This window comes from Phalacrocorax carbo, chromosome Z (genome assembly GCF_963921805.1).
Source record: "Phalacrocorax carbo chromosome Z, bPhaCar2.1, whole genome shotgun sequence".
Taxonomy (NCBI): domain Eukaryota; kingdom Metazoa; phylum Chordata; class Aves; order Suliformes; family Phalacrocoracidae; genus Phalacrocorax; species Phalacrocorax carbo.
Genome location: NC_087548.1, coordinates 30,115,667 through 30,259,845, shown reverse-complemented (window position 1 = coordinate 30,259,845; position 144,179 = coordinate 30,115,667). Strand labels below are relative to the sequence as shown.

The 144,179-nt window shown below is 40.5% G+C and overlaps 3 protein-coding genes across 5 annotated transcripts in view; 2 read left to right on the top strand and 1 right to left on the bottom strand.

The window, feature by feature from the left end:
• The window catches only part of MAP1B (microtubule associated protein 1B), a 77,746-nt gene extending 31,568 nt beyond the window's left edge, over window positions 1-46,178 (top strand). Inside the window, exons 3-7 of the mRNA XM_064437726.1 lie at window positions 23,454-23,536; window positions 27,523-27,663; window positions 32,009-38,606; window positions 40,770-41,008; window positions 41,714-46,178. Of these exons, the coding sequence (XP_064293796.1) occupies window positions 23,454-23,536; window positions 27,523-27,663; window positions 32,009-38,606; window positions 40,770-41,008; window positions 41,714-41,869 (7,217 nt within the window). The 3' untranslated portion in view covers window positions 41,870-46,178. The remainder of the gene's footprint in view (window positions 1-23,453; window positions 23,537-27,522; window positions 27,664-32,008; window positions 38,607-40,769; window positions 41,009-41,713) is intronic.
• Window positions 46,179-53,782: 7,604 nt separating this feature from the next.
• On the bottom strand, window positions 53,783-96,481 carry MRPS27 (mitochondrial ribosomal protein S27). 2 transcript variants are annotated; one of them, XM_064439186.1, is made up of 11 exons: window positions 96,355-96,481; window positions 94,269-94,346; window positions 88,398-88,468; window positions 85,823-85,881; window positions 68,266-68,380; window positions 67,675-67,753; window positions 67,126-67,241; window positions 64,218-64,320; window positions 61,852-61,994; window positions 58,370-58,525; window positions 53,783-54,207 (listed from the first exon to the last, which is right to left on the bottom strand). In XM_064439186.1, exons 1-11 carry the CDS (start codon window positions 96,416-96,418, stop codon window positions 53,968-53,970), a joined length of 1,224 nt encoding a protein of 407 aa, XP_064295256.1. In that variant the 5' UTR covers window positions 96,419-96,481; the 3' UTR covers window positions 53,783-53,967. The 2 variants fall into 2 exon arrangements, with proteins under 2 accessions (XP_064295256.1, XP_064295258.1); XM_064439188.1 differs by lacking the exon at window positions 96,355-96,481 and adding an exon at window positions 94,826-94,943.
• On the top strand, window positions 96,477-113,876 carry PTCD2 (pentatricopeptide repeat domain 2). Of its 2 annotated transcripts, none has more exons than XM_064439190.1 (10): window positions 96,477-96,607; window positions 98,680-98,772; window positions 101,153-101,282; window positions 102,123-102,240; window positions 103,773-103,851; window positions 105,031-105,122; window positions 108,330-108,443; window positions 111,122-111,160; window positions 112,082-112,195; window positions 113,560-113,876. In XM_064439190.1, the coding sequence occupies exons 1-10, from the start codon at window positions 96,502-96,504 to the stop codon at window positions 113,782-113,784; spliced, it is 1,110 nt and encodes a 369-aa protein (XP_064295260.1). In that variant the 5' UTR covers window positions 96,477-96,501; the 3' UTR covers window positions 113,785-113,876. The 2 variants fall into 2 exon arrangements, with proteins under 2 accessions (XP_064295260.1, XP_064295259.1); XM_064439189.1 differs by having other exon boundaries at window positions 111,086-111,160.
• Window positions 113,877-144,179: the final 30,303 nt, after the last annotated feature.

Sequence of the window (144,179 nt, the reverse complement as noted above, 5' to 3'; positions counted from 1 at the left end):
AGCAGCTAAGCCAGATTAATAAAAGGTATTTGTTTTCTATGCAGAACTTAAATTTATTTTGTAGTTCATTGCTTCCATTGATACTGGTGAAATACAAATAAAGGCAGAAAGGGGAGGTTGACAGCTGCAGCTGTGAAACATGGCACTCACTCGAAATGTAGATGCGGCATACTGGGACTAAACCACCCCCCACCCGCCATGGCCTGGAGGGGTTTTGTCAGGAATAAAGCAAGCTCATGCCTCCTCCCAAGAGCTAGAGAGGTGAGCTGGGAGGAACTCTGAAAGGAAACCAAAAGTAGATTTTTTTACCTTTGTCACTAAAAATAAAGATTGCAAAGATGGTAAAAGATTTTCGCGAGGCATATTTTAATTGAAAATACCCTTTCATTAAAATTCATGTTCTGCTAAAATGTCGTTTTTATTTTCCCTTAGATGAAGGATTTTTCAGTTATAAGCAAAATGTGTCAAATCTTATCTTCCTTTTGCTGCCCCCACAATTTCCAGATTGAACATGGTGTCAGAATCCAGTTCCATTTAAAAAATATTACCAGAAAAACATTGTTTTCCATACAGTGTAAAATTGGCATTTTCAGGGACATTCATACAACTGCTTCCTTTTCCCCAGCCTATTTGTGGAGCAGGGTGAAGGAGGAAGGAAGGTCTGCACAGCTGAGGCATGGGCACTTATTCACGTTGTCAGTAGTAGCTACAGCTGTGGCCTGATGTGCTGATACTGCCCACGTCCACTCCCCTGGGGGACCTGCAGCCTGAAGATGTCCTGGACATCTGCATTGCCTCAACTCACCCAACACACGCTGGACCCATGGGCAGCATGTGCTGCTCTGGTGTTAGTTTTTTATATTGCACATCTGTGTTAGTTCACACAATTCTCACAAGAGTTTTGCCTCTGAAAATTACAATTAAGACAGAAAGGAGACAAGGGGCAAGTGGAGAAAGGATGAAGGTTTTGTAGCTACTTAGCACAAACATATTCAACATGTAGTAATGCTGGTGGTGCAAAGGAAGCGAAACTCCACGGTGTAACGTGAGGGGGCCACCTCAGCCTTAGTGTAAGGTAAGAGAGCCAAACCTTCCCAGAGGACTGGGTCTCTTGCTGCTTTCCCATTTCATTCCAAGTCACCAGGAGCTGCAGGTAGCCAGCACAGGATTTGCTCAGTGAAGACAGATCCTTGCAATCTGCCAGAACGCACCTGAATGGCAACAATTCCTCTGACTGGTGTTCAGGCCTTGGCTTTATGAATAGGAAAGAGGCAAACACAGGAATTCAGTTGTTCAGAGCCAGAATTAAGATCTTTTGTGATTCAGAAAGGCCTAGAATTTACTGCCGTAAAAACTGTGAAGATGTACTGTAATCCATAATTGAAATAAACCTGTTGTTCAATATATTAGCTGATGCTAAGATGGGCAATGAATATTTTTCTTGGAGATTAAAATCACAAAAAGGAGGGCACAATAGGATCTGTGAGTATGTGTGTGGATGTAGAATTGTGTATATAGTAAGTCTGACAATGGTGGGGTGATAAGTGCTCAGATATTTGGAGCAGATAGGGAAAATATGGGCATATTAATGTTGGCATAGATTAACTTTCAGGGAAATGAGAATGAAGAATCGCCTCATAGGTATGTTAATATATACGAATGTTAATATATAGAAGTCAGGTAGGGGAAAAGAAATTCTGACAAAGGATGGACCAAACTGTATCAGTGTAACTAAAACTTCAAGTCAGAATTACATTGATTTTGTGCTGTAAAAGTTCACAGAATCACAGAATCACAGGTTGGAAGGGACCTCAGGGATCATCTAGTCCAACCTTTCTAGGAAGAGCACAGGCTAGACAAGATGGCCCAGCACCCTGTCCAGACGACTCTTAAAGGTGTCCAATGTGGCCGAGTCAACCACTTCCCTGGGGAGATTATTCCAATGGGTGACTGTCCTCACTGTGAAGAATTCCCCACTTGTGTCCAATCGGAATCTCCCCAAGAGCAACTTGTGTCCATTCCCCCTGTCCTCTCCATGTGACTCCTTGTAAAAAGGGAGTCTCCATCTTCTTTGTAGCTACCCCTTAAGTACTGGTACATGGTGGTGAGATCCCCTCTAAGCCTCCTTTTCTCAAGGCTGAACAAACCCAGTTCTCCCAGCCTATCCTCATATGGCAGCTTTCCAGTCCTTTGATCATCTTGGTGGCCCTTCTCTGGACCCCTTCCAGCCTGCCCACATCCTTTTTGTATAGCAGGGACCAGAACTGCACACAGTACTCCAGGTGTGGCCTGACAAGTGCTGAGCAGAGTGGGGTGATGACTTCTTTCTCTCTGCTGGCGATGCCCTTTTTGATGCAACCCAGCATCCTGTTGGCCTTCTTGGCCGCAGCAGCACACTGTTCGCTCATGCTGAGCTTTCTGTCCACCAGGACCCCCAGGTCCCTTTCCACAGAGCTGCTCCCCAGCCAGGTGGATCCCAGGCTGTGCTGCACTCCCAGGTTATGTTTTCCCAGGTGCATGATCTTACACTTCTCCTTGCTGAATTTCATAAGGTTCTTGCTGGCCCACTCTTCCAGCCTATCCATATCTCCCTGCAGAGCAGCTCTCCCTTCTGGAGTGTCTACTTCCCCACTCAACTTGGTGTCACCTGCAAACTTCATCAGGCTACACTTGATGCCGTTATCCAGATCACTTATAAAGATATTGAATTACATTGGGCCCAATATTGATCCCTGGGGGACCCCACTTGTGACAGGTTTCCACTTGGAAAAGGAGCTATTTATCACCACCCTTTGGGTGTGGCCTGTCAGCCAGTTCCCCACCCACTGCACAGACCACCTGTCCAGGCCATAACACATCAATTTCTCCAGGAGGAGACTGGGGGAGACCATATCAAAGGCCTTGGAGAAGTCCAGGTAGACAATGTCCACTGCCCGCCCCATGTCAACCAGGCAAGTCACTTTGTCATAGAAGGCCACCAGGTTTGTCAAGCACGATCTGGCCTTAGTGAAGCCATGTTGGCTTTTCCCAATCACGTGCTTCATTTGACTTGTGATGGCCCCCAGGAGGATTCGTTCCATAACTTTCCCAGGGATTGAAGTAAGGCTGATGGGCCTATAATTACCCAGATCCTCCCTCAAGCCCTTCTTGTAGACAGGGGTAACATTTGCCTTCCTCCAGTCCTCTGGGACATCCCCTGATCTCCATGACTTCTTGAAGATTATGGAGAGTGGCCTTGCAATGATGTCAGCCAGCTCTCTCAACACCTGCAGATGGATGGTGTCAGGGCCCATTGATTTGTAGGGGTCAATCTCCTGTAGTAATTCATAGACTAACTCTTCCTTCACTGATGGTGGTTTGGTGTTTGGATCAACAGGCAATTTTGTTCCCAAAGCCTGGGACCGAACAGTGCTGGTAAAGACAGAGGTGAAGAAGGTGTTGAGGACCTCTGCCTTTTCAGCATCATTGGTGATTGATTGTCCATTTCTGTTTAACAGTGGGCCTATGTTTTCCTTCTTTTCTGCTTATGAACTTTCCTTTCCCCAAACAGAGTTTACGTACACAACTCATGGCTTTAAAATTGGCACATACTCTGGAGATATAAATAAGCTCTTAATATTTTTAAGAACTGTCTGGTCTGACTTAGTTGAATGTTATAAAGTGTTTCTGAGAGTTTCATGCATTAAATGAAATATTGCAATGCCAGCTGAATTCTCAGTATCCCTAAGCAGATCATGAAAGCATTTTATAGCATTGAAAGGACAATGGCATGGGACATTTATAAATATATTAAAAAACAGCAAACATGCTGTGGCTTGATGATACTCTTATAAAATATACGTCCACATACTTTGCCCTGAGGGAACAGCAGAGATGTGTTTACAGTTGCATATCAAGATCTAATATTCACTAACAGCAAATAGATTAAATCTATATACAATGAGAGCTGTGCCAAAGAACTTGTGTTTTTGTTTTATGGCAACTGAGCCAAGGACAGTTTGTAAATAAATGTGCCAATTTTCCTGTGATTCTTTGACTTTTTTTTTCATTCTTTGGCAGATGAAAGAGAAAATAACTCCCTCAATTGTAACTGTCATTGTGAGGGTTTTATTGATGAACATATGAAATATTAGTGTCAGGGTCTAATATTCATATCAGACAATATCTGTGCTAAGAATTTTATTGGACCCTAGCCCATGTTTTGTCTTCCTCTAAATTGAAAACAAAAGTACATGCGCTGTCTCACAATATTTGGGGGAAACAGGGCAAGGAAGACCTGTTGGAAATCCATGAATCTTGCTGAGACCTTCAAGCTGGGAAGTAAGGGATGCTAAGGAGGGGGTCAGAGTCATTGTTTTGAAATCTAAATCTGATTTATTCCTACCCTGCTAGTGATTACTTAAAGTCCTGGAAAGTGTGGCTCTGAGCCACCAGATATTCCTGGAAGTGATGGGGAAGCAAATTTACCCACCTCAGCAAATCTCTCTGATCTCAGCTGAGCTCAGTGCCCATCATTGAAGAGGACGGGTCCTAAAACTGGAATGCAATCTTCTCGTGGATTCCTGGTATGAACTATCCTGAGGTAGTTACAAGACCCTCTCATAACTGGGTGATACCCCCTCTCCTCAAGAGTGTGCTTGATTTGTTTCTAAAACTTCCACACCTTGCAGAACAGTGAATGAGTCTTCTGGTTCTCTCCTTTAACTGGGTGTATACAAGCAGCTTTAGGATAAGTGCTGAATGTTCCAAGCAGCGCGTTCCCAATGTAAGGATGAACACATATGTTTTTCTTTTTATCTTTCTTAGCTACATGCAAAGGATAAATAACCCCTGTATGTAAAGATACAATCACTTACCCCATGCCTACCAGCTGTCATATCCAGTTTTTTCTTAAGCATTCATAAAAAATGAATGCACATTTTGCCCAATGACCTATTAAAAATTGAGTAGCAGCATATGGGACTTAGCCCAGACTGCTAAGCTTATGTGGGGAAAGCCACTGTAACCAACTGCTTTTTTTTACAATCACTGGGTATTCATTTTTTCCAGGTGCTTAAAATTGGCTATTTCAGTGTTGCACTGTGATAATTCTGTTTCAAATGAGGAAGGTACACGGTTCTCAGGTTTCCATCAGTCTAGGTAGGATTGTGTAGTAATGAGGGATGTGGGGTATGGAGCACAGCCTCTGTCAGTGTGCACTACAAGTTGAATAAGAGAGTCATTTTATGTATCAGTTGAAAAAAAAAAAAAACCAACCACAACAAACCAACCCAGCAGTGCACTGACTGTTCTTTGAAGAGGTCTACAGAAATTACCTTTAAGTTAATAAACGCAGGCAATACGGAATGCTCTTTTTCTTAGGAGAACACAGTGAAATCTCACCCTTTCTGCAAAGGTGTTGTTTCTGCCTTGCTTCCTGCACACGTGCAGACTTCGTGCATATTGTTCACAGTAAAACAAAGGTGGCTGGAGGCACATTCAGTCTGGAAGGGGTCCAGAGAAGGGCCACCAAGTTGATCAAAGGACTGGGAAGCTGCCATACGAGGATAGGCTGGGAGAACTGGGTTTGTTCAGCCTTGAGAAAAGGAGGCTTAGAGGGGATCTCACCACCATGTACCAGTACTTAAGGGGTAGCTACAAAGAAGATGGAGACTCCCTTTTTACAAGGAGTCACATGGAGAGGACAGGGGGAATGGACACAAGTTGCTCTTGGGGAGATTCCGATTGGACACAAGTGGGGAATTCTTCACAGTGAGGACAGTCACCCATTGGAATAATCTCCCCAGGGAAGTGGTTGACTCGGCCACATTGGACACCTTTAAGAGTCGTCTGGACAGGGTGCTGGGCCATCTTGTCTAGCCTGTGCTCTTCCTAGAAAGGTTGGACTAGATGATCCCTGAGGTCCCTTCCAACCTGTGATTCTGTGATTCTGTGAACTTTTAGAGCAGAATTTGACTGTCCTAATGCTACTTTTGGACTTGACTGCCTTCATTTACCCTGTAGACATCTATTCTTAGACAACACACAATGTTACACCATTGTATCGTATCTGAATTGGGAAAAAGTTTCTCTCTTATTTTTCCAGTGGTCTTCTTCAAGGTTTCTTGGAATGGGCCTCCTTTTGTGCGTGCCTATCCAAGTGCGTGCCATTAAAGCTTATGAATATCCAAATGCTATATATGCCAAATGCTATAAAATTCCCACGTTTGCCACTTCAGATTCTGCAGGTTTTTTGGGGGAAAACCCTATGGGAATTTTTGAGACAAGCTAGATCAAAATGAAGATGTTGGTTATTGATAAATGATTTATACTTACAAAATTTCAACAAAACTGTCCTTTATCTACTAAATTTACCACACTCCCTCATTCTTGTCTATGAGACAGCTGGGATTTTATTCTCTGTTATCTGGATTTTCAGCATATTCATTTCAAGAAAGTCCCAAGACCTGGTTTTTTTTCTGCATCTTTGTTCCCCAGTGTTTTATCTGGGGAAACACAGCATGAAGGTAATTTCAACAGTATGACCCTTGGGGCTACAGATGAGAGCCTCCAGATTTGCGAACTCCTTGAGCTCCTTTCCAGGGGCAATCACTGCACATAGACAAAGGCAAATCCTGGAGCCTGCTGGGGAGAGGGACCAGAGAGTTGGAGGGACCATCTTTATGAATGGGAAAGTGGGCTGGCTCTCTTTAAAAATCTGAACTTTCTAGATCCCCTGATTTAAACAGAACCCTTACATATTTGGGATCCACCCAGTGTTGCTCCAGAGCTACCACTTTAATAAATTATCAGTGTCAATTGTTATGAAATCCCCAGATGGAATATGGAGACAATACATCTTTTAAAACATATGAAATAAAAGTACTGTACATTTCTTTCTTCTGTGTTTCCATTTTAATTGCAGCCCTCATTTCTCTATATACATATCAACACATCAGCTGTATTAATATTATTCTGCCAACATACCTCTAGATTTCATTTTGGATGCATTTCTAAGTGCATATTCTCTAATTAGCTTTAAAGTCTCATCTTGGCAACACATTGCTGGAGGCTACTTGGTGTCAATTGCCAAAAGTAATTAGAGAGATGAAATTTGTTTTAAAAGTTGGTGATCACCATTCTTCCTGCTTGTACTCTAAAGCATCACAACTGGATGCAAGCCAGAGGAATGAATTCTAATACTGAGCCTAGCGTGAACAAGTCTCACTCTTGAGTTTGGTTTTTGTAAATTTCTGGGTTTCAGATACAGAAACAGGGGTTGCCAATGGTAAGGTTTTTTTCACAGTATGATGAAATATATATGACCAGCTTTAATTATTCAGTTGGTGCCTGTGAAGAGTTGCTTAGTGATTGGTGGCCTTTCTTTTCAAATCTGCAGTAAAACTGATTTGTGGGCTAGGTCACTGGCTGTTTTAAGTCAGCTTGCTTGACTCTGCTGATTTAATTGTTATGCACTGAGTCAACCTGGTTAAAAATGTCTCGGTATATTTAAGAATAGTATAGATAGCTTCTATAAACAAGACAATGCTGACCAATAAAAGAGACATCTCATATGGTTTTCAGTGTACTAGCTTCTCTTTTACAGATGTCTTTATTTTCTCTGCTTGCTGCCTTGAAGACTACTTAAAATAAGCCCTGCAGCAATTTTACTTTTCGAAAGTACTAGGTGAAACCAATCATATGTTAACTCAAGAAAACGAGCCTGTGTGAAGTTTGCACTGAAAAGCATCCCAATATAATCATTCCTAACTAAACACCTTTTTATCTGAATCTATGATTCTTAAGAAAAAATTTTAAGTACTTTTGTAGTTAAAAATTAATTTAAAATGCTCTTAAAATTAATTTAAAATCCTCTATTGTTTAGTTACAAATACTCAAACTGAAAATAAAAACACATGTTGTTCTCAGTGGGGGAGAAAGTGTCAGGAGAATAGATTCATTGCAGCTTACAGATTAATCTCCTAGGCAGAGACTGGTCTGTGGACGCTTTGTAGAAGCAGCTTTCCTGTTTCAGGGCACCAGGTGGTCACCTATGGTTGATTTAAGAAGCAAACGCTGCCACAAATGCTATTAGTAGTGTGTAATGAGATTAACTCCCCATAGTACTTGCAATATCCTTGAGGTTTTTCCCTAAAACAGCACAGTGCTGATCACCACCTCTTAACCAATTAAGAGTTTAATCTTTCATTGTTGTAAGCACATAACTCTCATCTGCATTAATAGGAACTAAGTGTGCACATAAGGGGAAGAATAGACCTTAAAGTTTTAAGTAATCATGGTATGCTAAAGGTTTCCAACAAGTTCACAAAGGACCAGGCCGAAATTGTGCTACTATTCCCTCTGGGTGACATTAAGTATTTTCAGAGATTTGTATTTTTGAGGCATAAAGTGTGATTAGAGGTTCCAAAATAAGAATGAAGATTTAGGAAAAGGTAAGAAGACTTAGCTGCAAGAGACAGAACCTGAGGCAGAGCTCATGTTTAATTAAATGTTTTTCCTTTCCATGACAGGGTGAGCTTTTGCTATCTTTCCTTTTAAAGTAACTAGTTTTGATGCATAGTAAGCATTGTAGTGGTCTTTCTGAGAGTTCGGTGGATGTTTATCTAGTTAGAGATGACAGAGTTCTCTCCAGCAGTTCTTTCATATGCAGGAGGAAACTCTTTCAGTAGGTGTGAATTCTCTGCACTCCTGTAAAAGCCTGCTGTGCCTGTGGAAGCAGAAAGGATCTTCCCATTAGGGGTAAGCAAGAGTAGTCCTCTGCTCCTCAGCTCAGAGGCTGCCTGAACTATTTCTAGGGGCATCTGCTTCTTCCTAGAAAGAAGACTGGATGTATGAAAGGGTACCAGAAATGGTAACTGAAACACCTGAAGATTAAAACAGGTGTTTTCAGAACTAGATCTGTTCCTTACTTATTTTTCCTTACAGAAGTTGGTGCAGGGGTAGTGTACAGGACCAGTAAACAAAAACACCCAACCCCAAGCTAGACTCTTGAGTGGCTTTTGGAGTCTGCCCTTTTTGTCACTGAGAGGGCCAGCTTCTGCTTTCACACTGACTGTTTGACTGATTTCTGATTTTCAAGCCCTTTGACTTATGTTAACATAGGTTTTTTCTTGTGTCGTATCAGTGGATATGAGCTATCGCTGTTGTTCATACATTGCTCTTTGATACTACAGTTTGCACCACTGATTAGGGTAATTGCTTTATTAAATTTTAAAGTTTGGCCATTAAAAGACTTTGACATTTGAAGATAATATTTGGATATGGATTCGTATCTCCTGAAGATACTTGCTGTTTTTTCCCTCCTTCCCTGTTTTTGATATTCTAATTACAGGATAACACTGACTTTTTCAGTCTTACAGTGTAGTCCAGTTGGTTGTACTTAAGCACATAATTAGAAAATTTAAGGCCAAAGACTGGAGGGACTACTTTATGGTTTGTTTTAATTCCAGAAATGAAAGCCAAAAGAATGTTCCCTTTGTGCTGAAACATCTAGCTGGCAGGTGTGCCTTCTCATTTTCTTCTTTGTAAAGCCTTGAAATAATTAATAGTACCTGCTTGTATTGTAAGCAGAAGCAATTGATTTCATATTACATTTGCAATTTGCATAAAACCATCACGATGGAGAATTGCACGCATCCAGTAAATAATCAGAGGATGAAGGTGTTTTGACGCTTTCAAGTGAGCCTCTGTTGGCAGAACAAGATCTCTGCCTTTGGGTAGAACAGTTGCTCTGCACTTTCAGACCAGGAGAGTGGTTGCTGCTAGAATAGGATGGTGAATTCATGTCCAGAAATTGATTAACAGCACTGCTTTTAGTTGTGGCTTTTTCCACTGACTATATGTAAAGCAAAATAAAAGCTTTGGGCGAGTCGTCTCATGGAGCTGGGAAGCCGGAGGATTGCCAGGGGAAAACCTTAAACCCAGTTCTCATTAAAGGCTTAAAACCAGAGCATCTTGTTAGGTTTTGCACTGGTTGCAGAGGCTCAGGGATATTCCACAGCTGGTAAATTAGATGATAGTAACAATACATTTAACAGAATGACAATTTTCTAAAGCACACAAAAGTAAACCCAAGTACTGAAAGATGTAACTTTTCCACTATAATACAGCTATTATGATTGTGTGATTTGTTCAGGAAACAGTAATAAAGCTATAATGTTACTTGTGAAAGGAGAATTTCACAGTTCTTCAAAGACCACCACTAAGTAAATTATGATTAAGGAGGTATTTTGGCAAACAACCTGGGATTTTTATTGTACATAAGCTATACAGTACAAGTATCATGGGTAGGTTATAAACTCTGGGGGTTTTTTCCCAATAAAACTTATTGATTGCTATACTCTAGGAAGATTCAACCATAAATTGTTTTATATACTCCAAAGTTAAGTGTCTAATCTGGAGTGCAAGGTCTTCTGCAACAGCACTTAGTGCTTGCAAACAGATCTGCCATTCATGGGCTGCCAAGGCAATGAAATCCTCTGATTTGGCCTAAACGGGAGGATAGAAATTATATATTAACTGAGAAACTTTAATAAATAGATGTCAAAGAAAATGTGCTTCAGGGAAATAATGGATTCCCCATGTGTGAAGAACCTATCGGTTATATTGACTTGTCTGACTTCTGACAGAGTTGGCAGATGAACTTAAAACTAAGTTGCATATGCAGTAATGACCGCAAGACCAGAAATATCCCCTAAAGGATTTTAATTGGAGCTTTCGGTTTGGCTTCAGCTGCCATAGTGATGAAAACCTATTAGTAAGTAGGCTGTAGCAATTTGGAAACATTAAAAGAGGCCTTCTGAAATGATCAAAATTCAGAGGTTTCTCCCTGAAGGGAGGGAGTAAAAGACTAAAAATTTGGTCAAGTAGAGATGTGTGAGAAGAGGAAAGACAGGCTTCTGAAATTATTTTGTTCTGAAATATTAATTTCAATATTTATCCCTTTGCTGTACATTTTCCATTTACATCAGCTTTCCCCTGACGCTGCTGTGCTCTGTTTTCCTTATGAAGGTGGGAGTTGCGCTGAAGTGCCAGGAAGCATCTGCTCAGAGTGCCACAGAGAAATGGAAAAAACTCTGAGAAAACTTCCCTTCCCTGGCATTTGGGTGGGTGAGGGCATAATGGCACAGCCAGGCACTGCAGCACAAGGAGGTAAAATGGAAGGATGTAAAATGGAGGTTTTAGGAATGGCAATATTTGAAATGAAATACAGTACATTTAACAGAGGGTGTTTGTGGTTTTTTGTTTGGTGTTTTTGTTTGTTTGTTGTAAATACAGGAAAGATCTTGCTTAAATTCCATTAAGGAGAAGCATAATGCTGATGTTTCCTATCTTCTTTCAACAGCAGATGTTAACAACCAGAGAACCTTTTCCATTCCTCATTTAGCTCAGTGGCAATTTTCCTATGGAGAACACTTAGATTTGAGTTAGAGACTATGTTATTTGAAGCAGATCGGCACAATCGTATTTTGTTATAAGAAGCCATTAAAATAAATTTGATGTTTGTTTCCATAAAAAGCAGCCCTTGGAAAAAGTCCCGAGCACTTTTTCTTTGACACGTGAATTTGCTTAGCATCTTTAACAGCCCAGTAAATTGTTTTGTTTATAATATGAATATACCTGGCACTTGGTATAACAAAAGAACACTTAAGCTTCTAACCAGTCCTGTGAATTATGATACATGGTGCTGTTCAATAAACAGTGGATTGTGAGGTAATGAGCCACAGAGGTATTGAGAAAGAAGCAGTATTTTTTCCAAATAAGATTTTATTTGGCTATTCGACAGTTAACACCAAGTTGGGATGTCAAAGAGATTAATTTCTGAGTAACTGAGCAAAGCTAAAATATCACACTGTGGAGGCTGTTGCTATCATACTGGGAAATGCTCTGCTATGCTCAGGATTATTTTAGTTTCTGGGTCCGAGATGTTTTCCAGTGGTAAAAGAAGAAATTTCCTTCTTTCTAGACAGAGGAGTCTGTTTCTGGAAGAGATCTGATGTTGCGCAGCTCTCTTTCTCTTCCCTGGTTAGTAATACTCCCAAATGGAGGCTCAGACAAGAACTTCAATTGACCTTCAGGACTGATGAGTCAGCTCTGCATTGCTGCAGTGTCCCATCGTGGTGCGTGTTGGCTGCCAGTTCCGATGCAGTACTGGGACAGTGTGCTGTGCAGCTGAAAACTAAAGCTGCAGATCCACAGGTCATTTCTGCAGTGGATCATAGAGCTGCCATTGCCATTTTGTATGCATTTCAGATTTAAGGGTAGGAGAGAGATTAACATGAGGCAATTGAAAGATTACAGCCTGAAAATATAGGGCTGGCCATAATATTCATGCCATATTTTACTAACTTGCTGTTAACAGCTTTTTAAGATTAGTGCTTGTAATGGACATCTGTAACTCAGTGTGAGTTCCTGTAACTCAAATGTGAGATCCTGCTTACAGAGGATCTCACATTTGCCTACCTGCCTGCCTCAAGTTTATGAAATACAAAAACTAAGAGAGGAAAAGATTAAATTACTTCGCTTTTGCCTAGATAGTCCTACACAAATTTCTCATTAATTTCAGTGGGTGTTTTCTGTTGCCATTTGTAGCTAAAGTTTTAAAGTCTGCAGTGATAATATTATTATTTGTTAAGTAATATAGATATCTTAATAGCTAGACAACCGGTTTATGGAAGAATTTCAGCACTGGGAAGTAGTTAAAGGTGACTTAGGGCATTTGTCTGAAAAAACAACCTATTATAGAATCATAGAATGGTTTGGGTTGGAAGGGACCTTTAAAGGTCATCTAGTCCAACCCCCCTGCAGTGAGTGAGCAGGGACATCTTCAACTAGATCAGGTTGCTCTGAGCCCCATCCAACCTGACCTTGAATGTTTCCAGGGATGAAGCATCTACCACATCTCTGGGCAACCCATTTCAGACCTTCACCACCCTCCTTGTAAAAAATTTCTTCCTTACATCTAGTCTGAATCTAACTTCTTTTAGTTTAAAGCCGCTACCCCTTGTCCTATTGCATCAGGCCCTGCTAAAGAGTTTGTCCTCATCTTTCTTATATGCCCCCTTTAAGTACTGAAAGGTCTTCCCAAAGCCTTCTCTTCTCCAGGCTGAACAACCTCAACTGTCTCAGCCTGTCCTCATAGGAGACGTCCTCCAGCCCTGGGATCATTTTTGTGGCCCTCCTCCATACCCGCTCCAACAGGTCCATGTTCTTCCTGTGCTGAGGACTCCAGAGCTGGATGCAGCACTGCAGGTGTGGTCTCACCAGAGTGGAGTAGTAGGGGAGAATCACCTCTGTTGACATGCTGGTCACGCTGCTTTTGATGCAGCCCAGGATACAGTTGGCCTTCTGGGCTGTGAGCACACATTGCTGGCTTGTGTCCATTTTTTTCTTGCCCCAGTACCCCAAGTCCTTCTCTGCGGCACTAGTCTCAATCCCTTCATCCTGCAACCTTTATTGATATTGGGGATTGCCCTGACCCAGATGCAGGACCTTGCTATTGGCCTTGTTGAACCTCGTGAAGTTCACACAAGCCCACTTCTTGAGCTTGTCCAGGTCCCTCTGGGTGGCATCCTGTCCCTCAGGCATGTCAACAACACCACTCAGCTTGGTGTCCTCTGCAAACATGCTGAGGGTGCACTCAATCCCACTGTCTATGTCGTTGATGAAGACCAGTACTGGTCCCACTACAGACCCCTGAGGGACACCACTTGTCACCGATCTCCCTCTCTACATTGATCTGTTGACCACTACCCTCTGGATGCCACCATTGAGTCAACTCCTTATCCACTGAACAGCCCACTCATCAAATCTATATATCTCCAATTTAGAGAGAAGGCTGTTGTGGTGGACTGTGTCAAAGGCCTTGCAGAAGTCCAGATAGATTATGCATAGCTTTTTAAGTATTCAGTATTTTCTAATGCACAACATAGTCATGTACCTTGCAGAACCAAAAGGACTGTGTAGCTGCAGTGCTCTGGTTGCCTTCTAAAGATTCAGGTTTCTGTATGACCTTGGAAATTGTTTGCTTAACTCTATGTTATGGGGTTAAAATTCTTTCACACCTATCAGATGTGTTTTAAAGATAAAATTCATTGTGAAAGTAGTTGTTCAGAGATCACAGTGTCTCTAAAGATTTAAACTACAAAACCAATATGTGGAAATATTCCTAAACAAGATTAAAACATGCATTTCAGAAAGCTACTCTGAACTATGAATATTTTGGAAGAAGACCCTAAGTTTTGTTTATATGGAGCATTAATAATTGCTAAGTATTGCCTTGTAAATGATGGAAAAGAATATACCATTTATATAAAAAGGCTTTAAGGGTGAAACAATTGAGAAATAAGACATGAAGCTACATATGAAGTTTTCCATGTTGATGAGTGCAGCAGTCTTCTAGCTGTCTCTGAAACCTCTTGTTTCAAGGTTGGAGGGGTGATTTCTGAGAGAGATGGTGTCTTCAGGTAGATGGATTGTTGGTGAAACTCCATGTCAGACACTTGGGATGGGATGGGTGTTTTGCTTCTCAAAGCCCCGCTGACTACAGCTATGATATTGAACAAGGCAGTTCTCATGACTAGGGACATTGCATGGCCCTCTGGTAAACAGCCATCACTCTTCCCTCTCTTTCTGTCCAGGTATTAAACTGCTCTGCTCTCTAAACACTTCTTTTTTTTCCTTCCTAAAATTACAGGAGATAATTTCTTGGAGTAGGTCATAAAGCTCCACTCACCTGTCTGCAAAGCGTAATTTCAGCTGTGTCAGTTCAGATTTATGTCCTTTGTTTGCCATCCTCTCACTGAAATTACAGTGCTGCCAAATAGTGGCGGACAAGGCTTCTGGGATTTGAGCTTTATCCACCATGTGGACTGTAAATGACACAGGTCAATGTGAGAACAGAAGCGGCAGAGCTCAGAGACAGCCATACCTTGACTGCAGCAACAATTAGGCATCAAATGAGAAAGCAAAGACTGCTGCCAGGGACCCACTGTCTCTACAACAACTAGTTAGGATATTGAGTAGTTTCCCCAGAACCATGAAATCTTAGCTGTTGGGGATAATTGGTCATTGTAGGATGGATAAGGAATGTTTGGTTGCCTAATCAAATAAGTGTTCCAATAATTACAGTAACTCACCTAAAGAAGAGGCTTGTCTTTTTCCTGTCTGTTTCAAATTTCAATGCTTGATAGCAGTAACTCGCAGTTGAACTCATTGAACAGATTGGTGCTGTTGACTGACTACTGGATATATTTTTCCTTAAGCAAAGTCAAGTGTGAACCCATTTATCAGAAGCATTGGATTTCACTACTGTTGCAAGTTCAGTATGTAAACAGGAGGTGTATTCTTGTTCTCTTTTTCTCTGATTTTATTGAGGTCTTCAGCAATCTTGGTTTTAAATGTCACTCCTGTCCAGAGTCTCAGTGAAATCGATAATGAAATCCCTACGGTACTTGGTTCAGTTTTTCTGGCATATCCCCTTTTGGGGAGACAAAGTTATTTTATTAGGCATTAAAAATACAATATATAACTATTAATGTTATTGTGCTTTAGATTGATTTGCTTGAACTTTTCTATCGAGTATTTTTTGTAGTACTACTTTGTTCAGAGGAGATTTTTAATGCTTTAGCAGTCCTTCACAGAGCCCTGAAATTGTAAAACATCAAGAGTTGTGTGAAAAATACTGTTTCTGAAGGTGGGGAATGAGAGCTGAGAGTCACAGATGGGAGTGAAAGGCCAGCAGTTTTCTTCCACTTGATAAATGGCTGTATTTTGGCAGCAAATTAGACATCACACGAAGTTGGCAAATACTGCAAGAAATCAATATTTAGTGTGAAAAGTTGATACAACTAGTCTGTTGATCATCAGGGTATGAGAAAACATGATTTAATGCCTTGAATTTACCTCAGGGCATTTCAGTGGGAACGGGTTGCAGAGTGGCGGAGTCCCCTGCAATCAGTTGTAGTTCTTGCAGGAGCTCCTAGCACAGCACAGCTCATAAGTCTGCAAGTATTAGAGATCAAAGTTTGTCACAGAAGTTATGAATCCCGCTATGAGTATTAGTTCAAACAGGTCGGCTTGCTTTCCCTCACTGCTTTTGAAGAGTCCTGAGCAAGGATTGGTGGACTGGGTTCATGCACAGCAACTAGAGGCTGAATCTTGCAGTTCCTGTTCGGGCTGCATCATCATCTTCTGTCTAGCCTTCCACTTTCAAGGGATCTATTATTACCTGGAAGAATAAACCCAAACAAGATCTGATGGATAAGGACTTATCCGAGAACTAAAATGAAATTATATGCAACCAGCCTTGTTTCATTAAATAAACGTGAGCTTAATAGTCCTGAAATACAATACGCTGCAGCACATTGCTTCACAGCACTTGTAGTTTATAATTGTCACAAGTCAGATAAAGATAGGAAAAAAGTTTAGCTATCACCAGGTTGCCTCTGAACCATATGAAACTTGAATATTAATTCCATTTATCCAGGGAGACGGCGAAGATAATGCACAGGTTTATGCTTCCTGCAGAGTCACAACAATCTTCAGTATTCCAGCAGATCAGGTGCAAGAAAGATTAACCTAACTTTGTGGAGACAACAAATAATTCTCTATAAAAAGCATATAACATTAGATATGAATCTGAACTAACGGTTGTGGTCAGATCAAGCAGGTTTAAATAATTACAAGGCAAACAGTCACAGTTTGCAGTCAGTGTCACTCTCCCAAATCTTTGTCACCATCAGAGGGCTCAGCCATGTTAGCAGAGCTGAACTTTTTTGTTCACAGCTGTCACACCAACTCAGCATCCTAGCAGCTATGGATTTTATTTTCACCTAGAGATGTGTAGAGTACTCCGATATTCGTACATATATAAGAGTTCTTGCTGGAACAAATTATTATACCTTCCTTGCACCCAGCTTAATTTTAAGAAGTCACTGGACTGAATTGAGCCCTGGAGACAGTGAATCTATCTTCTCTGATGTAAATGGAGCTATGCCTGCGTTGTGCACTCCCCATTATGTCAGCTGATTAGTCTCTGCAGCCCCTGGCATCACCTGCAGGGCTTTCAGAGTGTGCCTGAAAGGTGCTTTCTGAAGATCTGCTCTCATAGCTCAGTGGCTGGACATTATATAGCCATTTCTCCATCAAGTCTGCAAATCACTTTCTTCTTACTTGCAGATACAGTACTCTAGATTTTTACAACATCAGAGTTTGCTTTGGCAACTCTGTAAACCCCACCTTGCTTAATGCTGTACACTTACCTATTTCTCCAGCTTGCATTTTCGGCAGCAGGAAACTTAATGTGCTCTGGTGGCCCCATCTCAATACAGAAGGTGAAGGGGATGGAGTGCTCCGTGTCATTTACGCAAGATTTCTTCAGATAATTGATAATCTGCTGTAAAAGGGGATCTTGATCCTTTCTCCTTGGTCTGGAATTGTTGTTGTAATGGAGTGCCTCCAGGTTGACAGTGGGGACATTTTGGGGGCTGGTCACAATTACAACATTATTTGACAATTAATGCCCATTGATCTTTATGTTGAAAACAAGGAAAAAAAGATTTATTCAGTTAGTATAAGGAATAGCAACCATCAGATGACCAGTCATCCAGAAGTCTGAATACTCTATGATACTCTATATCATAATATAGAATAACCATGCTAAACACAAGGTTAACACACCTGTTTTGGAGGACAAAACAGAAGTCCCCACTAGAAAAAGGTGAAACAATGGGCAGTTTTAAATTATTGAAAATATATGGGTTATTGCATTATGGTTGACTCAGCAAAAAGCTTTTTTTTTTCAAAGGCATTTATTGCTTTAAATATATCATGTCCAAGGGATATGATAACCTTCCAATAATCTTCATCAGACATGGTAAATCTGAAACAGATGTAGCTGAGATGATTCTTGAATATCAGTTATTGCTTTCCAGCACAGTGACTGACAAACCCCAACACAGTCTTTCAGAGTCTTAGTAGCTCAAAGTCCATGGTCTGTCTGACCTCTTGTTCAGTGGTGAAGACCTTTGTTGGGTTTCTCAGGCTATTTATTACTTCTGTTTTCTCTAAAGGTGTGTTTTCTTCTACCAAAGTAATTAAATGTAAAAAAGTACATAGTTTGCCCAAGCCTTGAACTTTAGTGCTTGGATGCATAGAAACAGAGTGTAAAACCCCTCCTCTCTTCTCCCACCTCACCTGCAAGCCTATATGAAATCCTTAGCTGGTACTATTTTTCAGTCATCCAGCTCTTGCTTGCCATGAATGTAAAGGCAGCGAGGACTAAAGCTTTTAAGGTGTTACTATGTGTGGGTATCAATAAACAGGGTATTTTCCTGAGTAGGAATTAAAATACAGCAAGCCTTTCCTGCCATCTGTACTTAGAAACATCAAGAAAAAAGGTGCACGTTGCTGCTCCTCAAATGCAGCATTGCCCTGTTGGGAAAAAGTCTTTTCTGCAGTGACTGTATTTGTTGTTAAAGATGTCTTCTCTGAGTTGAAGAAAGAACGTAGTAATGGATGTTTTATGGTTCATTTTGGAGGATTTTTCTCCCTGTGATGTCCAGAAAGTCTTCCACAAGATGGGCAGCTTGGGGCGGGGAGGGGGATGGGGTGGGCAGGGCAGGGCCTGAGCAGTGGAGCTACTTGCAAGTGCAGAGCACTGAACATTTCCAGCTGCAGAGGGTTCACTGCCTAGTCATGGCTTGTGGGAAGTTTTGTCAGGAAGCCTTGCAAGCTCTACCATCTGCTAATGCTACCCAGCATGGTGACTGGCATAATATGGCACTTCTGTCATCTGACAGAGAAATGATACTTTAAAGTTGATTACAATAAAAAAGAAGTTTAAACTTGCCAAGTGGTTGTGTTTGAATGCCAGCTTAGGTGTCAACCAGTCAACATCTTACGGGAGAAGGTATTGTCCCTTCACCCTTTCTGCCAAGAATCATCACAGGAAAGATTTGCCTGCTTCCTCTGTGTTTATTTTGCATGGGAATGGCATTGATGGGGAGCGAGTGAGTGCTCATGTCCACCTGGGGTGGTGTGAAGGGCTGATGGGAACCCCTTCGTTGAGTAGCTTGTTGCCTACAGCATGCATACCCATGGGCTGGTGTTGCACAGGCATGCTCCCTAAGAAGTCTGTCAGTAGTGATCCTTTGTTAAACAAGACTTGAAGAAGGGCTTGCTTGCTTTCCCTTGCCGTTCACTTACATTTTGTGTTTGCACAAAATTAATATAATCACTGTTAAAAGTGGGCCCCGTGATCATGCTGCTTGATTGGCCCGAGAAGATCAAATGTGTAAGTTAGAAATCTGTTCAGGCACTTCTCTAGGAAATATTAGTGACACATCCCCAGCTCAATAATCCTACTATAAATGTCATCGATATTTGGCCAAGTAGAGGAGCAATAGGATCCTGTGGCCATAGGAACTGGGATGATGTGTGTGGAAATCACCCTTTAAGCAATTGTCACATCCTGTTTCCTTCTTCTCTCTGTTCTGGTTCCGAATGAAACAGCTGCCAAGGCTCTTTATTCATATCTGGTTTTAATTTGAAGCTTTACTTAATAAAATCAAGGATGAGCAGATACTTAAGATTTCTTCTGAACACAATTAACATTTATTTCTGAAAGTCTTTAGATAGGACTCGAACTAGTTTTCCAGAAACTATAAGCAGGTAAAATCTATCCACCCAACCACTTCTCTGCAACCAGGAAGTTTCTTCCTTTCTTCCTCTGACACGTCACAGAAGTGTTCTGTCAAATGTGTAGACGTGGGCTGCAAAAATCCAGCAGAGTTAATTTAAAGCAATCCCAGATATTCTACACAAGTCTCAGATTCTCCCACTCCATCTGTAGTTTAGTAAGTCACAGTCTCTTGCCAATTTGTGCAATGCTGTTACAAGTTTCTGCTCCCACAACTGTGATAGTCCATTTCTGTTTGATAAAACGGTTCCTGTGAGAGCCTTTCCTTCGTTCCAGCTGAGCACCTCAGGGGACCAACCTGGGCAGTCAGCCTGTGTTGCTCTTACCAAATTGTAGTTTTAACAAAAGACCTATTTTTTTATTTCTCGAAGAAGTGACCGTGTTACTGGTATCAGCAAGTAGCCACAAACTTCTCAAGTTTTATATGGGATGGGAGCCCTCGTAGTGACCAACACCCTGCCAGTGGTAGGTCCCCACCCTGTATGATAAACAGTAACATGCTGAGGAGTCAAAGAGGGAGGCAGTCACTCATGCGGCTCTGACAGGCTCCATGTGCATGGTGCAGACCTCAGCGCTTGCCTCCGGAAATCGGTCTCAAGGTGCACGAAACCATGCAACCACTGAAGCTGGGTGGCTGGCCCATAGGATGTAAGCAGCCACTGTCAGTGCTGGTCAGCAGGAGTTGCGACTCCTCAGGTCCACTTCCTCCCAGCTACACAGATACAGGACTTGGGGCAGCTTCAGTGAAGTCCAAAGTGGGTTCTCTCAGTCAGGTGGACACTGTGCACCTTTGTCTAACTTTGCGTGTGGCTAAATGTGTTTTTTTCCTACCTCTGTTTAATGTGTTAATGCCTAATTACATATGAGCCTTAGTCTGGCCTGAAGCAAAGTCTGTGCTCTCTGTCACCAACTATTAAGTGACATATTTCTGTGGCAACTAAAGGGTGATGATTTCTTTTGTTTCCTTCCCAACTGTAAAGACTAAATTCAATGAGCACTGCCTAACCTCTTAATTTGAGGGAAATCTGCAGAAATGACTAAAATATTAGATGGCAGATCATCTTCTGAAGAAGTCTGTGGTACCAGAGCCATCTGGATGTTTTACTGAATGTAGCCTTATATATGCATTCCTGTTAGGCAAGGAAGCAGAGCTATAAAAACAAATTTAATTACAAAGGGTAATGCCAGAACTGGATGCTCCAGAGGGATATGTCCCTTCCTCCCCTTTCATAATATACAGTCTGTCTCTTTCTTTCAAGGAAGTACAGCAAAAAGAATATGTGTTTAAGAAAACTAGGTTTTATCAAACAAATTAGATTATTATCCATAAGTCTCCACGTACTGTCATGCACAAGACAGTGAACGACAAGCCGGTCTCACATTTTAGGAACATCTTTGTTTTCCTTGTCTGCCACTTTCCGTCATTTGATTATAAGCTCTTACACTAACAAATGCAGGAGTTCCCCAGAGCAAAAGCAAAAGACAAAAGACGCAGCACACTGCGAGCTCTGTGGGCGAGGAAGAGGCAGAGAGCAGAGGGCTGCAGGCAGGGCAGGGAGGAGGAGGGCATCACTGGCGCAGGCAGGGCCCGCTGCCCGGGGGAGGAGGGGCTGAAGGGCCGGGGGCGGCACCGGGCCTGCCCCGGGGCGGGGGCGGTGTGGGAAAGGCCGGCTGCCCACCCTCTCAGGCTGCCCGGTGCTCCCAGGAACGCAGAGCTCCTTTCAGGGTGGCCGTGCTCGGCCTCGTTATTTTACGTCTCTTTACAGGGGATTTTGTCTAAGTTGGCAAATAGGTGACTTGTTCTGTGTCCCTCGTACTTCCTTTTAAGGGCAATTATTGTAATTGATTAATATTGCACCGAGCAGGGGCAGCTCTTCTGTTTTTTTGGACTAATTACCAGTCTGGATTTCTGAATGACAATACGGCTGCTAATTAATCTCACTGCAGTTCTCACAGAAAGAGTCTCTGATAAGAACTTGCCAATTAACATAAGAAAAAAATAAAAATTGCCGAGAGTCCTGTTGTGTTTCTCTGGCATCCACTCCCAGTCAGATGAATATCACTATTAAATACAGAGACAGACTAACCACTAAGTATGAAACCCAGTGTGCTGCAAGGCTGCTCCCAACTTGCCCAGATGTTACTAATTCAGGAGCTGGCTGTTATTTGCACGCCTGTTCACTCTTGTGCCTAAAATTGCTTACTGTGGTTTTTGTAAGCAGGAGGAAGATAAGGCAGGGCAGCGCAGCAAGTGTCCGACCATCCCCATAAGGAATTCAGCCAGCAGAGCATGAGCCAGCAGTGTGCCCAGGTGGCTATAAAAGACCAACAGCATCCTGGCTTGTATCAGGAATAGTGTGACCAGCAGGAGCAGGGCAGTGATCGTGCCCCTGTACTCTGCACTGGTGAGGTCGCATCCTTGAAGGCTGTGTTCAGTTTTGGGGCCATCACTACAAGAGGGACGTTGAGTTGCTGGAGCATGTCCAGAGAAGGGCAACGAAGCTGGTAAAGAGTCTGGAGAGCAGGTCTTTAGAGGAAAGACTGGGGGAACTGGGTTTGTTTAGTCTGGAGAAGAGGAGGCTGAGGGAAGACCTTACTGTTCTCTACAACTCCCTGAAAGGAGGTTGTAGTGAGGTGGGTGTCGGTCTCTTCTCCCAGGTAACAGTAATAGGACAAGAGGAAACGTCCTGAAATTTTTCCAGGGGAGGTTTAGATTGGATATTAGGAAAAATTTCTTCACCAGAAGGGTTATCAAGCATTGGAACATGCTGCCAGGGAAGTGGCTGAGTGACCATCCCTGGAGGTATTTAAAAGACATGTAGACATGGTGCTTAGGGACGTGGTTTAGTGGTGGACTTGGCAGTGTTAGGTGGATGGTTGGACTGGATGATCTTAAAGTTGTTTTCCAACATAAACCATTTTATGATTCTATTAATTTCTCACAGTGTCCCATTGTTAATCAATATTAGCAGAAGGCTGAAAGGGGAGTTTTGGCAGGGTGGGTCCCAGCTTTCACCAGGTTCAGCTGGTGTGGTTGGGGACCTGGGGTCTACATGGGGCACTGTCTGGTTCAGGAGTGCTTCCACAGTGTGTGACAGGGAGCACACGAGTGATGTGTGGGATGGTGCTTGTAGTGGTGGTCAGCAGGGACACCCCTGGGCTCCTTTTCTTGTCTCATAAATTGTGCTCATTAGCTGTGGCGGGCAGTGCTGGTGTACAGCCCAAGTATTCACTTCGTTTCTTGGAGGGGAAGTTTGCACCCATGCTGACTTCCCTGCTGCTGTGGCTAAGCAGGTAATGGTTCCTGAAAAAGCTCATTTAAAACCACCTGGTCATGTGACAGGACTGTGTAATCTCAGCTGTATATGTGGTGATACATCCATGAAAATACAGGGCCAGTTGCTAAGCTGGTGACAGTTGCTGCAGTCCCTCATCTGCACCAACTCTGTGAGACCAACGTGAGTTACAGGGTCTTCTCCAGCCAGGGGGAAGAGACAGGACCTGGTGCTGTTACCAGTTTGTTTTCATTACCTTGACTTTTCTGGAGTGGTGTTTCTGGCCCACAGGACCACATGCCGTGGGTGTTTCTGAAGAGATGAGCAGTGCAGCAGTTGCTGTGGCCAGTGTGTGCTGCTCTGGGTGGCCAGAGAGCTGTCACACAGAGGGATGTACAACAAGCTCATGGAAAGTGCTGGTTTAAACCCTGCTGGCTGAGTTTAATTTCTTTTCTTTTTTTTTCTTTTTGTGTTTGCAGGTCAGAAGATTCTTCACCACAGAAGTGACGTCTTGGAAACTGTAGTCCTGATCAATCCCTCAGATGAAGCAGTTAGTACTGAGGTAAGTCAGAAGTACTTCATTGGATGTGTCATAAAATCTCCATTAAGTGGGCAGGATGACAGCAGTGAAACAGATGTAGCTGAGATTATTCTTGAATATCAGTTACTGCCTACCAGCATAGTGGCTGACAAAACCCAACATTGACTTTCAGAGTCTTAGCAGACTAAAAGCAGGTCCTAACTGTGGATGAAAGGACATGTTAGGAGCAACTACCATGAAAAACATCAGCCATCCCTTGATTTTATCCCTGTTTTCACTGACTCCTGATAAAACATCAGAGGCATAGGACAGAAACGCACATTTTATCCCAGCACTCCTTTTCTCATAGTGCACCAAATACCCTCTTGATGAAGTGGAGGCAGCTGTAGTGAAACTGCATCTGCTTTTCTTCTGTTCTTCCATTGCATGGTATTTCTGGATGCTTATTTTACACATGAAAAAAGTGCCTGAAGGTGCCCTGAGGCAAATTTTGGCCTTTGAGAAGAATTACTTGCTATGTGGTGGTGACTCTAGGTTGATCTATCTGTCCTTCAAAAAGTATGTGACATGATCAATGGACTCTGGAGAGTGCCCCAGAAGAGGACTGCCAATTCATGAACTTGCTAGAGTAAAGTCAAAGTACTGAGCATGTAGCTCAAAGACAAAATTGACAATTTTAGCTGGTGAGACTGAAGGTTGAAAAAAGAGGGATAATTGTATTGCTAGCTGGTGCTGGGAAGCATCATCCTAGTACCGCTTCCCTTGGGCAATGAAGCAGCTCTGCTTGTAGTACATAGTGAAAAATCTATTTTGTTACCAAATTTAAATTATATTAAACACAAACAGGAGGAAGGATTACAAAACAAATGAGATTTCTGAAGCTGTAAAAGTTTAGATACGTAAGTCACCTTAGTTAATGGCAGCCCATTCACTGAAAAACTATGGATGAAAATCTCTTACAAGGCATTAGAGGTGCTTGGTAAGGAGCAAGGGGGTTAGCTGGGTAGCAGTCCTTACTACGCTCAGACATTCAGAGTAAAAAGCTATAAAGTGTGCGTGTGGAGGTTGGGAAGAGCCAAAGGAACTGCCAAAAGTAGGAAAATGCTGTTTCTGTCGCTGTTGCTTATCGTACTTGGATGGATGACAACATGAAAGAACACAATCTGAAGCCCATCAATGTCTTCTGAACCCTGGCTTTACTCCTTTGGCTCTGCAGGATTTTTGGCTAGCTTACTGTTAATTTCCTCTCACTAGACAGTGGGAGGCAATCTTTTCTTTGCTTTCATCTTGCCAAACTGGTCGCAGCCAGAAGTTACAAGCTGAGGTTTACCTTGGCTGGCTAAGCAAGACTCTGACTGGACACAAGCCAGAAAAAGACAATAAGAAAGAGGCAGGAGAAAAAAAGCAGAGGTTAGAATATACATGTTCCGCCCATTATGGCAAATAGAAAATTTAGTTTTGTATACCAGGAGATTTCCGGGTTGCATCCGGAGAAACAGTGATATACCATGGAGGTCTGACTTCACCAGAAAAGGAACCTGAATCTATCCATTCAGGAAAAACAAAGGAAAATTATATTAAAAGAAATTCCTGCTAATCTGGCTGGTAATAGCCATACTGGTGGTAGTCTAAGCATGGGTCTGCCCAAAGCTCCTGTGTTGTTCTGTCAAATGCCAAAATACCTCCCAGAAAAGAGAGGCCCAAAGGGAGAGAGACTGTAGTTTCCCAAAGAAAACAAGTTTCTGAAACCCCCATAAACAGTTACTTCCTTCTTAAGAAGACCCCACTCTCTTTCTGTAACACTCCTGCAACAGTACCATAAATCTGGGAAACACTGATCCACTGACACTCCTGTCTCTGTTCACACACCACCTTTACCTCCATTTTGACTGAGGGTACATCTTGCTGTTCACTTACTTCAAACAACTTGGGACTTCAGCCAAGGGTGAAGTTGAACAGAATCATCACCTTGCAGTATTGTTACTGAAAAAGAGCAGTCCTGAAATCAGGAGATGAGTTTCTGGGAGTTCTTCGGGAAGCCTTGTTTATACCCAGACACAGAATTTGTCTCATGAAGGTCTTCCATGTGTATCATACTGTATGCTCTGTAATCTGCAAGCATGTATTTACTTTTTCTTCTTGCCATAGTTTGCTAGCTCTGCAGAATATATTTCATCATCCACTAATAAAACAGGTTGAAGGGGAATTATGTGACAGTCACATATCAGTGATTCACAAGTCAGGAAATAATTTTGCTGTTGGAAAACCTGATGAGTTTACACAGAAGATGGCAGAGTGCCCAGCACTGATGCCAGCACCGAGAGAAAACACAGAAGAGAAAGGCCAACTCTTTCATGGTTTTAATACAGCTAAAACAGACAGGATTTGAGGAACATACATCAGACAGCCAGCTGCACTTATCTATATTTTTGTCTGAAATAGAAATAGACACACTCGATCCAGCAAGGATATTGTTGGATTGTGCAATTAGTGACAGACCAGCATTAGTCCTGCATTTGATTAAAGGAACTTTCTGCCACTCAGCATCAGTGTCACTTATTTAATAAAATAACAATAAAGTATTGTAGAATTGGGATCTTCTTCAGATACATACTCTTCAGTGCCTCTTTTCTACTTGTACTGTAACGTGAGTTGTCCAGCAGAGATTCAGGTCAAACCTTCCTAGTTCAGCCTCCCTGGCATGAGTGGGAATTACGTAGAACAACTGATAGCTTAACAATCAATATAAAAATTTGAAAGAATAGCTTGCTAGGAGAGCTGAGGTGATTATGTCATCTCCATGGAGATGGAGCTTGGATGCAATATCATGTGGAGTTGTTCCAGATGGACTCTGCTCATTTTGTTTAATATGTGGATAGGCTTGTTCTGGATTCACTACTTCATTTTAACTTTGTCCTTAAACAAAGGAATTAGTGCACTTTAAATTCATACCTTACCATGGGCTGAATTGATTTTTCAGTGTTGGACAAGGCTTCTGAAGCATTTGCAAAAAAATTACTCAACAATACAGAATCTTGCATAGGTTTTTATTAGTTTTGTTCTTAAATTTAAGTTGAATTCAGCCCACAGAAATATTCTGAATATATGGATTTCTCTTAGCATGCAAGTAAGTATCCCCCTGGGGGGGAAACTGGAATTATTAGTGACTGTAGTGAAGATCAAGTAAATTAACTAGCATCTACGTTCAAACAGTTAAGAGTTATTTCAAAATGCAGAAGAAAGTTATTTTTCAGTAGCAAGATCATTTGTGCCGTCAGGCATCCACTTAATTTACTACTGTATATTGAAAAAAGTCTTAGGTTGGCACACTTAAAAAAATTATAGTGTCCATAGTTAGTGACATCATGAGATGTAAATGATGACTGTATGAGTGCTTGAAGTTCAAGTTTATGATTATGATGAAGCAGAATCATCCCTTAACTTTCTAGATGGTTCAGGTTACAACAGAATGACAGTCTAAATATGACACTTTTATTTGTGGTTTGTGGCTGTTACCCTTCAGTGATGTTTTTGCAACTAAACGGCAAATAATAGAGCACTCTGGGAAAAGAAGAGCAGCCTTCCAAAAACTGAGTCTGACACATGCAATTGTCCCTCATCGGCATGTGGGACGGAGTTCACCAAGGCTATCCTGATACAGTGCTATTAAAATTCACCAAGAGTTATACAAGCAATATGTTTGTTCATTGAAAATATTTTTTTCCATTCAAGTTTTATTGTGTTTTGCCCTTTGATGTTTTCCCATGTCACTAGTTTGTTTTATTCATCAGACCTTCTCTCTATTTGCTTCTTGTCTCCCCTTTTTTTCCCTTTGCACCTTTCTCATTGTCTTTTGTGAACAGCACTAATACTTGATAATGTTTTGGCAGTACTGGGAGACTGGTGCAAAATATGTTTTAAATTAGGAGACGAACTCTGCGTTCGCAGCAGAATGTAGAAACATATGGTAACTCCAATTATTGATGTATTTTTCTCCTTCACTGTAGGTGCGCTTAATGATCACAGATGCTGCAAGACACAAGCTCCTTGTACTAACTGGACAGTGCTTTGAAAACACAGGAGAACTGATTCTTCAGTCAGGCTCCTTCTCCTTCCAGAACTTCATTGAGATCTTCACAGATCAAGAGGTGTGTTCAGAAAATTGTCTTCCATACATTGTCATGTAACGGCAGAGGTTTCTAGAAGACTAAAAATGGCCCTCTGCACTGTTAGAGTTAGCATCTGCAGCCTGATGCTGATGCTCTTTTCTCTTCATTACGGGCTTTCTTTCAAAACATTTATTTAATTTACTTTAGACTTGATGTAAATGGCTTAGCAAAAGATTTAAATTTTAATTTGGGGAATTGTGACTTCCAGAAACAGAAAATCAGGGAAACTTTTGACAGTGGAAGGAGATAGTGCTGTGTTTAAAATATACAGGTTTTTTATCTGAGATGTGTATACAAAGCAGTCAAATTGAACTTGACACCAGGTTCTTGCCTGGTGGCAGCTAAGTAATAGGTGACATTAAATAAGACAAAGGCTGTCTGTTACAATAGCTGTAGCTTTTTGCACCACCTACCTGCTTGGCTTCTTTATAGTAGTGTTTAAAATTTGGCCAGTGAAATCTGTAAATCTTGTGATTTTTACATACCAGAAAGATACATATGAAGTATACCAGTATTTAATGCCATTTGTTTCATGACTTGTTATTTTGCTCTCTTGCTTAACGTACTGTGTCTGAAAGCTCCCATAGGGCAGAAACCCATAGTAAACAAGCTGTCACACTTAATTTGGCTGCTGTGTAAAGTATATATTTAAATAAACTATTTGGCTGCATCCCTAGAAATTTAGATCCCAAAATTAATTAGGAGCACATCAGTAGAGTGAGATTTGGAAGTTCAGCACTGAAAAAGCAAAGTTTGCATGAGCTCCAGTGTGACCTTATTGTAACCATTTGATCCTATTCTCAAAGCCTCTTTGTTCAATATATGGTTATAGGGTTGGGGAAAGAGCTGGATTCCTGCTCTCTGAAACATGTGTGATGCCTAAAACTCACTGGGAGTTTGCAGAGTTCCTTTTCTATGAAATTGCAAACCCAAGCTCCTTGAATCTCTGGTAAATTAGTGACAGATGATTACTTTATGACTACATGCAAAACTAGGGCCAAATCCTACCGTTACCTTTAGGAGGCAAAATTATTGGCTGCAAAGTGGAGGGGGGCGTGGTTGGCCATAAGTTACAGCTGCCAAGGGATTGCCACAGTGGTGGGTGAGCAGGGTGTACTCCGGTGGTCTATGAGTCAGGCTCACTCGGCTCGTCTCTGCAGCTGGCAGCAGGCTGACCAGCTAGCCAGCATGGCTCTTTGGAAGTGTTGGCTTCCAGCTTATTGTTCTGGAGACTTGGGCTCTCAATGCTTCTACAAGATTTCATAAAAGCAAAGAAAGATTGCATTTGCTGTACTTCAGTCTGTGTATGTGACATTTTTTAAAGGGTTCCATTACTGGAAAATGTTTAGGTGGTCTACAAATTAGAATAGATAGAAATAGATAGGATAGAATAGATAGGATAGGATAGAAAAAGTGATTAGTGGTTTTCTAAGTGGTGATCAGAGAAAGAATTCCTGTGCTGTCCTGACCCTGGTGGACTTGGCAATGTGAGGTTTATGGTTGGACTCAATGATCTTAAGGGTCTTTTCCAACATAAATGATTCTATGATTCTATAAGCATGTAAGATTTGATGAGCAATGTGTACAGCTGATGTTTCTGTCCATTTTTACTTCACTGGAGCAAAACCAAATGGTCAAGGAATGCACTTACAAATAGGTAAATACACTTTGGGGGATACTTTTATGTAGTCTAATTCAGAAGTCCATATCTAGCCTGCAGAACTCCCTGCAGACAATGCTTAAAAGTGGAGTTTTGACTTCTGCTGTGCTGGAAGATTGAAGATATCCCATTCCACTGCCTCTGCAACAACTGATAGCAGAGGAAAACCTTCCTTTTTACCTTTGTGGTCCAGGGTAGGTGCTTTCTCTGAGCACCCAGCTTGCTGTTTGCCTTCACCAGCTGACTTCTTTAAAACTTGAGTATTCCTCAACAAAGGTCTCTCATTGCTTGAAAAGGCAATCAGGTTCACAGACACAATTCTTTGCTCCCAGAGTGATGTTGAATCCAGAGAAGAGAAGGAGCAGTTTCACCTCTGTGTTATCAAATAGCATAAGCAGTGCAATTATGTCAAAATCCTTGGAGTTGCCATTTCAAATGCAAATCCACTGAGACCTTTTCTGGGGCATTCTAGAACTTGCTATTCCTAACAGGTATGATCTATGCCTGGAATAATTTTTTTTCCAACTTTTCATTGGCCTGCACTACCAGTGGCTTAACACTACCTGCATTATGCATGCCAACTTTTAGGAGCAAAGACAGTCAGAATTCAGGCGTATGAAGCAGAAATCCAATTAAGGTATATTATAAACTGGAGAAGACTAACCCCAAACCATGGCCCAGTATATTTATTAGCCCAGTGTATTTCCATATGACTTTTTAATCTAGCCAGAAGTTTGGCCCTACATGAGAAAGTCTGTGCTCAAGTTTATCGCCTTATCTATGCAACAGACTTGGATTTAGTCATCCAGAGAAACTGATCTTTTAACACTTTTGTCTCTTTCTAATAATGTGTTTTCAGCCCTGGTCAGAGACACAGCATAAGGAGTACACTTGAGATCCTAAATCCATTTCAGAGATGTGGTCTGTGCTGCCCCTCTTTTTTTATTTCTGCAATAAAAGACAGGAATGGTTCTCCTATTTTCCTTATCTTTCAGCCTTTTCAGCCTGTTCTCCTATTTTTTTTTCTTTGTTTTTTCCTTTGTCCCTTTTCAGACAAAGCTATGTCTGGCATATGGGTGAGATTTATTTATACTCCTGTCAAATGATTTGGATACTAAGTAAGGCTGACAAAGGAAGATAGAAAATATTTATTTTCTGCTTTATTTAGGTATTGGTTGGATAATTTTCCTTTGGATAGCAGCCACTGCGTCTTTGTTGAGTTTTATTTTTGGTAAATGCTGAAAATAAATTATGTAACACGAAGAAAGGAAGTGAGACATACACACATGGAGGCCCAAAGAGATCTAATGCGATCAAACATCATTCATTTTTTATACATTAATTTCTTCCGCTGATTCAGGTTGTGGTCTGAGACTTGCAGATCATTCAGCTGTAGAATAATCTATATCATCTTTATGAAAACTGTTCTTACAGCTTGTACTGACAGCTAAGTCTCTGCAAAGAAGGTTGTGGTATTTTCAATGATGATGTGCTGGCATATTTTGCACTGACATTTTATGTCTGAATTAAATTCTTTAAAGGGGAAGTTTACATAATTTGGTGTCCCTTTGTTAAGAACAAATAGAACAGAAATGGGCTACATTTAACCTAATTGTCAGTAAAAAGGAGAAAAAAAGTCAAATGAAACTATCTGTGCAACTGGGAGAAGGTATAAAAGATGTCATACTTTTAAATGTTTGTTTGTTTGCTAATCTGGGACCACCAAATACTGTTTTTTAGTTCAGACTGGAATAGAACAACAGGTCTTGATACTATGGCATAAAACATATTGTTTTCTGGGCCTTTATTTCAGCAGCTGGTTTTGGTACTAGAATGTTATCAAATACTGTCAAAATTGATGGAGTTATTCCAGATTTCAACTTTTGTGGTCCATGAGTTTAAAATCAAGATAATGGCAAGAGATTTTTAACCCTAACTCTTTTTTTCTGGCTCTTTCTTTAGCCCTGTACCTCACACTCTCAGAAATATAAAACTTGTAGCTGTCTGCATTTCTTAAGCAACAATTTATTTCTTAGTGTTCTGGAAAACTCTCCTGCAGTCAGTTGTGCTGATCTGGGAGCGGTGTTGGCTTTTCAGGAATCAGCCTGCAGAAAGAACTGCAGTAACAATGTTGTGGTGGAATATATCCCGTGAGGAGAGAGGAAGGTGGCTGCCCCTGGGAGGATGCTGGCCTCCTCTGGATTGCAGTTACTTTCTGCCTGTTAATATGATGAGCTTTATCCCTTAGATATTTGGCTGGCTTTTCTGGATGGACTGGGGCAGTAGGGAGACTCATGACCCAATGGTAGAGATAGTGGCAGCTCCAGCAGCGTTAGCCTCATAGCCCTCATACCCTCTCAGTATATAAGCTCCTACCATCGCCCGATAAAGGATGGAGGAAAGAAGGGGGAACCTTGGGGTATTGTCGTCCTTTGGGCAATAGGGACCAGGAATAAAGTCCTTCATTGTATTTAAAAAAACCACAGTAATAAACTAATTATGGAACAGGTCCCTTTAGCTTCTAGGACAGGTACTCACAAGTGCAGAATCAAATGAAAACTGTTTTATCTATCTATCTGATCAGGAAATATTATGTTCTGACATCAGTTGTCATTAAAAATGAATTTACATGCATCTTCTTGTGTTCTTGTTTTGCAACCCTAGATTGGTGAATTATTAAGCACCACCCATCCTGCCAACAAAGCCAGCCTAACTCTTTTCTGCCCTGAGGAAGGGGACTGGAAAAATTCCAACCTTGACAGACACAACCTTCAAGACTTTATTAACATTAAACTCAACTCAGCTTCCATATTGCCTGAAATGGAAGGACTCTCTGAATTCACAGAGTATCTGTCAGAATCAGTAGAAGTGCCATCACCTTTTGACATTTTGGAACCTCCAACTTCAGGAGGCTTCTTGAAACTCTCCAAACCCTGCTGTTATATTTTCCCGGGGGGAAGAGGGGACTCTGCATTGTTTGCAGTAAATGGATTCAACATGCTTATCAATGGAGGATCTGAAAGAAAATCTTGCTTTTGGAAACTTATCCGGCACTTGGACAGGGTAGATTCCATTCTGCTTACTCACATCGGAGATGACAACCTGCCAGGAATCAATAGCATGCTTCAGCGAAAGATAGCCGAATTAGAAGAGGAACAGTCCCAAGGGTCTACTACCAACAGTGACTGGATGAAAAATCTGATCTCACCTGATTTAGGAGTTGTATTCCTTAATGTACCTGAGAACCTGAAGAACCTGGATCCTAGCTTTAGGGTAAAAAGGAGTGTAGAAGAAGCTTGTTTTACTCTCCAGTACTTAAATAAATTGTCTATGAAACCAGAACCTCTTTTCAGAAATATGGGAAATACCATTGACCCCATCATTTTATTTCAGAAAATGGGAGTAGGCAAACTTGAGATGTATGTACTTAATCCTGTCAAAAACAGCAAAGAGATGCAATATTTTATGCAGCAGTGGAGCGGTACTAACAAAGATAAAGCCGAATTCCTGCTACCAAATGGTCAAGAACTAGACATTCCATTATCCTACTTCACCTCTGTCTCATCCCTGATTGTGTGGCATCCAGCTAATCCTGCAGAAAAAATAATCCGAGTTCTGTTTCCTGGAAACAGCACTCAATATAGTATACTAGAAGGACTAGAAAAACTCAAACACTTAGACTTCCTTAAACAACCATTGGTTACGCAAAAAGACCTAACTGGGAACATTGCTAGTCCAGCTGTGAAACAAGCCAAGTTGAAACAACGAACTGACAGCAAGGAGAGTCTCAAGCCTGCTGCAAAGACACCACCAAGCAAGCCTGTCAGAAAAGAATCTAAAGAAGAAACACCAGAGCCTGTGAAGCCTAGTCCAGCACCAGAAAAGCCTCAGAAGTTGGAAAGCAAAGAAAAAGTTCCAGTTAAAAAAGAGAAACCCGCAAAACCGGAGACCAAACCTGTAGTGGCGGAAAAAGACATAACAAGTAAAGAAGAGCAATTAGTAAAATCTGAAACTCCTGAAAAACAAACTACAGATGTAAAACCAAAAATGTCAAAGGAGAAGCCAGCGAAAAAGGAAGTCAAAGCAAAACCTGAAGAAAAGAAAGAGGAAAAAGAAAAACCAAAGAAAGAAGTTTCTAAAAAGGAGGAGAAAACACCCACCAAAAAAGAGGAAAAACCCAAAAAAGAAGAGACCAAGAAAGAAGTTAAAAAAGAGGTGAAAAAGGAAGAGAAGAAGGAAACTAAGAAGGAAGTAAAGAAAGAAGCTCCACCAAAGGAAGCTAAAAAAGAAGCTAAAAAAGAAGAGAAGAAGGAAATTAAGAAGGAAGAAAAAGAAGCCAAAAAGGACACAAAAAAGGTTCCTAAAGAAACAAAGAAGACAGCTACTCCTTCAACTGAAGCCAAAAAGCCAGCAGCAAAGCCTAAATCACAAAAGAAGGAGGAACCTGCTAAAAAAGAAGCTGTACCTGCTGGAAAGCCAAAAGAAAAAGGAAAAGTTAAGGCTGTGAAGAAGGAGATCAAAGTCAGTGGGACACAAGCTGTTCTTGCAGCAGCTGGAGTCGCTGCCACAACTGCAGCAGCTGTGGCAGCTGCAGAAATTACAGCCAGTGGAAACGAACTTGAAGCGGAGAGGTCCCTTATGTCTTCACCAGAGGATTTAACAAAGGATTTTGAAGAATTAAAAGCTGAAGAAGTAGAAACAATAAAAGAAACAAAACCTCAAGCCTCTCTTATAGAGGATGAACTGAAACTCACTGGCACAGTACAAAAAGAGGCCTTCGAAGTACAAAAAGAAAAATTAGATAATGAAGGACCTGCTGAGTCTTCTGATGAAGGCATAACTACCACAGAGGCTGAGGGTGAATGTGAACAGACACCCGAAGAATTGGAACCTGTGGGAAAGCACAGGGTTGATGACAATGAAAAGTTTGAAGATGAGGGAACTGGCTTAGAAGAATCATCTGAAGCAGGTGATTATGAGGAAAAGGCAGAGACAGAAGAAGCCGAAGAACGAGGTGAAGATGAAGAAGAAAAGACACCACTGGACACCACAAAACCATATATGGAGGAACCAAGAAAAACTGAAGAGACCTCGGGAGAAATAATGGCTGAAGCAGATGCTAACATTAGAGATGAAAAGTATATTGAAAAGGCGGATTATGAGGCATCAGATGAACGGGCTGAGGAAGACAGGGAAGAAGCAATAGAAAAGGCAGAAACTGAAGAAACTGAAGAAGATGAGGAAGACAAAGCAGAAGACATCAGAGATGAAGAAGAAACTGAAAAAATAGAAGCTGAAGAAGATTATGTGATGGCTGTGGTAGACAAAGCTGAAGAAGCTGGTGAAGTTGAAGATAAATATGGCCTACTCATAATTACGCCAACAAAGCGCTCAGAGCCTCAGTCTCCAGCAGTTGAACCAGCTTCTTCTATCCATGATGAGACATTACCTGGTGGTTCAGAAAGTGAAGCCACTGTTTCTGATGAAGAAAATAGAGAAGATCAACCTGAGGAATTCACTGCTACTTCAGGTTACACACAGTCTACCATTGAAATATCCAGTGAACCAACTCCAATGGATGAAATGTCGACACCCCGGGATGTCATGAGTGATGAAACTAACAATGAGGAAAGTGAGTCACCCTCTCAAGAGTATGTGAACATTACCAAGTATGAGACATCCCTGTACTCTCAAGAGTTTGGCAGACCTAAACTTTCTCCATTTCCAGATGCTTTTAATGGATTATCTGAAGGATCCAAAACAGAGGCCACAGAAGGTAAGGACTATAATGCCTCAGCTTCCACCATTTCACCGCCTTCTTCATTAGAGGAAGACAAATTCTGCAAATCTGCGTTCCAAGATGTATACCGGCAAAAAGAAAGTGAAGTCCAAGGCACTGCCAAATTAGACACCAAGGAACCCTATCAAGATGATGGTGGAAAACACAGTCCAGCCAAGAGTCCAGCCGACAGTTTGTCCCCTCTGTCACCTGTTGCCAAAACACCACTGAGTGAACGTAGTGTGAACTTTTCACTCACTCCCAATGAGATCAAGGTCTCATCAGAGCCTGTCCCCGTTGCTACATTGCCTGATGTACATCAAGAAGTTGCTGAAGAGCGCTGTGCAAGCCCAGAAGATAAAACATTAGAAGTAGCATCTCCCTCACAGTCTGCTGCTGGTAGTGCTGGCCACACACCTTATTATCAGTCTCCTACTGATGAAAAGTCCAGTCAGCTTCCCTCTGAAACCAGTGAAAAGTCGACAGAAGCTCCTGTTAGCTTTGAATTCAGTGAAGTCAAAGATGAGTCTCCAAAACCCAGAATAAGCCCTATGGATGAGCCTGTGCCAGATTCAGAATCTCCTATTGAAAAGGTTCTCTCACCTCTACGGAGTCCACCACTGATAGGTTCAGAGACCACTTATGACACATTTTTGAGTGCTGATTTAAAGTCTCCCACTAGAGATTACGGAAGTCCATCTGAGGGGACATCTGAAAAAGAAAAATCACCTGTTCAGATGAGCCCAGCTTCTGAAGCCAGCTCTGTAGGCCTTTTCCAAGAAAAACAAGATGAAAAAAGCATGGAGTTCATGGTAACTAAGGAAGGCTTCAGCCTAGAAAGGAAAATGGAGGATACAGAACCCAGCAGCTCCCAGTCTTCACTCGTCTTGGATGAGCGGAAATTAGGAGGTGATCTCTCACCTACTCAAATAGATATCAGTCAGTTTGGTTCTTTAAAAGAAGATACCAAAATGTCAATTTCTGAAGGCACTGTTTCTGACAAGTCTGCAACTCCTGTTGATGAGGTTGTAGCAGAAGACACCTATTCCCATATAGAGGGAGTAGCTTCTGTCTCTACAGCATCTGTTGCTACTAGTTCATTTCCAGAACCAACTACTGATGATGTATCTCCTTCTTTGCATGCTGAGGTTGGATCTCCCCACTCTACTGAAGTTGATGATTCCCTTTCAGTGTCTGTTGTACAAACACCAACAACTTTTCAGGAAACAGAAATGTCTCCATCTAAGGAAGAGTGCCCAAGGCCCATGTCAATTTCTCCACCAGATTTCTCACCTAAAACCGCAAAGGCAAGAACACCAGTGCATGATCACAGGTCTCCTGAGCAGTCAACTATGTCAGTAGAATTTAGTCAGGAGTCCCCGGAACAGTCTTTAGCAATGGACTTTAGTAGGCAATCTCCAGAATATCCTACTGTAGGCACCAGTATACACCATATATCTGAAAATGGACCAACAGAAGTAGATTATAGTCCTTCAGATGTACAGGAGCCTACTTTTGCACAGAGGATTTCCCCTATGGAGCAGTCTCAGGAGAAAGATATTTCAGAAATTATTTCAGTTTCTCAAATTGAAGCTTCATCCTCAACTTCATCAGCTCATACACCTTCCCAGGTAACTTCACCAATGCCAGAGGAAACATTTACAGGGGCTGTTCCACCCAGAGATATGTCACTACATTCTTCTATTACTTCAGAAAAGGTCCAGAGCCTAGGAGAAAAGCTGTCACCAAAGTCTGACTTATCTCCACTAACTCCAAGGGAATCTTCTCCTCTGTACTCTCCTAGTTTTCCAGATTCACCTCCTGCAATCACAGAAGCAGCATCAGCTAGTCAAACACCTTCATTGTCACTGCATGTGTCCTCTGTCAAAGCATTTGGTTATCAGGAACCCCTAGCAAAGCACAGTCCAGAACCTTTACTCAGCCCAGAAAAAGAAGATTCAGATAAAAGCAGCAGGTCACCAGAAGAACTTAGTTACTCTTATGAGGCCACAGAGAAAACTACTAGATCACCAGAGGGTATTAGCTACTCCTGTGAGACAGTTGGAAAATCTACTAGATCGCCTGAGGCCACAGATTATTCCTATGACACAACTGGGAAAACTACGAGGTCACCTGAGGCCACAGATTATTCCTATGAGATGATAGGGAAAACCACCAGGTCACCAGGGGCCACAGATTATTCCTATGAGATGATAGGGAAAACCACCAGGTCACCAGGGGCCACAGATTATTCCTATGACACAACTGGGAAAACCACCAGGTCACCTGGGGACACAGATTATTCCTATGAGATAACAGGGAAAACCACCAGGTCACCTGGGGACACAGATTATTCCTATGAGACAACAGGGAAAACCACCAGGTCACCTGAGGCCCCAGATTATTCCTATGAGAGAACTGGGAAAGCTACCAGACCACTGGATACTATGGATTACTCCTATGAGACAACAGGGAAAACTACTAAGTCACCAGAAGCCATTAGCTACTGCTGTGAGACAACTGGGAGACCCACCAGGTCACCAGAGGCCATGGCTTACTCCTATGAGTCAGCTGGGAAAGCCTCCAGTTCACCTGAAGCCACAGAGTACTCATTTGAGACAACTGGGAGAGCCACCAGGTCACCTGAAGCTACCAGCTATTCCTATGAAGCAAGTGCACATTTCACTCCAGGAAAATCATTAGCAGAATCCCGTCAAGATGTTGACTTATGCCTTGTGTCCTCCTGCGAATATAAACATCCCAAAACTGAACTTTCACCCTCATTTATCAACCCAAACCCCCTTGAGTGGTTTGCAAGTGAAGAACAGTCTCAAGATCAAGAGAAGCCATTAACTCAATCTGGGGGAGCTCAGCCACCTTCTGGGGGAAAGCAGCAAGGGCGGCAATGTGATGAAACTCCTCCCACGTCTGTGAGTGAGTCTGCCCCATCTCAGACTGATTCGGATGTTCCCCCAGAGACAGAGGAGTGTCCTTCTATCACTGCAGATGCTAACATTGACTCAGAAGATGAGTCAGAAACCATTCCAACGGACAAGACAGTTACATACAAACACATTGACCCGCCACCTGTTCCAATGCAGGATCGCAGCCCTTCCCCTAGGCACCCTGATGTTTCCATGGTTGATCCAGAGGCTCTGCCTGTTGATCAGAATTTAGGTAAACCTTTGAAGAAGGACCTCAAAGAAAAGACAAAGACAAAAAAGCAGGGTACTAAGACCAAGTCATCTTCTCCTGTTAAAAAAAGTGATGGTAAATCAAAACAAGTGGCTTCACCAAAGCCAGCTATAAAAGAATCTTTAGACAAAATTTCCAAAACAGCTTCTCCAAAAAAGAAGGAATCTGTAGAGAAGGCAACCAAAAATATCCCTAATCCAGAAGTAAAGTCTCGAGTGGAAGAGAAAGATAAGGACACCAAGAATGCAGCAAATACAACATCCAAGTCAGCAAAGACTGCAACCACAGGTAAAGACAGATAGCAGTTCCCTAGTGTTAAGATTTTCTTAGTTGTTGCAGTGAATTTATTTTGCCTTTATATCATCTGACAATGTGGTTTGTAGCAAACACCCAAAGAAAGTCCAGGTTTTAAATATAAATCCAGCATGTAAAGGCCACATTTAAATGCATGAATTTCACTAATCTAACTTTTGTGCTATGAGAAACTTGATGTGTCAATTTGCTGAGAGAGTACATAAAATATAAAGAACTTAACACTAGCTGTCTAAACTGTTAACCAACAAGTAGAATTAGAAGTACCACTTTCACAAGTGAAGTGCAAAGTGAACCACTTTATTCATTGTAAGAAACAAGTAGGCATGATTGTCTTAACATAAATTAATGCAAATTAATAATGTGTGAGGCAAAGGTACTGTCAGCCATTGGATGCTCATTACTTTGCTGGATTAATTTTAAAAGGAGTATTTTTTAAAAATTGTAACAGTACTGAGAGCACTTTCAGTGAACTAAGCATATACACCACATAATCCAGTTACAGTCTTATGCCATCAGTGGTGACTAAACATACAGAAGTTAATGTCATTTTGAATGACTCTTGTGTATTCTAAGTAGTAATAAAATATGGATTAGATTACTGAGGAGGCATTGTGCTAATCTGTTGTTTCCAGCAGAGCTTGTTAGAAAGCATTTGGGGGATACTTTGATTTTGCTGTTGTCAGGACTGACGTTCTGTTGAAAGTTTTTTTACAAGGAGCAGGTCTAGCATTCAGTACAAACCAACCAGCATTCAACTGTCTTTAGCTTCCCCATTTTAAGTGGTTCACTGTTTATTTTTTTCATCATTCTTTGCGTATCTCTGTTAGTAGATGCATTTCAAAGCAACAATATAGTTCCTCATGCTGTACGTTTCTCCCACACTTTAGCTCTGTATGAGATTCTAATTCCTTAAAGCATACTTCTCAGGTATATGCCAGAGCAGAAGGCAAAGCTCTGTTTGATAATGACTTTTAAGTTTAAAATGTGACATCTAATATTTTATCCAGTGTTGGTATCCACAATTCAGAAAGATATATCATAGATTTTTTATGATAAATGGTTATAAGAGATTCTGTAACATAGCCAATAGTAAAAACTCTCTTATTCAGGAAATCTTATCAAATAGTGATGCTTATTTGTCTTATTGTCCTATGATGAATAGCAGAGCATGCTAGGCAAATGTAATGGACTCTGCTGGCCTTACAGTATGAGACCCTAAATAGAGCGTATTGCTCAGCTAATTGTTTCCTAAGTTTCATCTTCTATAACAACATGAGAAAACTAATAGAACATAAACGGTGATCATATGGATAAAATTACTTGTTGGATCCTAATTTTCAGTTATACCATGATCCAGTGTGTAGCAAAAGCTGCTTGGGTTTTTTGGGTAGTATTTTTAATATGAGTGTTTAAACTTCAAACTTTGTTTTGGATGAAGCTCTTCTTAGAACAAGTACGGCAGCAAAAACATGCTTTGCCTTACTTTTTGTGATAAGTGGCTAATTTGTGTATGAAATAGGGATCCAGCGGGCAAATAAAAACTTGTTCTCAGTTCCCTGAAGTAACTGCTTTACAAGTTTCTGTGTCCTGCCAAGTTCCTCTTTGACCCTCTTTCTGCTCAAGTGTAGTAGCTTCCTGATGCACCTGTAAAGCAGTCTGAGTATATCAACAGCTACCACGTCTTGCTACGTGTTGATACCCCAAATCTCAGGACTGCTTCAGATCTGCATGGCTCGCTGTGTGACCCTAGGTTTTATAATCGTGCATACCAAAGACTTTTGAAAAGCCGTACTTCTTAACCTGGAAAATAACAACATCATTTGTTGTCTGGTAATTCAGTAATCACAGCTCTGTGTAGTAATTGTTGGATGTTAGTAGTATAATACTGGGAAAGGTTCAGTCAATTTTTCTTTACGCCGTAGTCAGTTTTTATTGTATTATATAGTTAAAGTTATTCAAGTTTTTCCTCCCATTATAATTGTAATCCAGATATAACAAAGCTGGAACATGTCATTAGGATGTAGGAGCGTAATGCCATGATTGGACATATCTCACCTCAGCAGTTATAACAGTAATTAGTAAATGCATGTTTTTAGCAATCCTGTGATATATTATTTTGTTATTTGATTACCAAAGGACCTGGGAATACTAAGGTGGCAAAATGTACAGCAGTGCCTCCAGGACCTCCGGTCTATTTGGATCTGGTGTACATTCCCAACCACAGCAATAGCAAGAACGTCGATGTTGAGTTTTTCAAGAGGGTGCGGTCATCCTACTACGTGGTGAGCGGGAACGATTCTGCAGCCGAGGAGCCAAGCAGGGCAGTTCTGGACTCCCTGCTGGAGGGCAAGGCGCAGTGGGAGAGTAACATGCAGGTAGGATCTTCATTAGTATCTCTGCCTGGAAATTTAACCTTCTCTGGGAAACAACTATGGGAAGCCAGAGCACCTCTGGAGTGGACCATGGCTGCCAGGGAATGGGGTCCCCAGGCAGGCACCTCGTTTCACTGATGACGTAAGAGGACACCTGAGTGAAGCACAGAGCTGCACCACACTCAGCCACTCCCCCATTTCTGGCCCTTCAGACCTGTTCACGGTGAATAAAATAGTTGGGAGCTGGTTTACAGAGCCATTTGGCTTGTTACATCTATACCGTATATGATCCAAGTTTGGAAACATTGCAGTTTGTAAGCAGGAAAGAAAAGTGTATGCTTCGTGGCTAATACGGTAATCACGTACACTTAGAAACCACATGTGCCTTTCCATCATGAACAATAAGTAAACAAAATATTTGTTCATAACCTGAAAAGCTATCAGTGCCACTACAGACTGCTACTTCTCCACACTTCTACAAAACCAAGGTTTTACTACGATAAACTTCTTCTTTGCAGTTATTTTGCCTTATCTATGTGTTTATTTGTTTCCTTTTATCTGTCCATTTATTCAAGTACTTATTGCATAAAGACCTGCTCTTTCCAAAAGGGAAACATACTTGTTGGCTGGGGCTTCTGACAAAGGCTTTTTTCTTAGCAGGTGTTTCTGTTATCCATTCCTCAGCACTTCTCCTGTTTTGTGTTGCAGGTGACCTTAATCCCAACCCATGACTCAGAAGTGATGAGGGAATGGTACCAAGAGACCCATGAGAAACAGCAGGACCTCAACATCATGGTTTTGGCAAGCAGCAGCACTGTTGTTATGCAAGATGAATCTTTTCCTGCATGCAAGATTGAACTGTAAGAACGAGAGCATACAACACAAGATTAAACTTTGTTTCCAGAAATTCTTCAGTTTGAAAACACCTTTTCTAAAAATTCAACCCATCTATTTCAACTGCTGAACTATATACCTGCCAATGCTATACTGTGTCACAGTGATGCAAGTCACTAATATTTTTCAGTCTTTGCTGATTGCTAAGGGAAATAACAGTATTCCCACAGTAGGGTTCAAATTACTGCGAAAATACAGATCCAGTTTCATCTCCGCTGAACGTTTGGAAACCATGCACTAGCAACCCCAACTGACTTCTGCCAGGTAGAGGCATTTGTCCTCTAAAGAAACACAAAGAGAGAGAAAGAGAGAGAGGGGTAGGAGGAGAAAGTAATCAATAATTAGATCCGCATTAGTATCATGGCAATAGATGTATCGCTTACTGCAGTCTGCTTATGCTCTCACATGAAAAGAAAGTTTTAAATTTGTATCAGTCTGAGCTATCGCAAGGGGGATCCTTTTTTTACAGAATTAAGTTAGCTCAAAAATAAAAAGAAACAGAATGTGGCTAGAAAGGGATGTACAACCTAAATGCTCATCAGCAGTTTTCTACTTTAATTTGAACTCTGCATACTGACATACCAAAACAATCATAGGCCAAATATGCACGTAGTCTGCACCCCATCCAGAAGTCTAAAACATTTCTTTCAACATGCAGAATTGTTGGTCTAAGGCATGCTCCCAGTGAAAGTCCACTCACTCCAGCCAGAACTGACCAGTCCACATGCTTGCACACCCATGTCCACTGTCAATTAACTGAAGCAAAATACCAAAGCGGTCGGGAGTACATACAGTTGACAATTTGCCTTAGGAAGTGACTTGAATGTATAGAGAAACTTGATGCACTTATTTTTTAATGTTGAGACAGCAAATTTATAAAACATCTGTGTAGGTACATAGTTACACCAGTAAAGAAGTGTGAGTGTGCATGTGTGGTACTAGAAACCTTTCTGACTGGTCAAACAGCTTGGTGCTATGAATTACATATGTTAGTGATGGGAACGCTTCATTGATGCACCTGGACAGCTCAACAAGGCGAGATGAGCATTTTTTTGAAAGCTTCTTTTGTACTGTGGAAGCACGATTGAAATGGTGTCCAGTATCAGAGTTACAAAACTTAGTGAAACTTTCAGAATGATGAAAAAGGTTACCTGCGAGCCTGTACAGTATTCAACCTTCCTTTGTCTTACCTTATTCTATTTGTTTAATTTAAGAGTGAATATGGGAACAAATGTACAGAAACCTTTTTTTTAGTGCTGTGTGAACCTTTAATAGATGAATTTTTAACAAACATTTTCATTTACAGGAAAATGCAAAGAAAAACTTTTCAGGTGAAGGCAATTTTTTTAGTGGCTTTGTAAGATAAGTGAATAATGTTGTTTAAGGTTCTAGTGAGAATGGATATTGAGGTAAAATTTATCGAAAAGAGTAAACTGATAATTCTTTTTTGGGGCTAGACGTGTGGAAGTGTGCCCTGGGGATAAAATTAATCTATTGATGATGACAGAAAATGGGATTTGGAAAGCTGATTGCCTAATACTTACAAGGGTGTAACCTACATTCTCAACCCTCACAAGATCTCAAAAAAAGCCAGAGTAAGCAATAAGCTAAAATAAGTCACTTTTCCTCTTTCCTCTCCTCTCCTTTCCTTGCTTCTCCCCCTTCCTTTTCTTCTCTAGACTGCTTGCAGAGGAACAACATCTCTGTTCTGTGATTTAAGAGAGTTCGGATTTTTTAGTCTCAGAAGTTTTACCCCAATTAAAAAAATCTGTTACATTGTAGAAGGTTTGCAGATCTGAATTTAAAGAAGGCGTAAAGGCCTCTCTAATGGAGATATGTGCTGGTCTGGATGATTCAGCATTATGGCTGGTATTAAGTTTCACAATGTAGTGAACTATGACCTCATTTTATTTTCTTTTCTTATAATTTATTTCAGTTTTACGTTGTTAGCATACTTTTGTTTAATAGGTATATGTTTGCACTCCTAATTTTTATGAGAGGTTTTTTTATACTGCTTTAGGGTCCTTTAAATGTGGGCTCCTGAGGCCCATTTAATGCTGTGAATTACTGTTTGTCAGTTGTTGGGGGTTTTGATTTATTTTTAATGTCTTCTCTTTTTTTTTTATTATCTCCAGTAATGCTGTTTTATTTATTGCTATACCTTTTAAGTTGTTAAGAATAACTCAGAATGACTATGGCACAAAAGGCAGGTGGAAATGTATTGTGAAAACAAGCATGTTTGCTGGGCTCATAATCATTCACTTAAAATTGCTTTTGTAATGCATATTCTACAAAGTTATAAGCAAAAAGTTTGGCAGAATAGTTGTACTATTTCTACAATTCTTTCTGCTTTGTCTACTTTCTTATATAGGTCAGATTTCAGATTTTTTTAGTGGGTGGGAACAGATTTTCTGATTTTTTGACAGTATCTGAAACAGTTTGTATCTCTGCTTTGGTAGAAAATCTGTTTTAAGTACAGCAGTGGTTCTGAGACTAATCTCCCTTAGGCCATTTACTCCTGTGAATCAGCAGCAATTTCACTACAAACAGGGAAGTTACAGTTATGTGGTCCTACTGTAAATGAAATTGGAATCAAGCCTTAAGTCTCCCCAAGCAAGTTTGTGATGGCTCAAGCATTTGTTTTTCTTTTAAAATAATAACAATAATAATAATAAGACAGTCACAGCTGGTCTCAAAACGTACATTTGCTTTTTTTGCTGCTACAAGAATACTAAAACCCTGGTCTGGCTATTCTGAACTATTGTAATGCCTGTTTCATCCATTCCTTCTCAAATGGCAACAGCACCTGGGTCCAACACAGCGATGAACTCCTCCATTAGCTCCTCTTGCCCTTAATGTCTTTCCTGCCTGTGGAACTAATCTAACTGTGCTTGTCCTAGAACTACACAATTAGTTTAGTGTAACAGTCATCAAAATGTACCATGTACATTCACAATGGGTGCTGTTGATCAGCATAGATTTCTAGGAGCATGGTTTGTTATTGATTAATTATAAAGATTCAATATCTGCGTGTAAAAGACACTCCATTTAAATGATGGTATTACCCGTAACAGCATCCCCAGTCATGATCTTTATGCTGTTACTGTACTGCTTCATGTAATTCAAAGAAGAATTAACTTTAGAGATCCCACCCCACTCCTGAAATTGGACAGGGCCTCTCTTGCATGCCTTTTCAAAGTCCTGTGGTGGGCCTAACTTTATTGACCTCTATTTTCACCCCATCTTTCATAGAAATCACTTTTGAATTTTTTTTTTTACTTACTTCACATACTGTGGTGAATGGACATAACTGTGTATATGAATGTGTGGGGTTTTTTAAAAATTATCTACGATAGCCTACACATTTTAGGAGAGTTCTGGTACTCATTTACTAAGATTTAATCAATTTGTTAATTGAATTTTCAATCCCTCCCACCACAAGCAAGTCAGCTCCAAAGAGCATTTACTGTGCATTTGGGACATTTCTGTCATACGCTTCTCTTTGTTCAACTGTTGCCAGAGGTTCTTGCTCAGTAATGTTTTGAGAGAAATAGTAATTTTGTTGGTCTGGATTTATTAGAAAAAGAATAATGTTTACACTTGGAAGAAACTGTAAGCTTTCATCTTTTCACTTAATAATTGAAAAAAAACCACTAAAAGCAACTAGGGGTAAGCATTTCTTAGAATGCAATTATATTATTCACCTGGTTTGAAAATGTTTGCTATTTAAAATAAAAAAAAAAAGAAAAAAGTCTGTTTGTTGTGAATTTACAAAAAAATCTAAAAAAATTAAGTAACTAAATAAAACAATGGCATAAAAATATAGAAAGAAAAAACAAGAAGAATTAAAAAAGCAGCTTCTCTGCACTAGACTAGCTAGGAGCTCCAGATGGCAGGAGCTACCTCTTCAAGACTGGGCTGTAATCACAACAGTAAAAGAGAAAATCTGAAATATGCTTTCACACATTTGCATGCAGCCATTACCTTCCAAACTATGGAAAGAAACAGTCTTGTTGTTGGCTGAGAAGCACCTCACACACCTCCTCTCTCTTGTTCTGAATGGTGTTTGTGTCAGTCTGCAGCTGTGTATGGTATTATGTCTTATAATCTTGCATCACTTCTATTCTATCCAGTCATATCTAATGTAGAAAATTAGTTTCCAGTGAAAGTAATATGTAGTGCTTTTATGATATTTGTGTGCAATATCCCCTCGTCCATTGAGGATATTTGATGTAAAAGAAACAAATTCAGTTCCACAATAAAATACAAAAGTGGTAAAGTGGTGTTGACATGTTTCTTGTCTTTGTGTATGTATGTATTTTTAAGTTTTTTATTTCCTTCAATCATGATTACCTACTGTATCGGTTTTTTTCTCAAAAGGTCAATGACTATTTAAATGCTAGATAAGAACCAATCTCTATTTAGAAATTGGAACATAAATGCGGAAGATCACTTTTATCTCCTGTGGCGTAAAACGTTACCATGATGTACCATAATGTGGCTTCTTTTTGTTGTTCTCATTTCTGTATTCCTCAGCAGCATGAGAAAATACCTCATTTTCAGTAAGTACAGGTTGAAGGGGCTGTGTCAGAGATGATACCCAATAAAGTTACATCAAACTGAGCCCACCCCAGTTTGGAAAAAAAGTCTTTTCCAAAAGTGTTGCAGTTTAACAAGAACGTGCAGCTTATCTCTGGTGGACGTGGACTCTTCCCAACCACTGCTGCCCCGTAATCCCGGAGAGAGGGGATGGAGCAGCTGGGGAAGCTGGAATCTCAGTTTAGTTTTTCACTCTATAAAGATCAGACTTTTCCTCTACTGCTGTTCAAGGGGTGCTGTAAGATCAGGCTTTCTGCCTTTGCCATTTTGCTTGCTGCTGCAATGGCTGCTGTGGCAACATGCAGCGGTCAATGCTTATACTTTTTAGCTCAGGGAGATGGTAATGACAGGAAAACAGGTAAGGGCTGGGGCAGCAGGGAGCAAGGGGTGCTCGCTCCCGGAGGAGGAGTGGCCCTGTGGGATTTCCTTCACCCTCAGACAGCAGTCTTTTTCGTGGGTCCTTAACCATCTCCGATGTCTCAGGTTTCATTTGTAACTTCTAGTGGCATTGATAAATGCTCTGCTTGGCTTGAACTGGGCTGAGCATGATGATGTAGAGAAACATGAAGGCCAGATGAGGTGAGTCAACTGCTGCAAATCTGGTATCCCAAGTGTAATCCTGCATACGTCTACATCAAGGTTTTCTGAGCTGTTGTGGTAGAGTAGCCTGATGCTACTTAAAACATATAAAAATGATTGTGCGAAGCAGACCAGGTGAGGCTTCAACCCCAATTATTCACCTGCCGTTGCAGGGTGAAGTTCTGGATTTGCACAGGTGGGACCATCCACAGTACCTGTGGATAAGGGCAGGCCAGACTGGTCTGCAGTGCTTGGCTTGCTGCTTCCAGATGCCAGATGAAAGCTCCTGTCTTCAACATAGTTGCTGGGGAAGAGAAATTTTATTTCCACTAGTGTTGTTAATGAACAAATTCAGTCAGCTTATGAAGTATTTCAGATGGCATGGGAAAATGATAGTCCCTCAGACATTTTTGGTTTGTCTAAAATGAGGGATCTGTCTTGTGGCATCCTAGACCTGGAGACTAGTACTGATTTCTAGTGTTCTGTGGTTGGGAGGAAATCATAACTTTTCATGGTTCCTAGGCTGGGGTGACAAGAGGTGTCCAGGGATCTCTCGAGTAATAGCCATGGTGACACCTCATAGATCCAGCTCATTCCCAGCATTGCAGCAAAGATCCTTGGCTTCCTAGAGGGTGTCTCTGGGCATGCGATACTTCTGCTGCATAAGCGTTGTCCATGCCTTCATTCAGCACAGTTTTTGACCACTGCTTACCCCTATGGTCCCTACTTTCATCTCCCACAAACACAACCAGTCCACACTAGCATGAAACCCCCAGGGCACTGTCCTCTGTTGTGCTGTGTTCTTTCTTCAGATTACTTGCTGGGGGATTTGCTGGTCATGCATGATCAGTATCATTTCCACCAGAAATGAAATACTGAGGAGAACTAAAGAACTAACTCAGCAGGCACTGTAGTCTGCACAAGCTCTGTTTGCTGGTTCTCATGGATCCTTACCACTTGACGTAGCTGCTTCTCTGCAGTTCAACAGCTCCAGCATTACCAGCCCCAGTGTGAAGAGCTGGCAGGGTGGGGGTGGAGGCTGACTGTGCATCTGTCGTTGCCAGCTTCACTGCCAAAATGTTGCATAAGCCGTGATTTACACATCATACTGCAGCTTGACCCATCACCTGTGCTTGTGAATTACACAGAGAAAATAAGTGAAATCGATGGAACTTATGTCCTAATACAAACAAAGCTAAGTATACATAACAGTGTCTGTATACACTGAGGTTACACCCCGTATACCTGTTAAGGTCCAGAAATTAATTTTGACTGAGCTTTTACCAGCCTCATGTTATCTCAGCCGAGCTGTGTCACTTTCTTAGCTTAAAAGAGTTGAAGGTAAACTAAACCACTGAGCCACTCAAATACTTAATATGAACCCCTCAGAGTGCAAATCAGCATTTCCAGGAAGAGTTTACAGTTTCCAAAGATGTAATTATAGCAGCAGTTACCATGTGTAAGGACTAGACCAGGCTTGAAAGTTTCTTTCCCAATTAATTTAAGGGAGGAATTGTCAGGATTTGCAATAAACAAGATATTTTGAAAGCTGTGTGCTTGTCAATGGGGCTCTAATGCTATTTCTGTGCCTGGGGCACCTGCAATTCAGAATGGCTTGAGTGGACTTGAGTTTATCAGAAAGGTTTAAGAGCAGCAACAAGAGTAGTACTATGCAATTGCTAGCTGAGTTCAGTGACAACTTTATGACTACAGAAGGATATATATTTCCATGGGAAGGTTGACCCAGAGTAGATGGCACACTTTTCTATCACATTTAGTATCTTAACTTACACTTGAGTTAATATATTGTCACTAATTCTTGACCTATACTTCATTCTCCAGTTTTATTTTGAGTCACTGTCCCAAGTTCAAGTTGTTTGTCACTTATGTCAGCAGGTAGGTTCTCTTCTACAATTGAAGACCCTTGTCCTCATCTCAACATTTCCTATCGTTAAATTTCTGGGAAGGTAAATTTAACTTTACTTTCCACAAATGTGCTCAAATACTCACTAGAAATACATTTTGCAAGGTTCGGTTGTAGTTTCTGCATAAACAGCCCCAGCAGAACTAGAAGCAGTACTTGCAGAATTGGGTGCTGTTCAGTGGACCACATCTTGCTTCCCTCAAAATCAAGTGCGCAATTCCCTTCTGTAACTATGACTCCAGCATCTCAAGGAGGTGAGGGAGGCGAGGACACTCGCTAACCCGTGCCGCAGGCTGTCTTTGGCCTCTCTCAGTGGCACGGTGACAGCTGTTCAGGTCAGAAACACTCTTGCACCAGCCAACTTTCATGTGCAGCTGGGGTAGGTCATCGTCCTGGTGCCACTGTTTTATGGTGACCAGAGAGCCCTGGGACAGGCAGGCAAGCAGCGGGGACAGGCCACTGAGGGAGGGAGCAGGTGCTTGACGCTGTGGGAAGGTGCTCGATACCAGCACCATGTGTAGAACACAGCGCCTGACCAGGTCTGAGAGCATCTAGTAACCTTATCTTGGCAAGGTCAGGTGTTACCATAAATAGGGCCCATCTGTGCAAGGCTTCAGGCAACATTTATTTGAGCTGCAAGGGAATAAATATGTAATTTTCCTCTTGTGAATAATGGATAATGACCTTTAGTGCTTCGCTGGACGTCTTCTGACAATGACACTTGTGGAAGGAAGAGTTACATACTTGCTTGCCTAACCAGCAGCGTATTTGGTGTCTGCCATGAATTTGAATTGGGAAGCTGCTTTTTGAATTAAAAGCAAGAGCTTTAACCTTCAAAGTACTGTTGGTTTTTTTTTTCTCCTAACAGCAGCCAAATTCATGCCAACGTACCAAATAGGCTTTGCATTTGTATTGGTTTCTGTTTCTTTTGGCTAGTATTGTTGAGAGAAGGGTCTCTCCCACACCTGGTCAAACATGGGAGGGCTGTTAACACTGTCAAACATGCAAGTCTGGCAATGCTGTACTGTAAGCATTAGGGCAGGCAGGTATTTTTTAGGCTGTAGGTCACCTTGTTTGCATGCACAGCTCAGCGACAGCACATGCAAATGTATTGCTTCTAGCACTGGGAGTTTTTCCTCTGCCTTTAGCTATACAGACACCAGGATAATGAGTAGGGAATTTATTCAAAAATTTTCATGAAGATGCACTCCTGTGCTTTAGAAATATTCTGACAAGGAAGAAACCGCAATAGCTTTAATACAAATCACAGCTGTAGTCACAAACAAAAACAGGACGTAAAGGAACATTTCTAGGAAAGGTGATTCAAAAAAAAGGAGATAGTGTTACTACCAAGAAAGTTTTTGCTCTGTTCCCTCCAGGAAATATTTTGCCAGTCCCATTCACATACAAAAAGGTCTATGCAGCTGTTTGAAACAGTGCAGCAAGGAGCAGCAACATTTCAAAAAGCCTGAGAGTGTCCTAGTGCGGAAGCGCTTGTTGGGTTGTGAGCTCGCATCGAATGAGTACAGGGGCACAGGACTGGATGAACTCAGCAGCTTTTTGTGTTTGTAGAGTACAAAAGTATTTTCTTTTTTTAATATGCCTATATACACACATCCACATTCTTCCCTTAGCATCAGAGCTTACATTTAAGCAGCATCAGATCAAAAGCTGCTGTATGGCTTTTCAGGCCCCCTTCTAGATGCGACCAGCTGCATCACAGTGGGTGATGGCTATCACAGGAGTGCACACAAAGCCACGAGCATCTGCGCAGAAGGGCTTTTGACTACCTGGGGCCTAGTTTGACTCCTCGGTGTTGCTAGAAGCATTCTTCAAACTTCTTAAGAGTAATCCAGCAAGCAGCTGAAAAACAGGTTGTGTGTGCAACATGATTTATGCAAGGGGGCAAACAGTCAAGCCTATCTTACTTTTCCCAGAGTGGAAAAGAGAAAAGCCAGTAAGTCAAGCTGTGTTAATTGATACTCTGTTGATTCTTCATGCCGCTGTGTTTGTGGTGCACAGCTACCATCCACATCTCCCCTTAGGAGGCTGAGCACATGCCTGAACAGCACTGGTCTGTGAATTACCCCATCACACAATTTGTCTGCCTCACTGTTGACCTTGCTAAAAGCTAGCAGGTAGGAGAGCAGGGCTGGGGGCACGATGCTGTCTGAGATGGGGATGCGGGACAAAGAGGCATGGCCAGCCTCCTTGGAGAAGGGGAAGAAATAAATGTGAGATGATATACAGGAGGAACTTGAAGGGGATCAAAGGGGAAGCAGAGATGATGATTGCTGGAGAATTCAAGAGGGTACAGATAGGCTTGAAGGAAATGTGAGGATTTGCTAGGTGAGAAAACACTGGTTTGGCAGAATCTCATTCCGAGTGAGACAGTGGTGAGACCTAGGGTGGGGAGAAGAAAGACGGAGGCTACTGGACCATGGAGGCACATCTGACTGAGGCATGAGGGGGAGGGAAGAGGGGCCCTGATGTGCAGTTGACCCACCTGGCAGAAGTGTCACAAGTAGCTTCTCATTCAGGGTGATACCAAGCAGAGAGGGGAATGAAGGCTTAGCAGAACTTTTGGCACATCAAGCCACAAATGGTCCGGACCCTCTGCTGCCCATCTGGGTTTTGGCGTCCTTCATCTGGCCCCAGGAATCTGCTTTGCTGCCTGCAAAGCATTTGGCAGGGAAACCCCCCCCTCTCCCGAGGGCAGAGAAGGATACAGAAGGGGATTTGGGCAAAGGCAGAGGAAGGTTGTATCTACACTCTTTTAAGTTTAGGCTTTGTAATGGGCTCAGAGCATTCAAACCCACAGTGCCTGGAGTAAAACAAGGAGGCAACCTGTAATACTCATTAACAGGCTACTCAAAGCTTAGAGAAGGATTTTTTTCTCCTATTGCTGTAATAGTGTAAGCCTAAATAAATAGAAAGGGGGGTTAGTTGTGGGGGAAGTGAAGCGTGCTCTGTGAGAAAACAGGGGGGCTCGGCAGCTGGAGCTCAATTAGTGTTAGCAGCCTGGCATATCTACCGAGCAGAGTGAGGAAGGGTGGAGGTGGGGCCCAGAAGCAGGCTCCTTGTGCTGCCAAGAAACAGATGCTCACAAGAAACGAGGAAATGTGGCAGTGCCCATCGTGGCCTAGCCAAACAGTGTCTCATCAGCAAGAGGATCAGTAGCTGCAGTGGCTAGAGGCTATGTATGAGTAAGGAGGATCTTAACTGTGGTGGCACAGAGAAGATCCCAGGTGGGAGAGGTGGCATCTCTAGAGACAAGCTGAGAAAGGAATCAGGATGCAGAAGTGATTATGAACCTTTGGAGGTACAACCCATGTTATGATAGTTATGTTACTGAAGAACTGAAATATGTGGTCAGGGACACTCTGTTCTCCTGTGGCTGGACTAGGAGTGATGATGACCTCTTTAAAGCCACCAGTTTTGTGGAAATGGTTGAGACTGTGTTTAGCCTCCTGCTCTCCCTTAAGGCCCCCTAACTTCTCCTAGTAATCAAAAAGCATTTAGGCCAAGAAAGAGGAAAAAAAACTTCAGGAGCCTTGAGAAAAGTTGCCCAGGAACTACTGCTGGTTTACTTAGGCCAAGCCACAAAGTCATCCAACTTACCTGGAAAACAGGTACTGCCTTACTGTGGTATGGGCAAAACTATGGAACTTGCTGACAAGATGGTCTGAAGGACATCACTGCCAAGTTCTTGGATGTGAAAGAGCAATCAGGCTCTGAGTGCATTTGCTGGGAATAAGAGAGGTATTTGGTGTATGTGGGTAAGATGCCTTCCTACACTGAAAACAAGTTCACTTCACAGATTTGCAGTGTGTTCTCACAGTGGATTTACAGCGAGTTTGTGATGTGAGTTTTATTACTGTAAGACTAGACAGGTGCATGATAAAACTGGAAATGCTGATCAGACCCTGGTCTGATAGCACTGTGAGACAACACTGTTGTTGCCATAACAAGCTGCAATACAGCAGGGCTGTTGCTAGGGCCTCCCTGTTTTCAAGGAACTTGCCCTGCCATGAGCTGCATAAAGTTGCTGGCTGCAGCTGATGAGATTCAGTGGCGACAGAATGTAAGCAGAGATGGATACTGATGCGTCCCACAACCAATGCACTACGATCCTTTCCTCTTGCCATTTCCTAGTGCTGTGTGTGAACAGCTACATTGTTTTACCAATCTGAAAAATGGAGCATGGGACCATGTACACAACTGAGACAAGAAGGGAATTAGGTCAAAACCGCCATGAAAGAGCACCCAGAATATAAAAGGAAACTGCACTGCGTGATGAGGCTCCTTGGTGTGTGATGAATTGATTGTGCATCTTTCTCTACTGACCTTAAAAATGGAGCAGAGCAGCACTAGTCAAGTCAGAAATTTCTTTCTAACTTACTTACAAGGAAGGCACATCTGAGTGCCCATACAAGTGCTAACTCTTTAAATGTAGTTTTAAAAACAGTCTAAAGTTAAGCTTCCAACTCCATATATAGCAGCCTGAATTTTCCAAATGGGTTGGGGGAAAAAAAAAAGCAATCAATATATGTTAATCCTCTTAGTCTCTGAAGTTCAGAGTAGCCAAGGCATTCTTTCCTGTGAGAAACCCCTACACTGAAACAACTTGTGTTTAAAATTCTTCCCTCTTCTTTTGTTCCTTCTACCCTGTGTACCTTTCATCACAGGCAAGCTACTTTTTATGCCTTTGTTTCTTTGTGTTGTCTGCATCCCACCCCCTGCCTAGCTGATGGTAGGAAGAAAATATATCATACACAGGATGAAAATTTATCAACCACACATGCTTTACTTCAGAAACAGGCAAAATGAGACAAGTTTAATTTGCATATAGCAGTCACATCATACAGTCACGCAGCAGGATTGAAGTGAAATATTAATAATGGTGAGCACTTCAGTTCACCGACAGAGGAATGCATACCACACTGCTAGTCTCCGAGTTCCAGTACTAAGCAGATGCTTTTGCTAGCTTCCTAGCTTCCATTTCCTGCTTAGCCTTTTCTCTCAATTCTCTTTCTCTCTCAGTAAGAAGTGCTTGTTCTTGCTCCCATTCCTTTAGCTTCTGCTCATGTTTTGCAATGTCTTCCACTTCACATGCTGGCAGCTTTTCCTTGACAAGTTGGGTGGTCAGGGTTAACAGGCTTTCAGATTCAACCTTGCCAAGTGAATGCAGCTTAGAGTACAGCTCCTGTCATAAAATGGGATTTGGTGGAGAGTGAGAAGGAGAGAGCCAGTCAGTCACAAAATAATCAGCCATAAAATACTTCCTGTAACAACCAACACATTGCTGTTTGATTCTAACTATTAGCTGGGCTACACAGGGCAAGTAACTATTTTATCCCAGCACAGTGTTTCAGCTGTGGTAGCTGGTACCATTTCTTGAAATGTTAACCTCTAGAATAATTTTTTTGAGAAATAAAACTAAAACAATCAAGTTTCATTTTCATTAACCATGTAAATTCTCTTTATTTTTCCAAGTTCAGTTATCTGGCATTAACAAAGATCAGCTGATCAGTCAATTACAATAAATATAATCTAAACACCTTGGGTTTGTGTCTTACCTCAAAACCAACTGAATGATTTGCTCCACACTGCCTGCACTAGCATCCCTCTCAGCACGTGCACATCACTTTAAATGCTCTCCTGATAACAGCATACTAAGTAACTCCCATTATTTTTCTTCCCAAGTTAGTGTGACCTAAGTCTCGATTATGTTTACACAGACTGTTCAATAGTGCTAAAGCAAGGGATATTTCTTCAGGGATACTCTACATGGAAACTAAGAACAGAGCTTCAGTAAAAGACTGCAGTGTTTCTTTCCTGAGCTTTACCTATCTAGATTTCATGCAGCATAAAAATGTTAATTAACTTAAGATGATGAATCATCCAGCAGTACTATTTCTAGGTTTCTGGAACCTTTAGCCTGATGGCTCACTAACAATCTGATTAATTGCCCTAAAAGTGCAGATATACTGCAGATAGGATCAGGAGTTTCCTGGGGGAGAAAGATGACATGGCACTGGCAGATTCTTTACCCCATGCTCACTCATTAGACAGCAACACATTTGCCTGATTGTTCTTTTAAATAAAACGTTTTACTGAGCCCAGCACTTGCAGAAATGTTTGAAGTATGTGTCCTAAAGAAAGGTATATCCACAGTTCTTTCCTGGGCCCTCTGAATAAAGCCTATTGTTTCGCAGGATGATGGAAAGAAGATGTGGGGATCATTCACCTCCAAACAATATGGCAATTCTGGGGCCAGGCAGATATCCACACTTCCAGTTATCACTGGCAGCTTATGTGCTATGCTGCTGGCCCACAGCATTCCTCTTACCCCAGCCCTTGCTGGAAATAACCTGCAAAAGCTCTGCCCCTCCGCTCCTGCCTTCAGGGTCTACCTTGTTCTTATGCAGGAAACCACCATGTCTCCTCTGAGGCCCCTTCACTTCTCTCTGCCTTAGCCAGCACAACTGCAGGCTTTGTCATGACCTTTGAAGGTTTGAACTGGAGAGAGAGCAGATTAAAGACTCATTAAAATGCTAGGCATGCAGGTCTGAGGGGCTTGGATATTTGGCTCTGCCTGTTTTTTGATCTTTATGATAAAGAATGAAAACAAAACCCATGGCTTTGAAACTAATGGACTAACACCAAACTCAGTAATATTTAGGTGTATTCATCTCTAGTTTGTTTGAGATGCCAGTAAGTATACAATGCATCAGTGAGAAACATGAACAGACAATACAGCTTAGGTCTGGGGAAGGAACCTGACAACTATATTTACGTTTACCAATTAGATATTCAGTTTTAACATAACTGGTTTAGATCCTTCAGACTCTCCCTACTAACCACTAGCAAGGATGTGCTAAAAGAGGGATTTAAGCACTGAACCCAAGCAGTGTGAAGCTGAAGTAGCAAAAGGCAACAAACTGGAAACTAGCATGACTTCTCTCCTAAGCCATTACTGGTACCACTGAACTCCTGGAACCTTCCCTGCTCTGCTTTGATACATTAGTGTAGCTAATCTAGGAAACCAGCAGGCTCTATGTCCTGCAGGTACCAAATGGGCACATCCTTAAGTGGCTAAATCATTGACTTTTTATAAGCAGTCTCCAGAGCTCTGCATGCAGACAGTTAGAGAAGGAGTACTGCTTTTAGACAGGGTGTTCCCAGCATTTGTGTGATGAAACACTTGCCCACTGATCATTGACACAGATGGAAGGATTACCTGAGGAACACTGTACTGTGTAGTGAGCCTCAGTATATGGGATCTGAAAACAGGTAATTCAACCTGAATGACAGAGTCAGACAGAGAGTCTAAATTACAGCTCTAAAGGCTTTATCTGGAAAGAGCCAAATGCCCTCAAGTCCTATTTGTTTTTTTAATGGAAGTGAAGGACATGCTGCCTGTCATACATCGTATCTTGTTAGGCTGCCGTAGCTTTTTCAGGCACTTCCACAAATGGCTGTTCTGAAGGTTGGCATGAAACATGGAGTCCAAGTATGTGTATGAAAGCCATACAGAACAAGCTACAGTTCAAGACAGGAACTGTATGTGTGGAGCAAATCCACATGCTTTTCCTTGCATACCCAGCTGTATCATTTGTGAAAGGGAACTGGGCAAGCAGGAGACAGAAACAATTAGTTTTGAGGTCAAGAAGAAAGACTGGGACGTGCGGCTAATGCAGGGCTGGACAAAGTACAACCGAAGTGTTTGCAGCAGCAGAAGTGCAAATCCTGTGTTGCCTTTACATCACGTGAGAGGCAGATGATTGTGCTGGGACAGCAGCTGTGAATGCCAACATCACCAGGTTGCTTCAGGGCTGCCACCCTCCCTCAGACTTGTACGGATTTCTACTGAACTACTCTGCCCTGTGAATTATGTCCATTGGTGTCCAGGGGTTCAACTGCAAAGACTGGCTGGTGCTGGCCAATGGATTTGAGAGAAGAGTCTGAGAGCTCTTTCAGGCTTAGCTGAAATGGCATTCTGACTTGAGAGCTGCTTTTCCCATCCAGACAAACAGAAATTGTGGCTTATTTACATATAAATTACTGTGGGAGGCCTAGACTTCACGAGGGCTATGTCTTTCTTACATTCAGACTTTTCTGGTGAGAGCTTAGAGCTAAGCATTGGGACCGTAATTTGTTGGCTTTTACTGCTGCACCAGGGAGTGCCTGAACTGGGGTTAATTACAGAACTTGTGGAAAGGTTGAGGTGAGAAGAAAACTACCCTCTTGGCACTAGTCTGTCCTCATTTTGACATTTAGGCCTTGTTTTGAACACTCTGCATTATTTTCTTCAAGGCTGGAGAATAGACAATGAGAGACTCATAAAAACGTCTCACTCCCTCCTTCAAAGGGCACTTGTGTTTACCTAATTCACCCTAATTCATCCAGGCATTAATTATCACATGCTGAGTAACCACTGATTCCCAAACACTTTAATTAAAAAGTTCTAAGTGCCTACAAAGCAAGTTTAATATCAGAAGATTACTGGCAAATAATTTATGTAAATAAAAGTTAAAGAAAGGAAAAGTGTTTGTATGTAAGGTGAAACCATAGGATACTAGTCTTTTAACTTTTGAAATTTCTTTAGAAGAACAACAATCTGTATCCAGAACAACTGTCCAAGATTGACAGCAGCAATGGAAACTGATGGGCCACGGAAAGAGTACTTCTCCTGGAACTATGAGCCAGACTAGTGTCAACCTGGGGTATTTGATTTCTAGCACAGCACAAATGAGAAATGATAAAATAAAATGAGGTCATTATATAGCTCTGAGATGATCAAATAAAATTCGCATATTATATAGCTATGCTCTAATGAACAACTGTTTGTGTTTCATATTGCTATCATCAGCGTGACAACCTAAAGATAAAAGGGAGGCAATATAGCCTTACTTAATTTCCCAGACTCAAAGTACAGGATGCAACATTCCTACTTAATCATAAGATACACAAATGGATAAATTCAGGGAGGTCTCATGCCTATTACAATTTATTTTAATGACCAAAAGCCCACACAAGGTCAGATAATGGATCTCTAATGACACACCACTTTCATGAACAGGATTGAATTTATCATTTTGATGTATGAAATGTGAAGATAAAATCCCAGCAGACAGACAAAAGACAAGGGGCCCTGAGCATTTATATCTTTGTAGGCTGCTGTTTCTTGTTTGAAGAAGTGAAAACGTAAGGTGACAGCAGTTTCAAAAATGCCAGGTAGGACCTCTAATGCACTGAAGGTGTGTCAGTCTACTAGCCATAATAAGCCACCATACCTATTTTCTAGTATATATTATGGAGATCTACTACAGTTTAAAATATTTAGATACATGAAACACTCTTACCTTGAATCGGCTGTAGTACCCAGGTACTTTAGACTGCTCTGTTTCTTCTGAGTCTGCACACTGTGACTTTTGCTCTAATTCCTTGACTTCTTCAGCTGATTCCGGACCAGGTTTTGCTTCAAGGACCGACTGCAAAATGGTCTCCAGAGCATCAATCTGTACAATCACATTTGTCACTGTTAGCATAAACAGTTTCGAAATACAATCTGAATAACACTGCTGTCACATTTACAACCAACTTCATGAGCTACCATGTATTTTGAGATGACTTCTGTGTATCATAAAAAGAAAACCATATTCTAAAATGAAACGGGACTTATTTTTGGAAGAATTTTGTTTTGTACTTGGGACCTTTGAGGTTGGACATTAAATCCCTGTAAAGACCAACTCCACCACCCTGTCACCAGTAAAACTCTCTGTGACTCAGATGCTGACTGGTATATGCACATCTGTCATGCAACAATGCAAATGTCTCCTCTTGGCCTGGTATCTGGTCATAAATACTAATGCTAAATGGTAGTCACAGTGATAACAGCACTAGCATGATACACAATCAAAGATACATCTAAATAAGATATTTCTATGGAATGTTTGAACAATATAATCTGTAGTAGATCACCTCACTACTTCTTCAGTGAAAAGAAGTAGGGAAATCACCTGCTCAGCAACAAGAACATTCATTCCTGTCATTAGTTTGATAATTTAAGAGGAAAAATAGAAATGTAGGCATGTAACATACTGGTATAGGTATATTTTTAACCTGTGACACCTCTGTTCTCTTCATGTTTTTGTCTTCCAGGGTAGTAAGAGAACCACCCTCTCCTAATCAGTTGTATCAAAAGAATGCATTAGCTCCACTAAGGGACCTGGTAAGTTATTTCTGTATGTATTATTGATACCAAAGTAGGAACTGCTATATGGATGCTGCTGCTGTTTTGGCAATGACATGATCTCCATAACTGGAATTACTGGATACAGGTTGCTTGCAAAAAGTTCAGCTTTTACAAATGCAAAGAGCTGTTATCCTTCCATGAATTCTAATTCTGAATGTTTATCACTAGAATGAAATAACTCTGTGTAACCTTTGAATCTGATGCTTTCTCCAAGCAAAAGGGATCTTGATACTTGTCTCCAAGCAAAAGGGATCTTGATACTTGTTTCATTTTCCTAGCATAAGCATATAATGCTACAGAAATAAAAATTAGGCTTATTTGAAATAACATTCTTGACACTGAAATGTAATCTTTATAATAGCAGTACTGAAATAGGATTAAATAAGCAATGAAATAATAACCATGTGCTTGGAAATTCATACTCATTTAGAGACAAACAACTGAAAAAAACCCAAAACTTGTCTTGCTTGTTCACAGTTAAACAATATAGCACAATACTAAAACAGTATTTCTATTATGTTGTTAAGATAGTAATGGCAGAGAGAAAAGAGACACCCTTCTAATCAGAAATGAATGGAAGCTTAAAGCCTGGAAGAAAAGTGACACATATGATCGGGCAAATCCCTTGAAAATGTTTACACCAAAACTGCAGAGTTAAATAAGTTCATCTGAAAACTTCCCTTTTAGATCATTACATTTATTCATCCAGAAAATAATATTTTGGAAAAGAACCAGGTTCACAAAAACAGGGCCATGTCTTTCTTAAGTAACTGATTGTGCAGGCATGCAAGGACAATGATTTATAACAGCCTGTACTTCTCAGTGCTATGATACAGATCTATGAGAACTGCATAACGGTCAACCCAGTCCTGCCCAAGAGAGGCCCAGGATACTACAGGAAAAAAGAGTTTATGGCACTTGAGGCTGTTTCCATCCTATCTGCTGCTGAATTCAGTGGCAGCTGACTGACCCCAATATCAATCTAGTCAGTGCTTAGTCATTCACCCTTAGAAACACTGCATTTTAGTTGGAAATAGTAATTTAAAGTATCCTGTATGAATTTTAATAATAAAATCTTAAGGACCATTTAGGTAGAAAAAGCCAGATGATGAAAATCAATACACTATAATTACACTGGATAAAGACACGGACCAACATATTTTCCTTGCTTTCCTTTCTGCACTGGGGTCACAAATGTGCATTAGAGAAGAATTATTTTGATCATAACAAACCATCCAGGAACACCCTTGGTCCTCAGCTTCGTGAAACTTATGTGACTTGCACTGTTTTTTATATACTGCTACTTAAAATCCAAGAGAGGCCAAGAATCTTTTCAGGGAAGTTTCTGTGTGACTCTCATGGAAATTGCTTTTTGAGTTCTACTATTAGGTTTCTACAGAGACACTTGCATTACTGAGTAAAAAAGTGTCTCTGCGAAGAAAGCATTACTAGATTTTGCTACAGTTTGCTATTTTTATAGCATCAGTACACAGAAGGATGGGATCTTCTATGGACCTGTTGTACCACAGACAGATGCAGTCTTATTTCAACACTAGGATGTTCACCTACAACCAGAGGAAGCTGAGGAATTCCTTATTTGTCTAGGGTTTGTAAGCAGAAAAAATTGCAAGCATGTTAGGCTGAGTTCTTCAGACATGGAATAAGGAAGAAATCCACAAAACCACACAGCTGAAGAGGTAATTCAAAATGGTGGAAACTGCAGACGTAACACTTCCTTCCTTGCACTGTCCGGTATTGCACAGAGCTGCTCCCAAGCATGGAGCAATAGATAGGAGAACCTGCTGGCCTTTGTTTGTCAAAGGAAACGCAGAGACTGCAAGTCTAGTAGTGATGCTAGCAAAAGGGAGAGCTGCATCACCAGAGACACCTTCAGGAAAGAGTATCAAGAAGAGGAGGTGAGACCTCAGTGCTGTTCCTGTGCTCCAGTCCAAGCAGTGGTGGTTTCCTAAGTCATTCCTCCTAAGCTGTCTGGATCCAGGGTCAGCCTGATGACCCACAGCACTCCTAAGACCCAAGTTCCTTAGTCAGTGCTGACCTCACAAATGGACTGAATCCATCCATCCTCCCTGACTGAGGGCACTATAATCCTTCTAGAAATCATGCTGTACCATTTTTGGACCAGTATCACCCAGGACAATATAATCTCAGAGGCCACAGAATACATGGAATTTGCCAGGAGACGAACAAGCTGTGGTATTTTATCCTCACTGCTAAGAATTCTGTTTCTGAGTGAGTTCAAAAGCTTGGGAAACAAATGTGTCTTCCCACCCCCACAGACATGTGCTTACTGTGACACGGACCCAGGAGAACAGAAGGCTTAGGAAACATACTTAAATGATTGTAGCAGTAACAGATCCTCATTCCCAAGAACATGCCAGTAGACATGATTACTGGCTCATCACATGAAGCAGGGGTTCTGTTCTAAACATCACTTCTCCTGTCTTCCAAAGACCTCTGCATTGTTGCTGGGCCTCTCCTCATTAACAAGGTACAGAATTCACAGGTTTTACTGGAGTTTGGCTTGTGTGAAATTCCCCCTGCTCAGCAGGTTATAGCCTCCATACTTACAGCTTCTTTGCAGATTTTGCTGTCCCCTGATGATGAAGCCACGTTCTCCATCACTTGCAAGGCTCTATTCAAGTATCCAGGTGTCCACATCAGTGGCATGAGATTGTATACAGCTCTCAGCCCTTTATTCAACTCCACTTTCCCTGTGATAAAAAAATACTTCAGCATTAGTACATCAACACTTGAGTCTTAATGGAATCCATACAGGTTGGCTCTGTTTTTTAAAAGTGACATGTGTCTTGGCTTCTGTGGTAAAAGCAACACACACTTCTACAAAGCTGCTCTGACAGAACTGCTACTACCTTATTTTATTAAGGTGCCTCCTTTTTGTCCAACTTCTCAGCTATTACATGTTCCTCTCCATTCCTCCTCCCACTCACCCCTAGAAATTTTGTCCAGTTGGAAAAGAGGGAAAGTGGTCAGGTTTTCTGGCAGTAGTTAACAGCAGCTCTGAACAGGATGTCTGAAGATCTCAAACAAATGTCATCTTTGCCTTCAGAGACTGACTGTTCAGCATGTGTGCACTGAGGCTCTGGACTCACCTCTGTAGCCTTTAGGGTGTGCTCACACATTTGTCATGGCCAGACTGTACAGTTTTTAAAGCACATGCTTGTCTAACTATACAGCTTAGTACCCCTATTTCTGCTGGAGCTTCCAGAGAGAAAATATGGGAGACCTGCCAAAACGAAATTCTGGTTCTTGATTTAGGACATTATGTGCAACAAGGTCTGTGCAACTGACTTTAGCAGGACCTGTGACATGCAGCACCGCTGGCAATGTGGCTTTTCTTCTGATGATAATTACTAGAGAACATTTAACTCCTACATAATAGAGGAAATGTACTTCACTTTGCAGTTGGTGAGTACTAATTTACAAGGATTGTAACTCTAAGGTTTTGATTTTGTCATTGTCAGTGTAACAAATAATACCACTTCAGTGTAGCTTATGAGAGCTGTATCCAAGCTCTCAATCCGCTTTGCACTCTGGCTGTAATGACACAAACCTGAGAGACACACCTTACTCTCGCATGGAAAAGAACAGTTTAGAGAAAGCAAGGTAATAAGTGCACAGACAAAGCTTATGGACCATGGCTAAATTAAAATAGCTGAGGTGCTTGAGGCAACTCTGTGCCTGTAAATATCTTTCACTCTCTCAGAGCTTGGTTCCATTAGTGTTGGCAAGACTGCGGAATATGTGACATAACAGCAAATAGCTTTTGATCTACCGAATGTCAATGTCATGGAACAAGTACTACTGCTCTCAGACAACAGTGAAGTGCATTTTTGAAATACAGCCACTACTCAACCAATCTATACGACATAAAACCACCAAACTGAATACCAGCTGGACAGTGAAGTCCCTATTTGCATCAGTATCCCCACTGGATAACAAACTACAGCTCTATGGAAAATCCTGCTTTCTAATTAATTTTTATATTTATCCCCCTTTTTTGATTGCAAATGAGTTTTTTGTCTTACAGTCATAATAACTCCAAATCAGCATCCTAACTCTGCCACTACACATCTATTTTGAGGCCACTGTTTAAGGACAACTCCACTTTTTATTACCCTCAATAAATTCTGGAACCAAATATAATGCAGTAATGGAACAACTACATAATCATAAGTTTTTCATTAATTACTTACTTTCAAGTAAATTATCATTTTGCAGAGAAGGACAAAACCCATCTGCACTATGTTCCTCTAAAGGTTAGAGGAAATTCAAGAATTACTTACCCCACTCCCCATTCCCCTTCCATCCAATTCTGGATATACTCTGATCTAACTCTATTCTTTAATAATATAACATATCATTAGCAGTGAAGATTCCTTAACAGATACAGGATAAAGGCACTGCTATCTGCTGTTCACAACAGAAACATTAACTTTACAGTGAGTAGTAAATGTTCTGAACATAATGCTTTTCAGGCTGTGCCCTCTGAACTTCTGAGGTTTAAGGATTATTTTAAGAAGCTCACTAACTAGAAAAATTACCTGTTGTCCCTAACCTAAATTTGTGTTATGGAACTCGGTACTTTTGGTTTTATTGAAAATTTTTTGGTCCACAAACAAACCAACCCTACTGTTCTTTTAAGAACGTTGTCTTTCAGCTGCCAATCCAAACCTGCAGGGAGCCCTGAAGGAGGTTCTGAAGCTGTCTGATAAAGGGCATACCATTCCAAATCAGCACTACCCTCCAGGCTTACAAAACAGACTCAGTCTTAATTCTGAAATTGCTCTTTCCACTATTTCTGACTTTTTTTTTCTTAGCCTTCTTGATTACATTTTAATAAAGCAAAGATGCCAATTTAATTCAGCCACTGAAGACAAGAGGGAAAAGATGACCGTAAGGGAGGTAAAACTTACCAAGGAATGCATAGCCGTACAGCTGGGAGCTAAAACCCACAGTGCTTGTTTGCTTTAGACCTGTAAGCAATAGCGATGCTCCAATATTTCTCTCCTCTTCCCACTGCAAATAATGTAAACTAAGTAAGTGTTCCTTGACAAACACAAACATAAAATGGCAGCAGCCAAAGCCAGCACACGTGGCTTTCTTCAGATGTCTTAGCAATAAAGAATCATTAAACATGTCTAGTGTTCAGAGTTACAGTATGTATATCCTGAGCAATAGTACACATTATACTGAGGAACACATCTCTTTCCAGAAGACAGTAAAATATGAGTGGTTGAGATAAGTCAATGACTGCATTTTCTTCAGGACAGAGGGTAACACTAATTTACACTGGCCAAACTGCATCTCTGTCCTGTATGTCCTACTGCTTGCTTCAGGCTAACACTGCTGAAGAAAAAAATTACATGGCTTCGGTACTAGAGCAGCCTTTTCTTTTAAGTATGTGGTAAGATACATGCTCAACTACCTCTCACTAGAATAGGAAAATCCTGGGAGAAGAATGTGCTGCTAATGGCTGCTCTCAGTCCATGATCTGCACTGTGAAAAGAACATATGCAACTCACCAAGACTGCTGTATTCCCCAGGATTAAAAGTACAGATGTCTCTCTAGCTAGAGAGAAGTACCAGCTATCTGAGCCAGACCACCAGTGATGGCTAAAGGGCACCCAATCACTAAGTACATTAAAACCACAAGAGCACTGTGAATTTTGTTTTGCTATGGGATAGTACAGTATATTTTTCAAGACCAGAGAAACACAAACATCAAGGATAAATGTCTTTTTACAGAAAGTGAAAGGAGCTGAACAACTCCCATTGCTAAGAAAATGAGGAAAAGGAAGCTATAAAAGGCAATAGATTGGAGGAAATCTGACTCTTTAACACGTTTTTTGTGGCAAGGTACTTTAGTATCTTGTTTATAACTTATGACATGAAATAAATACCCCTGGTGAAAGGAAGAAGCCTCCTGAAAAATTCCCTGAGGTACAATGAGTCTTAAAAAGTACAAAGGTTTGACCTTCTGGTTTAATAATGCATTATTCAGAGATGTCTTTTCAAGGTATGGTATTTTTTTCTGTCTCCGTTTGGGTGCTACAAGAATTTGCATGTTATCATCTGACAGAAAATACTATCACCTGGTGGCCAGGCTAGGTATTTGTCTGACCCAGAAAAGGTATACAAGAAGACAGGGCTGTTTCATGCTGAACTTAGCTCTCCAGCTGAATGTTACAAGAAAATCAGATGCAACTGGAAAAACAGGGTTTTTAGCTGTCTAGGTTCTTTTGGGAGCTATTTGGCTCCAAGAGCTGAAAGAATTGCAAGAACTTAATGTTAACACCTTTGCAGTGGAAGGTAGCAATGATACTGACTGTTTGCAGCAGTCAAGGAGGAAACTTCCTGGGGAGAGCCAAGACCAGTCAGGCTTTCAGTGGAGTTTACAACAGCAAAAGAATGGAAGCTCTCCATCACCACTGCTGTACATGCTAAGGACTAACACAGTCAGATTCAGCCCAAGATTCAGCTTGCAAAGTTAAACTGCTCGACATTAAGCTATGGCCAAGGGCCTGTCTGCAACAGGACACTGGTTGACATGTCTCACACCCTGGGAAGAGGGAATGGGATTTTCAGTAGCTGAGCAGAACTCATAACTCTGTCTACCCCCTCTTCTTAAATAAAACACAGAAAATTGGTACTGAGCATTATGACGTCTTGAATGATAATCCATATGGTATATACAAATAAAAATAGGGCCTATTGGTGTCTTTGGATGGGGTTACTTCAAAATGCATGTAAATCAGTTACAGCTATGTAAATATACTGGCCTTAAAGGTGTCATATGTCCACACCACCCTTGCCTGCATATTCAGCTTTCATGAAACGCTATGCATGTTGACAAGTGCTTGTCTTTGCAGTGAGGATACACAAACATGGGAAAATGAGATTTTGGTCCCTCTGCTTTTCATGTACAAGTGATCAAGCATTGATTTCTGGAGAATAAAGGAGAATACAGAACAGGGCAAATACACATTCATTTTCTATAGTGAAAGCTGAACAGCCCAATTGAGTAGAACCTTAAGGCATCTGTAATATGCATTTTGGAGGATGCTTTGTGTAAGGCAAATGGAGCCTTCAAGCATTTTCCTTACGGATGACAACACGCTATTGAAGGCTTGTGCCACACTAAATGAAAATTGCCTGCCTAAACTGATGGACATGGCAGAGACCTTTGCTGGTACCCAACTGAGCCCCTTCTGCAAAAGTAGAATAATGCCACTTCCAAGAGCCTGAACTGTCATGTTGGCCTTAAGCAAGTGAGATGTGCATAAGAAATCCCTAATCGTTGGAGACAGGAGAGATATAACAAATCTAGTTTTAAAACAAATACACACTAGAAACAATACACCCAAAGCCAAATGGGATAGTAAAAATCCTAGTGAAAATAGTTTATAATTCTGCAACACCACCATTACCAAGCTCTAATGGTGAGCAACACCCAGCTTAACAGGGTCCTTTACAATAGGTGACACAGTTTTTTTGCGTTAACCGACAGAGTCCACTTTGAACTGAACTGAAATGTAACTTCATAACCTTCCAATGGGCATACATTGCATCTGAAAATCGCTACACATCTTCCCTTTCAGAGAAGGCAGCAAAATGGCTGACAAGTTATTTGATGGCTTTCATATCTTGTTTCTTTTTTTTTGTTATGGCAGTTGTCAATATAATGGAAAAAAAAAAGGGAGCTTTTACTTCCTCCAGGTAAACTTAGGGGAAATAAAAGACATTCAAGACTGAATCCCCAACTGACTGCACAACACTTAGAAACAGAGGGGGTGTGTATCATTTTGTGTGTGGTCAGCTTACCGTATGTTCAGACTTGGTTGCCAGGTACTGGTATAAAACATAGAGAGAAAGAAGCTGTGTCGAGAATTCATCAAAACTTTCTTGCAGCATGATTTCTGTTACTACTGACATAGCATCTATGGAGGAAAACAATACATAATCAGTAAGTGCAAATTTACACAGCTCCGTTTGGCACTCGCTCGTGTTCACCGATATAGCTAAATGTAGGTAAGATGAACTCTACCAACATGCATTTCAATCCTTCTAACACTCTAATTATCACTAGTAATTTACAAGTCAGACTTGTAAAAACTGGAGAAGTTGGTTTACATTTGGAATGGGATTAATGACAGTCGAAATTATGAATTGCACATTTCAAAATTATATAATGAATAAAAACCCGACAGAAATGAGATACAAACATGCAGAAAAGTAGTTTAAAGGAAGCAGAAGGTGTGTTTTTAAGATGACATCAGAGAAAATATGGCTAAAAGTTTTTAATTCAAAGAAAGGCTCTGCACATTTAAGAGCATACAACTAAGGATGCAGAATTGGTACATATCTTCTTACCTTCATATTTCTTCTGCTTTATAAAACAATCCAACAAAATATTGAATGTAAAATTATCTGGGAAAATTCCATACTGAACCTGAAGAGAAAAAGGGGGAAAAAAAATCACTGTGAAAACCTGCTGTTCAAATCTTCCCAAGCATAGTGCTGCAGGTATCAGAAAGGTCAGAACCATAGCATTGCACACTGCTGCCCTGTGACAGTTAGTCAAGCAACACAAAGAGAACAGCACGGCTCCATTGATGTAGGCCTTCTAACTTTTGATGTATGGGGTATGTTTGGCATTTCTTCTGAGACTTTGGGACTAGGAGAGGCCTTGCCTAGCAGGTTTTTATGCCTCTTCTGCATCTAGCATGTTTTGGACACCAACACTGTTTAAAAGCAAAAAGCTTCCTGGGAAAGCAGAGGAAATAAAAAGCTCTAAATAGCTTTAGCTAAAATTCAAGCGCAACATTGATTTTTTACAAAGAAATACCTAAACTTAAAACCATAGTCTACAGGACCTGGTTGCAATAGGAATTCCAGGTAAGCCACACTTGTCTCACAATGCTGATCAAATATATTCATGGCTTTTTCTTGTAAAAAACTTACCTTATTCTTTAAGGTGTACAAGGCTTTGTCTTGTGCATCGTATTTTAAGCACTGTCTGATCCAGCTGTGGATGGTCCAGTCTCTCAAGTACCAGCAATTTGGACTATGCCGAAACCTAAAGGATGATAAATGGTCTAGGTGACAATATGACTCTTTAGTTATCACTGAAACAAATTCTGTGATCAACAAACTATGAGTTTCAGAATCCCTGCCTTTCATGATCTCAAATATAAATCTGTCTGTATCTGACTTTGCAGTCAATCCTTGCTCTCTAAAGAGCTCCAGCTAGCTCTTTCAAAACTTTGACACACTTTAACAGTGTGTACGAAGGGGTAATCTGACCTTTTCACAAATGTGTATTTTAAGCTTTTCACTTTCCAGAAAGCCTACTGCTTTTCCCCAGAAAGGACAAATACCATAAAATAACAGCTTGGCATATTTTTGAAGGCCAACTGAGATTGCTATAAACACTGTAGTACTTTTTAACCTTGTCCTTCTGATTGTATAACATTGTATTGTTGCTGGTCTTCTGGAAGAACAACACTGCTCCATGATGACAAGTATCAGAATTACATAAAAATACAGCTGGGTCTGAGCCTTCAGCACTTGTGTAATCTGGTGTCTCCCACCCTCTCTAACTCATGCCTCTTCAACCACTTAAGAATTCATTGTGCCTCAGCACAGGCCATCCCTGGGCTGCTACATGCTTCATTTGCATTTAGAAATGCTTCATCAGCGAGGCATGCGTCATACATGGGTAAACTCTGCTGGAGAGTCCTCTCCTGCGCCCCTGCACCAGCTGCCGTGTTCCTGACGATGTTTCTTTAACCTGTTCCAAGACACCTCATGCCACGGCTTCATCAGTCTTCCCAGGCAACCTACTCCAGTGCTCAACCAATTTGTAAAATTAAATACTTCTAAGTTCAGCCTCTTTTATTTCATCCTTATTCAGACATGCACACTTTGCTCTGTATTTGGAGGAATGGTGACAAAAAGCATATGGAGCTTTACCTTTGGCAAAGACTCAAAAACCAATTAAGAGTCCAGTGATAGTAGCTGCCACCTTGGTCCTGGGCTGAATTTCACACCCCAGTGTGAAGAGACACAAGCAACCTTTCTCAGTTTAAATTCTATGCATGAAAAATAGGCTCAGTCCCCAGCACAGAAATGACTGCCACTTCCTGAAGAAAACACCGATGGCTGAGCTGGGCTCATGTGCAGATGCTTGCAGCCTCAAGCCAAGCTGTAGCACCGTTTAGAGGCAGGGTTGGCTCTTCCATCTGAGTAAGCATGCTTTCCAGAACATTTACCAGATTACTGTGGCCACCAACCCTCTCTCCCCCTCAGTGAATCTCTGTATATTGCATCCCACAACTGAGAGCTACGCAGATGACCAAGTCTGGAAAAGTACTGCAGCCTAGAGAACCTTCAGAATGCAGAAGACATCCCTGCCAAAAGCAGAGCTAAACAACTACATGTAGTCTAAATATATGGTTTTGTAAGTGGCACACGAAATCTCCCCATTAAATTAGAATTTAACAGAAAAAGAAAACCATGTTTTGAATATCAAATTACAAACATCCATTTTGTTGCTCTAATGGCTTTCCATTTTCTTCCCTCTGGAGTTCAAATATTGGGAACAGCAAGAATGTATATTTGCTTTCATTAAAGTCCTGTTTCAATAATGCTTACAGGAAGCATCAATTACAGGCATTTAATCATATTTTATCCATATCATATTAAATCCATACATGGATTTAATCATATTTTGATTAAACAGTTATCTAATTGCTACAGACTGTTTCACCAGTCATTTAAGATGGGTCAGAGTGCAACACCAGCACCCAGGAATAAAGCTGCCAGCATCTTTTAAAGTTGTTTCATTAAATGGTTAATATCGTTTCCCACATAGAAAACAAGAGACTTGACTTATAAAAACATGACACTGATGCTCTCGAAGACTTAGCCCTTTCTTCTGACACTATCTTTGGCATCCTTCCTACTAATTAGTTACACAGGAAGGATCTAAACATTTTAAAAAATGGAAAAAACCCCACCACCCAAAGGTTTTAAGGAGTTTGAATTCACCTTTTTATAGGGCTGTATTTATTCTTGTAAACACAGTAGTGAGAGAGAGCACTCCAATACCTTGTGCACCTTGGGAATGCTGCAGCCTACTGTAACAGTAAAACGCTTCTATGTTTTGAAGTCAAATTGCACTTGGAGAGTAGAAGCCCTAACAAGGATGACACGCGGTCTAGAAACAGAATTAAATTGATCCTCAATCAATACAAGTTTCTGGAATCAATGTGCAGAAAATTCAGAGGCGTGTTATTAGAAACACTTTTTAAAAAATCCTCACATGAGCTTTGTTGGGCTGGGACTGAATTGAGTTTGTGTGTGTATGGGGAACCACAGGATCTATCAGATATAATTACTGTATGTTAATATTAAGATCTTTATGCTCAGACCAGGTCTCCACTGTGCCAGGTACTATGTAAATAAATAGCAAACAGCTTCTCAGCCAAGGAATTTTCTAGTTAATTCTAATAATTAATTATAAAACAGTTGCCTGGGAATGAAGAGAGAGGACCGGTGCCAAAATTTTTCTGTCTCCATGTCAACAAGAATGCAATACATATGCATGTACACTATCCCTCTACAATACACACTTCGATTAATCCATGATGTGGTAAAAGGAGAATTGGAAGTGAAAGGGAAACAGGTACACTGCAATCTTCAATTGTTTCTGATCCATATAATGCTGGGATGAGTTCTGCCTCTGTTCTACTAGCTGAGAAAAGAGGCCAACAGAGTATCTGTTTTTACAGCTAACTAGACAAACTAATGAAATGTTGTGGCAGATATTTTTATTTTAAAGGGAATCAGGGAAAAGAGGAGATTGCTGGTCATTTTGACAAGCATTAACATCTTCCTTCTCTTTCTCCATGAAACACAAAACAGGATATAATTAAGCAAGGCAATGTGTTCAGGGACAGATGAAAAGACAGAAGGAAGCTAAAACTACAGAAAGCAGAGGATTCAGAGTGAATTAAATAAAGTAAGCCTCTACCAATTGCTGTGTGTTTAATGGAAAGACCAGGAGGTTATCTTGCAGGTATCCGCTGCTGAAACTCATTTTTCTGAGAACTGATAAAAACCTGAGAAGCAAACGATTCCTGTAATGCATTCAGAAAAGACACAGAAAAGAATCCATAACAGTGTTAGGGGAGCTCCCTGTTGGTACACTTTAATGTTAATGGCTAAAGAATCAATATGGTCATCCTTCCAGTCATTGAACTGAGAACATCTGTCACCACAGGGAACAAGAAGTGGAATATCTGTAAGACAGAGAGTTCCTGAAATATCCAAGGTCACTGTGAATCTAACAGCACACACTGCAATGATACTATAACTCCCCTTATTTTGGAAAATTGTTCAAATGATGCAGTCCAGAAACTTGATTTTCATTAAACCATTGCCTTGTACTTGCAAAATCTTGGAAGAGACACAGTGAGTATAGAGCCTCAATACACGGCAACCAGAACATTTTTCGTCAGGCAAGTGCACGCTCTCTCTTGCTCACAAACTGACCAGCACATTGGGCTAAGAATACATTTTTAGTTTACTAATTTCTTGGACAAGGCATTATTGCTCATTATTTACAACACCGCTGAAGTACTCATGTTGTGTTAAAGAAACTGAACAATGGAAAAGTTTATCAGATGCTGAGAGTGCTTTATGGAGTGCTCTACTAATAAAGCAAGCATGACTGACTTCTGTTGGTGCCCTCCCACATTGCAGAAGAGCTGAGTTGCTTCTCTTCTTTCTTTATTTATTTAAAATGGTCTTTCAAATTTGTTTGGTGCCATCAAGTGGTGATGCACTCTAATGCTGCTTTCACATACCTTGTACTCTCAAGGGAAGTAACACAGCAACCCTGAGAGCAAAGAGAAGCACCAAATTGCTAGCCTGTATTCTTTTCCTTAGGTTTGGTACAGGAGGGCCATCACAAATGAGGAAGACAGTGAAGGAAAATTTGCTGGAAAACAGATGAGCAAGTGCTGCAGAAGTAATATACTACCAGGAACAGTTCTGCTGTACTGAGGGAAAGCCAGCTTAGCAGATCTGTTCTAATTCTTTGCCAAGGTGTTCAGAAGTTCCCATTTTGCACTCTGTGGCTTTCTTAAGGGTCAATGCAACTCCTGGTACTGCCAGAGGCTATCCTGGTGCAATACACTATTTTTTCTTTTTCCCTCGTTCTGCGAAACAGGAAGAAGAGTCCCCTTCCTTTCTCCAACTTTGTCTGACCTAATGAGAAAGTATTTTGTAACAATCTACACATTCCGTGCACAGAACTGTATGATCTCTTAGGCCTACAGATTTCTTCAAGACTTTCTAAATTTCACCTGCATTTTGCTTTGCTAATTTTGCATTATCATACATAGAACCAACTCCTTAAATGAAACATCTTGTACTATAATGTTCTCTGTTCTTACGCTTTAGAGATTCCGGTATCATCTTCTGCCACGTTGCAAGGAAGTGGAGAAATTAACAGAATGACACCGAGCGATCTCCATTCTGTCATTATTTCTAGTATACGTAATTTAGATGTGTTACTGTGCTTTCCTCAGGGTTAAAACCAAAAAGGTTTCATATGTTGCTAGTCCCCTTGTAGGATCTAGTCCAGGAAAGGAAGGAACCTACCTAGTGGTAGTCAATGTAATAAATTTCTTCCGCCTATACTTCAGGTATCTTACTTCTTTTAGAGCTAGAGAGAAATACGGTTTATATACTCATTTGATTTTATCAGCAGGGGAGAGCGCCAGATTTCTTCTCATCCACTTAAAATTCCCCAAAGTCCTGAAGCAAAATATAAGGAGACTTAAAATGAATAAATATCCTAAGAAATGTCTCTGCGAGCCAGGAAGAACCTCTCTCAATGGAATGAATCCAAAGCCACTTCACATTTTACACAAGTCATACAGGGTTGTGAAGCTCCTTGGCAATGCCATGGTTTCTAGTTCCCAGGCACATTTTTTAAAGCTACAGTGCATAATGATCAAATGGATTCCAGGCAGGCTTAGCTTGGAGAATAGAAGGCTAAGGATACGTCACCCAAAACTCCCCCTTTGTTTGTCATTTCAAGCCACAGGCCTTGGGAAAAATCGTCTGCATTTTAAATGGACCCAGAGGCATTGCTCATGTGTCAACATCAACGTCAAAGGCAACAGCCCTGAAAAAAATCTTTCTTGATTGAAATTTCCTTTTAAACATGAACAAAACTCTGGTTTTTTGATCTCTTCTTTGCCTGCATTAGGTGTAGCCTACACCTTTCTTTGTATGCATCCTTTCAAAAATCTCACACGTAGACCTACCAGTCCTATAGGAAATACCTGATGCATTAGCTGCCTACACTCAAGCAAAAACAGAGGGAACACTTTCCTTCTGCGTTGAAGTAAAAAACTCAACTAGCATATGTAGTATAAGAAAACAATTATCAAAAGCAGTAGCAGGACAGGTTTAAAAAAATTAGACAAGTCAACTATAACAGGGTAATCTAACGCTGAGGCAGAATAGTGCTCTTACACAGGAAGAGAAGCGGTTTGCAGACTCCTCCTGTTTTAATTTTTATTGACTTTCCCCGACCTTTGATTTTAAAGTAATTTAGCCCTTGATTGCTTTCACCATAAAATTAATTATTCTGAATTAGGCTCACTCCACCTCCACATGAATGCATATTACTTGCACAGCATCTTTTGTTCAGGAGTTGCGCAGAGCTTTAACACCACTGAGGACTGCAGCCTCAAAACAAGCCTAACGGATCAGTTTTTACATATGGAGAAAGGACAGTACAGAAGCACAGTCAAACATCAAGGCTAAACTTAACGAGACTTAAAGAGTACTTTTAGTGTCTGGTCTTGCTCTCCAGTTATACCACATTCAGCTTTTATTTCTGTCCACACTGATGTTACAGGTTTACCTGTTTCTTAACCCTTATGCTTGGTAAAAGGACCAGATCTGGGAAAAGAGGTATTTTGGGTAGAAGTACATACTCTGCAGTCATTTAGGAACTCTGAGGATATCACGCTGGTAACCTCTCCTAAGAACTGAAGAGACAGAATTTACCATTCAGTAGTCTCAGAATAGCTACTACACTGCTCAAAACCACACTCCTGCACAGAAAGCTCAGCTTTGCAATGTCTCTTTCTAACAATGACTATCACATTCTGCAATCAACCAAATAGCAGCTAGGATCGAGTTTCTCCTTTACTGACCTAGCCACTTTGACAGCCAGTTATTAGAGCTCATTAACAAATGACAAGCTGAATTTCCAATATAACAAGCATTTCTGCCCGTTGTTGTCAGTCTCTTGTATTGCTAAATGCTCTTCCTCCTTTTGATGGATTTAAGGCACCTTTGTGAATAAAACACAAAGAACAGTCCTATTACGTTAAAAAGAAAAAATAGTATCATCAAATAGTTGCAAAATTCTAGACAGATGTTATAAATTTCAGAACAATGGATGAATGGAGAAGCAGTATACAGTATCGTAAAATAAATGTTTTGCTTATACATAAATAGACATAAGAACCACCATAAACCAAACAGTAACAGCAACAGATCCAGAGCCTACAGCAAAGTTTGAAGCAATTTATTGGAATAAAAGTACTTGGATTTATTTATCTGTCCCTCCATCCACAGGCAGCGAACATAACAGAACTGGAGTACAGCAGCTCTTCCAACTTTCTGCCATCAGGTTACACCAGGCAGCCTCAAATCCCTCTAGAATCACTTGCAAAGCACAGAGATGAGGAATCCTTCAGACATCTTGATCAACTTAAGTATCTATCCCACAGGCTCACCTGGCATACCTCGAACCTTTACACTAATTCGTTCATAACCACACTGAAAAAGCAAAGCCCAGGCTCAAAAAACATACTGCTTCTTAGTATACTGGGTAAACTCTTCCAGGCTGTTAAGTATGTTTCCTAAAAAGCTCCTTAAGCCATGTCGATTCAAAATACTCTAGAACTATGCACTCCCTGGCAGGACACGAACTGAAGTTCACTTCTCAAAAGAACATGAGTCAGGATTTCCTCTCTATCGGCTTGGTTGAAGGTGCTCTGTATGCCTCAACCAAACATAATAGGACAACAGTCATAGGCCTTGTCTAGCTCAAAACTAAAGGTCTTAACATTTAAAAATCCAGTAGCAACAAGGTCACTTGTTCCAAGCATAAGAGTTAAATAAGGCAGGTTAAAGGGAAGGTTGCCATCTAGCACACTAAAGCTAAAACTGGTCATCTGGGGGGCCCCAGCGTGACTTGTAGAGAAAAGAACATTGTGATGGTACAAATATTGCTACTGAGAAAAGGTAGTGGTGCCCAGATTAGTTTCATGCAGAAAATAAAACTGGGTCATTTAATGAACATTCAGAAGTTTTATTTCAAATATGAACGAGGAAGCAAGCAACCCCCCTTTTTGGCTTTACTCCTTTATGGTCAAGACAGAATGATGAGGTGAATAGCATGGCAGATTTGCTTCACTTCTTGTTGCTTAGAGATGTATCCCTAAGGAAAAAAACCAAGTAAACAGACACTTTAATACAGTATTTCTATTCTTCTTCTTATCCTAGGATAGTAGAGTGTCTTGTTATCCAACACCCTCCACCTCTCCCACTCCTTCTGGAAAAGACGTGCAGGAAAATCAGATTTTCTTCTCACAGACATGAAGACTCCATACTACTTTCATCGTAAAACTGAAATTCACTCAGAGAGCAACACTTAGCAAGAAAAAGTCTTGTCATAAAAATAACAACAATAATAAAAAGCCCAACTTTTCCCCAAACTATTGGCTGTAAAGTACACAGCTTCTAGAATTCATCTCTGTTAAAAACGCTTCCAGGCTTACAGTTGAAATGACTGGTTTTGAATATAAATGCCATTAATAATCTAGTGACTGAATAGAAAGTATCAAAGGCTGAGGAAAAAACGGGGCATGATGGGATGAGCTGTTGCTTTAGTGATTCTGATAAGATACTCTCTAGTGCCTTTCCCTGTCTCCATGCACCTACAATAAAGTCTAATTTAAAACCAGCTCTTCCATTAATTATATCTTTTCCTGATATCCTGCCATAGAGTGGCACAGAGTGAAATTAAGAACCATACAACAAACTACACTTCTTGCTTTGGGGAGATTTTTCAATCTCAGCAATTTCTAAAGTGTGTCAGGCTAAAACTAGCTGTATTAAAGCTCAATGAAGGGTCAGTTCTGCTGGAATCTTTACTCATGTCTCCAAAAAGTTATTAACACATAGGCTGTAAAAAACTGCATTTTTAAGTAAAGTTCAGATTTGATTGATACCATTTTACTAGCCCAGCTATGCCCGTCATTACTTCAGTCAATTCTCCACCTGCCTGAAAGCTGGTACACAAGTTATCGACTAGGTTAATTTTTCAAAACGAAAAAGAAATGTTAGTAAAAACCCATCTGTGATTCTTAATTGCTGAAGTCTGCTTTGTACCTACTTCACTTCGCACAGTGATAGAGATCCCCTGCCAAAGACTGCCAGAAAGTCAGTTTCTAGCAGAAAGCTAATTCCCACTAGCCGCATATTGGAACTAAGTTTAAAACTTTCTAGGTACCAAATAGTATTTATGTCATGGGCTTTCTTCAACCAGGGCTATCTATAAGATTGTGTGATTTCAGGGAACAAATTGCTTCAAAGCTAGCTAGATGTTTTATTTTAAAAAATAAAGAAAACGTCCATCTCTTAGCCATCAACTACTGCAAGGATGCCACAGGAAGCCTGCATTCCAGTAACCATTAACCAAGCTGGACAGATGTAGCACCAAAGCATTTTCAGGCTGGCAAGATAGTGACTCCAAGTTTTATAATAGTTCATTCAGTGTCAGAAGTAACTGAGAGTTAGGACCAATGTTAAGGAGCTTCTGTCTTCTAGCGCTAAGCTCACTTATGACACTACACCCCGTCCTCATAATATTAAAAATTAACAGTTCACAGTTATGTATAAACACTGCTGTCAACAAAAGCCAATAATGACTTCTTTTAAGAGCAGGAAAAAAACCCAGCCTGTAACTGGATGTTGCTATTACAGTATTTGCAAACAGCAACTTTTTAACAGTGCCTAAATTTAACCTGAGACAAAATTAACATAATTCACTGAGAGCTGGAGCCCACATTGTAATGATGTTGCATTTTCCATTTATTGTACTCAAATTCTTTATGCTTCATGAAATAGCTCCCAGAAATACATCACACACTAGCTTCAAACTACTGTAATGTTACACCCACGGACACAACCCTTGACACTTTTCAGTTTGATCACAGTTGAACTTGCACAGATTACAAGTGATTTCTTCCTCTGGCTTGAGTATCAAAGGCTGCAATACAGAAGCATATGAGCCAAACTGTTTATTCTACAAAGTAGTTCAATTTCACACCACATGCAACCTAAGCAAAAAGAAAATGCTGGCAAGAGATTGCTGCAGGAATACAAATACTGAATGGATCTTAGTAGCCAACTTAGGCAAGGGAAGAGCCAAACCTTGCATTTGCTGTCAAACACTTCAAAAACTGGATTCACACAGTTCAGATTTCACCTTTTCAGATTTACTGCCATAGTCCCACAGTTCCAATTAACCTATTTTTGACCTACTACCTTTACAACATGTATATTCAACCCAAGATGTATTTTCAACATAGCAGCTATGGCGGGTTAGGCAACTCCTATACCCAGCATCAGGACACTTTCTGCATATCTTTCCTCTCCAGCTCTTAACTTAATTTTTTCCAAAATAAAATTGACAAAGTAGGAACCATGTCCAAGCCCTAAATACTCATCCTGTTCTTAAAAAACGATTTTCAAGAAAATATTTGTCCTTATCTTCTTAGAAGCTCACCCATAGAGGCTTACACAGTCCACCCAGCCATGAACACTGATTCACCCCACAAGAAACCATCACTAATGGCAACAAATCAACACCAGAACTTATCTCATAAATTGCCTTTACTCTCTCTTTTACTACTGATTACAGTAAAATAATCACAAGCACTGACATTCCTAAGAAATTTTCTGCCTGATCTGGAAGCCTTTTGACTTCGTACTTATTCCTCTGTCTTGTGACATTTAAATTGTTCAGCATTTTGAGTACAGACTGGTTGCAGTAGAACAAAAACCTACATATCCCAAAGCATAGTATAAATGCTCTCCCATTTTTAGACTATTTTGTTATTTTATACATGTGAAGACAGATGAAGTTAATATAGCCTAACATTTTCATTTGAATGGCTAACCACACTCTTGCTTACACCCCAATCCAATGCTACTCAGCAATGTGACTGTTAAAGCTAACAAAAAATTAACAGAATTTCTTTTTAAAATAAATGGCTCACACCACCCCTCCCCCCCGAAATTCAATAATTTGTATTATTTTTTCCTCAAGAAACATATATTTTACAGCTAATTTTACCAGCAGATATATTAGAGACTAGAGAAAGTTACTAGCTAAGCAACTGAAACCAAAATTTTTAATGACTGTTGTTGCTTTTACAGCTGCAATCATAATATATTCCTTATTTACTATGTTATATTTAGTTCAGCTCAATAATGAGTAACTTGTGACTGAAAAAAGCAGGAATATATGCTTACCTCTTCTAAATAAAAGAGGAATAGAAACTGGCACCTACCTGATACTAAAAACCCGATATCTTTAGAATCTGTTAATTTCATCAAATAAAAACAAGATTTCCTGTTGATAAGTTTTAAATGCAGAACATGTTCTGATAAATGCTTTCCATATTGTATCTAACATAATTAATGTTTACATAATCATTAAAATGTGTAGATTTGCAGAGAAGTGATACTTTCATTCACATTTCTTTCTCAAAAGAGTTGTCCACATCAATGAAAAATAGCACTCTGGTAAACACTTATCTTTTTAAAAAGATAATCAAATATATAAATTAAAGCTGTAAATAAATAACTTACCCTTTAAGTACCTACACAAGATTGTCTCCTTGCCCAGTAAAAATATGGTTCCAAATTTAGTACTATCATTCTAAAGAAAATCAAAATCATTTAACAATAAGGCTTTCTTTACAAAGAAAAATAGAATTATAAATATAAATCTAATCTAATCAACCTATCTGTAATAAGACAGCTCTGGTCTACAGCATGTCAAGATTATTCCTTAACAATGTACTTGTTCATTAAGTTTTCTGCTGCATTTATTGTGATTCAAAAAGGAATAAATACTTGCGTCATAAAGGAATGATTTAGGTTGATGGATGCAATAACTACAAAGTTAGCAGTTCCCAAAGAACAAATCATGGCAGCTCTGGGTATGGCTGTAAGCCCAATAATAATTCAGGTTTTTATCCTAGTAGTTGCCATCGTCAACATTACTTAAAGGGAAAACATTGCTGCACTGTGTAACACTACTTAGGAAATCAGTAGGAGAGGAAACTCAACAGAAACAGTAGCTTTATATGCTTTTTTCTTCTGTTTACATGGGTTTGGAGGTACTGCCTGGCTCCGGCTGCCATTACTGCTCAAGGTCTGTAACGGAACCTGAAGTTCCTTTCAGGGGAAGCTGGATGGGGTTAATTCTCAAGCCTATCTTTACAATTATTAGTCATCAAAGCTAGCAAAGGAATAAATCTCTGCATGTGTTTATGTTTTAAATTCTGAAGCTTGTAAAAGGCTTTACTCCGTCCTGGTCATTTGTATTCATATGAACAGCTCACTCTTTACATTGCTGGCTGCAATTTAACCTCTGTCTAGACTTCCAGTATTTCTAAAATATAATGGGAGATCTGCCTGCAGACAGGCTTTTTGCTGGTGCAGAATTTTACAAAACAACCTTTAGAATGCCACCAGGTATGGCGAAATTGAACTTTAAGATGAGTCAAATTCTGAGACAAAATTGCCTTTTCTCCTTCAACATATATGAGTACAACATTGGAGATGTGGTCCTAAATACTTACTGCTCATATTGTACTTCAGTCTATTTCCAGTACTACCTACGAGATAAAATGCTTTGAGCTGCTGATTGAAAGATACGAAAATTCTGCTAATATTCTTTTATTGCAAGAACAGTAATGAAAGTCTTTCTACCAATACTAAATGAAAAATGTATCTACATGGTGTATGGTCTGAGTCAGTTTTTTCCATTTCTGAATCTGACTGGCTTTATCTTTCTATCTACTCCAGAAATATTTGGGGGGGGGGGGTTGCCCCATAAGGTTGATATACGCATTCTGTTTGTAAAAGAATCTTTCTTCTTCCCTCATTTTAAAAAGAAGGGTTTTAAAAATCCAAACACTTACCCCATTAGTGTTATCTACATAAAAAAAAGAAAAGATTAGTGTTGAAGGAAAGTCTTCCAACTTTTTCAGCTTTTATACACAGTGCCTAGAAAATTCTTATCTGGTTTCTGCCAAGCTTAAAGGAAAGCTTTACAAAAGGACAGAAGAACTATGAAAAGCAGATGACTGAAAAGGCCTGTATCACAAGAAGTGATCTTTCTGAATGCTTTTCAGTATTACATCCTTATTGATGGTTCTTATCCACTTTACAGCACAGTTACACTGATTGAGCACACCTACTGAATGAGATGGGATTACAGGATTAGCCTTGCTGAAATTTGGCACTGGTTCTGAAATGTAGTTGCTAGTTATTTACTCCAACAATTCCTATAGCTCAGACTCTGACAAACCAAATACAGACAATGATAACAGAGAACCCATGAAAGATGACAGGAAGAGTAAGCAGATGTGCCCCTCTGTGCAGAAATGACTGAATGCTGAAGCCAGAAGAGTGGTGGAGTCTCTAAGACGAAAACACTTATATCCAACTGCACTGGCTTGGATAGTGACCAACAGTCTTCCCACAAAGCAGCATCACATACTGATGACCATAATGCTATAGCATTAAACACGTGTATTTCTGTCATTCATGTGCAAATAACTTGGACATTGAAGTAATGAAGTAAATGAAGTAAACCTCTCTGGCACTTCCCTTCCTTGTGTCTCCCAACCTGCCAAAGAGCAGCCCAGATCTTTTGTAAATGACGTTATTTTGGATTGTTCAGCAGGTGTCCAAACAGGTAGAACATACCACTATTGCTACAAAGTGTGTTTTTCTCTCAGATGCTTCCACCACTTCCCAACATAATTTCAAAACATAACTGCTGCACAACTTGAATAATAGGCAGATATTTCTGACTCTCTTATTTTTCTCTCTCTTTCTCTGGAAGGAGTGAAAGCCAAGACCTGATGAACTGACGAAGTCTGTGTTAGCTACAGCTTTAGGAAAATTAAAAGACCTCAAAGGAAGAATTAAACATGTTGTAGGATTGTGTTGTCTCTTCTCCTTTTTCTATTTGTGCTGGAACAGGTTAATGGTATTCATTACATACTGTAGATTTATATATGGATACAAAATATATTAGTAGGAAAGAATGCCATGCAAAGTATGTTTCAGGAGCAAAATTTTTTTTTGGTCCACTGAGATAATTTATTACAAGTAATACTCTAGAGTAATTTAATGTTTTCAGACACTAAATGCTTGATTGGCATTATACTATAAAAAACTGCAACTTCTGCACCCACAGAACAGACATGCAGATATAGGCCAGGCAGGCGAAACTTACTTTGCGTGTGATGTTGGACTAACTATTGACACACATTATAAGGAATAAGCACAATTTCATACAGATATATATATATATATATATATATATATAGAGAGAGAGAGAGAGAGAGAGAGAGAGAGAGAGAGAGAGGGAGAGAGAGAGAGAGACATATGGAGAACACTATAGTCCCAAAATGATTTAATGGCTGAAATCAGGCCTCAAAACTGTAACTTACTACCATTAAGGATATAAAAGCATATCTAAGAATAATTTCTAATAGTTTGCTAGTGTCCCGTTTTGTGATTATAATCAAGTACTGACGCCAGGTAATAAATCCTGAAATATGCAGATATTACTCAATTTTCAAAAAAGCATTATCAATCATGGAAAAGCAATGAAAAAAATCTAGGTAGATCATGCAAGAATTTGCAAAGCACATGCACACGCAAACATTTACATTTTACAGACAGCATGTGCGCTTTTTTCTACATAGTGGGTCATGGGTTTAATGAAATTAAAAATCCTCCTGAGGAATGGCAACATAAAACTTCCACAATTGCTTTCAAACACATTGAAAATCTTTGTTGGCATAAAACCTACATTCAGAATCAGCAGAGTTACCTCACCACAAAACCTCTCTGTTATGCTAATGTTTCTATCATATGAAAAACACCCTGACGTGAGAAATAGTGACATCTCAGTGAGACAGGACAAAGTAAGGCGAAATGCAGGTCTTTGATCTGGCTGAAAGTGCTCTGCATTCTGATTAGAATTTCTGCTGCGATCCTAGAAGATGAAAGGATTTTTTTTAAAGTCTGACAGTTAATGGAGGGGGGAGGCATTCAAAAGAGAACAAAAAGAGGAACACTGAAAGCAGATGACGTCGTGCTTCAAAATGGCCTTTACCATCTTACTGACATGTTCTACAATGTAGTGTAGCAGCTTCCACACAGCTATTCTTATGATCTCAAGACACTCTGTGGAGACAGTACGGCTGGAGATCTACCACTTTAAAAGGATGGGAAGTTGAAACAGGTCTAAATATAATACATATATTGTATTTCAAGACCCTAAATGCATTATGGTAATGCTCTGGAACATTGTTTTTTGAACTATGTTCTGCCTCACACACTACACACACTGCAGTCTACAAATCTTATAATTACAAATTCTGGCACTCTCATCTTCACAAAAACCCTACACAGCGAGCATGGAAATGCCATTTACTTCCCTCTGATTCTTCCCACCAGCACTTCTGTACCAAGAACATCTTCCAAACTTGTAGGGGCCTTGGAACTGACTACCCTTCACCTCAGATTGCCAGAGGCACCCAACATTGGGGAAAGACATTGAAATCTCCCCCTTAGACTCTACAAGCTGTTAAGGGGAAAAACACACTACACTGGGAGCATTCTGCTTATGTATGTCCAAGCAAATGCACATACAGCCAAATTACCAGGCCATTAGCATGCCATTGGCTCACAATGGACTTTTATACCTTAAAAGATGTAAAAAAGCTTTTCACTGATACTGCCTTTCTTGTTTTTAGAAGCTTACTCTCCTTACACAAAGTACAAAAATTGTGCTTTGAACTGTTTCTCATTAAGCCAGAAAGAGAGATTTCTTGTTAAAGCTTCTGTTTCTTATCTAACCCTCCCTACTGCCTCCTTCATGTCTCATGGTGTGGCCACTTTTGCAGGACTTTTTCTGTGTCAAACATCCTCCCAGCTGCAAAGAGATATCTTTATAAACACGTCCTTCATTTGAACTCCAGCCTAAGTGCAAAAAGTAAAGTACAATAAAAGGGGCCCTGTGGATACCAACCACATCTCCTATTTCCTGAAGCTAGCACACTTATTTTCATTTGAAAGGGAAGCTGGTGCCATAATTGGGATTTTTACATTTTCACATGAATTACAGATCTCTCTACACTGTTTCACTACCTGCATATAAATGCATTTGAGAGTAGCTTCATGGATCATGCTGGAATGAAGTCTCCGGGAAAACTGATGCTAACATCTCCAAAAGACTAAGCATTTTGCAACACCAAAACAAAGCAGCATTACAGGGACACATGCAAAAAAAATTCCAACCAAAGGACGTCTGACAAGCCATGTGACACATAAGTACCTCTCTATTCTCTCCACACAGACTACTAAAATCTGTATCCATTACAAATGATCGTATCTGATGTGTGCATAACTATACTCTCACCAGCACAGGAGAATTATTTCTTAGAGAAACAGTAAATAACTGTAATTAGTTTTGGCCTGCAAATCTCTCCTTCAGAGTGTGTTTTTAAGGATAAAACCCCTGTATTTTAAACAGATGGGCTAAGCAGGCACAGATGAAGACTGGGGAGGATACTTACATGTTAGAGATTCCCATTCTATTATCTCCCTCTTACTATGGAACATTTTCTGTGTTTCTAATTTTTTTTCACTCTTTGAAACTCTTCTTTTCAAGAAGAAAGAACCTATAAGACACATTACGTTTGAACATCCCACTCTGACTATCTGGATTCTGTCTGTACCATTTTGAGACTCAGCAATTGAACTACCACACTTTCCTCTTGGTGTCAAGGCATTCAAAGGTCTCTTGGCATCCTTTACACTACAGGGCCCAACTCCATCAGAGAGAACTTAAGTCTGTGTGGCACAATGTACATTACAATCTTTAAGAATGTTAGCAAAAAGTACTAGCAGCACATTTGTAAAAGAAATATGAGGGCTTTACTTTCTCCTGTCTTCCTCTCACCTGTTGCAGGATGGAAAACTGATTTCTGACCACAGATTCTGACAGGACTAATGAAATCTTGATAAGAAGGAACGAAAGCTCTACTAACCTGCCCTCTGTGAGACTCTTCTTCCTCCTTTTATTTTTTCATTACAGGGTATTGCTAGTATTAGCAAACTCGGTTTCTTGTTTCCATCTTGAAGCTCTGAGGTTCCAATATTGCCCCAGTAGTACTAGAGAATCAGAGATCTAAGTCTCATGCAGTCATGCACTTACAACTATGCATATACTTAAAACAGCCATCCAGTAACCTTCTTCATTAAAATAAAATCATTATTATTTACAAATAACATTATTCGTAAAGATGCTCTCATGCACTTTGACAGGATGAGTTACTTTCTCCATCAGGAAACCTAGCTCTCAAAATGTGTGTGCAGCCATCCATAAAAGAACTAATATATTTTAGTGATGGGCAAGAATTGCTTCCCTCTTAAATTTGATACTGAGATGTACTGATCTGAAGTAAGCAAGCATTCAACCTGACACTAGCAGAAAGGGTACCTAATACACTTCACTCAACACACAAATAGTGGCAGAAAAGCCTAATAGCCCACGCATAAGGTGAACTAAACAGCTAATCTGGGGAACATAAAGTATTAAGGAGATAAAGCCCCAAACTATACTTCATTTAGCATTGCTGACTTCATCATTACCACAGCATACCCGTTCTCATTTCTGTTCGTTCTAAGGAAACAAGCTTCCTTGTTATATGCAAATATGCTTATAACCAATCTAGTTAAATTATGACCTAGAGAACAAAAAAAGTATGAGAAGGAAAAACTGTAAACAAACATAATTCTTTATAATTTCAGCATCTCTAATGTAAATGACAGCTGGAGGTTGTATGCGCTGTTCAGTGCCTCAGACTGATATGCTTGACAGGAGTCAATGCCAGAGGTCCAGAAGGAGGGCAGCCATAACAAAGGAGCAGTTACCAAGAAGGCCCTTAGCTGTGAGTTCTAAGACAAAGAAATGCATGTATTTTGTGAAAGAGAAATCAAAGCCAGTAAGCTGGAAAGGGAAAGAGTCTTAAAAGGGCAAGACTTCATGGTATTTACTTGTATGTCTCAAAGTTCATGCTTGGGGGGAAAAGATGCTTACTTGTAAAGGTAATATTCGGCTTGATCCACTTCCTCTCGCGAAGAAATGTTGTCAACAAACTGATTAAAAAATAAGAAATAAAAGCTTCAGAGGGAGCACTCACAAAGCATATTAGAAGAAAATGCCAATTCAGTAAACAAAATATATTTGGCATATTTAGGTGTCTGACAGTACTGGAGGTCTTCAAGTCTTTGCTTGCTCCTATACAGGTTTCCTCTAGACTGCTAAGTCAAATCATTTTAAACTGAGACAACTCCCATCCTCACCTCTAAGAAACATTATGAACCTTAAAAAACATAGAGACCATCTGAGAATTATGTCCATATAGCTCAGTACCCCATATTTTTGCTGCTTCTCTCTGAATTTTTTGCTTTTTAATCACATCCTTTATTTTGAGAACGCATTCAGTTCCTTACGTTTTCCCCCCCGATTTTGAGTGAGTCTCAACATGCCTTGCTTCTCTTTCTAAAAAGTATTCTTTCCCCTATAACTCACCTGTTATGCCTATGCATACTATAAACTCTGAAGGACCGGGGCAACAGCATTTTCTATCTCACCAGAAGAAAAAAGAAAAAAATCATGCCCTGTGCTGTAAAGCACAATCTTCCTCACATTTAAAACCTTGTCTACTCCAGGCAATTTTCCAAAATTCCCAGTTTCACCAACTATTTAAATAAAAGCCAAGTTTTCAACCAACTTTGTCTTATAGGAACAGTGAATCCTCTTTTCCTGTAGGTTTTACTAACATAAGCATAAAGATGCTGGAACACTCTAGAGTCTTCCCAATAATACCTTTAGCTCAGAATATATAAACACGTTCTCAAGGTCAGTACGCCTCTTATCCTAAGCATAAGCTAAAAATAATAGTTTCAGCTGACTGGTACTTGCTCTCCAGTTTCTTAACTCTCCTGGCATGCTGTGTACATGCAGGTGTCATCTTTTGAGTGTGGCAATAGCATGACAATGCGCCTTATTTACATTTTAGAAAATAAGAATCTGATGTGAGCTCCAGGTATTGGAAAGGGGGACTGTTTGACAATCTGGAAATGCCACTCCTCCAGGGAAGAGGTCAGCCCAAAGCAGGAACATGAAGGCAAGGAATAAAGCTGATTAAGTAATAAAAGGGCCATGGATGCTGTCTCATAAGCAGTGATCAAGAATGCCTGATCTGTACAAATGCTTCATCTTCTAACTGTGTAAAATGTTATGACTCCTCAGTTAGTAGTGCCAATGATCCTAATTAGTGGCATTACTGGCGACTCAGCGTTTTTGGATAATTTTGAAGATTGAAATTAGTTTGGGTTTTGTTTTTTTTTGTTTTGTTTGTTTGTTTTTGAACAAGTGACATATTTATTCTCTTTCTTCAGTACAAACACTAACTCACACAGGAAACTTAAAAGTACACGTCACATCTCTGCCCTCACTCCCTCTCCTCAGATTAACCCATCCAGAGGATGGAACTGGTTATTAATTCCAGTAAAAATAATGGCTTCACTTATCCCATACCAGCATTTCTCCTGCCTCAGTCTGCTGAGGCAAGGAAAGAAAAGTATAGAGGCAAAATTGTGCTGGTTTCAGCTGGGGTAGAGTTTATTTTCTTCATAGTAGCTAGTTTTAGATTTGTGATGAAAACAGTGTTGATGACACAGGGATGTTTTAATTATTGCTGAGCATCGCTTACACAGAGTCGAGGCCTTTTCTGCTCCTCACCCCACCTTACCAGGTGAGGAGGCTGGGGGCGCACAAGAAGCTGGGAGGGGGCACAGCCGGGACAGCTGACCCCAACTGACCAAAGGGATACCCCATACCATATGACATCACACTCAGTATATAAAACTGGGGGAAGAAAAAGGAAGGGGAGACTTTGGAGTGATGGCGTTTGTCTTCCCAAGTAACCATTACGCGTGATGGAGCCCTGCTTTCCTGGAGATGGCTGAATGCCTGCCTGCCCGCCCATGGGAAGCAGTGAATGAATTCCTTGTTTTGCTTTGCTTGTGTGCATGGCTTTTGCTTTACCCACCAAACTGTCTATCTCAACTGACAGGTTTCCCACTTTTACCCTTCCAATTCTCTCCCCCATCCCACTGTGGGGGGAGTGAGCAAGCGGCTGCGTGGGGCTTAGCTGCCTACTGGGGTTAAACTGCAACCGAAATTTATCCACCTCTGCCTCACTCTGAAAGGAGCCTGGAAAGATGCACACAGCAGGCGGCATGAGTTCACTGCTCCCTTAGCAGCCTGGGTTCTTATAAAATGCCTGAGGGAGTGTTAAAGATCTCATTAAGACAGAAACCACAGGAAGGCAGGGGACATATATTAGGTAAATACATAGCCCAGTAACAGTGAGGCCCAATTTTACTAAGAGACAAAACTATTTCTGTTTTGAAGACCCTACTGTCCAGGTACTAACGAGTAAAAAGTGACAACAGAACAGCTTTACACGGCAATTTAACAGTATAACAAGACATTTACGACCTCCCAGAAGAGGTGATGTCATTTATCCCCTCTCAGCTCACTTGACTTCATAAGCATTCCACGATCATTTCCATCACTTTATGATTGGGATTTATTTCCTTACCCGAGCTATCGTCAAAGAGCTGACAGGCAGCTTTCTTTCATATGTTCTGTCCATTAAGTGGGCTAAGTCAGCTGGAGAAAACAGAAAAAGAGTATGTTTAATATACTGGCATTGCAGGAAAATCTGCAGAGCCATCATACAACCTGGAATAGAACCTCTGGTCATTAAATAAAATTCTGGTTCCTTGTTAACATCTACTTTTGAAGTTGTACGAAAACAGTACTTTGAATTATTGTTAAATACTTGAACAGAAAATAATACATGGAAAGGTTCTCAACATGATGGTTTTAACTTACTCGATGAAGAGGGAAAACACAAACTACCCTATAATGTGTTGGATGAAATTAGTGTAACTAATATAACTCATCTAAGAAAACTGAGCAGATGTCCTTGAAATTCACACTGGTGTTCAAGCTGAGCATCTGCTAGACAGTGCTTTTGGCATGGATTTGTCCTTTACTTTACGGTAAAACAATGAGACACAGAAACAAGCAGTACTATACTGATAAACGCTACACTCACAAACAGCAATCCAAAGAAATCCTGTTAATCAAACTGGGAACTGTGCCAGCAGTCATATAACAATATTAATTTGACCAAACAGGAACTTTAAGCTTCTGACTGTTGAACAGGTAGCCAACCACTGCATTCAATGAATTTAATTGAAAGTTACATTCATTTAATTTTAAGTTTTAGTTTTGTACTGATCTTGGAAAATGACGACTCAGGAAGAGTAAGCTGTTTATTCCATGCTTAGTGCCAGCTGTTTGATTCTTAGCTGAGACATGAACTGATAATAACCAATCTATAAAATTCAGAGACTTCAATCATACTTTTTCTTTCTATTACCCTGCACCTTCCAGGACCAGGAATCCAATATATTCTCTCTGCATCATTAGCACCTTGCTTCACCCTTTGCATCCCAGGACTGCAACTGTTACTAAACCAGGCTCTCCTTTGACACCTCTCAATTAGTCCCGCTGGCCATCCTTCAAGAGCTGATGGATTGGCTCGTTTTACAACTCATTTTCCGAAAAGGTCTTCCAACCTCCACACCTGTCAACGAAATGTGAGGTGCGCACAATTTGCACCACATCAGATTTTACTAAGCCTTCTACTCTGGCAAACTCGTCAGGGGCAGGAAGAAGCTGTGCACCAGTAACATGCTGTGTCTCCAAGGGATGCAGTCCATGAATACTGTGTCCACAAAAACATGATATCACTATTCATAATTTTAAAAACCCAACTGTACTGCCAGTGAATACTGAGGAGTATACAGTTCTAACAGTACCAATGGCATTCAATGCTACTCTGACCTTACAGGTGCTTTCTCAAATTACAACTCATTTTTGCTGCGGTAAAATGATAGAGCCTTGACTTGGAATAAAATGGTTAACTCTTAGTCTGGACAATGCTGCTGTCTGCCACACAGCAGCATTTTGTGTTTACATAACACCTTCCTTCCTAAGGCACTTTAATGTGTTCTTCAAAACACACAAAAAAACCATTTATCCCTGGCTGAGGGAAGGAAAGCCTTTCACAACCATGAAAGCAAAAAGAAATCTGGGGCAAAGTTACTGAGGCAAGTACCACCTCCTACGAAATACAACACAGGATGCTGAGCTGATGTGGGCTACCAAGGCCATGCTATACCAGATAACCACTAAAACAGCAGATCAGCTTTTTTAATGGTAAATAAATTTCTGAGGGAATATCCGTACAAGTGTCTGTATTTGACTCTGTGTTACACATCTCTCCAGCACTCAGAAAGGTCATGACGGAGCATTCCCAGCCGTGCTAGAAGTTAGAGAGAACAGATGCTGCAGCCAAGCCAGCTTGTCAGGAGCTAAGAACTGGCTAGATCCTTGCCTGAACATACTAAGCCAACTGTCATCCAACATTCTTCATCTGCATATCAAGATAGCTGGAAAAAAGTATTCACTCTGAAATCTGTTATGTTTGATGACATAGGAGTGTGAACTTTAGAAAGACAGTTGGGAGTTCATTTACCTATTCCAGAACTACTTTATTATGCACCACACTCTGAAAACTGGCTGGTGATACCTAAGACCATTTTGGGCCATGCCCAACCCCTGAGCTTGGCACTTCTTTTATCTAGGTGCTCATGAAAATGAAGAGCCCATTTCAGGAAACACCGAGTACTTAAGTAGAATATAAACCAAATTATTACAATGCTATGAGTGCAAGGTCCCAAGACTGTTAGCCATTTATACACAGGTATCCTCTGGGAGAGTTCATACACACAGAATTTTAATGCTGACCTTTTATGCTGTCTACAAAGCTGGAACTCTCCATCAGAACTTTGGCACAGAAAGCATCATGGAACACTTACCTATCAGCTCCAGTACAAGTGTCACAATAAGATAAAAGCTGACCAAACTTTAAAGAACAGAAGACAAATCAAGGTAATGGGAAACTTAGCTTTGTTTCCAGACAAATTGCCATTTCTGCTCTAGTTTCTAGATATGAATAATTTGCAGTGAGCAACTCTTTCCTGGTTTGTTTTCTCTGAAGAGCACCTAAAACCAGACTTTTTTCCTCATATTCATGATTTGATATAATTTGGCTACCTTTTGTAAACCAAGATTGCTCCACAAGTTATTATTCAATAACCAGGATTAAAGCTTCTTCTTAGTTAAAAACATCCCGACAGAAGTACCAGAATGCAAGAACGTGAATGCCCAAATCTCCTAGCACTGCTGGCAGTAAAACTTCAGTGCTAATGTTGGTGTATAAACCAAATGTTTTAATGGCCAAAGCAAAATTCTGTGTACTTTCTAACAGATATATGTTGCAAGTGCTTTTATCTGATAGTCATTACCAAAGAGGACACCAGTATATACAACCTCTCATACACATTGCCTAAAACCACATTTGTACATGATGAACTTTTACAAAACTTTAATTTCTAAAAAACCTTATTTGCACATGTTGCAGAATCTCACGGATTTAAACAAACTAATAAAACAAGCTGTAAGTCTGAGCTGAGGTCATTTAACTTCTGGGCATGACTTCACAGTTGTCTCTAGAATGATGGTATCTGAGCTTTCGTGTTCATTTTTATTTCCATTTCTTCATAGAAACTCAACGTCTTGCTGCCTGCAACAGGGCGACCCAGGGCAATGACTGGGAAAATATTGACCCTCGCCTTCCAAGTCAGTGGTTATGACATCTAACACCAGTTTGATGACCCAGCAAATCAACACAGTTTCAGTTTGATTTGCAGTGCGTACCCATCCGCAGCAGGTAGCCAATGTAGCCACAGGATAACATTTAGTTGGACTCGGTGATCCTTATGAGCCCCTTCCAACCGGAGTTATTCTATGATTCTATCACAAGTGGCACATTTGGCCACCAGATAAGGTCACTACTCTCTTATTCTTAGATGTGGTCCATCCAGGACAGGGTTGAAATCCAGTGATGGGGCAGCAGTGGGAAACTGGATATAACTGTGATGCAAAGTCTACCTGTCCCGGGAATGATGGGCTAAGCTAATACCTTAACTCCCACGCTAATATTTTGTTTTTTATATAAAGACTGATTTGATTTATTTTAAAGATCCAATTAAAATATAAAGGAAGGCTGAGGCAAGGACTTTGCCTTACAAATTTATACGTTTCACATTTCTCAGTACTTCCACATCCCTAGCAGCTTCTGGAAGGCACTACAGCTTTGTACCAAAGGCAGCTTTGAATAGCAATTACTCAAGTCTGTAAAGGCAGCACTGCCACCTGGTGCTGTGGATGAGCAACTTTGTGTACCATGAGTTTTCCTACAAAAAAAAAAAAACACACAAAAAAAGGACATTTCCTATCTCACTTGGATTCTACCATACCCTGGGATTCTGGCAATTGTTATTCTTCTCAGCATGATGCTTAGTGTCACTTCATTTCACCCTTGTTAGTGATGAACCAGCTGAAACATTGGAGAAGCTAAGTTCCACCATGCCTCCCATTTCCTCGATACCTCATTTTTAATAAGTGGAGTCCAAATTACTTCTAGACAGGTATCTTCCTATCAGCAAGCAGCTTGTAAATTCCAAATTAACGCATTTTGAATTCTTACTTTTTTGAACAAATGTGCTTCTATACACAAAATAGAGTCTTGCTCCTTCCCATGCTTTTTTTCAGTACAGAAGTTTGCTAAACTCATTCATGCTTGGATGCTAAGCTGAAGAGAATAAAGCATATCTTATATGGACACAGTAAATGAGTTTGAGTTTGGGACGGCACCACATCACTGCAGCAGAGAAATGGAACTGCCTTTAAATTAAAAATACTTCTTTTTCCTTTAAATGTATTCTCACAACATAGTTTTGCAGAATAACAGTTTTGAAACAGTGTTTGCAATACACAAACAAAAGAGCATCTCCTCAACACAGGGATTCACCCTAGCTCCAATCACCAGTTACCACACAAGATTGTATGGGCAACCATACAACTGACAGCTACACAGCAGACATCTGCAGGGCTGTCTCCTCTTTGAAAATGCTAATACAGCTGACACTGTGTTAACTTGTTTTCTCTTTTCTGCAAACACAAAATGAAAATGCAAAGCAGTTCTTTGAAAAGCATAGAAGAGACATCTGCTTTGGACCAAAAACATCAGCAGAGCAGCAGAAAGAACTGTGCTTGCCAAACAGTCACAAAGTGTCTTGCCAGGCCTGGCAAAAGCCAAACATGGACTGTAGAATGTTTTCTTCTACAGTGGATTTCCATTGACTACGACATTTGTCAAATAAGAACCCTTTTTCATCTCGAGGTGACTGGTTCAAACGCATCGCAGTCTGTGGCTCCAGCTGAAAAAACACTGCATGACCAGTCAGTCCTATTGACAGCAAAGGGTTACAAGGTATTAAGAGTGTCTGCAGGATCCAAGCTACAGTCATGAGCACCCACTGGCTGTTTCTGGCCTACACACAGTAAAACATGTTGACAATACCAACCTAGCTGCTCATAAGCAAATAACAGAAACAAATCAGCAGATAAAAAACATTAATCAGATCACTTTTCTATGTCTTCCTGCCTGACAAAAGCCCTTGATTTTCACCTGCAAATTCTTCTTTCAGCCTCATAATCCGTGCTATAATTAACACAGTTCAAGGGCCCAGGAATGAAAAATGGAAGAAAAAGATCATGCATTAAGGGGTCTTCAAAACACTTGTGGTACAAAATACTGCATATGTATCTTTAGCATGGAAAAATGTTTTGCACGATTTCTTCTATTCAACATAGGCCGAAAAAAGATGGAGTAATATCATTTCAAATGTAATCTAGCCAAAGAATTTAGCTACAAAATTTGCACAAGAGATCTCAGTACCACATGCAGATACACTATAATATACAACTTCTCAGAAATAAAACACTTAGTTTCATTTTCCCCCAACTGAAAAATCTAAAATGTCACCAAGTGTAACTTTCACTCAGGCAAAACTCAGAGGAAAATGTTCTGTTAAAAAAAATGTTTTTAAACAGGAATGCTCTTTAACACTTATAGGTCTTTTTTTTGCATTGCATTACATTTAAAACAATGTCAGTGAAGGGGATACTTGGAGACAGTCTTAACTGTCAGACACAAAACTATGACATTCATAAAAGCTTTGGATTTTGTGAAAGAGAAAAATCAGCTTGTAGAAACCAAACATTAATTAGATGAGTAAATTCTAAGTTGTTTCTGCATCATATGACAGATTTTTAACATGTTGAACAATTTTTACTTAGAACCTCAGAAGCATTTTGCTTCACATATTTTTTTATTTTGAAGTATTTATAGATTATGAGCTGGTCTAAAATGAGTTCAGGTTGCAGTTAATTAGTCAAAGTAGACAAAAAAACCCCAAACTTTTCTCACCCAGGCTATGCTCCTCTTTTTGTCTCTTTTCCCATTTTGAGCTGTCCAGATAGGCTGCAGAAAGAAGAGATCTTCTACCTAAGAAAGAAATCACTACATAAGCCAGGTTGCTTAGACATCTCTAAACAAACTAACACTTCATTAAATATCACCTTTTTCTGTCACATTTACTGAGTTGGATGCATTAAACTCTTTATGACACAGCTGTCAGCAGCACCTACCATAACAGTTCAGGTTCCTTGTGTGTGGATGAGCCATTACCCTGTCATTTTTAAAACAGAAAAGCTTTCCCGTAGAAGGGTTTTTTTCCAGCATATAGCAAATCTTCCCAAACCTGAACTCTGTATTTAAGAAAATTATAAATTTGTAAAAGTAGAAAAAAACCCCAAACAACAATAATGGATAGGTTCTTTGTGCACACAGACCTTTTTCATCAAATGCTAGGAGATAGCTAAATGTAGGCAAAAAAGCATAAGCAAAAAAGATGAATATGCACAAAAAGGCTTTTCTGTTATTGTTGGATGGTTATTTTTTCCACCTGTAAAGATTTGTCTCACCGGAAATGAAAAGTAGATGCTCATCTGGAAATACTCCATTTTTGATCAACATCCTTTTTTTGCATCTCCTGTGAACTGCAGAGTTCAGTCAAATGTTTTTGGAAGTTTTTTCCAAATACTTTTTGTACCACCTTCGAAACTTCCTAAAGATGCTGTTCTATCTTTTGAAACAAAATGGAAAATGTTTCAGCTGGAAGAACAAACCATGTTCATGCATCACTTACAGACGATGAGGCCTTGAAATGCATGAGGTACATCTGGATAAAATTTCTTGAAGGAAGACAGAGAAATACATGCAGAATATTGCAGAAATTAATGTTAAGAAACATGAAGTATTTAAAAAACAGGCATTACTATGCTACACAGAATTCTTAGCAACTGCCTTAAAACCTTTATCTGAAAATCTATCTGCTACTGTTAAAAGTTTGTTATTTTTCTGTGTGAAACAATTTTTCTCCTTATGATACTTCTGACATGCAATTATACACACACATCCAGCTGTGAACATCTTTGCAAAATTTGTCAAAAAGACCTGGCACATGGAATTCCACAGTCAGAATATGATAATATATACAATGCTTTACCAAACAGGAAATATGAAAAAGAGGTATTTTGGTTTGGTCAGTGGGGTTTCTTTTAAAGCTATTTTTCATTATGCTTATAAAAGCGGCACACAAAAGATTGGGGATTTTGGTTTGGGTGGTGGTTTGTTTTTTTTTTTTTTTATAAACTTCTGTATGCTCATTCACAGCTAAGCATGCTACTAGCAAGCATAAGGGTTTAAAGAACTATTTTCACAAGTTGCACAAGCAAGCGTCTATGACAGCGCGTTGCTCAGCTAAGCTGGAGGCCAGGTTGGAGGCCTTTCGGCCAGTCCACTGCTGAGCTGCTCCGGTGCCAGAGGAACGGGTGGCGTTTCCTTGACCTGGGCATTTAGCTACCAGGAAGCAGCACAGGGAAATTTCTGCTTAGGGAAGCTGGAAGGGCACAATGAAGTTACCCATCGTCACCACACTTTAAGTAAACATTATTGAGTTCAGTTCTTCCCAAAGGTCAGGATTTTTAGAAAAGTGGTTTTTCAAAAACATCAGTCTTGGCTGTGCTTCTGTCACCTGAGTTATGAGCTTCTAACGAACACTAACTGCCGCGGGTCTGGCGGCCCCCATACAACCCGCCGCGGCTTCCCGCGACCCAAAAAGGCAAGTCCTTAGACACCAAGCTATGAAATCGGCAGTGCGGAATATCTAAAAAACAAATTAAGACCACTCTCCCGCACCGCATGCTAGCGATACGCCGTTCTCAGAACTGCCTCCAGTTTTAGATACCCATGTATAAAAGCGAAAGGAGAGTCCCCAAGCAGCACCCCGTCCCCGCTCACGCTCCCCACGGCGGCCACCACGGCGACTCGAGGGCCGGTCCCCCTGGGCCTGTTCCCCGCGTCCCGGCCTGGCCCGGTCCCCGCCGTCCCGCAGCGCGACCGCCCCGCCGACGCAGTGAGCCCCGCCGCCGCCCGCCAAGGGAGCACCGACCTGCCGCGGCGCCGAGGGCCCTCCCGCTCCGGAGCACGCCTCGGCTGAGCATGGGGGCGGCCATGGCGTCCAGGGAGGAGGCGTGTTGCTGCGCGAGACAGGCCTGCGAGTGCCCCGCCTCCGGCCGCCGGCGGGCTCGGGCACAAGATGGCGGCGGTGCTCGCCGGCGGCTCGCGGCGGGTAGTGCGGCCGGCGTTGCGGTGCTCGGCGGTTCGCCCGCCCACCTCGGGCTGCTGGGGCTCCGCGCCTGGAGGTACCGCGGAGGGGCTGCGCGGCGGGGGCGGGCGGCGTGGTGCCCGGCCGGGGCCCTGGGCTGCCCGCCGGCTGTGGGGGGGCCGGCCGTGGCACGACACCTCCCTGCAGCCCAGGCGGCCGCCGCCAGCCTTGTGCCTGATGGGAGTTGTGGTTCCTGCGGGGATGGCCTGCTCGGCGCGGGGTATGGTGGGGGGAGCGCGCAGCGGCCCCGAGGGGGCTCGGTCGTGCTGCTGTGGGCAGGCCGAGGTGCTGCAGTAGGGTTACTCTGCGGGAAGGGTTGACGGCAGCGTTACTCAACTAATCCCGTGCTTGCCGGTGGCTGGATACGAGCCACTAAAAAGCAAACAAAAAACACCAACCTATGCAGCTTCATAAATGCACATTTATTCTGTGAGGACAACAATGTTATTCAAACCCTGGGCTGTGCCTGCTGGTTGTCACCACCACCGCACTTGGACTTCAGAGGCCTTTCGACGGCACCCCCTCACCCGGAGAACAAAATGGGGGCATGTGGAGAAGAGGCGTGTGGCAGAGGGCACCCCAGCCTTGGCCTTGCTCGGTCTCGCGGCCTGCTCTCCAGCAGCCAGGGGAGTTTTGCTCAGTTTGCAGCTCTGCTGGACCCCTTGGAGGCAGGAAGGTCCCCACCTGTGTGGTGGCCTGCCCACCACTCTTCACTGGCCTTCCTTTTAGAGGGTTGTGGCACATCTGAGGTAAAGCAGGTTGGTTGGTTAAATTCTCCGGGATGGCCTGCACCACCTGCTTGGGCCAGCCATCAGATCAATCTCCCCCCTTTTTCCTTGGAGGCCCTCTTATTTGGTTTGCATGGGTTTGTTTCTATAATGCTGTAAGGTATGAATTTAAATAAGGGGTAGAATTCAGCAAGTTGAATTCAAGAAGGGTAAAATTCTGCTGCCCCAAGCTACCTGCGCTGGCATGATTCCCACATCATGTCTGGGGAGGTCCAGGACAGGGATGGTCTTTCAGTGTTCGACCACTGAAGGTGGCGTGTGGGAAATAAATGGCAGGGTAATCCAGGCCAATTTCATGCTAGGTAAAGTGTATTTGTTTACTCATTGGAAGAGTTTCCATTAAATTTAATGGCTAAAGGTGCTATTTAATAGATTTTTCTTCAGATTTTATGAAATGTGTCATTAGTGTGCTTCACTTGTGTAGAAAACAAGTGTTTTTATTTGCATGGCCTGTTACATTTTGCTGGGGAAGTTCAGAAGGAGAATAAATAACCTAACTCAGGTCAATACTTGCTCTTGTCCCTTCATGATTAGCATCATTCTTCAAGAAGTCAAAAACTTAAGAGTTTACATTGTGACAGCATAAACTATTACAGTGACTCTCTGTTACAAAATCATTAGTTATAAAAAAAAAATCTAGAGAGCTGGTTTTGTGACAGCAAAATTTCGCAAATAGCTTTTGCATGACACTTTTGTTAAAGATGCTTACAACACAGTACAACTGAGGTCAACACCCAGAGTTAATTTTTTGATTCTAGACTCAATGACTGGCTCATCTCTGATATCGGTACTGCACCAGAACATCACTAGGTCTGAGTGTTACAACAATCCAAATAATAAGCTTTCTGTTTTTTTCTTTTGTTTTCCTACTGCATATGGAGCTTCCAGAACGTACATTCTACAATAGCAAGGACAGCACATGTGAGGAAATGAAGCTGTGCCACCAGCAAATTGTGGTGAACAAAGAGATCACAAGACAAACCATTATGAAAGCATGAAAGGGGAGAAAGATGTTATTCTTGTACCTTGGCTAGGTGGAGAGGAATGGTGTCCCTAGTTTTTCTTTTGCACATCCAATAGATGCATACTTATTCATCCTTGTAGACATTAACTCTGGAAAGCTGTGGCACAGTGCTCAGTTTCTTTTGTCAGTGACGGGAGCAGCTGCAACTTTTGCAGTCTTTTTTTAGGGTTGTAGTACCAGTGGTCTGGCATCACACAATAATTAACAGCAATAATTAATAAATGAAAAGTTCACTAGTATGAAAACAGGCAGTGTGATGTAAAACTCAACCTTCCTCTTTTTTTTTCCTTATGGTAGGGAAGCGGTATCTGCTAACAGAAGATGATATCAAGTTACAAGAATTTCAGCAGATGAAAGTGGCAATTAGAAATGAAGTTCATGGCAATAAAGGTATTAGTATTTATTTCATAATCACCATTCTCAATTTTAGCATGAGTCCTAGGATACAAGACAGGTAAAGTCATTATACTGTGACACCAATTGACCCCATTTAAAGCAACAAATTATGTTTTCCTCTTGCAAATTTTTTGTAGCTAAAGTTATTGGTAGATCTGAGGCTTTGTAGAATGAAACAATATTAGTTATGCTGTGTTGGAAAATGTGGAGATGCTTTCAAATGGGCAAGACATTTACCTAAGACCTGAAATGTTTGTGTCCTTGCTTTTCCAACTTCATCAGATAGCCTAAGAGAAAATACTGTTTCAATCTACAAATCCTGCTACAAATATATCATCAGCAGAGAAAGTTAATACAAAGCCTAATAGCTACTTAACTATCCAGAGAAGGCCTATGCCAATAATTCTCTTTTAATCTGCTTTGTAAATTTACTTAGCTTATTCTTTTAGATTTTTTTCCTTTTATCTAATGTAAATTCTCAGTTGTACAGCCAGTTCCAGATGATGTATGCAACTCAGAACACGAAAAAAAAATTCAGGCTTTCCGAACAAATGAAGGATCAAGACAGGTGGATTTATTCTGATGGGGATTTGTTTACACTGTTTAAAGTATTCCTTTCTTTAAGGTACATAAATATATATATAAAAATATATAAATTTATATATAAACATATATATATACATATTATATATATATTATATATAAACATAAATCTTAATATTTAAGAAAAGTTAGGTAGGACTCCATTTCCTGCACCTGTTTAAACATGTGCAGGTGTTCTAATGATACAAATTGACAGTTGTTCCAAAGGATACAGTTAATTTTCTTTTTTTTTTGTGTGGCAAGGAAGAGACAAATGATCAAATTTAGTTTTATATAAGCCAGTCTTCTGGGACAGAGAGGGTGGTAAAGTCAACATAACAGTTTTTCTATATTAAGTAAAAGTAGAATTTAAATTGGGCAGTGGCAAGTTGTAAAGTTGTTTTATTTTGTTGTAAGGATGATGTGCTCATATTGGGGATTATTTATCCTGTACTTGAGATACATTTAATTTATTGCTATGGGTCAATCACTCTTGCTAAAACAGGTTTGCAGAAGCAAAATATTTGGTTTTAGAGGTTACAGCTAACCTTTTTGTTTTGTACAAATAGTAGCCTCTGAGAACTGATAAAAACAACGTGCTAAGCACCTATTTGTGTGTATGTGTGCATGGCTTCTGTACTCACTGTTCAGACTAATACTTGAAAGATGAAAAGAAGTAATTAGGTCCAGTAATAAACTTGGTTTAGGAATGGAAAAAGCAGTAATAACTATTTTGTTACACAGAATATATAGTAGCTATTATTATAGTTATAATGCAGATACTAACTATAACATTTATAGTGTTAAGTACGGCAGTTAAACAATTACCTACTGTAATAACTGTTATGTGTTCATTACAAAAACAGTTTGGATCCCAGGCATTTCTTAAATTTCTGTGGACCTTTGAACACATCACAACCATTATATATGCATACGTATATATATACGTTCTTCTGACTTCACAGGATTCAGCTCTGCATCTCAGTCTTGAGTAAGGACTTGTATTTGCATGTAGCAACAGATATGCATCCAGTAGCTGAATATGTCATTCTCCGGGGTGCTCACATTGCACCTCTTGTGTCGGCTACTAGCTTGGAAACAGCAGTGACCCAGCCACTGCTACAAAAAAAGTTCACTTCCCTGCCCAAGATGGGGCAGCACCATTAGAGAAATGAGGCTGCCGGGTGGTACATGTGATTTTAACCTTGTATGTGTCTGAATCAAAGCCTTGAGATTACCAACTGAAGGACTTGTCTTTGTGCTTTCTTTATCATAGCAAAATGTGCTGGATAGAGAAGCCTCTTTTCTGGGGTGGAAGGGAAGCAACTCTATGACTGTGTATAGAAATACATAGATTATATATGAGACGCTTTGTTTGCATCAACTGTGAAGGAATTTAAGTCTTCTGCAGTGCTGAGTAGAAATTCTTACGCTTATTTGAATGCTGCAAAGGATTGCGTTTGTTTGTTTGCTTGCTTTTTAAAAAAGAACATGAAGCAGGAAATGTCACTTTAAAAACTTCCTTTTTAAAACTTTTTTATTGCCCTATATATTCCATAACATACACAATGAAATTACGTTCACAGTAAGCATCTTCTTGGTCTTCCAAGTCTGACATGAGTTCATGGGGACACCTAGGCATACCTGTCTTGTGAGAAGCTTTATGCAGTTTTTCATGGTGAAAAACCGCAAGCTTTCTGCTTCATTGAATCTCCATCTTTCAGGTACCAAGTATGCAACACAGGTAATGGAATTGTCTATAGACTGCTGCTATAATGTGTTTTATTTTCAGATCCGTATTTTAAAAATATTAAGGAAAAATTAAAGAAAAATGGAATTATTCTCAAAAATGAATTAAAAAATTTACTGCATTTGTGTCAGACTTCATCTGATGTGGAACTAGCCAGAGAAGTTATTTACAGGTATTTTTAACAAACCAGGTAATGTTCTTTTCTGTCTTTATTTTTTTGCTTTTATATTACATCATCTCAGGTTATGTCTGCAGTTGAGGGCTTGCCCTAATTCAGTGGCTATATGCATAGTTAGTCCCTTAAACTAAGGCTGTATTTTCATTTACTTTGGATCTTCCAACCCTTCAGAGACTCTCAGCTCGAAGGAGAGTCAAGCTGACAGGAGCAAAGTGGTGTCCTCCTGTATGCAGAATGAAAGGTGAGCCACACAGAAATGTCATCTCTTAGCTGAGAGGTAGTGGTGTGTTACGTGGTGTTTTCCAGCCAAGGCACAGCTGATCATAAACTGGTCTGGACCCAGCAGTGGCAGGTCAGGAGGTTTTGTGAATGATAGCCTTCCCAGCAATTAGCGTGAGGGGCTATAAAGAAAAAAGTGAAATGCTTTACTTTTATCTTTTCATTTATTTTTTAGTGTAGGAGAGAAAAAGTTGAGGTATTTTAGCAGGGACTGCTGCTGAAATAGACTGCTGCAACTTCCTGTGCTATTGCTCTGTGAATAGAAGGTAAAGTAGCTGGGAACTTTCATGGCAGAGACCCATTTTATTATTAATCCAGTGCAGGTTACTTTACTGGAACTGGAAGAGATTTCATATTACTAATTAATTTATTACTTTGATAAAAATATTATTTTTTCCATAATTAATATCTTGTTATCTAAATGTCATTAGCTGGTGCACATAGAGAAATGTGCCTCTGACATTGCATATACAGATCTTGCTGTCTATTTAAGGCTGTTTTCCCTTGACAAATTCCATGCCCTATGCAATTAAAGTTTTTTAATGTTTCCAATAGGTACCATGAACAGAATGGAATGACAGCCTTACATGATTTTAAATTTGGGCCCCTCTTTATGAGGCTATGTTATGAGCTGGACCTTGAAAGACCTGCAGTAGAACTTATCAAAGATCAGGTAATTCCCCTATATATTTTGAAAATCTTGTTGTTATTATTATTATTCCAGTATGAGTAATTAGTATGCTACACATGAGCCTTGCGGGAGCTCACAGACTTGAAGTATATGTGTTGCAGTAGTAAGGATGTCTGTGTCATTAATGTAAGGATGCAGAGTACGTGTTTTTGATTTTAAAAATAGAAAACCAGTAATTAAAAGGAAATTAAATGCTAGTTTGATAACTTTATTATTGTACTTCTAGATGATTTTATCATTTGAATAAAAAGTATTGGTTAAAAAATAATTTCTCAGATGAACACAGCTGATACATGTTTTCCTTCATCCTGTGTTGCATTGGATCATTCTTGGTAATGAACACTTCTGAGTTTTTAATGTTGTAGTTGTCTGAAATCCCTTGGGTTATTTGCATCAACAGGTTTTTCATGTTATTCTGTACTTCAGACTCCCTCTGAATTCTTCATATCTAATATCTAATTTACTACCATAGAGGTGCTATGATTTCATCAGCTCAGGAACTTGGCCATTTTAATGCTGGAGAAACTTAAGGACTTGGTTTTGAACATCTGTGAAATGCTATGTGCGCCATTATGACAAGATATTAATCATGCCCACTGTATATAGAACTAAATGATCATTAAGATCCCTTCCAACCCAAATCATTCTATGATTCTACGATTCTATAATAAATTTAAAAGATTCTGTGCAATACTGTGGTTTCAAAATCTCTGGCAGCCACTGGAAAGTCATTTCTATGATGTTAATTCATTAAGGCATGAGATTTGCCTAGACAGAAATGGGAGAAGTCTCACTTGGGCTACTCTTCTTAAATTGGGTGGGTGTAAGAGTATGTGTGGATTTTGGTTTGGTTTGGGTTGCGTTTTTTTAATTGAGATCTTTGTCGTTAAGACAGGTCCTGCAATACTTGCAGGACGTAGTAACTGATGAATAGTAAGGTACAGTACCACTTCTTCAGACTCTGCTGCAGAAATTTAGACCTGGCATTTTATTTGGCTATTCCCAACACACAGTATGGTTGAAGTGGGATGTAAAATATACTTGGTTTTTCTTCTGCTACTCTGCTTATCATCACTCAAGCCCTTGTGCTGATCAGTTCTTCATTTGATATTGTGATTAGCAAAAACTTCTTCCCATTTCCTGGTGGTGGCACTTGACCCCAAAGATATTGTTAATCAGCTGCAAGCTGTATTTCGGCTGAGATTTTGGAGTTGCCATTAGTCAGTGACTTCTGCTTGCATTAACTTAGAGGTTACAATCTGTCATTAAAAAAATTATAGTGGGAATCTCTGGGAAATTTCTGTTTAATTTCAGTGAGCTTCTGACCTGAGTCACTGGTATTTTAGAGGTTACTTGACAGAGGGACAGTCAGGAAATCCAGAGTGTTAAATGTTTAACTTGTGAAGATGGGGCTTATTCCAGTAGGAAGACCTGCTAAATGCTGTGTGCACTGTAAGAATGTTCACTGTCCTAATTTTCTTTACGCTTGCTCTGTTTGTATGTTTCTTCTTCAGAATTTGCGTGGTTTTTTCTCAGAGAGTACATCATTCCATATTTTGATGACTATGTTGTTTAAAAAGGGCCATTTTGAAAGTAAGTACTGTGTTTGCTAGGGCAAATGCATTTTGAGGAGGATTCTTCTCACTGTAAGTGTGTATATATATATTTTTTTTTAATGCATATTGCTGATTAGTTTTTGGTTTTAGAAGGCCAGGCATGATGTAAATCAACGTAGATCTGAATAAGCTGCTCAGTAGCATTTAATAAAAATAGAAGGCTGTATTTGTTTCATACTTCCAATGATATTCTTACCATTCTTAGTTGCATGGAATTGGGCTTATCCAGGGGGGCTTGTTTCCTAAACCCTCTTCTCTGAGGGTTTAACTTCTCTTTGGTTTGTAATTTCCCATCTATTTGTTTTCTCTATTCAAAGTTTGTTTTATGTGGTTTTTGGAACAAATTCTTCAACAATTTTTTTGGCAGTTCCGCATTTGTGTCAGAGCAGGGAAGAGTACTCTTTTTCCTTTGATAACAAGACCAGACCATACTCTTCTCTTGGTTTGTCTTGCTAGTGTGCCCACACAGAATTGCTACTACTACTGCAATATTTAAGTCAAATGTTTCAAATCAGTTTGGCCCTTTGTGAGGATAAGGTGGGATCATCTGACCTGACTGACAAGACTTTCCTTGAGGAAATCTTAAACTGAGTATGGAGTAAGCTTTTCAAGCAAATCCCTTTATCTGAAATCTGTTGAACACGCAGTGCTTGGTCTCTTGACGTTTGGCAAATCTAAGCCCAGCAGTTGTCCTAAAAGTTGAGGCTGAGCCACTGTAAAAATAACTGGACCGGAGTCTGAAGGCAGTGTTGTGGTGTAGTTGAGCGTGTGCATTATTGAGGAGCTGTTACATAGTTTGCCTAAAAGAGTGGAAGCTTTGATTGTGTGTTTAAAAGGGCTGCTTTCTGGGCAGTTAGGAAGAATGAGAGTGACTTTGTCAAATTCAGTTTTAGATTTGTATCAAAATAATAGAACAATAAGGCCAGATGCTAATGTAGATTGGAAACCTCCTTGCTGGGAAGAAATTTTTTTATCCAACTGACCCTAAATGAAATTTTTTGAAATTTATTGACTTTTAAAAAAATAACAGATTTCAGTTTACATTCTTATTTTGAAACAGACTTACTGAGCTCAATCCAGGTTGATTTTTTTTCCCAATTACTAAATGTACAGCCTTAAATTTGTGAAGTGAGTAACATTAATGTAATTTTGATAGGAGCTTTGGAAGTTCTGGTGGAAATGAAAAAGCAAGGTATACCTTTCAACAAAGAAACCTACCTACTTGCATTTGCGATATGCTACAAACTGGTAAGTATTTTCAATTTACATGGGGAAAATGCCTTCTTTATGTCTTCTTTCTTTTTGGATTTTAAAATTTCCATAAGTTCCCAGTCATGATTTCTTATCTAGTGCAAATATTTTAGACATATTTAAGTCCTAAATTGCTTCACTGTACGTGATATGGTGCACATATATAACTTCCCATACAAACAAGTGTAACAAAGCAAATCTTTAAAAAATTATGTGGACATGAGCACTAAGGAACAAAGTTGATACAGCCTTTGATTAGCTGGTGGTATTCTTTCTCTGGGATCTGTGCATCTCTTCAGACCGTATATGCTTAAGCCTCAGTATTGGTTTTACCGTCTGGCTTCCTTAAGAGACAAGGCATATATATGATATGTTCTGTTTGTTATCTATTTCTCCCCTCCCCCTCTGATTAACCTTAATCAATTTCTGTAATAGCACCCAAATTTGGCAAGGATTAGGGTCCTCAAAGGTAATCAGTTCCTAGATGCCTGATGAAAATGGGCAGCTGAGTGGAGAGAAGAAACCTAAACGAATGCCTTCAGTGGGAGACAGGCTTCCTCTTGACCTTAACTGTATTTTTAGCTTGGAGAAAAAGAAAATGAACACACTAAGAAACTAGGCTACATAGGTTCTACGAGTGTTTCCTTAGAACTGTTTCCCTTTTGTAGGTAAGTGAGATCCCCAAACTTTTTTATTTTGATCTTCCTCACCAGATTTGAATCAGTTCTGCAACTTGAAATATTAACATAGGCCCTTCCCAAACTCAGTAGGAAACTCTTCTTCAATTTCCCCATGATTTTAGGAAGAAAGACCCTAGCTGAGGAAAAATTATACCACTAGACTAAACTTCCTCGGGTTTCTCAATTAACCATACAATGAAACTGAGCGCATATGTGATAAAAAGGAGGTAGCCTAAAATGGTAGCTCAGCAGTAATTTGTGTGGTGCTTCTGAAATTCTCAGTTCTAACAAATCAGGGCTGCCCTTAGGTCAGGGGAAATATAAAACAGCCATGTGACTTTGATGTTTGGAGAGTGGGACAGTAGACAGAGCTGAGAAAAAGCTGTGGAAGTTGTCTGCTATTAAAAACAGCTAGGGATTGATGGTTACAGTCAGTTTAGGGATGTTAGCAGTTCTACATAGCAGGTGCCTGTTTTAGACAGTTATGAATATACAGAGACTCTGACACTATGCTACAACCCAAGTTTATAAGCTGGTGTTTGCTACCAGCATTCACTGAGGCAGTATTTACTACTTCAGGGGTGCTCCTTGGTGTATACTCTGCCTGTTTAGGTAAAGGCTTTCACAGAAACCCACTGTGTTTTTCTAAGGTATCCTTTACTCCCTCTGCTGTAGCTTTTTCCTTAAAGTCTTTACATGGTTCTTTCCATGGCCTGCTGTCAGAAGGCTTGGATCCATGGCATGCGCAACAGGAAGAGGTTCCTGAGACTTCTGTTTTCTACTACTTTGGACCCTACCTGTATTTTCAATAGAGGATCTAGCCCATCATTACTTGTTTAGCAAGTTGACACAAATAGAGCGGAAATGATTCTAAACTGTCACCCAGTTGTTTTAAACACCACAATAAATTTGTGGGTTTTTTTTCATTAAGATAAAACACTGTCAGTAAGGGAATAAGCTGCAGTAACCCTTTATACACTAAAGTAGTTGGAGTAGTTGGAGCTCTTTCAAAAGCTTAATCTGTTGATTCAGCAGATAGTGGTAGGAGGAGAAACTATGAAGCTCAAAAGTGGTTTTGCTCATGATGCAACATAAAAAAACTTCAGAAAAAAATCTTGAAGGGACATATCTTCAAGATGCACTACTTGAATACTTGAAATAATGGTGCTGGTATTGTTAAGAGCAGTGCTGGATTTTTACTAGGTTAATTCTTAGTTTCTTTTGAATAACTATGCCAGAGACCAGTACAGAAAAATCTGCAAGGCTTAAAGCTCAGATTATTGCTAGTGAATAAACAAAGGAATTCATATTTAATCTTTGTACAGAACTGTTTTAAAGCTTAACTCTAAAACGCTTCTGGGATTTTTTAAATCATTGTTGGGCACCAGTATCATCTAACAAGGTCCTTCTTTCAGTGCAGGAAAGGGCTATAGACCTTTTGACAACAATAAAATATTTATGTAATAACAATCAATCTTCTGGTGGTCAGAATGTTTCTAAATTTTCAGATATGATGTTTTAAACCACATGAGAAACCTGTGGTTTAAGAAGTATTTTCAAAAACTGTGCAGACCATTCAGCAGTGGCATGGAAAAGCATCCCCTAAACATCCAAAGGATTACCCTATCCCTTAAATCATGGCCAGTATTTTGCAGGAACGACACTTTGAACAGTAGAAACAGAGATGAACACCAAATACTAGCAAGGAATAGGAAAGCTCTTAACAATATTGGTGATACCTTGTTGTTAAAAGCTGGCAGCAGAAAGGTTTGTAAGTTTGGCAGTTATTATTTTGTTTGGGGTCCAGCCAACTGTACTCGTAATTTCCAGTGTGAGAAGTGTTGTTTTTGAGAGTTGGTGATTTGTGAGATAACACACAGGTAAACTCATTTCCTTTTACTATAGACTCCTGTTGAAAATAGTCCCAGGAATAATGGAAGCTTTCTGTGTTAGAATGTCTAAGCTGTCATATTAGAATATATACTTTGGAAATGTCTTGCAAGATTTAATCTGTAAGAGAGGCCAAAACTTGCAGAATCTTCAAATTTGCACGTACACAGATTTCTTTAGTGTAATGGTGCTGAGTAGTTCAGTGTTTAGAAAACATTGATTTTCGTTAACTATCTAATGTAGCTTTTAGAATAAAGTAAAGGCAAAAAGTCAGCTTTCTTCCTGATTTGGGAATGATTGGAAAGTGGAAAGAGTCTCTTGGTTTTAGCATACTGCCGGGGTTGTTTTATCTCTTGTAGAAGTGAAAGCAGTTAGAGCAAGTAGTAGTTTTTAAAATAACGGGAGTTGTTTTTACCCTCTTCTGAACTCTGTAGCTTTGAATATTGTATTTTGATGTTGTGTTTCTCAAGAAGTGCTGCACAGAATCTGCTTGGTTGGGTTCAGGTATGGATTGCCTTGGTGATCTTACAGTATGTTGACTCCTGAATGCCTTCTGAATGTGATTACAACTGCCTACAGTCCTTTTAGATCACAAGAATAGCAAGTGTAACTTAGGTTTGAAATTTCTCTGCAGGACAACCTGGAGTCTTGCAAAATCTCTGCGAAACTGCTTGAAGAAGCGCAGCTACAAGGAGACACATTACCACTGCGAGCATTCTGCTTTGCTGTGGCAACTGCTCTGAAGCAGGTACAGTACCTTTTGTTTTGATTTGTGCCTGTATCTCTATAGTTTTATTTTAAGTTTGTCAGTGAAAGGAAGCTAACGTAGAGGAAGCAAAACTGATCTATGTAATAACTTCAGGCATTATAACTTTGAGGCCCTGAAAGAGTAGGATTATAGACAACTCCCACACAAAATAAATGTGGAAATTCTGCAATCTAAACATATGTCCTGAGTCTAATGCACAGGTATTTTGTGATAGGAACAATGCCATATGGAGTGTTTTTAGAAGATGAAGGAGAGTTGGGCTCCCAGGTTAGATGTAACCACAGACCAAGTCCTGCAGATACTGCTATTCCGTGATGGTTTCCTTTAAATAGAATTAAAATTATAATCTAAAATATTTGCACAGTCATCTCTATAAAATGTTTATCCTGGGAGGCAAACTCCAAGGATGTGATGTGTATTGTCTTACTGCCTGGGAGATGGTTCTTCAGAGGGAGGTTTTTATATACCTCATGTGCCATAGCACATATGAAGAGGCTCTGAGGCAGTAGCAGTACAGGGTGAAAGACTGAGCAGGAGAATAAATATTAGGGAATTCTAAAGTCTAGTATTTCCTCTGCCGTTAACTTGTATATACAGCTTGAGAAAATTCTGGACCTTCTCTGTTTCATCTCTAAACAGAGATCAGAGGCACTGTAAGAGCTAGCAATTTGATGTCGTTCACGGATTTGAATGAATGAAGTAGGATTGTTGAAATGTTCTTATGATTCTGTAGTCTTTTTTGCCCTGTCTCTGTGAACAGTTGCATCGTTGAAATTAATTTATTCATGTTCATGGTAGCATGACAGAGCTTCTCATTGGCATTGAGGTTAAAAATACAAAATCTCTGTCTCTGAAACAACACGAAATATCCTTGATGCTGTTGCTTAATGTAAAAATCAGTTTAAATTCTTGTTTTGCAAACAGAATAATGTTGTACATTACATTTAACCACATTTAAGCTGCATGATCTTTGACAGTACCTCTTGCTGTAAGATGTTTCTTGATCCCAGGCAACAGCGGTTGGTATAGTAAATGTCAGTGTGCCATTTACTCTCTCTACAAATCAGTTGATGGCATAGATTCAGTAATGTCCGATAGGTTAAAAAGTGCTGGGCAGGATGAATACCCACATTAATATATGCTGCACTTCATTTAAGTATTCTGACATATGCCAAACTGGGCATGTGTGTAGATCTTGTATCTTTCAGGTGCTCTTGTGCTCAGCAATGGTTACATGCTTCCTTTTCCTGCTGATCTGAGGCAGGGAGTACTGTCTGATGTGCCAAAGAGCCATATATGGGAACTCCACCACCGGGTGTTCCTTTCACAGGCTGGGTGCTGTTTGGAGTCCATGGGTCATGGTTTCTGATTCATTGAAAAGTTGTGAAAGACTTAGTTTTTTTGAACTTCTGTTGTGAAAGTGTCATACATGTGATTTGTCATCTCCTGCATGTGATGTGGGAGACATTTGATACTGTCCCCGACAGCATCCTTTTAGAGAAGCTGGAGGCCCATGGCTTAGACAGGTGTACTCTTCACTGAGTGAAAAACTGGCTGAATGGTCGAGCCCAGAGAGTTGTGGTGAAGGGAGCTAAATCTAGTTGGTGGCCAGTCACAAGTGGTGTTCCCCAGGGCTCATTATTGGGGCCCAGTTCTGTTTAATGTCTTTATCAATGATCTGGGTGAGGGGATTGACTGTACCCTCAGTAAGTTTGCAGATGACACCAAGTTGGCTGGGAGCGTTGATCTGCTTGAGGGTAGGAAGGCTCTGGAGAAGGACCTGGACAGGCTGGATTGATGGGCTGAATCCAATTGTATGAGGTTCAACAAGGCCAAGTGCTGGGTCCTGCACTTGGGTCACAGCAACCCCATGCAACACTACAGGCTTGGGGAAGAGTGGCCAAAAAACTGCCTGGCAGAAAAGGACCCAGGGCTCATGCTGAACATGAGCCAGCAGTGTGCCCAGGTGGCCAAGAAGGCCAACAGCATCCTGGCTTGTGTCAGGAATAGCAGCCAGCAGGAGCAGGGCAGTGATTGTGCCCCTGTACTTGGCACTGATGAGGCCGCACCTCAAACACTGTGTCCAGTTTTGGGCCCCTCACTACAAGAAAGACATTGAGGTGCTGGAGCATGTCCAGAGAAGGGCAACAAAGCTGGTGAAGGGTCTGGAGAGCAGGTCTTGTGAGGAGTGCCTAAGGGAACTGGGGGTGTTTGGCCTGGAGGAGTCTGAGGGGAGACCTTATCGTTCTCTACAACTACCTGAAAGGAGGTTGTGTTGAGGTGGGTGTTGGTCTCTTCTCCAAAGCCACTAGTGGCAGGACAAGAAGAAATAGCCTCAAGCTGCATCAGGAGAAGTTTAGATGGGATATTAGGAAAAATGTCTTTACTGAAAGAGTGGTCAGGCATTGGAACAGGCTGCCCAGGGAAGCGGTTGAGTCACCATCCCTGGAGGCATTCAAAAAACGTGTAAACGTGGCACTTCAGGACATGGTTTAGGAGACGTGGTGGTGTTGGTTTGACAGTTGGACTTGATGATCTTAAAGGTCTTTTCCAGCCTAAATGATTATATGATTCTGTTCTATGTTTAACCATATTTTGTTATTATTGTAATTCCTTCCTAGAATGATGTAAAGCAAGCCAAATTTTATTGTTCCCAGATAATGAAAACGGAGAACAAACTCTACAGTAATCTTAAAGTAAGTATGCTTGCTTTGCATTAGATTCTTGCAGAGAAGTGTGCTATACTGGACAAAAAAATCCCATGCGCAAAGAAACAGAAGTGTGTCACGTCCCGCCCACACCCCCAAAAAAGGGACCCAGGCATTCAGGTCCCATCCTGTCCCACCCCCGAAAGGGATTCAGGCATCTGAGTACTCCCTGACCCCCTGAATAGGGGACCCAGGTGTCCAGGTACACAGGCTTGTATTAGTACTGTAGCAACAGTACTAATACAGCTTGGTTTTGGGCCAACAGACAATTTCTGTGAGTTGGGTGAGTTACATTCTGAGTTGTTAATACAATCCCCCCATTTTTTAAAATGGTTTCTTACCATAGACGGGAATGGAAAGTAGACCAGTCCTACATCTGTGAGTATAGACCCATGAATAATTTCTAGTTATGACATTGTGACTTTTTGCTTTCTTGATACAAGAGATTTAAAAAACCACAGGTCCAAGTAAATGCCTTCCTTAGGTGTGCTCTGCCCACTTCAGGCCTCCTTCAGCCCTATCAACCTTAACCACATATGTGCAACAATTTTTTTCATTAATTGCATGTTCTACAAACTGAGAGAAAGTCTACTGCATGTGCCCTGTAAGTTACCTCTCTAAGCTATGGAAAAAAATATTTTTTTTCAAGAACAGCTAGTGCAGCTCCATCAGAGGAGCTCTGCCTCCAGGGTCACGCTTTGTTTCCACATCCCAGCTGCGAAAAAAGCCCAAACCTCTGTGGCAATCGATCATTCCCTCTGCTTTCTTCATGGTTAATGGATTTTTATCAGCACAGCATCTAGAAATTTTGTCCCACTTTGCTTCATGGCTTCCTCAAATACTCTTTTTAAAATATGCATTCTGATTATAAGTACTCTTTGTGTGGTGTGGTTTTATTTTATTTTTAAGGTTCTTGTCCAGCTCAGATCTGGTTTGCTAGAAGAAGTAATAAAGACATTAGAAGCAGCGTTGGAAGTAGATACTCCTCCCTTTGTGAAAAAAATTGAGTTTTCTGAGCAGGTGGTAAGTATACAGTAATGAGATGAGGTCGACGGTGCTTGGCTGAGCCATGATGATGGTGGTTCAACCACAGAACTTCAGGTACCTGAGTTCACCCTACTAAAGTTGTTTGGGTTCTGATACATTCAGATGCCAAAGCAACTGGCTGGCTTTCTGTACTGTTGGACAAAGCACTTAGCTGTCCACTTCCCTTTTTTACTGTGGATCTTGCTTTTAGAAGCTCAGATTTTGTCTGACTGTAGATGAAGCATTCCCTAGTGGCGTTAGACAATTTAATCCGTTGCCTTCTGTGCTGTCTTCATTTGATGTAAAAATGAGGATAAAGTTCCAGTCATGGCAGTATTGTTAGTTTGGTAATATTTGCAAAGTCCTGTGGTGCTATACAGGGAGGTGTGATATGGGAAATAACAGCTTTTGCTGTTTTACTATAAAAAAAACCGCTTTTACAGTATTGATCACCAAGAAGGTTTCCTTCAGAGCACATATGTGCCTCTCTCAGCTTGGTAGCATTGCTGCTGCTTTTCTTGAAACTTACTAGTGTATTCATTTTGAATGTGCCTGTGGAACAAGATATTTTAAGACTGTGTTAATAATTAAATACTTAGCCTTTCATTGCTGTCTATTAAACAAAATGAATAACTTACATGTAAAATAGCAAATACTAGGTAGAAGGGGGCATACTTTTCAAAACATAGCCATATATTAACTGCTATGTTGAAAATTTTTTTAAGCAGCTTTTCATTTTGTAAATTCATTGCAATAAATCTTGCATTTGTCAGTGTTGTATTTTGATTATTTTTTTTTTTTGGCAAATATGTAACAGTCCCTAAGAAGACTAAACATGAGTACTGACCTGCTCCTTCCATCAAAGGTTATTGATCAATAACAGTTTTTAGGAGATATATCTACACTTGAGCTCATACTCTGTGTATGGCATACAAAACTTCTCAATGTTCTACAGTCTGACTTTTATTGATTTATACTGCACTGTACATTTAGTGTGATCCATAATAATAATTAGAATAGGGGTGATCTCTGAAGTAGATTCCAGGAAGCAATTACATTTCATGGTTTTAAATAGAAAATAATTGTGTTAGTCTGTAGTAGGACTAAGAATAGGACTGTACAGCTTTGAGGAAGTTTTAAATCTAATAAACTCTCTCTAGTAGGTATCCAATGCATTTCCACCATTGTCTGGTGACGTATAATGTGTGCTGCACAAAATCTTCTTATGAGCCATTGGGTTAGCCATATATGTTATACTATATGCTTTGTTTTTTCTTTGAGTGATTGCTTGTCTTCAGTATGATGGTTGAATGAGATCTTCATTGCTGAACTGTAACAGTCTGTCATTTTCTCTTCCTTAGCTGGCTACAGTCAGGGAAAAGATGGAAGAAAACCCTGACCTTTCTGCTAGATTAGGAGATATTTACACAAAACTACAAGCTTCAGGACGGATAACCATGTACACACTGGAAGACATGCTTTTCCAGATTCCTAGTTCAAAGAAGACCCCTGCAAAGGTTTTAAATCAGAAGCAATTGGGCTATCAGGCTGCTAAACCACTTCAGTCCAATCTATTGTTGGAATAGTTCAATATTGGATAACAAGCTGAACTCATGTTAGCATCTCTTAGAAACCAGGTTCAAATAAAAACTCTTCTCCCCTCCTCCACAATGAATAATTAAGTTGTTTGTGTGAAACTGCACTTTAAGTACAGATCATGTAGCTTCTATTTTTCAATTTTGATGCTAAAAACAAGCCATGATGGTGGCTCTTTGTGTGTTGTTCAGAAATGGAGTGTGTCATGGTTTAGCCCCAGTCAGCAGCTTAAGCACCACACAGCTGCTCGTTCCCTTCCACTACCCCATTGGGATGGGGGAGAGAATCAGAAGGGCAAAAGTAAGAAAATTAATGGGCTGAGATAAGAACAGTTTAATAATTAAAACAGTAATACTACTACTAATAATAATAACAATAATAATATAATGAAAAGGAAAATAATGAGAGAGAGATGTCATTGGGGGAGGGGCAAGAAACGCAACCAAACAAGAAGTGATGCAACCGCTTACCAACACCACCCACCAACCGATGCCACCAGTCTCTGAGCTGCGATCGCTGCTTCCCCCGGCCAACTCCCCCAGTTAATACACTGGGCATGACATCATATGATATGGAATATCGTATGGAGTATCCCTTTGACTGGTTTGGATCAGCTGTCCCAGCTGTGCCCCCAGCCCTCTTGGCCTCTTGTGCACCAGGCAGAGCATGGGCAGCTGGAGAAGTCCTTGACTAGTGTGAGCACTACTTAGCTACAACTAAACCATCAGTGTGTTATCAACATTATTCTTATGCGAATTCCAAAGCACAGCACTGTACCAGCCACTAGGAAGAAAATTAACTCAATCCCAGCCAAAACCATGACAGAGTGATAGAATAGTTTGAAGTTTTTCCTCAGGTACTTAAATCGGGATTTTCCTATGCTAAACATCCTGATAGAAGTGAACAAAATAGTATGCATATCTGACTTGACTTCTGTGGTTCATGAGAAGAAAATTCAGGCTTCATCAAATGTAATGTTCTGACTGAAAGGAGAGATGCAGTCTGAGAGTGTAGATAGAAGAATATGGAAGTGCTTTAACTGTTTATTCTGTACATCTCAAGAGGATCAGAGGAAAGCAAGCATCTTCTGTTCCCTTTAATATCTTTTTATTCAGAAGCAATGTATTAGTATGTTTTTTCATGTTAGATGGGACAATGGAAATGCTATGGGAGGTGGCTTGGTAACCAACCGGTTGTTTTCCCACTGGAAGGATATTCCTGAAGAGTCTCAGAGTGAGTGGCCCCACACAGTTCTTCCTTCAAATTTTCTGATACTAAGCCTCCCAGGGTAAGCAGATCTTGATACAATTCTACAACTAAGTCCTAACAAGTTTCTTAGACCAATATGATAACTTTTTTAGACTAGAATTAGATTTCATCTGCATAATTCACTCATATGTAGAGGAAGTGATCATAAAAACAGTACAAAGATGCTTCATGTTGACCCAGCTTTAATGACTCCATGCCAAATGAGCCTGGTTCTAGTAATAAAAATCTGTTTGTAACTATGAGTCCTTTATACCTAAAGATCTCTTCTCATTCACCATCTGGAATAGAAGTAATTGGAAACAGCTGTACCTTGGCTGGCACTCACATACTTTTGGTTTACTTCAATGTAGGAAGTGATGAGCCTGTTGGTACAGAACTTAGCAGTCCTGTGAGCACAAGACTAGGTGGAGCCCAGCTTGGTACTCTCCAAGTTGGGCTGCCTTATCCTTTGGCTTCTGTTCTTTTTATTTTTGTTGTCTCTCCCCTGCCTCAAGCAGATGTCAGAATGCAAAGGCTTCTTTCTGTGAATTAATCTGTGCATGCCTTATGAAACTTTGTTGAAGCCATTGAGTAGCTGCGGAGAAACGAGAGCCCGTCCAGGCAGAAATACATCTTCAGCCATCAAAGCAAATGTGGCTAGTGCAGATCAGAGGTTTCTTTCTGAGGCTCTGAAACGGTAACTCATTTCTATCACCAATGGGTCTTGTTAATACTTAAGATGCACAAAACTGTTACACAGTGGATGGAATTTCATGCAAGCATAAGTGAAGAAGAATTAGAAATTTGTATCACATTTTTGTGAAATGTGTGCACAATTTTTATGAGTGCATAGGTTAAAGTACTTCATACATTAGGCTAAGAACACATCTAATTACTTGTTCTGTAACAGTATTAAGCACATAATTTCACACATAATTCAGGAGTATGGTTAAAAAACCATTTTATTTTCCCTCAGCTGGAAATTCTTTCAACACTTCCATACAATTTGGACCCTTAAGTAGCTCCCAATCTTTTCTCCACAAGTAAGCGTGATACAGGATTTGTAAAGGCTGCTTGCAGTGTGGCAAGGAGTGAACTACTCTTCAGTTTACTTCATTGGTACTATGAGGGCAACTGTTTGATATTAAAAACTACATTTTTATAGGCAATAGAAAATAGTTTGACCCATTTAGCCTGTTACATATTGAGTATATAAGGTCAATTCAGTTTAATTCCCTTATTTGGCACTTTTGAACTTGTATTAATTGGAAGAGGTTGGCCCATTCTAGGACTGAGATGCACGTCTGTTTGTTTTAACCTGAATTGATTAGGTTCCTGACTGAGGCTGTATCCTACGTGCAACTGAAGTAATAATTAACGTCTATTACAACTGTCAGTATAGCTGATGTTTTCCATTCTTTGTTCTCTTGACTACTTGCCTTCCTGAGGCTGATTTACTCCAGCTGGCTATTAAGTTGACAATTTGTTTTTAAAGAAACACCATTTCTTTGTCTTGAGAGAGAAGGGGGATGCCCTTAGATAACTACCAATACTTCAGTAGGAAAAGAAAGCAGGGATCCAAGAAGGATTAAAGGGTAGATTCAAAGAAACACACACAAAATTCAGGCAATTAAACATTTGAGTGTTGAAGGTTCCTCCAGAAGTGTTGTAGAAGACTGGTAACATCCTCCCTTAGGAAAAAAGGTAGGAGAAAAAAGCAACTTCCAATATTTATGCAGCTGATGTCAAACGAAGTCTAATATGTTTCATACTATTTGCATAGAAGCTTGTTAATTGGGAAAGCTTGGATTTGAATGCATCCTGAGCCCACCGGCTTTTGTGCAGGAGTCTTCAGCCATGTGGTTGGTTTAGTGTATTTAGGTATGTTTGGCTTCTGGTTTCCCAGCACACAAGATCAGGAAACCAAACTTGTCTGAAGTTAAGCAAATACTTGGGGGTTGTGCTGGGACAGAGTGGCTGGAATGTCAAGGGCTGAGGTACTAGGAAGCATTTATTGGAGACGGCCTTAGAGAATAGGATGTGCGCTATATTTATTGTAGCCAGTGGAATTATTATATGTTGCTTATATGGATTTTTAATCAAGGGTGAACCTTGACATTAAAGAGAAGCTGACGTTGTGAAATTCAATTAATAGATTTTTTTTCTTGGTTTTTTTTTTGGGGGGGGGAGGGGGGCAGGGGGGTACACAGTCTGGAAAAAACAAGGCATTTGAATTTCAAAGTGTTGCTGCATTTTTTTTCTGGGTTTCACTGCATAAGACTTCTGCAGGAAATGCTGCTTAAAGCTTTATGTAGTAAGTAGCCCAGATGGGGGTCTGAGGGCTCTTTTGGGTACTGTTATCAGAGAAGGGATTGCTGTTTATCATATTCAAATATTCTTCCTGCAATAAAATGAAACATTAATTTTGTGCACATCGTTGCACCCCAGCAGCTTTTTGGAACAGTGAGCCAGGAGACAGCAGGTGGCGTTTCTTGATCATGCTTTCCTACCCACACAATTTCCAGGGATAACTTTTACCTGCAGTGTCAGTTATATAAAGGCAGGGCAGAATGAACAGTTTGCCCTCTGTTTAAAACGTGCCATCTTAAAATGGAAAGTCACCACGTCAGCAGCCTTGAATGGCTGGTGATGGGCATTGACTGCAAACCTATAGATTTACAACATTAAATTTGAAACTTACTGGATTTATTGAAATAACTCATCCTTGCCAATGTTCACAACCCAGTTTTCACAGTATTCTGTGGAAATACTAACCAATGACCGAGGAGTCAGGCTGCTGATGTTACTTCTTAGTACACTAATGACAATTATAAAGGCTTACATTGCTATACCTTTAAGAGAAAGCTGGGCATCTTTTCCAACTTGAATTGTAAAAGCATTCATTTTTACATTGACATGGGATCTGGATTGTGTGCAGTCTTCAAAGGACTGATATTCCTCTGCTAAGATACTTCTGCTTTTCTCCATGGGTTAATACCTCTTTCTAGTTCCTTTCCACAAGCATCTTGAGTCCTGGTAAGGAAGGATCACTTCCTCTGTGTTTCTCCAAAGTTAATTTTCTGCTTCAAAAGAATAAAAAGAAAGGCGAAAGGCTTGGTCATTGCAGGGGAGCTTAAGAATGCTTCCAGGGCTCAAGAAGGGTTTTCACATATTTAAGGAACCTTCTACAGAAGTTTAAGTAACTTTTGAAACAAAGACTTGTTAGAACTTTGCAGAACTACAGCAAAGTAGGGAGACCCTAGAGTATAGGTCTAGAGCTATTCCACTTTGGGTTTGCCTCTTTTTTTCCTCAGGGTTTCAGATTGCATCCTTCTAAATATTTGTTATTGCAAAATAAGCAGAGGCTGGTTTATTTGTTTGTTTAAAACCTACATCGGTTGTGGCTCCTTACACATCCTTGTGCTACCTGACTCCTTAGCAGGTTTATTAAAAGTACATATTGTTCATACACTCCCTTCCTCCTCTGTTTCTTCTCTCCTCATGCTGATGAACAGTGTTTTGAACTCTGCAAATATCTGATTGTCTGCTTCCCTTCCAGGCTACTTTTTAAGTCACCTTATTTTCATCTGATTGATAAAACTAAGCAGTGAGAGGGACTAGGAAAGCTTAAAACTACTACTGGTGCTGTCCCCATGTTTTGTAATGTCAAATACAGTGTTTTTTCCATATCTATCTTTGCTTGTGCTATTGAAGATAGTTGGCTGAAGATCTTCAGGAGCTTTTGGTGTGTCTTTGCTCTGTGCAGATGTCTGGACCTCCTAAGAATTCCAGTAGTACATGCAGTGAATACCAAGGTAGTTTGATTTCACCTCACCAAGCATAGATGCTGTTTTTTGCAACTACTGGTGCTCTAACTATCTACCAACCCTTTGTATGCTGTCAGGTAAGGTCAGCTCCCAAGTCCCTATGCCAAGCAGTAACTCAAAATAAATGCAAGAGGACTGATATCAGAGTTAAGTTGGGTTGGGGGCCACCTGTGCAAATCAGACATATGGGATCAGAGCCAGCTGAACATGAACCTGTTGTCCACGTGAAGGGCAAAGCAGTGTGATAGTTATAGGAGACTCCCTCCTATGGAGATGAAGGCAGCAATATGACAACCAGTCTGGAAGTTGTGGAGGTGCTGCACAGGCTTCTTCATCCTTTGGACTATTAGCCTTTGCCAATCTTCCATGCGGGCACCAGTGATGCTGCTGGGAGTAACCTGGAGTGTGTTAAGGGTGGGTACAGAGCACTGGGGATGAGGGTGAAGGGCAAGGGGCGTGAGTGATGTCTCCTCAATCTTGGCAGTGAGAGAGGGAAAGGCAGAAGCAGAAGTGGACTCATCCAGGGTGTCACAGCTTGGCTGCATGGCTGGTGCTGTAGGCAGGGCTTTGGCTTCTGTGACCACAGTCACAGCGAGGGCTACTGAGCTGGGATGGGATATGCCTGACAAAGCATGGTAAGGGTGTCTTTGCAACATGCTTCCTGACCTAGTGAGGAGGGCTTTACATGAGGCATGCAGAGGAAGGTTACCATAACCTGGAGACAACTGAGGGCACAAGAGGCAGAACAGATGCTTCTGGGAGACAGCATGATGGGAGGCTCTCACACTTCCCCTATAAAAGCAGCACAACTGAGGACCCATCTCAAATGCCTCTACACAAATCCATGTAGCATGAGGAAAAAGCAGAAGGACAGTCTATGCACAGCTGCGCAGCTAAGACCTCATTATGATCATGGTGATATGGTGGGATAGCTCTCATGACTAGGGTGCTGCAATGGAGCAATGCAGGAAAGACACAGGTGGGCAGGGATGGCAGAAAAGTTGAGTTCTGTGTAAAGGAGTTGTATGCATGGAGCTTTGCCTGGGGTCAGGTAATGAGTCAGTAGTGAGCTTGTGGGTGAGGATCAGAAAACAGGCCAGCACAGGTGATGCTGTAATGGGTGTCTGCTACATGCCGTCTGATAAAGAAGAGGGGGCAGGTGAAGCATTCTTTAGGCAGCTGGAAAAAGTCTTAGTCACAGACCCTAGTACTCGTCAGTGGCTGTAATCACCCTGCTGGAAGGGCAATGTGGCTGGGCACACCGAATCCAGGAGATTTCTGTAATGTATTGAAGATAATTTCTTGATGCACGTGACTGATGAACTGGTGAGGGAAGGTGCTCTGTTGGACTTGCAACTCACAAGTGAGCCACAACCATTGGATAGCGTTAAGGGCAAGGGCAACCTTTGCCGCGCCAATAATGAGGCTTGTGGAGTTTAAGATCCTGAGAGGAGTGAGCTAGATCCAAGACTTCAGAAGAGTATGTTTTGGCTTGTTCAGGGACCTGATTGCAGGATCCTGTAGGAAACTTTCCTGGAAGGAAAGGATCTGGGAGACTTGGTTGATCTTCAAGAACAGCCTCAGAGCACAGGAATGATCCATCTCAATGTACAGAAAGTCAAGCAAGCTGGCAAAGGGCCTTCATGGATGAACAGAGAGCTCAAACATAAAAAAGATGCACACGGAAGCTGGAAGCAGGAATAGGCTACCCGGGAGGAATGCAAAGATGTTGTCCATGCATGTAGAAACAGAGTCAGGAAAGGCAAAGCTTAGCTGGAGTTGAAACTAGCAAGGGAGATGAAGGATGGCAAGAAAGGTTTTTCTAAGTACATTGGCAGGAAAAGAAAGGTTAAGGATAGTGTGGGCTGGCTGATTAGTGGTGCAGGGGGTCTAACGGCAAGTGACAGGGAAAAGACTGAGTTACTCTGCCTTTTTGCCACCAAGCTGATCAGGGTGAGAGAAATGGGTTTGCTCAGCCTTAAGAATAGAAGGCTCAGGGAAAACGTTATCCCTGTCTACAGCAACCTGACCAAAGGAGAAAGAGAAGGTGGAGCTAGACTATTCTTGGAGATGCGTGATGATCGGAGAGAGGGCAATGGACAGAAGTTGTAACATGGGACATTCTAATTAGGTATTAGGATAAAGAATGTTATCATGAGAGTGTTCAAACCCTGAAACAGGTTGTCCAGAGAGGATGTAAAAATCTCTATTCCTGGAGGTCTTCAAGATTCAACTGGACATGGCACTAAGCAACCTGATCTGATTAGATCTGGTCTGAGATGGGGTTTGGACTAGATGACCTTTGGAGGTTCATTCTAAAATGAATTGTTCTGTTATACACCCAGGCGAGCTACTGACTATCCTGACTTGCATTCCTTCGCTGTCCTGTGAGAAATAAATGCACATGAAGATTTCAAACTCCCAGCATGCCACCATGTAGCTGGCTTAATAGTCAGCTTCTACACATTTGTATAGACAAGGCTCTCTTTTTAGTCTCTTCTGTACTGGGGACAGTGATCACCCAGCTGGGGGGTTGCCTGGTCCCCATGCTCACTTGGGGTGTCAGGGCTATGAGTTTCAATGAAAGTTCTGGACTTGGACCTGGCGACTCTGCTGCCCCTTTGCTATCCAGAGCATAGCAGTGCAAATTTCCAAATCATATGAGAATCATGAGCTGTACAAATAGGCAAGATGATAGCTAGTCTGGCTAATTCCACCCTTCAGGCTGGAAATCACCAAATTTAGCTAGACATGGTATAGTAAGAACAAGGTGGCCATGGGAACTCAATAGTCAGCAATGACCTGGTAGACACCCTGAATGGGCATGAATAGTCTTTTTTTCACCAGTTCTTTATAGCACCTGTTAGGTGGTCAAAAATTACTCTTTTTTTTTTTTTTTTTGTGGTAAGCATCTCTAAAATCAAATGCCCAAAATTCTTTGTGGAGGGATTTGAAATGAGTTCCAGAACACTGTCACATACTTCCATCTACAGTGGAACTAGAGCACATTTTATTCCTTTTCCACAGCTTGTCTGATTCATATTGTAAAATCAAAAATTGAAAGGGATGAGATCAGCATTGTGTTGCTACCTGGATTGTTCTAGACAGAACTGGTGTCCTCAGCCTCTGATTCAAATACTCAATTGCTAGATTCTCCATTCATACCCAGAATTACTGCTGCTTTTCTGGTTTGTTTGCATATGACATACCTCCTGGTATTTTGGCTTGAGATGCTGGTACAAAGTTTTCACAGACAGCTCATGTGTATAGACTTTTAATTTCACATACTATCAGCCTTTATTTGTCTTCTGAAACTTCACAGTTTGCCAGGATAAAAGAAAATACACGTCTCGGATGAGCTTTGCTTTACCATATCAGTAAGAACAGGCCATTAAAGCAAAGGTCTTATTGTTTCTTGCTATCTTTGGAGTAATTTAAGGGGACATCTCCTTTTCACATACAATATCAAAGCAGATAATGATGTGGACTAACCATGTTACCCACAGTCTGCGCTAATTTTCTTACCAAATAGCCACAGCTCAATGTGCAAGTCATACCCACTGCCTGCTTCAGGAACAAGGCATGAAAAAAAAACGCACTCACTTCTGTCAAACACAAAGCTTTGAGCTAGCTGCTTGGGCTGGCGGTACCCTTGGACAGAAGATGTGACTGTTGTTTGTCTGAAAGAGCTGGTGCTCTTTGTTCCTGGAGTCCCAAGGGGATGGGTGCTTGCAGCAACCTGCCTCTGCATCCACTCCAGCACCTGCTCCAAAAAGTAAATTGTCCTTTTAGTTCACATCAAAGTTAGTTTTTTTCACCGCTTTGTACTTAAGGTAGATTGTGAGATGTGCTTTTTGTGTCCAATTTCCTAAGTCCTGACCCAGTCCTTGCTTTCGGTTTCTATGCAGTTAAGGGAAGTTTGTGGGGTCTCAGTCCCACTGACCTTTGTGAGATGCTTGGAGAGAGATTAGGACCTCAGCCATATCCAGCAGAAACCACCAGATCAAAATAAAATAGAAAATTACCCACCTCCAGTCTTGCCTGTGCTAGGTAATTCAGGCTAACTACCATGCAAGAAATTACCACATTTACTTTAGGAACAGGAAATGTCTTGTAGCAGGAGGCTTGGCCGCACCAATCTTGATGGAAAATTTTAGAAAAAAGAATGGAAAACTTAATAGTAACATTTGGAACAGCTGAGCAAGTACAGTGTGAATACCCAGGTAAGAATTACCTGGTAACTATTCCATCTATAACTACTTATGAGTGCTGTAGCACTTCTTCTAGCTTTACGACAGTAAATGGACCTTGGTCTGGGTGGCAGTATTTTAATGATGATTTTTCCTTGCTGGTTTAACTGTTAGAAAGAGTGGTCCTGCACTCCTTTCAGCCACCATGTGCTGCAGAACAGGAGCTAGCGAGTCCAGCATAACTTGTTAGAACAGGAAAGGGAATCAGTTCACAAATTCACTTTACCTAATTAAAAAAGCTCTAAGTGTATGGTTAAACATCAGCAAAATAGTTTGAGAAACTTCTCATCTTCCTTCTCTATAATACCATCACTTGGGGAGAGGTAAAGGGAAGGGAGGAAAAAAAAGGAGAAATAAAAGGCAGAGACATTGTTGAGACTTCTTCTTTGTGTTTAAAGATTTATCAGTTCTCACATCAGAATGACAGAAAAAGAGAACTGTGATGCAGAAAGGATGATACATCTACAAAATTGCCCTAGTGGTTAAGTACTTTCAGGGGAAATTCAGACCACAGAATCTGTTCTGCTGCACTTTTACTACCCTTTGGAAGGGTTTAAGATTTGTAAGCATTGGCAAATGAAAGCTTTGAAAAATGCCTCACAAAATGCTAAAAAAAGTATATACTTCATTTTAGAAAAGAGCCTGTGGTGGCTGTTGCCCTAATGCAGCTCTCTATGGCTGGCCACACAGATGGAAACATCAGCACGACAACTTTCAGGCCTGAAAGTTTACACAGTATACACCTTTGTACAGGCAGAACTAGCGAGGCTGCAAGGTGTTTCTTCCTAAAGTAGCCATGTATCTTTCTCTGCTGTGGACTTCCAGACAAAGTAATCTGCTACCCTGAAGAATGTGATGGAAAAAGTGTGGTGCCTTGTCATATTTGATGTTTTTCCCGAGGATATTTGTCTAAAGACCCCTTGCCAAATCCTGATGACATACCTAGAAATGTCCAGATCACAGAAAGGGTTTGCGTACTGCAGAATAGCAGCAGTAACAAGCAATATCCCAGTATGGCTGTGATTGTTCACGCGTGAGGTGTATGTTGTGTATAAGGCTTATAAGCAATATAGGACTTGCTGTGCTGTGTCTTCTCCCTTGCTCAGATCTGGATGTCCAAAAAGCAAGCTGATTTCTTCCCCAGGTGAGCTTCAGCAGTCAGGTGTTTTCTGTGGTCCCAAGATAACATGTCAGTATATGTTTCTTCTTCCCTATTCTCACCTATAAAGCCAGGTGTGATTTTTCCCACCCATTGTGTTCTGCTTGGTCTTTTTCTTTCCCTATCATTTAGCGAGAGGTGTAACACTGTGCTCAATTTGCCAATGAGAATATGCATCTTACTATAACATTTTGCTGGCATAAATGCTTAGTGTTCCTATTAGCTGCAGGGAATAATTTACACATGTGGTTTTAGTCTTATAAATATTTAAGGTCAGTCTTATAAATAGTGAGTCAGCCATAACTGGGTGTTTTGAGCAAGACTGCTCATTCAGTTATTCTGCACATTTATGCAGACAGCCTGGAAGCTGCAAGTTAGAGTCGTATCGTGCTGGTCTTCTGTTTGATTTCTTAGTATTTCATTCTTTAAACTTGCATATTCAGAAAGGAGATCCATTAGAAGAGAGTGGTGTGGAAGAGGAAGCAAGAACTGCTTCTCTGTGTCAGAAGAACACGACATAGAAACATAGAATCATAGAAGCGTTTGGGTAGAAAGGGACCTCCATAGATCATCTAGTCCAACGCCCTGCAGTGAGCAGGGACACCTTCAACTAGATCAGGTTGCTCAGAGCCCTGACCAACCTGACCTTGATTGTTTCCAGGGATGGGGCATACATCAGTGGGTGGGTTTACTTAATTAGCGCTGTTTTCCTACCCTGGGTGCAGTCACAATCCCTGGTGTGAATTAGGGAGAACCAGAGAAATGAGGAAGGGTAGTAACAAATCAGCTGGTTCATAGGTATGAAGAGAACGTTTCTCAGCTGTTCCAACATCCATGATATCCTATTAAATAGCCCAATATACTTCTGATTAATATATTCTTTAAAAAGAAAACACATAGAAAATGAGTGTAATGCTGAATAATTGAATCCGTTCCTTTATGCAATGCAATAACTTAGAAGATTTCCTGTGATTGGTATGAGGGACTGCCATCTCTGATTCTGAGGACAAGTAGAGATATATCCTCTGTATGGTGCTGTGACCATAATCGATAACTCGTTTGAGAACTGAAATCTGTTCCTTAGGACCACCTGAGATAACTTAGCCAACCTGACTCCTGAGTTGCTAGCCAGAAAGACTGAGGGGCTAAGAAGTAACATTTATGTAATAGGATTATTCCATGTATTTTTTAGACAAATATGTACTCATAGCCAAACTTCTGATATTTGCCTCTGTTTTGGAGAGCCCGTCTCTGGAAATTTAGGGACTGATTTTCAGATGCTGTTTCACATGGATTTTCTGTGGTGGCTGGCAGCTCAGAAAATCAGGTACAAGGTACAGTGTAGGGTGCCCCAGAAATGAGGTACACCAGACTGGATGCCTTTTGTAAAAGTGTTGTTGACAGTTTTGGCTGCTAGATATATGGTATCTCAGTGATCACCAGCTGTGAAATTAATTAATAGCTCCTGGCAGTCAAGTCACATGTCCACTGTAAGTGTTCTTAACCAAGGTCTTTTACTTCCAAAACCCTTCTTTGTACCAGAAACAGAGGTGCAGGAGGATGATGGGAAGCGATGTGATCTTGTAATTGTCCTACATGCCTTGCAAATCCAAAGCTCCTGAAATCGTTACATTTTTTAAATTCCAGCACAATTAACCTGAAAATTTCATAAAACCCAAGGTGTTTGAATGTTTCCATAAAACATACCTTAGAATAGAACTACTTTTGTCTTACAGCATCCCAGTAGGCTTCATTCAGATATGTGAAGCTCCTGGGCTTCTGTAGAAACTCAAGAAAATACAGAAGCCAGACCTCCACTGGTGTAAATTGTGTGTCACTTTGCTTCAGCTCAGCTCTGATTAATTCTGCTGTTAGAGGATTTTCCTTTGGGTTCCAACACCAAGTACCCAGCCTGTAGACTTTGTAAATGTGGTTAAAAGGGCAGCTCAGAGAATGCTGTTGTTTAAACAATAAGCAGAAACATAATGAGTGAGAATGCTTCCTGTTTCCCTAAATGACCTTAAGGGAAAAAATGAAGGTGTAAAACTGAGACTATCAGACATTTTTTTAGTGCCTTTTTGAGTAATAGAGACAAATTCAGTTCAGAAGTGTAGAAAAACCCACACTAGATTTGCAATTTATTGTGCAAAACTAATTTTGGCCTCGTCTAATTTAACTTTTCTTCTTTGTGTAAGTGAATAAACCCTACATTTTCTATAAGATTTATGCCTCCTCAGTGGCAAGGTTATCTCAGTATGCCCTGACCTGCGGGGAAGCCATTCTCATTGTATCGATCTTTATATATGCACATAGTTTTCTTTTTCTCTGGCAGAGCAGTGTTACCACTGAGCATGTGCCTCATGCTTGCCAGGTAAGACAAGAGGCAAGGGCCTTCACATTTGTTATAGACAGACCTTTCTTTCTGTGTCTCATGTCTGCTGCTGCCTGTAGCTGCAGCCATCCTTTATTATTTCTTGTTCCTTTACATTTATGGAATAAACTGAGGCTCTGAATTCACCATTTCTACAGCAAAACAGTGGCAAAGATGCCTTGCTAAATCTGGGCCCACCTATGTTGTGTTTGTGAGGCTGAAGTGAGACTACAATTATTTTTACTGATGGATTCAGATGTTTGAAAATTAGTAGGGCCAAAGGGCTTGCTGAGAAAAGAAAATGTTCTGCTTGCATACTGCACTGAAAGCCAGCTGGTGCTTTGTGCACTTCCTCTTGCTAGTGATAAATGTGACACTGCTCTTCTGGCGTAGAACAACTTTTTTGTGCATAAACTATATATTGTAGTTGTAGGCTATAAATTTCAGCAGCAGGGACAGAAACTGGGCAAATACACAGAACAGTATTTTGCTGTTTCATGGGACCAGAGAGCTGCACGTGCACTTCGAAGCACGGTAGCTGAAATAATGTGAGATCAGCTTAGACTGTTACAAAGCATTTACAGCTGGAATAAGACCCAGTAATCCAGATATCATCATGCTGAATCAGCAACAGCAGAAGGCAAATGAAAGCAAGATAAAGCAAGAACTGTTCAAGCATTGCAAAAAGAGCTGTATCTCAAAATCCCATATAGGAAATATAGAGCAACAAGTTCAAGAAACTTTATGTACATAGGAGAAAACTTCTGCAGCTGGGGATCTAGGTAGCAAGTGCTATTTATGCTGGCTATTCTACAAAACAAAAATCTGTTAATAAACTGCAGAAGAAATTAATTTATTACTTGGAGATAATATTTCACCTAGGCAATAGTTACTTAAAATTTACTGAGTCTACTGTGTGTGACACACAAATAAAATAAATACCTTACATACCGTGGATGTAATAAAGAATAGAGTTATTGTCTCTGATATATTAGAAGGACAACTGCAAGTTTGTCATTGACTGCATAAGCACTGTTTACCTAAGTCCACCTACTTGCCATATTTTAGGTATTTTCAACATAAACCTGTTTTGTGTTCAACATCTGTAGGACAAAAATTCTCTTATGGATTCTCTGCAAGTAAATATGACTTTTGATTCATCTTGCATACCTGCTGAATTCTGTACTGCTCTTGCTGGTGTTCTTACATAGAACAGTCATGTACTGGCTACGCTGAACTTGCATGTACATAAAAGATGCTCTGCTTCAACTCCACCACTGTTTTTGCAACTTCATTTGACTATTAGCTATCAGCTATTGGAACAGAAAGCATGGAGGAAATACCTCCTTGTGTAAAAACTTTTGCTCACAGAACTAGAATTTGTCTTAATGTGACACTGATACAATAAAAATATGCCCCCTATAATTTTCAGCATGAGATGCTAACTCTCAAGAACTTCACAAACTATAATTCTGTCAAAGTGATTGCATCCTTGGAATGGTTTCAGAGGGTCATGGAAATAGAGACTAACGCTGAAGTTATTTATGCATGGTTTTAAAGAAGCTCCAGAGGTCACAGTGACCTTCATCCATCCACCTCTACAGATATTTTCTGCTCTTTACTCACAGTACACACATTATCAAATTGCTAAATAAAAACCAAATATCCCATCATGCTTACTAAACAAAACAGACTTTTCTGTTCTGAATATGTGTTATACTGGTTTGTGTTGGTATCCCAAGTTTGGTATCTGTGGCTCTCAGTAGGCAGAAGTCTAGTATTATCCGAACAACACTGTATTTAGAAAAACTCCTTCAATGGCTGAAAAATGCCCATATAGTGCACCAATACATTACAGTGAACACAACCGAAACTTCACTAAATGCAAAATCAGAAACTTAGTTACCTGTTCTTTCACCTTGTCTCTGCAGCAGGACTGAAAATAGACCTTCATCTGTTACCGTAGTTATGAAAATTTCATCACCGAAGGAGTGGTGCTCCTTATGCTCTCTCAGAGATCTTATATCATCGAATGAAGACATTATTTTTCAAGTGTATTTAAGATGCTCAACAATTAAGAGTGGTGGTGTGTGGAATCTGCAGCTTGTCTGAACTGGTACTGGTGTCCTCCCATGCATTTTTCTACAGTGGCAACTAGAGATGCTTTAGACTCCACAACAAAAAGCTTAAGCATTCCAACCACTTTCTACCAACACTTTGAAAATAAAGTTTTTGAAACTTGTCCTGTTAAAATTATTCCTCTGGATTATGTGATTGGAAGGAAGATGATTTCCCTGAAAATAAGCAGCTATGCAAGATAAATAGTCATCCTTTTCCAATTAAGATGTAAATAGAACAAAGACATATTGACTGACTAATTCTACTTGCCTCTACAACAGCAAATCTTGAAATTTGTCATTATACCATGAAAAAAAACCTGTATGTATTCCTGATTATGTGCCCAAATTTTGCCTTTTCTCTTTTTTTTTCTATTTCCTAGGTGTGCTGTTAGCTGTTTATCTTTTACAACAATTAGTAAATATCATTACAAATTATTTCAGTTCTTTTTGTAGCTAGCCATTAACATACTTGTGTTACATTTCCTCCAGGTCTGGTTTTATTGTTGGCATTAGAGTGGTCACATTTCAGATCAATTTAATTCACAGAAGCTTAGAAATGTGGGCTGTAAGGGCCACTGGTGGTCATTCAGTCCTATTTCCTACTTGAAGTAAGACTATTTCCCAGACTGGGTCACAGCAGCCACAGCTTTTTCTAGCCAAGTTTTGAAAAAGTCCATGGATTGAGAGACGTCTCTGGCAACCTCTTGCAGTACTACACTTGTTTTTGCTAGCCAGCCCATGCTTTCTAGTGCCATAACATACAGCCTGAACCTCCCAAGCCACAACTTCTGGTCACTGTCTCTGTTGTAACACCTAACACTACCAAAAAGTGGTCTGACATCTTTCTACATACTCTTCAAGTAGTGATAGGTACCTGTTAGATCAACCCTCAGCCCTCTCCTCCTTAGGTTAAGTATATCCTTCAGTCTTTCTTCACAGCATATATACCGTAGGCCCCTGGGCCTGTTGGTAACTCTTCTCTGGACCCTTTTATTTTGTCCACATCCTCAAAGGGAGGTGAATAGAACTGGAGGCAAAATTGCAGAGCCAGCCTCACCAGCACAGAATAGTGTGTGGTAATAAATTTCCTTGACTGGCTGGCTATAGCCCTCCTAAAGTAACGCAGCACATCAGCCAGGTTTGCCTGATGTGCAACAAGAGTGCCCTTAGCTAGTCCACTCCCAACCGTAGCAGCACATGGGCTTCTTCCAATTCTATTTATTGAAACTTAAAAGCTACCAGTTGCCCCAGTCCTTAAATTTATCAAAATCTCTATGCCGAGCCTCTGCAATTCACTGTGTCAGCCACTTAACCTTGATTAGTGCCACATTTCAATTATGTTGCTCAGAATGTTTCTCTGCATCTACATATCGGCTCCTTTCAATTCACCATATCTCCACCACTATTGACTTAAACCTCCTCTCACCCATGTGGTATATAATCCCTCATGGTTAATTACATACATGGGGACTTTGAATAAACAGAATGTGTAAATCATTTCCCTCTTGTTCTTCACAGTTTTTGTCAGTGCTGGAGAAAGAAAACAAGTCCATTCCCATTGTGTGAAATAGAAATTGGATGTAGACTACAAGCAAAGAAGAAAAGATACCTGTAATTTATGGAAAAATGCCTTTGATAATGAGGGTTGGATTTTTTCTATAGCAAACTTGGGTACTTGCTAACTCATTTATTATTAATGTGCTTTTCCAATATACATTAATGTAATTTCCTTTACAAATTGCACACTCTGGATCTTCTTACTTTTTCTATATGGGAGAACAATAGCAGGAAGGAGAAATATGTGTGTATTATTTAAACTGAGGAAGGGACAGGTGCAAAATTAAGTGGCTTCTAGTTGAATAGCACAAAATGTTTACACAAATTCAAATGGGAACCACTTGGATGTGTGCTAAGAAGATATTTGCAAGGACTGATATAATACAAGGATAATGATACATGAGCTACTATACTAATACTTTTACTGCAAGGTACAAGGAAGTAACTACAATATCCTGAGAAAGAATGCAGTGGAGATTTGTTAGAGCATGTCAGATATTTACTAGGTCATATGAATGATGAAGACAGGACAAACAGCTCTGAGGTCTGATGAATCAGAGATTTAGGGCAATTATTTCACTTGCCCCCCCCCAGCATCACACAACTATTGTTATATTTGTAAATCTGTGTGGCTCTCCTTCATCATAGGAATGTTCTAAGGAAAAAAATGGACTATCCACATTGTTCTACATGTTTTGTAATAATAATAATAATTCATGTTGGGTACTCAAACATGTGCTCGAAAAGTTCATTTGAATAATTTCAACAGAAGTTCTAACAGTGGCTCGCAAGCAGGCATTTTATTATTAGAGTGACTTAGGGCATTTTACAAAGTGTACTTAAGTGTCATTAGTTTTATCATTAATTCTGAACGACAGGACTTAATTTTCAGGTAGGTTCCAGTGACTCACCACACCTAGCCTTAGCTGGGAGATCATAAATATTTTCTAGCTAAAATGGTCTTCGGAAGAAAACTAAACTTTTGATGAAATTTTCCGTCAAAGATTTTCTGTCTTCCATGAAAAAGAATACTTTTTTTTTTTTTTTTGCCAAAACATGGAATTTCTTGAAATCAGTAAAGGTTTTCTTTGTGGTTAAAGTTTATATTTCAGCTTAAATTAACAACTTCTTTTCTGAACGGTGTCTTTGCAAAGTGTTGTCTATCAGCAATGAATAAACTACATCTCCTATCATACATGTTGGCTCTGCAAGCACAACACATAATTTTCTTTCTTTTCAGAGGAGAGCACATAGTGCCTTCCCAGAGGCTTCAGCCAGCTAGGGATCTTGGCCAGTAGAGAAAAATAGCATTCTGACTGAAAAATCTGTTTAAAGTGCATCTGTACTATACCTCAAGCAGGAGCCACAAGACAGTGCAGGTCTCCCTTCAAGGGCTTCTCTTCCTCCCTTCACTCATTTGACACGGTCTTTGAGTTTTCAAACAGTACCAAGTCAACGGGCAACAGAAACCAGAAGCTTTAACTGAGTATAAACAGAAGGATCAAAACTACTGGCTGAAAATAAACAGGGAAAAACCAATAAATCAATAAGAATCTTCAGCAGCTAAGAGCTCACTGCCACTAAACCAACTGACCTCTGTGATGAGAAGACTGTGCCACACTTTGCAAGGCTTTTGACATAGTTTGCCATAGTAACCTAGTACCCACATTGGTGAGCTGGGGAGTAGATACTCAGATGGTCAAGTAGGTGGAAAATAGGCAGTATTGCTGAGCTCAAGCAGTTGCACGACCATGAGTATGAAGTCCAACTGTTGGCTGGTTACTCACTGTGTCCCTCATGGACAGGTGCTGAGACCCATACTGTTTAACATCTCTGTTAATGACCTGGATGGTAGAAAGTTCATCTGCAGCAAGCCTGCCAATGATACCAAGCAAGGGGATGGTAGATATGCTGGAGGGCATGCTGAGAGGAACCTGAAATTCTCAACAGGCTGGAGAAATGGGGTGGCAGGAGCCTCAGAAAGCTTAACAAGGAAAAGTCCAAAGTTCTGGTAGAGAACAATCTCCTGCAATGCTACAGAGAGTGGGATGAGTAGTTGGAAACTGACTTTGCAGAGAATATTTAAGTGCTATCTGTGACTGCCTCATGGGAAGACAGAGAGAAGACAGAGCCAGACTCTTCCTGGAAGTGCACAGTGACAGAACTGGAGGTGATAGGCACAAATCAACATGGCAATAAGAAACACTTTTTACTGGAAAATTTCCATTGCACTGGAACAGGTTTCCCTGAGAGACTGTGGAGTCTCCATCCTTGGGAGATACTCAAAACTCAGCTGGTCGGTGTCCTGAACCATCTGATCTAGTTGGATCTATTTTGAACAAGAAGTTGGATAAGATGACCTCCAGAGGTACCTTCAAACCCCAGTTATATTGTGATTCTCCCATTCTATAAATATTGTGTCCTTTTCAGCTGCTGAAGTTATTAATACAACAAATCTATATTCCTTTGTCAGTCAGACAAGTTGTAATTTCCATGGTAACAAGGGGAATTAATCTTTCTCAATTTTTCCTACCTGTTAGGTTAGTTACCATGTTTTAACAACACCTAAATGAAGGTGAAGGAATTCCTGATTACTACAGGATTATCCTTTTTTTCACCGTGCTGTACTATTCAGTCACTCTATCAGACAGGGATTATGGAAGACAATGTTCAGCGGATTATCTGCATGGTGGGTATTGGTGCCAGTAAAATCATGGAGGGACATTTCGTCTTCTGCATGTTGCATATTGCACGAAAGTAGCCGGAGAAAAGGAAACTCTCTCATCCGCTTTACGAGAGTCTAATTAGCAACCTCACACATGAAAATAACCCGACTTCAAATGAATTATTCCTGTTTTATACCATAAGAAGGCAATCAGGTTGTATTCCTGGGTTTAAAACCACTAATAATAACTAACAAATAGTTAAACATTTAATATATCTTGCTGTGGAGAGGAGCAATCAGGCTTTAGGGATCAGCTGAAATCTCTTGAATAATAATACCATTGCGCTGACTTTGTGTTGCTTTTTAACCTATTTAGGAAGATACTCAGTTTCAGCAGTGTCTGCTGTGCTGTAAAATGAAGGCTTCGATAACTGCTATTGACCTTAATAGTTTTCAGATTGCATCCCACATAGCTACAAAAAGGGAAACATCAGCTATATTTACAGTGTCAAGAAAGACAACATTTTTTTCCTTAGGCTTTCATCTTGTTTGCTCCCTTAAAAACACTAAAAATGAATAGAAAAGAATTTCCTGGGGAAAACTCTGAAACATTTAGATAAAATAGAAGGAAATGACAGTGAAAGAGAATGACAGGCTTGTGTGTCATGGATGGGGGTGGGAGACTTCAAATTATGAAGCAGAGGGTAAGAAGCAAAGTGTTTCTTCGTAGTCAGTGGCTAAAAAGTCACGACATTATTAATCATTTGTATAGGACAAGAAATGTGCATGGCTCTGTACTGTGAAAGATAAACAAATAGATGGATCTGTCATAGGTTTACATTTTAAAGGAAGGGGAAAAGTCAAAGGAACACAATACTGCACATGTAACCATCACAGCTTTCAAGTTTTAGAGAACAGCTGAAGTTTTTATAAGGTCAGGAGCAGCTACACTTGAGAAACACTTTCTGAGTAACTTCTGTCAGTAAAAGCTGTTTCAAATCAACCTATTTCTCTCCTGCAAAACTGTATTTATTTCAGTTAAATTTTCTGCAGTCAGAAAGGATTTTACTTCAAAAAAGTTTCAAAATGCTATTTGGAATTTATTCTGAAAATGAAAATTGTTGTTGGATGTCATTAGATGTTATTGCATAAGTAATGTAAATGTAAATGCTTGTAAATGTTTCTGGGCACCTGCTAGCTTATGTTTTTTGCCATCACTAGCTCTTCATTTTTCTCTTGTAACATGTGACTTACATTTGATTTATACTGAAGCATGCTTACCTTTATCCAGGTGAGTTGGTTGCTCACTAGGAAGCCAGTCTTCTTGCAGAGCCAGCAGAGAAAGAGATGTAAGTGTCTTCATTTTCTGTGATGGTGATTCACAAGAACAGGAAGAGAAGATTTGGAGGCTGAGACAATTACCGCCCTCCATTTGCTAAAAGGGGGTCCTACAAAAGCTTGAGCTCAGAAAGCATTTTTCTAAGGCAGTGTGTCAAATTACTCTTCAGTGACACTAACAATAAAACAAACATCAAACTGCCATTCTCATTAAAGTGGATTTCAGCCAGCTCCAGGACCAACCAAGCAGCTTGCTCATGCCCCTTTCCCATTGATGAATTAACTCAACTTTCCCATTTGGTTCCTAAACGGGCCTAGCTAGGGATATGTCACGCTCCCAAGAAGCAAAGCATTTTCTAAATTACAGTGTTTGTGAGTCACATCTAACAACCACTGCTGGAAGAGCAAATTTGGCAGAGGGATTGCATTGTTCTAAGCTTCTGTTTTGTATATCATCAGCTGGAGTTATTTTTCAGAACAATGCTGAATGCCTATATTACATACTGCTTCAAACATGTCAGTATATATTAATGTTAGACTGACCAGCCATATTTCATTTTCATGGATGTCACAAAAGAAGTCAGGGAGATAATATTTATGTTTTAGACATACGAGGTGACCCTTAGGAATATGAAACCAAATTAATTTTAAAGTAGGTTAGGTAAACTGCACTTAGTTCCTTTTTGACTACTGTTTTTTGGAATTAAATTTTTATGTAGCTTAATTCAAATTCGAAGGGAATTCAGTCAAATCAAATTCTTGCCACCTTAGCACATAACAATCTAAGAATGCTTCTCATTAAATGCACACCTCTATGTAATTCAGATTCATCTTCTCAATTCTGATCGTGTGGTCAGTCTGCCCGTTGAATTCCTGCATATTCTAACTTGTTTTCTTTTAATTAAATCAACACTTCTAGGCTGGAAGGTGCTGGTAGCTGTCAGGGTTCATAATTTTGACATATTGATGATCTCAAACCTCAGTAGAGCTGGCTAGTAGACTCTCTATAAATTCACAGAGAAAATAAATAAATACCATTTTGCTTAGCAACAAATGAAACAGTAGAAACTACTACCCAAGTCACAGACCAGGAAGGTGCTAAGGAAAGTCTGGACTGTACCAATCAAAAAGCTTTCTCTGGGACATTTTGCAAACACAGATGCTGGGTTCAGGCTGGATCATAAAGGTGCAAATGTGTGAGTGTGAAGTGAACCTAACGAAAATATAGTCAAAAAAGAGCCAGGGCCAGCCAAGGAAGTACCAGCAGCACGGCCCTGGAAGAAGTCCAAAGAGGGAGGGAAAGTTCTAATTTTGGACAGAATGCTGGCTTAAAACAGATTTGAGTTTCTGAACAAAGAAACTGCCTCCTGTTGTTTGTCCCTACTGTATTCAAAGAGACAGAATTCTGTGTACTTTCTTTGTAAATAGAGAGAAACACACACCCCAGGTCTCAAACTCTCCAGTTTTAACTTGTTTTACATTAAAAGTCTTGGCTTAAAGCAGAATTACATGCCTCAGGTACTAGGTATTTGGTTCATAGCTACTGTTTTCCTAAAATCCCCTGCCTTTGTTAACTCTGTTCCTCAGCTTCTTTTGCACAGCTACAAGTGGGCAGCAAACTTTGGCAGAAAAAAAATGGTCAACTGAAGAATCTAAACACTACTAACACTACTTGGTTTTCTTCTTGCATATTGTCACCATATCTTTCTCTCCCTGCACTGCTCCCTGACAATGCAGAGCACCTTTCCTGAAAGGGCTTGAATCATAGAATCATTTAGGTTGGAAAAGATCTTTAAGGTCATCAAGTCCAACCATTTAACACTGCCAAGTCCACCACTAAATCATGTCCCTAAGCACAACGTCTACACATCTTTTAAATACCTCCAAGGATGGTGACTCCACCACCTCCCTGGGCAGCCTGTTCCAATGTTGATAACCCTTTCAGTGAAGAAGTTTTTGCTAATATCCAATCTAAACCTCCCCTGGCGCAACCTGAGGCCATTTCCTCTTGTCTTATTGCTTGGTACCTGGGAGAAGAGACTGACACCCACCTCACCACAACCTCCTTTCAGGTAGCTGTAAAGAGCAATAAGGTCTCCCCTCAGACTCCTTTTCGCCAGGCTAAACAACCCCAGTTCCCTCAGCTGTTCCTCATAGGACTTCTGCTCTAGACCCTTCACCAGCTTTGTTGCCCTTCTCTGGACATGCTCCAGCACCTCAATGTCTTTCTTGTAGTGAGGGGCCCAAAACTGGACACAGTGTTTGAGGTGCGGCCTCATCAGTGCCGAGTACAGGGGCACAATCACTGCCCTGCTCCTGCTGGCCACACTATTCCTGATACAAGCCAGGATGCTGTTGGCCTTCTTGGCCACCTAAGCACACTGCCGGCTCATGTTCAGCATGAGCCCTGGGTCCTTTTCTGCCAGGCAGTTTTTCGGCCACTCTTCTCCAAGCCTGTAGCGCTGCATGGGGTTGTTGTGACCCAAGTGCAGGACCCGGCACTTGGCCTTGTTGAACCTCATACAATTGGATTTAGCCCATCAATCCAGCCTGTCCAGGTCCTTCTCCAGAGCCTTCCTACCCTCAAGCAGATCAACACTCCTGCCCAACTTGGTGTCGTCTGCAAACTTACTGAGGGGATGGGTAACACAAGCTCCTCAGTCCTGGGGGAAGCCCCCTGGGTGCTGGCCTGGGCTGTTTTCAGCCGATGTGAACACACATCCTCCTCTGGGACACAGCAACTTTGCAAGAATGCCCCTTACCTGAGCTCACCTCTCAGTCTTCTGGAAAACTAGTGGAAATTATCAACAAGAGGTAAAAGATGCTCATGGGGACCAGACTCAAAAACACCATGGTCACAATGATGAATCTTGAAGGGGAAGTTATTCTGCCTGAAGCATAATATTCTTCTATGAATACTCTTGCTTTATTTCTGCTGTGGATTTTTTATCTCTCTGGCTTAGAGAAATACACTGTAGATGACAGAGCCTACAATCAGGTATTAGCAAACTTCCGTTGACATTAATTGCCCTAAATGCTTTCTTATTATTGACTTTGATTTCCAGTTACTCACTGAAGAGTATGGTAGATCTCCAACGTCTACCACTTTATTTTCATGGTTGGAGTGTAAATCCGTTCCACAGCTACACCCATGATACAATGATGTAAAAAACAGTGAGAATGAGGAAAAATTGTGAGAATGTGAGGGTATGAGTGGTAACAGAACATTTTTGTTTCAGTTGGAAACTAAAATACAGGTTCCCCTTTTCTTTTCTTCTGCTATTCCAAGCCTCTCCTTCCCCTTCAGATAAGGAGCTAAGGCAAACCTTATACAAACACATGGCTTGTGTTGGTGACTTGGTGTTCTTAGATGGGACAGAGAGTTCTTCTAGCTTGCTGTCCTTCAGGAATAATATTGTGCATCAGCCCAAGAGACCAGACCCATTGAAACCCATTGCAGGCTGATGTAGCCTTTTTTTTTTTTTCTTTTTAAACAGGATTAAAATTTCCATGAGGATGGAAAGGGAGAGAAAGAAAGTAATCTCATATCACCAGTTAATCCAGAGATGAAGAAGTCCTTTCTAGTAGGTTAGCATCCTTGACAGAAAGATGAATGTAATCAAACTCTGCAATGGCACCTTGGATTTCAATTTAGATTACCACCTGCCATGGCCTATTTTATTTACAAAGAATTTCCAGATCACACATTTACATCTGAATATGGGGTAAGGCCTGCTACAGGAGCTGTAACAGCAACTTGCTATTGCAAGAACTCCTTTCTGTCTTCCCAGGATTTGCCACGGGTAGTGATGTTTTTTGCTGCTGGCTAGCACAGTGAAGCTGGAGTACAGCCTTGGGTCAAGACCCACACCTTTACAGGGTCAAACTGGTCTTTATCTAGCTCAGCATCTTTGACTGCCTGCACTGCTGCTCAGGCAGAAGAAGAAGGAAGTCTGCATGTCAGGAAGATTGCTTCCTATTGCAGCATGAATAACCCAACTGGTAGCGAGTTGGCTGTGTGCCATTCAAAATTGAACCGCCAAGTCAAACTGGGTCAGGTTTGCACTTTACCAGGGTAATGCTGTCTAGTCAGACACCGGCACAGGAGCATTTTCAGACCAGAGTCTGCTCAGCCATGGGAGGAGAAAGAGAGCAAAGGAAGTTTGGCTGTCAGAAACCTTGTTTTATCTTATATTGTAAATAGCCAACTGGCAGCTGGTCAGGCATTCAAAGTTGAAAGGTCTAGTGGCAACCTGTTTTAGGTATATCCCTTCCGCAGCTAATGGGCTGAAAACATAAGCATCAGGCAACAGCCTCAACTGACAGCTAAAGCTGTTTTCCATTTCAGCTGTGTGGTGGACTACATTGATCTATATGTTCTGTGTATATGCCCTGCCTATGGGCACACAGCTCAGGTTGATATTGTCATCGCCAGTGGATGAGGCAACCACTGTTCTGGCTGTCAGGCCAAATCTGCTGCCCATTAAAGACAGACTTAGGACGCAGTTCACACATGCTGAACTGGCTCCATGAAGTCCTCTTTACTCTCATGTGTGTTACAATTGGTTTGCGGTAAAGTGAAAGTCAGTTCTAAAAGTCAATTCAACTTTCCTATGGATCATGGTTTTAAAATTTACCCTTTTAAAAACAACATTCCTGAGATGGCTAAAGACAAGAGAATTAAACTTTCATTTAAAGGAGGAGAGTGCAATCACATCCGCCATAAATATGAAGCTGCTTTTACTTTCTTGCTCAGTGAACCTTAACACATGCTTCAGCTGCACAGATAGGGCAGTATGCAGTTTTGCTCTGTATTTTCATTTGGTCTTACAGTCTGACTAACAACCACCTACTGCTTCCCACCTGAAGAGAGGATGTGCCAGTTGCATCTGCCTAGAGGAACGAATAAAAAACAGGCAAAAGGAAGAAAGAGCAGAACTGAAAAAAAGATTGCTAGAAAAGACATGGACCACAGTCTTGTGGCACTTGAGGCCAGTGATGTTATTCGTCCTCTCACAAAGGACACCTCCATAATAAAATATATGCCCTGACAGAATATTATTGGGGTTGTAAAGTCAAACACCTAAAAGCTAGCAGAAGGCAAAGTCGAGAAGGTGTGAGGAGGATAGTTCTGACCAGGAAACAAATGGGTTCAAGTGCCTCCATCAGTGTGGAAACCAAGTGAGGCCACCCACACAGTGAGGGAGATTGCTCGGTGGGAGCAGCAAGGTGGAGAGAGGCAGTCAGGGGTGTGGGGGGGAGGACAGCCTGTTTCTCCACTGCTTGGAGGAAAAACTGAAGTTTTGATATGTAACTTTGCTTTAAAGGTGTTGGAAACCTGTAATGAAAAATAAGAAGAAAAGTGTAAGGATTGGCTATCTCTGTCAGATGGTTACTGGAGCTGTTATGAGAAGGGCTTGTACCCTGCAGTGGTGAAAGACCTCAGAAAATTGAAGTATGGTTAAGTTCAGGGAGAAGCTAGAAGTAGTGAAATACACAACTGTGTCTCAGTTATGACTGCACGTTTCTTCCCTGATGAGCTCTGGGACTGGTTTTCAAAAGAGCTGGCTGCTCTCAAGAGTATTCATGCTCTCCTGAAAGGCATGTTTCTTAAAATAATTCCTGCCAATGCACAGAGCGAGTCGAAACCAGACCCTGTCTCTTGCATCCTTTCAGATTGAACTTTATGGGAGAAAGTCTAAGTGGTTACTCATGTTGGTGGTGACGTACAGACATAGACACAGTCCCTTTTTGTACACGTTTGCATTCCTATCTCCCACCAGCAGGAGGCTGACCCCTGTGTCCCAACTTAGCTGCGGGCTACTGGGCGACTGTGGCAGCTGTGGTGTGGCCGCTTCGGCCCCGGGAGTGTTGGGTCTGTTTGAAGCTTCTCACCCTCTAATATGGTAGGGAAAAGCCTCACTTCTCTCCTGTAAAACTAATTGCAATGGCTTGCACCCCACAAGACCAAGCTGGAAACCTTTTGCTCAGTAACCAGTTTCTGAAATGCAGTGGTCAGGAGGTATCGGCCAAGGAGATGCCTTGGCTGGAGGGGACAGAGCTGCAGGGCAAGGGAGGTCTGGTTACTCTGATGGCCTTGCCTCTGGGCATGGTCCTACATAAGTGATACAGAAAGTGGCAGAGGGGTCAGTAAAGTGTAAGTACAATATAGCAAAAAATCTGCAGAGTAAGGCTTGAAAAGCTACATATTTAATTAAGCATTATTGGAGGAAAAGTGTAGCATAGCTTTCTACTTGTTGGGCAGTTAGGCCTTATGTTCATGTTAACATCATAAAGAAGCTCTAAAACGAAAGAAATTTTAGGAATGGCTAACATACAGGTTGGAAGGTGTTTAATATTGGTAAGATTACCTATTTTTTAATCAACCTAGATCTCCAAAATGATTATGCTGTCTTTCCTTGCTCCCTTAACTTCTTTTTTTGTATGACTCATGGCAATTCAGTTGAGATTTTAAGGTCAAAAGTTGAAGACAGCTGAAAGCAAAATATCAAAATGGAGAAAATCTTCTGACATACAAGCAGATGCTCCTACCCTTCTGACAGCACTGTAACTGAGGTGCTTGAGCTGCAGAAAAGAGAAGGTGGCAGATTATTTTTGGCAAAGGGATCTTTAACTGTGCACTTACAAACCTGCATTTGCACAACAAGAGTGAGTCTAGGTTTGCTGACTGTGCTGCTTTATGAAGCTGTTGTTTTGGGATGATATGAATGGGACGAGACCACGCTTCATATCCTGATTGGCAGGATTTTACAGTTGATGTCAATCCAGAGATTTTTTTCAAGTGTCTTTGAAAGAACTCACATGTGGAAATAGCTGCATTATAAATATACTCTGACTGAGAAGACTGCTAATTCATGGGATGTAAAGATAAAAGGGAGGTTAAAAATCTTTGTCTACTCTGAGTGAATCTGTATGTTCCCACTGCCTGCTATCACTTACATATTCAGTCCATAATCTGAAAAACGCAAACCTCAAAACACTGAAATAGTTTTTTCAAATTAATCTAAAATGTTTAATCTGCATCTTGCTTAGAAGCGAGGACTAATGTGCTGGCTCTTGGATATGATGTTAAGTGAACCTGTGTCTGTCATTCTGTCTGCTTGTCTATCACACTGCGGTATTCTTTTTTCTTTCAAGCATTTCATAAGGAAAGGATGGAAAGGGCTCTGCAGCAGTGGTCTTAGAGTAGATCACCCTGAACACTTCCCTGTAGGAAGCTGATCAGTGGTCTATGCACTAAAGTCCTGAAGAGTTAATTGGAAAAAGTAAAATGGAAAAAGAGGAAACATTTTTTAAAAATACAAAATAAAAAAGCAGAAGTATAAGAAAATATAATTTGCTAGTTTGCCACCATCTGTCAAAAATGCATGCAAGTAATCACTTGCACTTAATCTCCTCAGTATGCATAAGATCTACACAAAAATTAGTTCTACAAGGAAGTCTAAAAATGCAGAACTAAAGCCCTGGAAAAATAAATCTGGAAGTATGTGATCGTAAGAAACTGAGGAAGCAGGTCAAACCATCTGCAAAGTTATTAGGCTCCAACATGAGACTACTGGGGCAATAGAAATGAAAAAGCCCTACATTATTCCACAGGGTATGAATATTTGGGTGGTTTCGTGCTGCACAGGGGTTGGATCTGTTAATACAATTCAGGCGGAAGGACCACTGACCTCGCTGCTGATTAGACATGTTAATGGATGTCCTCATCAGATGTTCATTAGCAAAATGTGTAGCTATTTAAAACTTATTTGTCCCACAGCTGCATGTTACAGAAGAGTGGGTGGAAGAGGCTGCACGAGCATGCCTTATCCCCTTCAGAGTTATATTAGGCAGGTTTGCTTAACCTGGGGATCATTTAATTAAAAAGGACTAACTGCACTGGAGTGGGTGACATTTGCACAATCCTCTCTCATGACCCATTCTGCTGGTTGGCTGTGGGGTGGTCGCCTCCCGCAGAGTGATGATAACAAGCACGTAAAAGCTACTGTTATCATAAGGAACTCCAGACATGTCTGTACAAAATATCTCAGAGTGGCATTAGTTTTGCTGGTGTCTGGTCTTAACTGATTGCTCCTGTGAAATTTGCCTCATACAATTCTTTTATAACTTGCAATGTAGTGAATTCCAGTTTAATAAAAACTCTCATTAGGAGTCATCTTTTAATTTTCTTCCCTTAAGTAAGATCACATTTGTTTCTAAGCTCCCAGGCTGTGTTTGCATGTACGTTTATCAGACCTATATCATCTTGGACCTGTCTGGTCTTGGTGCTGCTCTCATAGACTTCCAAGATAGATTGTACTAGGCACAATACTGCTTCAGTTTTAGTGTAACTAACTTTCTTCACAGCAAGACTTCACCATTGTTGTCAGTTTTCAGTATATTTATGTGGCTGAATGGAGAGTTGATTCTCTCTCTTGTAGAAATGCTTTATATATTGATTTTTAAAAATTGTCTTGGCCTATGAAACAAATAAAAAAGATCAAAAGTTAGTGTTTCTAGAAAAATCCTATAGCTTGTAGTAGAAAATGGCAAGGTCTTTAAAGAATTAAGCAGCTTGCAGAATTCCCTGGCAAGCTATCACCCTGTATTGATAGACATTTCTCTGGGTTTAAAGCTGCCACTTACCTTGCTAAACTATATTTCTTTTAGAGACACTTCTGTGACACCTTATCTGTGATCTTTTTACTGATCCCATCTCCGTTAGTTTTCTAACATCCCTCCATAGGGTAGAGACACATTTCTTGTTTTCACACAACTCCATCATTTAACTGCACCCCATCTTTTAGTTGGCTAATTAGTGTCTCAGTCATAATTTATTCTTTAATGATTTTCCATTCAGAACTGCAAGTGTACTTAAGTACTGAAAAAGTACAGTACATACAGGCAATCCCAGCTCCAAACACACAAGCCAACATTCTCCACTGATGTTAATTGACAGAGGACTGACAAACAAAAATGTGGACACTACAAGAAACTTTTCAGTCCAGGAAGTAATTCACTGAAAGGGCATGGTGCCTGGCTCCATCCAAATTAAATCATTTATACAATTGGACTAGATATACAGTATTTTTTCAGACAGGGTAAACAGAATGATAGGACACCAGAAGGTTTATTCACAAAGTGGCTGTTCTCCATTCAGCTGTACTTTCTCTGCAGTCTGATCAATGGGGAAAATTATGCTGTATGATCCAACACAGCATCATATCATATGTGGGGACAGCATTAGCAGTCATCCCTCTTTAGTGTTTCACCATTTACAAGTGTTGAAATGACTGACACCCTGCATGTGTTTTTAGATCAGATTTTTGCATCATGACCCAGTGGGCAAACACATTTAGCTGTATCACACTACACAAGCCATAGCGTGTATTAATGGAACAAATTTGGCAAGAGGTTGTGTATGCAGCCTTGTTACTTAGACTAGGATTTTAATCTTCTGAAGGTCTAACACACTGCAACTTGATGGTGACTTGCTCTTCTCAGAAACATCCCATTATCATTGGTATGTAACTAGGGTTGTTTTCCTTTTAATGATTTACCACTTTTTGTCATGTCATCAATATTAATTTGGTTGTCTCCGTGAAAATACTTTAGAGGTACCGGGCCTTTCACCATTCCACTACAGGTACAGAAAAGTCCCCTGGGAACATTTTAGAGGCTCTCTTCCTCTTCTGCTTCATTTCTGCTTGTCTGAAGATGTAAGTGAGCATAGCTCAGTTTTCAACAAAAATAAAATCTGTGAAAAGGACCAAACATATGTTTTTCTATATTATACTTTTGTGACTGGCAAAGGGGAAACTTTGAGATTCACTAACAGTGAGTCACA

What these genes read in the sequence shown, in the direction of transcription:
- MRPS27 (XM_064439186.1), bottom strand. Translation starts at nt 96,418, where the DNA reads ATGGCCGCCCCCATGCTCAGCCGAGGCGTGCTCCGGAGCGGGAGGGCC. An exon ending in GGCCCTCGGCGCCGCGGCAG is followed by an intron (nt 94,347 to 96,354) that starts GTCGGTGCTCCC and finishes TTTCTTTCTTAG; the next exon opens with GTAGAAGATCTCTTCTTTCT. An exon ending in GCAAAATCTGCAAAGAAGCT is followed by an intron (nt 58,526 to 61,851) that starts GTAAGTATGGAG and finishes GTGATTGTACAG; the next exon opens with ATTGATGCTCTGGAGACCAT.
- PTCD2 (XM_064439189.1), top strand. Translation starts at nt 96,502, where the DNA reads ATGGCGGCGGTGCTCGCCGGCGGCTCGCGGCGGGTAGTGCGGCCGGCG. An exon ending in TGAAGTTCATGGCAATAAAG is followed by an intron (nt 98,773 to 101,152) that starts GTATTAGTATTT and finishes TTTTATTTTCAG; the next exon opens with ATCCGTATTTTAAAAATATT. An exon ending in TAGAACTTATCAAAGATCAG is followed by an intron (nt 102,241 to 103,772) that starts GTAATTCCCCTA and finishes TTTCTTCTTCAG; the next exon opens with AATTTGCGTGGTTTTTTCTC.